A 144,179-nucleotide genomic window follows, 5' to 3' on the forward strand; every position below is an offset into this window, starting at 1 on the left:
TTAAACACAGAGTCAGAATCATCCATACAATAGTATTTCCAATTTTGGTGTATGAGTGTGCAAGCAGGACTGAACAAAGCTGGTAGGAGGGATATCCCATCTCTTGAAATGTACTGGAGTGGAGTTCTACAGATACAATGGATAACTAAAAAACAAAAGCACTGAGTAAAGAAAATGAAGCAGCTCTAAGTTATAGTTTCAATTGAAAATCATTGTAGGATGGTACCAAAGTCCTTTCTGTCATACTGTTGCAAACTAAGATGTCTACGGGAAACAAAACATGAGGAAAACAGCATCCTCCTTATATTACCCAGCAACTGGTATTCAGATAAGGATATCAGTAGTAGCCATTGATGATCTTATTCTCTGTGTGTCTGTGTTGTTCCTAGTATGTGGCAGAGAGGATGGCTAAACCAGTCTTACTTTACCTTTACTATTTTATCCTCATCATGTTGCCCAGTAGGATTATTCCATGTGATAGAGATCTTCTAGCTCAGAGAGACTTTAAGTAGAACACTTGGTTAAGGACTGTGATACATTTCCTAGGCATTTCAAGGAGAAAGTCATTTGTATTCTCTCAGAATTTGATGCCTCAAGTTCTGAGAAAATACAAGCAACTTTCTCCTTGAAGTGCCTAGGAAATTTATCATAGTTGGTAACGAAGTGTTCGGCTATTACAGTGTCTGTGAATACAAGTGACTTTCTCCTTGAAATGTCTAGGAAATTTATCACAGTTGGTAACCAGGTGTTCTACCATTACAGTGTCAGCTATTACAGTGTCTGAGGAAGTGCCCAGTGTTCCATCTAGCCATGCTTCTTGAGACAGTTTCAGTTGCTGTGGCCTAAGGATGTGGAGAAGATGCTGGAGTCGGCCTGTCCCAGCATATGTAAGCTTGATCCTGGCCCATCTTTCCTGATAAAACCCAGCAGCTGTAGATTGGGTGGGAACAGGGCAACATTGAAGGCAGTACCTGTTCCCTTGAAGGAGGTTGCAGTGTAGCCCATCCTGAAGAGAACTCCCCTGGACCCAGATTTATGTGAAGATTATTGGGGGCCCCATCACTAATGCTTCCTTTGGGGTCCAAGGTGGTCGAGGGTGTGATGACTGAAAAAGTTCAGACATTGTTGGAAGAAACAAAGGATCTGGACCCATTTTAGTCAGACCAGAGTATGGTATTGACATAGCCTTGGTTGCCCTGGAAACCTACTCCAGGTGTAACACAAGGAGTGTTTACCTGTTGAGCCTCCTGGATTTTTTAGTGGCTTATAATACCATTGTTTTTGGTATTATTCTATTGAGCAGCTGTGTGGAATGGCAGTAGGAAGTTAACAGTGTTTCTGCTCCTATCTATTATAATGATTCTGCTCCTATCTGTAGGACCAGAGAACATCATTGGGGTCTCTTGTTCAGCCTCATGGGAAACAACAAGGTTCCATCTTCCATGCTGTTTAATATCTGTATAAAGTCAGTGGACGAGGTCCTCAGGAGTTAAAGTTGGATGCCTTAAATATATTGATGACATTCAGCTCTCCTTGTGATCAGAAATGGTAGAGTCTGGATGCTGTAAAGGACTGGATGAAATCTAACAAACTGAATCCTAATGAGATGGAGGCTCCTTGGATCAGTGTTTCCTTGGTCCAGGAATTAGGTAAGCATCCTGCCCTGGATGGCGTTGCAATCACCCAGATACACTCAGGTGGAATTTGCAGCATTGAATGGTTGGGGACAACATTAGTTAGGTCAACTACATCCTTTCCTGGGCCTGGATAACCTGGCCTCCATAGTTCATATTCTCCTTGGTTGGGCTCCTATAATGTGCTTTAGTTGGGGCTGCCCTGGAAGACAGTGTAGAAGCTGCCAGCTTCTGAACTGCTGGCTGGAACATTGTAAAACACTTGACACCTGCTTTCACTCGCCACCAGTGCATTTCTGTAATCTAACTGCTGGTGGTAACATTTAAAGCCCTAAACAGCCCTAAATCTACCACAAATTTGGGATCTGCAACTAGGGGAGGTACCTTCCTCTGTTTTTCACCAGAGGGACCAGTGCACTTTTTGAATACAGTATGTGAAAGAAGGCCATCTCAGTTGTAGAATGCTCTCCTCAAGAGGTCTGGCAGACATGGATGTTGGCATAATTCTGGCGCCAAATTAAAATAGGACTTTTTATCAAGGGCTCTGTGATCTCATGATCATACCTATGTCTGGAATCCATGCCCTATGATGAGTATTTAGGGAGCTGGATATGGAGAAGAGAAGGTTAAGAGATGACATGCTAGCCCTGTTTAAATATTTGAAGGGATGTCATATTGAGGATGGAGCAAGCTTGTTTTCTGCTGCTGCAGAGAATAGGACCTGGCACAATGAATGCAAGCTCCAAGAAAAGAGAGTCCACCTCAACATTAGGAGGAACTTCCTGACAGTAAGGACTATTCAACAGTGGAATGCACTCCCTCGGAGTGTGGTGGACTCTCCTTCCTTGGAGGTCTTTAAACAGAGGCTGGATGGCTATCTGTCAGGAGTGCTTTGATTCTGTGTTTCTGCATGGCAACTTGCATGGTTGGGCTGGATGTCCCTTGGGGTCTCTTCCAACGCTATGATTCCATGATTCTGGAACAGTTTTTAGCTGTTAATTGCTAGAATCATAGATAATCAGTATATAGAGAAATCTTGTAGCACCTTTGAGACTAACGGAAAGAAAGAGGTTGACGGCATGAGCTTTTGTAGGTATCATTGATAGTTTATTTTTAGAGAGCTTAAATTATTTGCTATTGTTTTACACAGGTCCCCAAACTGCCCTTTAAGAGATTTTGGACTTCAGCTCCCAGAAGCCTCAGCCATGTTGGCCAATAGTTGGAGATTCTGAGAGCTGGATCCAAAATTCCCTTAAAGAGCACAATTAGGGGCCCCACCCACACATTAGATTAGCCTATCAGAGCCCCCAGAATGCTGAGGAGAATTGGAGGTTGGGTAGAAAGGTTTGGCAGTTTAACTGACAGTCCTTCCATCAACTCCAAACTTCTACTGCTATTGACTCCAATAGCAAGTTTTGAGTTGATGGAAGGAAGGAGGGAGTAAATAGTTCGTGACAATTCAGGGACAATGAAGAATAGATACGAACGGATAAAAAGATAACCAACGTCATTCTTTCATTTCGCAAGAAAGCCTTTTAATAAAGTTTCCCCCCCTTCTTGTTTAACCTCTGCTAGAGCTGGTTCTTTTTGGAGACTTTCTCCATCTCAGTCATGCACCAACAGTGACCCTGAAAACATATTTTCAGGAACCATATTAGGATTACTATATTAAACCAATAATAATAATAATTTATTTTTATCCCACCTCTCCCATAGGATTGAGGTGGCTTACAACAATAATAAAATTCATACAGTATAAAATAAATCCCATTATTCCCTCCCTCCTTAAATAAACAACATAATAATTCCCACATAACCATAGTAAAATACCATTTACATCATTAAAAGATCTTAAAGGAGGCTAAATTGGGTGACAGTAAATAAATAAATAAATAAATAAATAAATAGCATAGCAGGGGGCTTAATTACAACAGAGTATAAATATTTTATTAATATGTTAATTTAGTTGTATACGTTGAAGCTTAAACCAAAGTATAAGCACTAAAGTAGGCTTAGGTCCAAAACACCTTGCAGAAACAATCCAGTTTGAAATCACTTTAATTGCCCTGGCTCAATGCTAGGGAATTCTGGGAATTTGAAGTTTCTTGGGGCATTTATCCTTCTCTGTCAGAGACCTCTGGTGCCACAATAAACTACAAGTCCCAGGATCCCCTAGCACTGTGCCAGGGCAGTTAAGGCAATCTCAAACTGGATTATTTCTACAGTGTGTTTTGGACCTTAGACCAAATAATGCTTTGGCATCACATCTGAAGTGAGTTATTGACCAGTTTTGAAACGATACTACAATGGACCCTCCACATTTGCTGGGGTTAGGGGCACAGAACCCCAGTGAAAGAAAAACTGCAAATAAGAAAGCACTGTTGTTGTTTGTTTTACCTGAGAAAACACCTCTCTAGAAATCTCTAGGTCCTCCAATGCAACTCTGTGGTCAACACCTGCTGGAAGTTGACCATGAAATTGCACTGGAGGACCTACAAGTTCCTAGAGAAGTGTTCTCTCTAGGAATCCCTTGATCCTCCAGCATGACTTTTGGCAGATGCTGGCAATAAAGTCACAATGGAGGACCTAGAGATTCCTAAAGAGAACACATTAATCAAATCCGTGAATAATCAAATCCGCAAACGTCAAAGCCCCAAATGTGAAGGGATGACACAGTAGTTATTTTCTTAATTATTTATTGCTATTTCTGCTACAGCAATTTAGTACAAAGTATGCCTTTGCAAAGATTTTGTTTTAGGAGTTGCATGTTCACTGGCAGCCCTTAGTGCCTGTTTTGGCTGTTTGCGCTGGACTTTTTCTCTTGCTTCTCCAGGTCACCGCAGTTTGCCAGATACATGCAGATGAGAACAGGGAAATTGACCTTTGAGAATGTTTTCTTCTCAAGATTGGAACAAAGCAAAGATGGCTCTAGTGTGTACACTCGTCCCCTGGAATGAGAAGAGAGCCAGCCTCCCCTCCACAATACTGGAGGTGTGAGAGCCATTAAAACCAATCACAGCAATCCTTTATAATGAAGTGTTAGGGCATCTAAATATAGGGGTCACTACCAGCTCCCTTTGTAATCCCATTAGTCCTGTGAGATTCATGAGGAGGTGAAGTCAAAACTCAGTTCTAAGGATGGCTTTTTATCTCAGGAGACAGAATTGTGATAGTGAAGATATTTTTGGCAATCAGAATAAAGAACAGCTTGTAGTATGAATATACTTATTTTATTTCAACCTCTCCCATGTTATGAAGGAAAAGGAGCATCCTGTTTTGGTTGCACTGTTAGGATCAATATTATTTATAGAGCTTGGTCTTTGTCTAAGCCGATTTGAGTCCCTACCAAGGGAGCTGTGTATGACAGAAAGCAAGTCATTTGTGCAGTACAAAGGTACAGAAAACGAAGCTGCCATTTCTCTGGATAAGATCTGCATGAAGAGGTAGTCTTTTAACTTTAGGATTGAAGGATGATGATTTTTAAGACAACTGTTCTCAACCTATTGCTTGATATCCCTCAACTGCTCAACATTTTGTTTTGCAACACAGCAAGACTCAGAAAATTTCAAAATCCCCCTTTAAAAACTCCATTTCAAAGTATGTGGTTATGGTGGGCATACATCTGTGAACTAAAGTTGCTTAGAGCAGTGGGGAAGAAATAATACAAATTCTTTAAGGGCTGGCAATAGTGCCATATCTTCTCTATGAAAAGGTTATAGATAAAGAAACTAGACTGGCCAAGTAGATTTAAATGTATAGAAGAACTGAGCATACATTAAGTATTGGTAGTGGAGTTTCTGCAGAAAAATGCAGTTTGGGTGATTGTGGTGACAGTGAGGTTTTCCTGAGATGTCATCCATTTAGCTATAGATAGCAAACTCAAAGCTCCTTAGAGAGAAACCTCTTACCAGCCACTTTCCACAAATGGTACATACACCTAAAGGTACTTAGTGAAAATCCTTGAGAGGTATTTAATGCTAAAGTAGGCAGACTCTCTACTATTTCTCTGAAGTCCACGCCTACAGCCAAGCAGTGGCGCAGAGAAAGGTGTATCTGGGCAGCTGCCCCAAAGCTAGTCAGTGTTTTTGCCCCAGCTAGACCCTGCTACCCTAACAGATCGCCAAGATGTGTGATATGGGGGGACTGGATAACCTGATCGCCAACACAGCATATTTACAGGCCAGGAAAAGTGGAGAAGTCGATGCCAAGGAGATGCAAAAAAGGCGGAGGGCCCTTGAACTGCCAAAGATTGAGGAATGCACTGCAATCAAGCAATCCATTACTATGGACTATGACAGCATTTGTGACCAACAGCCTATCGGCAAAAGTTTTTTCAGGGAATTTCTGGAGACTGTGCCTGAATATTTGTTGGTTAGAGAGTTTCTGGATGAAGTGACTAATTGGGAGTTAGCAGAAGATAATATCAAAAGCAGCCTCCTTGAGGGCATGGTCAACATGTACCTGAAGAATGTCAGCAACAGCTACTTGAAATTTCTCAGTGCAGACCTGTCCAGCAAGTGTCAGTCTGTGGCTAAGGATGACTTTGAAAAAGTTATGGAGTCAGCCAGAGACGAGGCCATTACCTACCTTAAAGGGAAACCATTTCAGGACTACCAAACTACTCCATTCTTTGACAAGTTCTTGCAATGGAAAGCCTATGAGAAGCAACCTGTAACCGAAAAGCTCTTTGATGAGTTCCGAGTCTTAGGAAAGGGGGGCTTTGGAGAGGTAAGAAGCAATTATTCATTCATATTTCTTGAGCAAACAGTAGGGCCTAGGCATTATAATGTATGGTCTTCACCAGACAACAAGCATGGAGCAGCCTAGTAGCTCTGTCTTGGGAAATATGGCCATCTTTAGCTCCTTTTGTTAATGATCTACCCTGCAGTAAAATGTATTCAGGAGCAACAGGAAAGGGTTTGTTTTCAGTACTTGTACCCCTGCCTTCAAGTTCCTTATGTTCATCTTATGTTTGTGTTGTTCTTTATTTTTGATGTGCTATAGTGTTGTTTTTTTTATTCCCAGTGGGTGTGCTTATAACAATAGTATAGATTACTGTTTCATTATGTCCCAACACTGTATAAGGAGTGGTAGACAACCCAGGCATTATATGGTCCCAGCCACAAATTGTTTTAATCTAAGTGAAGCTTTTAATTAGCCTGAAGCTCAAGTCCATGCAGGTTGCCATAGTAGCCTGAAATACATAGTAGAAAACATGCCTTTGATCTACAACTCTCAGAATCCCTAGGAGATTATGGGACTCATATTCAAATAGTGACACTATTAAGCTCTCATAATATGAGTCATGTGTTGTCTCACTTTAAAATCCACTTTGCTTATTTAGACTTTCCTCCTTTTTCATGAAACTTGCTTTAGGTTTGTGCCATCCAGGCGAGAAATACTGGGAAGATGTATGCCTGTAAGAAGCTGGACAAAAAAAGATTGAAGAAAAAAGGTGGTGAAAAGATGGCTTTGCTAGAGAAGGAGATCCTTGAGAAAGTCAACAGTCGTTTCATTGTCACTCTGGCCTATGCTTATCAAAGTAAAACTGCTCTGTGTCTTGTCATGAGTCTCATGAATGGTGGGGATCTTAAATATCACATTTACAATGTAGGTGACAGAGGCTTGGAAATGAATAGGATCATCTTCTACTCTGCTCAGATCACTTGTGGGATGCTGCACCTTCATTCCATCAAAATTGTCTACAGGGACATGAAGCCAGAAAATGTCCTCCTGGATGATAATGGTCACTGCCGATTGTCTGATCTTGGCTTGGCTGTGGAAGTCAAGGAGGGTAAACAAATCAACCAGAGGGTAAGTAAGAGTTCACCATGCAGAGCTGCAAGCGGGTGGGGGTGCCTGTTCTATTTCCAAGGCACTGAGCTTAGGCTTTAATTCTTTAGGATTTGCTCCTCACTAAAGATCTTATGTGGTCATTTCATTCTAAGTGACAGATGGTAAGAGGATTTGTTTAATTAACTATTTGATTGCACCATGTGGCATCTCCATCAGCAGGCCTGCTACTTATTCATACCTTACAAGAATTTTATTTTATTGCATTATGTAAAACAAGTATTTGCTGTCAAAAGAGACATAGCAGCCTAGGAAGAACTGGAGCAGAGGAGAAAGGGAGAGCTAGCCTAGTATAGTGGTTTGAGCACTGAACTACGACTCTAGAGACCAGGATTTGAGTCCCTGATCAACCATGGAAACCCACTGGGTTACCTTAACCAAGCCACACTCTCATCCTCAGAGGCAGGCAAAGGCAAGCTCCCCACTGAACAAATTTTGCCAAGAAAACCCTGTGATAGGGTTGTCATAAGTAGGAAATGAAGGCGCACAACATCAAGAGGAAAAAGAGTTGGAGGAAGAGTTGTTAATAATTTCCCCCCTTTCACGTGAAAATAGAAGACACAATTCATTGTGGAATTATCTTGTGGATGTTTCGGTGGAATTAATAGGAACTAGACAAAGCACTGTTGTTTTTGTCAGTGGGGTTTGTACAGGAAAACCTCCATCTCTTCAAGGGATTGTCTTCTTCAATATGCATCCTCATCCCTTTCATCAAATTTGGGCAGAAGAACCCACCTGAAGTGTCACAGATCTATGCGCACATTCTAGCTCAAAATGTAGAAAAAGCTTCAGGTGGGAGCATGCTTGATAAAAATAGATTTCCAGATCAGATAACCTCAGATAAACCAATTAGAACCCAACCCACGTTACAATTAAATGTGTGCACACACATACACACCAGATCCTCTGAGATCACTAACCTGAGGTGAAATAATAATAATAATTATTATTATTATTATTATTATTATTATTATTATTATTTATTTACACCCTGCTCTTCAGCCAAAGCTATCAGAGCGGCTTACAGTTTGTAATTCAGACATTTCCCTGCCCTCAGGCTTACAATCTAAATAACAACAGACACAAAAGGAGAAGGGAATGGCAACTCATCCATTCCCATCCTCAGTTATGGAAACATTGAGCATAAGAAATCAATTCCAAGCTTTTCCTGAGGAAGGTTGTTAAAGGGTCTTCTAATATCATATTTGTCATTGTGGTGGTTTATTCTGGATATCCTAGATGAGAGCAGGAACTGCTTCTTAATGTCAATAAGCAAACATCTTATTAAAAAGGCATGTTCTTCCCAAACTTGTGATTCAGAGATATGTCTGTGTACTATCTTTAAATAAAGAGAAGAAAAGCAGTTTGTTTTCTGCTGTTCTAGTTATTCTAGTTTATTCTGTCCACCATATTGGTCAGTGTGGGCTAGTAATTAGAGTATTGGACTATGACTGGAGACAAAGTTTAGAATCCCTGCTCTGCCAGAGAAATCAACTGGGCGACCATGGGCAAATCACACTCTCTCAGCCTCAGAAGAAGGCAATGGCAAACTTCCTCTGAACAAATTATGCCCCCCAAAACCCTTGATAAGTTCATCTTAGGGTTGCCAGAAATAGGAAATGACACAACAGCATATTGGCAATACTTCTAGTAATTGCAGGTTGATCCTAATATAAAGGGCCTGAGCTTCAACAGGTCACATACAAGATAAAGTAGAAAGAAGTAGGAAAAAAAGAAGGCCACATTTAAGATGGATTGATTCAATAAAGCAAACCACAGTGCTAAGTTTGCAAGAACTGAACAGAGCTCTTGATGAGGACAGCTCTTGGAGGTCTTGCTATAAGTAAAAAATGACAGCGATAGCAAATAACAACAAATATAAAGTGACTATTATTTGTTTATTTATCAAAATATTTTTAAACCACATTTCATTCTTGTGGATACCAGGGCATCATATAATTAAAAAAAAAACAGTACAGTGAAAACACTAAAACTACATTATAATGCTAAAAACAGAAAGGAAGCAAACACAATAGAACAGACAAATCAACCAATTAAAATGTCTGGGTAAACATAAAAGATTTTGAGGCAATACTAAAACAATTGAAGCATCAACCACAGTTTCTCCCCCTCACTCCAAAAGCATTCTAATTGAAATACTACAACTGAAAGGGCTGTCTCCTTTGTTGCCACAAAAATGACATAAGGTACAATAGGCCCTTGGTATCCTCTGGGATTTGGTTCCAGGACCACCATCACTCCATGGTTACCAAAATGTATGGATGCTCAAGTCCCATTAAATACAATGTCATAGTAAAATGGTGCCCCTTATATAAAATGGCAAAATCAAGGTTTCCTTTTTGGAATTTTATATATATTTAACATTTTCAAACGTAGATGGTTGAATCCATGGATAAGATATCTGTGGATACCAAGGGCTGACTGTAATTGATGAATAGCCTTTCTTTATATTAAGTAATTTAAATACAGTACATGACTGGTATGTTTGCATGCCATGATAAACTATGGTTTATGATAAGGATAATTTCTTGCTTAGGTTACAAATTGCATGACAGATGACCAAACAAACTGAGGTTTGTCTTCACATTTCCAATTTGTTTCTGATTTTTTTTTCTGAACTTTTAATCTGCTCCTTTTTTATGGGTCAGCAGCTAGGGGAAACAAACCATGGATTTATTTGATTTGTGGCTGGTTAGTTACCAGAGGCTGGTTCACACATCATGATTTTTAAATGCAGTCAATGTGTCAGTTACATTATCCAATGTCCCTTTCTTGTACAAGTGCTATTCAGACAGGTTAAATAAGGATGAGTTCATAATCACTGCAAGTAATCCTAATACGCCACACATTTTTGAAGTACAAGAGCAAATCATAACTTGCCAGGAATCTTCTAGCAGATCAATTAGAATTAGCTGAAAACTGTCTTAAATCAAATTGTTAGTCTCAAGTAAAGTCCATTGAATCAAAATCCGTTCAATCGATACAAATAAATACTTATGTAAGTTCTTTTGATTCAGTGGATCTACTGTAACTAGGATTAACAATTTGATTTAAGCCAATTACTTTTAACAAAGAACTTGCTCTAAAATGAGCTACAGGTACATATCCACAGAAATTGTAATCTGGTTTATATGAATGCTGGATTTTTTCTACAGTATTTTGAGAACATTTTGTTACTTCTTGAAATTTCTAAATAAAAGATCCATTAACAACAATGCCAGTGTTAATTAAGTGCAGATCATATATCATCCACCTCACATTTGTTTCAGCAGGTCAACTGTTCTCTTGCCTTCTCCAAATTTTTTTCCAGATCTTTCTGGATTTTTTCCCGCCTAGCAGGTTTTGAAAGGTAAACGATACACAAAATACAGTAATAACTATTTTTCTTCAAGGCAGGCTAATACAAAGCCACTTGTATGCATTTGTTGTTGTTGTTGTTGTTGTTGTTAGCTGCCCTCAAGTTGGATCCAACTCGTGGCAACCCTGTGGATGAGACATCTCCAAGAATCCCTATCCTCCACTGCCTTGCCCAGATCCTGCAAGCCCTTACCCATAAGCCCCCTGATTGAATCTATCCATGTGGTTTGTGGTCCTCCTCTTTTTCTTCTACTCTCTACCTTTCCTAGCGTTATTGTTTTTTCTAGTGATCTGTGCCTTTACATTATGTGGCGAAAAGTAAAATAGTCTCAACTTGATCATCTTTGCTTCCAAGGAGAGCCCTGGTCTGATCTGTTCAAGAACCATTTGTTTGTCTTTTTGGCTGTCCATGGTATCCTAAGTACTCTTCTCCAGCAGCACGTGTCAAATGAGTTGATCTTCTTTCTGTCTGTTTCCTTCACTGTCCAACTCTCATATCCGTACATGGTAACTGGGAATACAGTGTGTCCTCGCCTTACGCGGGGGATCCGTTCCGGATCCCTCTGCGTAAGGCGAATTCCGCCTATGCTCGAGCCCCATTGGAAACAATGGGGCTTGTGTGCGGTGGCGTGGCGGCGCGGGCACGCGCAGGGCGCAACAGGCATGTGCGCCCATTCAATTGAATGGGATGCGCCGCCCCTTCTGTTCCGCGCGCGCGCCGTGGCTTGAGCACAATGCTCAAGGCCGCGTATGGCGCGGGCACACTGTACAATGGCCTGAACAATTCTGACTTTAGTGCTCAGTTGTATGTCTTTGCGCTTCAGTATCTTTTCATAGCTGCCCTTCCCATTCCTATTCTTCTTACTATTTCTTGACTGCAGTCTCCATTCTGGTCAATGTTTGATCCTGGATATGGGAATTCTTTAATTATTTCAATTTCCTTGTTGTCTAGATTGAATTTATGTATTTCTTTTTTTATTAATTTTTTAATTATGACAAATAATAAAAACAACATACAATGTATAACAAACACAGGCATACAATGTGTGACATACACAAATACTGTATACATAAATCTGCATCCTGATAGTTGTACAACTACATCAACATATATTACATCATAAACCAAATATTATATCAAGCTTATTATACTTCCAAGATGGTATTTACTCCTCTTGTTTCTTCGTTTCTCTTCTTTCCTATCTCCTTATACAGTATTAACATCCATTAGGCAAAGAAAAAAAAGAAAGCTAATGTAATCAAGAAGAAGAGGGGAAAAATAGATACTAAGTATCATACATCTATTTCCTCTCCTCGTTCTGTTCTTGGAGAAGACAGATTATCTTGGTTTTTCCCCACCACCACCTTTATATTTTTCTATGTGTATTATTCAGGGCATGATTTAGTAAATAATGAAACTTCTTGGCTCACATTAATACTCATATTAAATAAATAAGCAGATAATGCAATTACATATGTTTCTAACACTTTATCTGTTTAATGTGTGTTTTTTCTTCCTTCTCTTTCTATATATTTCTTCCTATATATTTTTCAACACACAGCCACTCTTTTTCTCTTTCTTTTATCGCCTCTGCTTTGTTATTTTTCAGTTGAGCAGTTAGTACAGGGGTAGGCAACCTTTTTGAGCCGGGGGCCAGGTTGCTGTCCCTCAGACAACTGGGGGGGGCCGAAGCCAAAAAATAAATAATTAAATAATTTTTTAAAAAAATTAAATAAATAAATAAACCGCCACAAATGTAGGACAAATTTTTCAAATGGAGGACACTTTTTAAAAAAAAATTGCTGATTTTTTAAAAAATGTTAATATAAATGCATGTTTCTGAGGCTTCTATAGACAATTGCCCCCCTTGCCCTCCACTTGCCCCCCCTTGCCCACCTCCTCCTGATAGGCGAAAGGCCCCACACCCTCATGCAAGAGGCCAAAGGCTCCGGTGGCAATCGGCAGCAGGACCGGGCTGGGGCCGGTCCCAAGGCCTTGCCGGGCCGCATCCGGTCTGCGGGCCGTAGGTTGCCTACCCCTGAGTTAGTATGTCCAACTCTATCGCTTTAAATAGCTCATTGAGCCATTCCTCTTGTGTTGGAATTATAGATTTTTTTCCAAGATTTGGCATATATAATTCTCGCTGACGTGACCATGTAGATGATTATTCTTTTATTTTTCCGCTCTACGACTTTATCTGTTATCATGGATGTCATATTTAGGAGGAAAAGGAGAGGGTCAAAGGGGATTGAAATCTGGAGGATCTCTGATATTGTGGAGTGGATACTCTTCCAGTATGTAGAAGCTAGTCTACAATTCCACCACATGTGAAAAAAATTAGCATTAGGTTTCTGGCACTTCCAGCACATTGCATTTCCATACTTATAAATCATGAATTTATGTATTTCTTCTGTGGTCATTATTATTTTTGTAATGTTCAGTATCAGACCTGCCTTTGCACTTTCATCTTTGACCTTCCTTATTAACTGTTCCAATTCCTGAATGTCTTCTGCTAATATTATGGAGTTGTCTGCCTATCTTAGGTTATTGATGTTGCTTTCTTCTATCTTCACTGCTCCTTTTCCTGATTCTAATTCTGCTTTTCTTGTGATGTTTTCAGAATATGAGTTAAATAAGTAAGGTGATAGGATGCGGCCTTGCCTGACCCCTTTGCCTATTGAGAATCACTCTGTTTCCCCTAATTCTGTTCGGACGGTACCCTCTCATTCTAGGTACAGATTCTGCATCAGGACTATCAGATGTAGTGGCACCCCCATGTCTTTGAGTGCATTTCAAAGCTTTTCATGATCTATTCAATCAAATGCTTTGCTGTAGTCTATAAAACACATGCTGATTCTTTTTTGGAATTCTTTGGTACACTCCATTAGCCATCACATGTTTGTAATGTGCTCTCTACTGCCCTTTCCTATTCTGAATCCTGCTTGCACCACTGGAATTTCTCTATGTATGGTTGCAGTCTATGCTGCAGAATTTTGAGCATTATTTTGCTTGCATATGAGATTAGTGCTATTATCCTATAGTCGCTGCAGTCGTTTGTATCTCCTTTCTTGTGGAATGGCATGTATTTTGAGTGTTTCCAGTCAGTTGGCCACTGCTCTGTTTTCAATATTTGTTGGCATATTTCATTTAGCACTAAAATTGCATCTGTCTGTAAGCACTGTAGCAGTTCAACTGGGATTTCATCTGTTCCTGGTGATTTATTTTTTCCCATTTTCTTTATTACAGATTTGACTTCACTTTTTAGAATTTGGGGTTCATCATCATATGGCTCCTCATTCCAAATATCATTCATTTCCACCTCTCTTTTGTATAGCTCTTCTGTGTATTGCCTCCAGTGTCTTTTTATTTCTTCTTGTTCCTGTATAATGTTCTTTTTTTCTCCCGAGAGCATCCCTGCCCTCAGTTTGAACTTGGCTTTAATTTCTCGGATTTTTTTTTATAGAGTTGCACAAAAATGTGCTTCTTCTCCTTTCTCTTTTATTTGCATCTCTTTTGTCATCATCTGTTACTTTAAAAAATATGTAATATTTTCCATAGGCATATACACTGTACATACATTTCCATTTCCATTCATTTTGAGAGCAGAGAATCTTTCCCACCCAACCAAAGATTCCACTGAGGAACTCTGGCATCATGACAATGCTGCCCCTTTGGAACAGCAGAAATCCACTACTATTCTGTCTGTCCACTACCATACTATTCTGTTGCAAATTATGCTGGCATCATCACTAGTCAGTATGCCTTGTTGGTTAGGAATTCCCTACTCATCACTCATACTTTGCAATGAACATATATTTCATGGGTTGGTTTCACCATCATGAATACTCTTCTTTTTCCTTAACTTCAAATTTGGTGGTGCTGAATCTCTTATCCATTGATCATGGGACTTGTACTGCTGTAACAGGAAATTAGATGTAATGTGACCATAATTTCACTATCAAATATCTTTCTTTTTTTAATTAAATTTTTTAATACATTCTAAAACAAAATATGACAACAAACAGTACACCAAAACAACAATAAATACAGGCAATAACCCAGATAAGGCCCTGAAAATTTTAGATAAAATGTGTATTCAGGGATCCTGAAATACATCTTTAGATTAAAATTTAGCTAAAATTGGAGGGTGACTATAGACTAAATCTTGCTGGATGTATTCAATAAATGGGTACCAAATCTTATGAAAGGTCAATCCAGAGTGTAAGCTTCTCGCTCTGTTATTATCTGCCATTTTATCCATTAACCACAAGTCCCAGAGTCTAGTCCACCATCCTGCAATATTCAACTTTCCAGTTTTCCAGTACTTGGCTATCTCAAGCCTGGCAACAGCCAGAAGCAAACTAACAAGTTCTTTATGCTGCAAGGCTTTATTTTCATTCATATAAATGGAGAACAGGAGCAGGAGTGGTGATAATTGTATACTTTGTTCAGTGATCTTGGAGATTAGTTGTAAAATTTCTGTCCAATACTCATACATTAAGGGACAATCTAGCCACATATGTACAAAGGTTCCCATTCCTTCACAACCCCTCCAGCATTTTGGATGATTGCTTCTCAGCCTTTTGGCTAAGATCAAGTGTAGTATCAAATATCTTTCATTAGACTTTTTGTGCAATGATGAAAACATTGAGCACATCCTAGTTATATTTCTGTGTATGTGTTCAGAAAATCCTTTTAAATGTATAGTAGTTTGGTTTGTGAATATACAAAAAGAAAAGCCAACTTCATGCATAGAAGTGGTTTATTTTAAGTGACTGGTCAACATTTGTGATACCTAAGTATGGCACTTTACAGACCGCCCAAAAAGGGTGGTCTGCCAGCGCTGTCATTTGCTGCATGAAGAAGCCCCAGCGACCAAACTGCGTGACTCCTCCGCGCAACAAAAAGAAGCCAAAAAAGCGGCTTCTTTTTGCGCCATGGAAATGGCGCCCCGAAGCACCAATGGCACACTAGCAGCATCGTTTATGCTGTGCAATGTGCGGACACTAGGCGTCCGTGACATCAAGATGGCGGCACCCGTGTAGAACGGGCGCCGCCATTTTGTATGTGCTCGGCGCATACTAGGGTTAGGGGCATCCGGAAAGGACGCCCCTTTCTAACCCTAGTATGTGCGCGGCACGTACTTTTTGCCCGTTTGTAACGGGCCTATATTACATCCATGATTTAATTAGAATGGGCATTAGAGATTTTTTTTAAAGTGTACTATTAAAGAAAAACTATCTTCCCAGGATCATAACTAATGCTGGATCAGGCATACTTCAGTTAACAAAAATTCTGGCAAAGAAGCTCTTTTTCAAAGTATTTTTATACCCACTTTTTTTCCTCATCATCTTTCTAGCTGGATATTTTTTTTTTTTAAGCATCATTGGCTTTGGGAGAATGGAGAACAGAGACATTTAGTTTCAAGTTGCATCAATGTGTCTCCAGCAAACAATAAAATAAGGTGGACAACAGCTGGATTCCACTCTAGCCAATCCTACTGTGTGCCTGCAAACAACAGGCAACCTAAACAGCAGCTGCCTCTAGGTAGCCATACTGAATGTGCATGAACAGCAAAGTAGAGAGAAAAGCAAAGAGCAGATAAGTCTGTCTCATCAGGTCCCCTCAGAATTATAAAAAGTGTTGATCTACCTGAATAGAAATTTTAAGGAAAATACATAGATAGTGGAGAAAGAAAGAAAAAATGAGTCCTAGATGCATTTTGGAAGAAACTTGCTAGTAGTCCCTAGAAGATTCAAAATGTTTTTGTTTAAGCAAGGCTTAGCTGACCTGGTTGTTCCATTTTACATGTGCAGATTGTTACTTTTGGACAAAAGGCTTGTTGAAACATGTTGAAATGCTCTTCTACTTTTTTGTGTTGTAGGAACCTAACCCTGTTCTTTCCATTGTATTCCTGCCTCTGGTACCAAATTTTCTGTTAAAGAAATAATCTCCCAAAACAAATCTACTTCATTATGTAAGGTATACCTACAGGTATCTGAGGCTCAGTAAGAAGGGCTTGCACACTAGCTCTGTGGTATATGAAGGTCTGAAGGAGTTCCTAGTTTAAAACAGAGTAGGAAGAAAATCAACCAATACAGAATATTTGTTGCTTGCAGAAGATGGAAAGGAGCAATATACTTCAGTTTGTAATTGCTAAGGGCTAACAGTTTGGTGTTCTGCAATTGCTGTTACAGGATTTTGTCATTCTCAATAGCAGAAATGTAGCAACTGTGAGAGCAGTGTTGCATAATGGTTTAAACTTTCGACTATAACTCTAAAGACCAGGGTTCAATAGCCTGCTTGACTACAGAAACCCACTGAGTGATCTTGGACAAACCACACACTCTCAGCCCCAGAAAACCCCATGATAGATTCCCCTTAGGGTATCATAAAGTGGAAATGACTTGAAGGCACACAACAGCAACAGCAGCAACAACAAGCTCAGTGCTTTCAAATGTGGTTCATTTCATTTCATAGTATCCTAGGGCCTTTATATTAGGATCAATCTGCAATTGCTAGAAGGTCTTTGTAACAGTAAGCACGTCAGTGGAAGAGAGTACATGTGCATATATCTGCACATTGCCCTGCAAACATCCAGCAGCCATCCTACCTGAGCGGAGGAGGGAATGAAATCCTGAAGCCTCTTGCACTGGCTCAGGTGAAACCAGTTTGTGAATTGGTTCCTCCTCTTCTAGCACCGTCTTTAAGCAGTAACTATTCCCTCTCGTACAACTAGTGGAAGCATTGATACAGGAAGGCCCACACCATTTACCTGGCTGGAACTAGCTAGTATTTGGCACTTCCTCTCTCAGAAATGCCTCCAGCAATTACTGTTCAACTGGGTCATTGTATAATTTCATTATGGGCCGAAGCAGACAGCCCGGAAGATTAAATCTGCTCCTAAAAGGGTTGGCTCTTGCCAGCTTGGCGCAGCCTCAGCACAGCTTCCGGACACTTTGGGGGCATGCATCATCTAAACAACACACCCACAAAGTGGCTGGAAGCCGCTTTATTTGTCCCATCTGTTTCGAGTCATCACAACTGTGATAGAGGTGGTATTTGAATTTGCTTATTTTCCTCTTCTCCCTCCCCCTCCTCTCAACATTTCCAGTCCTCTGTTATGCCCCTTGGATTGTAACCACAATGGACTCCTGGGCAGAAAAGCAGTATATAAAGCAGCAGAAAACTAAGTATCTTGAAAGGCAAGGTAGAGATTCCTGCAAGGCTTGATTGCAAAGGAGGAAGTACAAAAAAAAGGAGAAAAGAGGATTGTGACCTCAACTTTGACAATATAACCAGGAGCAGCTTCTGAAAGAGAACAATTAGAGGAAACAGATGAAAGGGTCTCTGATCAAAATTTGTGTATTTTTGATACTGGGGACAAGACAAGATTGCCTACTGTCCCCCTTATTGGTTTTAACTGGTCTAGAAATTTTAAATAGCAGAATTAGAGGTGAGTCACAGATAGAGAGCCAGCATGGTGTAGTGGTTTGAGCATTGGACTAGGACTCTGGGGAACAGAGTTTGAATCTCAGCTCGGCCATGGAAACCCACTGGGTGACCTTGGGCAAGTCACACACACAACCCGGACCTGGAACAACTGATGCAAGCTACAGGAAAAGAAATTCCACTACTTTATGAGCCATTTTTGTCTGAAAAGCAGGGTCCAAATGTATTGAGTGAGGGGTATACAACTGTGGCAGTGGTTTGAGTGTTGGACTTTGACTCTGGAGACAAGGTTTCAATTGCCACTTGATTCTTGCCCAGTCATGAAACCTGCTGGGTGATCTTGGGCAAGCCGCATGCTCTCAGATTCAGGGACAGGCAATGGCAAACCCTCTAAACAAATCTTGCCAAGAAGACCCCATGATAGGTTCACCTTATGGTCACCATGAGTCAGAAATATCTTGAAGGCACACAACACACACAGCAGAGAATTGCAGCCCTCCAGATTTTCTTGGCATAGCCAATGGTGAGAGAATATGAGAGTTGCAGTCCAAACATATCTGGAGGGCAATACTTTGACTACTCCACCTTAAGTAATATTAATGTAAAATTGCTTGAACAATGTGCACCTTTTGTTTATTTATCATCATCATCATCTTCATTGATATAGTTGGAGTACTTGGGCAGTTGATATTTTATATTTGCCTGCATCAAATAAGAATAGCCAATACTTCACTGTCTCATGATAAGGGCGCAAGATTGCAACCTTAACATTCACACCTCCACATTATTCAGTTTTGAATATCATTAGTTAGAACCACTGGGCTATGTCAGGCGTGCGCTATGTACCCAGCTCTTGAAAGGGAAATTGTAGAGGAGGAGCGGGATGCAAGCTATTACAGGTTTTTCAAAAGGCTTGGGAGAGGAAGGAACTTACTGAAGTCTTCCTAATTTCCTCCTTGTATTTCTTCTGTTCTTTTCCAAATAGAGAAACAGGCAGAGGAAATTATGAAGTATTGCTCGCTTTGTGATACCTCTCCCTTGTGTTACTTTTAAAGTGTTGTTGTTGTTAACTGCCCTTAAGTTGACACCAATTCATGTCAACCCTGTGGATGAGACACACACCCCCCCCCCCCATCCTCCACTGCTCTGCTTAGGTCCTGTAATTTCAGACATGTAACTTCCCTGATTGAGTCTGTCTATCTGGCATGTTGTCTTCCTTTATTTCTACTATCCTACATCTTTCCTAGCATTATTGCCTTTTCTAATGAGTATTGCCTTCTTGTGATGTGGCCAAAATATGGCAGCCTCAGTCAAATTATCTTGGCTTCCAGGGAGAGTTCAGGTTTGATCTGTTGTAAGACCCCTTTATTTCTTTTTGAACATCCATGGTATCCTCAGCACTCTTCTCCAGCACCATATCAAGTGAGTTGATTTTCTTCTTATCTACTTACTTAACTGTCCAGCTCCGTACATGATGTTGGGGATACAATAGACTGAACAATTCTAACATTAGTGTTCAGTAGTATATCTTTACACTTAGGATCTTATCTAGTTCTTTCATTGCTGCCCTTCTCATTCCTAGTCTTCTTATGTCCTGACTGCAGCCTCCACTCTGATCAAAATTTGATCCAAGATATGGGAACTCTTTAACTATTTCAATTTCCATATTGTCTAGGCTGAATTTATGTAGTTTTTGTTTTCTTTATGTTCAGCATTAAGCCTGCCTTTGCATTTCTTCTTTTACTTTCCTAGTTATTGTTCCAAGTCTGTGATTTCCTCCTATCTTCACTCCTCTTTCTTCTGAGTCTAAACCTGCTCTTATGAAGTTTTCTGCACACAAGTTGAAAAAAAAGAGTGATAAAATGCAGCCTTGCCCGACCCCTTTGCCAACTGGGAACTGTTCTGTTTCTCTATATTCTGTTCTAATAGTAGCATCTTGTCCTAAGTACAGATTTCTCATCTGGACTATTAGATGTAGTGGCACTCCCATGTCTTTAACAGCAAACCATATTTTTTTTTGTGATCTGTGGAGTCAAATGCTATGCTATAAAGCACATGCTGATGTTTACAAATACATCTTAAAAATCTGTAGCAGAGCAAGGCTTGCAATCTCTGTCATGGGGGGGGGGTGTTGCAATGGTGCAATCTGCACCAGGTGACAACCTAGAAGGGGGGTGACACCCAGATGGGCCCTCCCCCATGCCATCCCCATGCCCCCCCATGCACCGTACTCTCACACACTCTGTCCCTGCGCTCCCCCATGCCATCCCCACATGCCATCCCATCCATTTTCTCATCAGGAAAAGGATGGGGATGCATACGTGAAAGGACAGTGCCCTGCCCCAGAGGCCCTGCCCCCTGCACCAGGTGACACCTGGTGTGGGGATGCCACTGACCTCTCTGTCATTGTGCCGCTTCTAATGTTGATGGACTGCAACTTCCATGGCTATTCACTGTTGCCTGTGCTGACTAGGGCTGATGGGAGTTCCACTTAATATCTGGAAGGTCACACTTGCCTATTCCAACTCTATGTGAATTATAGATATCTTTAATATCTATGTTATGCATACAGTGGTGCCTCGGGTTACGAAATTAATTCGTTCCGCGGCCGCTTTCGTAACCCGAAAAGCCTTCGTAAGCCGAATTGCCATAGGCGCTAATGGGGAAAAGCCGCGTTTCGTGCGAAAAAGCCGAAAAAAGCACCAAAAATTTTCTTCGTATCCCGAAAAAACATTCGTAACCCGGAACAATGATTTCCTATGGGATTTTTTCGTATCCCGAAAATTTCGTAACCTGGGTATTTCGTATCCCGAGGTACCACTGTATATCATTTTTAGGCAAGCACAAACATTTCATTCCACAACTCTTTTCAAAGGATCTGGTTATAAATTTATTACAAAGGAAGTTAACAGAGAAACAAATATTATAATAGAGTAATTATATTATATTAGGAGATTTTTGATATTGGGCTTAAATATAGCAATACACCTTGGCATCTAGGCACATGTGCTAAATAACTCTTGCAGAGCTTTATTTTATATATTTTGAAGGATATCATAACATTTGAATAAAGGGGGAAGTTGTTTGGTTAAACTCATGTTTCAGAATAACCTCCATCCCAAGATTTGTTTGCTTGTGGGATTCTATTTATTAGGAAAACACCAGAAAAGCTATTTTGACATATCTTTAATTTGAAGAGGACACAGAAGAGCTGGATAGATGTTATGATTGTGAAATTTCAAGTATATTGGTTCTAACATAGCAGGTTGTTGCTGATTAGCACTTAATATAACCATTAGTTAGGATTCTGCATGGATTCTTGTGAGTGATTTTTAATCACATTGATTACATAGTTAGCAGTAAAAACATTTGTTTTGATTGCCTTTACTTCAAGAGTAAAAAACGTATGGCCCTCTAGATGGGGTTGATCCTCAGCTCTCCTTAGCCCAAGCTATCATAACAGGGTGACCAGATGTCCTCCTTTCCCAGGACATGTCCTACATTTCAACCTTCTGCCCTGGAGAAATTTCAAAATGTCCTCTATTTTGAGCATGACTAGGAAGCATGAATTTATATTTATATTAATGTTTTAGCTGTGTATTTTGTAATGCCCTACATTTTACTAAATATCCTACATTTTGCAATGCCTTGTCCTCCTTTGCAGTTAGGATATCTGGTCATCCTGATTGTGATGGATCTTGGGAGTTGCAGTGCAGCATCTAGGGGCCTGCTTTACTAGAATGTGTACCATTTTCAGAGACTACTCAACCTCAGTAGGTACCTATCTTACTCTTATTTTTGATTGTTTTAAATCACTGGCATAGATTTCTTTGCTCAATTTAATGTATATTGTATAGGTGACATGGGTTTTTAGGACATTTACTGTATACAAAGTTAATACAGTACCAGCTTCCTTGGAGCAAGATCTAGTGGTGGGCTTTTGCAGTCGAAACAGAGGGAATAAGCCCAGAACTACCTCTGGAAAGCCAGAAATCCCCAAAGAGCTACTTGAGAGGGGGTACAAGAGCACAGTGGACCGACTGCAATGGAAAAGGAAAGAAACATTCCACCAGTGGAATGTCGATTTTAGTCACTTAGCACTAAAGGAAAAATAAGCAATCTGAAGCACAGTAGTATGGTCTCTGCTGGTACCATACAATTCTATAATCTCTGGTTCTAACACAATTAAAATACTTCTCATTCTGGTCAAATAGAATGTGGCCCAGCTGCACACAATTTGCAGGAGTTTGGGATTTTTGTGCCCTCCCCCCAGAAAAACACCTTAATCTTCCCCTGTTTTTTTGTTTTGTTTTGTTTTGTTTTGTTTTACCAAAATCGTGTTTTTTACCAGATTTACCAAAATCTGCAGAAATCTACATTATCACACATGTGGCTGTGCATATTTTGCAAGACTGCACAAGAAAGTGAAGACAATTAAACATCTATGTGAATGTGAGAAAATCCACATATACTTACGTGTAGACTAGCTGCGATTCTCAGGTGAGAAAATTGCTTCTAGTCTGTATGCATCCAGTTCAATGGGCTTTAGAAGAATCTTACAGTAAGGAAACGTATGCATATGTGCACCTTCATAGCCATCTGGATGAAGAGCTCCTGATCTGCATTAGCATCTTGTGTAGCATTCTTTAAAAGACTCTTTCTCTCGAGGGAAGATAGCTTCATAATAAGTCTTTTAAAAAGTTAATCTGTCTGCTTCAAGAGCAGCTTTTCAGAACATAACATATTGGGAAATGTTTGAAAATATTTTTAAGAGTGTGGTGATACATTGAAAGAGATAGGACAACCATTCACCTGTGCCAGATTATTATTATTATTATTATTATTATTATTATTATTATTATTATTAACCTTTATTTATAAAGAGACTTTTTGAAAGTAATAAGACAGAACCATTGTAAATCATAATAAACCCACAGATATTGCATTTACTGTCTCTGTCAAAATAGTCTTTGCATAATGATAATGGAAAAGAGGAGAAGTGAGTCACAAAGGAGAAAAATGGTACAAGGCAAAAGGATTAAATAAGCTCTCCTTTGAATCTTTCAACTATTGATGGAAAGATAAAGAGTAACTTAATGAAATTCATGCATTTCTAACTGCTCCCCATTTTACTCAAAACATAGGATCCTCCTGTAGTCTTCTAATAAAATGGGTTGTTAGCTAAGCAAAGTACTAAGACATGTTCAAAATACTACTTTTAGCTTACAAGGCTTTCTAGATGAGCCAGTGTGTCATAATGGTTTGAGCATTGAACGATGACTCTGGAGAGCAGAGTTTGAATCCCCATTCAGCTGTGAAAAACCACTGGGTAACCTTAGTTACACTCTCTCAGCCTCAGAGGATAGAGATGGCAAATCCCCTCTAAAGAAACTTGCCAAGAAAACCCTGAGATTGGGTTGCCTCAGAGTCGCCATAAATCAGAAATGAAGGCAAACAACACACATACACCCACAATACAGTTCAGGACCACCTGAGAAGCCACTTTCTTTCATATGCAATTCTTCCATTCAGAAGCAGATTTTGGTTTACTACAGCTGAGTGAAGCTTGTTTATTTGCAGTGCAGTGGAGGGCCTTCTTTGTTGTGGCACCCTCTATATGAAATAGTCTCCTGAACGAAATTAGACTTCCAGTGTTGGTAGTCTCTGCAGTTAAGTTAACAACTGCTTACTCCGGTATTTTCCTAATTCTTAGTTACCTCTGATTTTTAATTAATTGTTTTTGACAGATGTTGTTTGTATTGATTCATTCTTTTAGCAACTATTTTATTGTATTTGCTTTTGCCGTGTACTACTTTAGGATTTAAAAAAATGCAAAGAGTTGTAGAAATTTTCTTAAATAAGTAGTAATATAAAAGTAGCTGAGGGCCACTATAGAATCAAATTGGGCCACACCCTCTCTTGCCTTCTTTCTTCTCCTCTGTGGTATTTCATTGAAAAGCACCATTTCAGAGATTTGATTGCACTGTATAAATAAAAAGAAACATATGTGTAATATTTAATTCACCCCAAGACACAATTTGTATGATTCCTTAAGTGTCAGGAAACTGAAATGAATGTCGGTCTGAAAAAAAGACTTTTTAAAAAAAATGTTTTAAGAGAAATGTCATATATCTATATATAATGCCAGTCATAACCAGCATAATGTAGTGATCTGAAAGTTGGACCACGGTTCCAATTTCTACTCAGCCGTGGAAACCCACTGGGTGACCTTGGCCAAAATACACTGCCCCAGCCTCAGAGGAAGGTAGTGGCAAACCCTCCGTGAAGAAATCTTGACAAGAAAACCCTGTGATACTTTCTCCTTGAGATCACCAGAAGCTGGAAATGACTTGAAGGCACACAACAACAAATCCCAGCCTATTGTAATGTTCTTAATGCAAGTAATCTTTAAAATTAGCCTGGTGAGATAGAAGTTGTGTTGTGATTCAGATGTTGCTCTGTCCCAATCACCATTTTAAAGAACACAGTTTTGATCCTCCTTTGCTGATCCTTCAGGTAAAAAAGCATAATTGTTATTCATTTTTAATCACTTTCAGTTATTCGCTTTTAATCAACTGGTGCTATTGACTTGGGCCATCTACCTGCAAAGGAACACGTAATCTTTAATAGCTAGGTTTCCATTCATCTTTTGTTTGATCTGTTCTGCAGAAATTATAGTAGACAGGGTGAACAATAAGAAATTCCAGTAGGAGAATAAACAATTCCGGATAGAAACAAAACAAAACAAAACACCACTGGAAGACTTAACATTGTTTTTATATGGCTGGGAAATAGGGTTCACAGGGGGTAGGGTTGATCACCTTCTATAAGTTCTGAGTAGATGTTCAATCTGACTGACATCAGAACCAGCAACTGAGGGTGAGCACAAGGGGCTTCAGGGGTATTTAGCCTTCTTGTGGTAAAATAGCCAATTTTAACATAGAATTTCATGTTCCATGCCAGAATCTTGTTGGTGCATTATGCTTTTTCCATGGTCATTCAGTGGTGGTGTAGGAAGGCAGACAAACTGCTGGCTCCAAGCAGTCTTATTTGTCTAATGCCTTACTTCCAGGGTGACCAGAGGTCCTCCTTTTACCAGACATGTCCAACACTTCAACCTTATGCCTGGGCGTCCAAGAGGAATGTCAGAATGTCCTCTATTTTGAGCCATAAAACCTGTCTTTGTATCATTCAGTGCCTCAAAAGGCAAGCAACAGGTGGTTCAACATTTATTACTGCCACCACTACTGCAACCAGTTTGTTGGTTTTCACCAAGCAATAAACATAACCAAGTTGTTTAGCCTGTAACAATACACCCTACTAAAAAAACTGTTGAAAGTCCCAGAGAGGAAGGAGTGAGAAGACTGTCACTGACCATGTAGTGATTTTGTGATGGAGGAACAGAAAAGAAAGGAGGATCTGGGTTGTTGAAGCTGATCAAGGAGAAGGAGCAGCAAAAGTGTGAGATTTGGGTTGAGGAAGAAGCAGGAGAGATGAAAGAACAAATGGGAAAACTACAGATGAAAGGAATAATGTAAATGTAGATCCAGTCAAGGGTTTGTTGTTAGTAAAGTACAATTTTAAACATTTGTTCTGCTCAGAGTTCTATAAGTATCTTACAAGCCAACAATTTTAACGAAGATAAATTCATCAAAAAATATGGTTGAATACATAATAAAATTCAGTATATTTATATAAATAAAATAAATAAAAAATTTATTTCTATCCCGCTTTTTGCCAGGCAATCAAAGCAGCGTACAACAGGTTAAAATACATCCATATACACACGATGCCCCCCCTTAAAACAAGATTAAACAATGTAAGATTAAAAACTACATATTAAAACCGACTAAGCTAAATAAAAGTCATCATGGGCAGAGTTCACTGGATGGGAAATCTTATTTGTGGCCGAGCATTTTATTCCAGGAAGGCTTGCTGGAAGAGATCCGTCTTAATGGCCTTTTTAAAGCTCTCTAGATTGGTAATTTGATGGATCTGGTCCAGCAGGCCATTCCATAAGTTGGGTGCGGCTGCAGAGAATGTCCTCTGGGAGGTCGCCGTCAACCTGGTCTTTAAGGGCTGTAATAAATTCCTCCCAGAGGACCTGAGTGTACGGGGTGGATTATATGGATGCAGGCGATCCCTTAGATAGGTTGGGCCCAAGCCATGTAGGGCTTTAAAGGTGATAACCAACACCTTGCACTGTGCCCGGAAACTGATAGGCCGCCAGTGGAGTGACTTCAATATTGGTGTTATATGGTCACTCCTTGCTGTTCCTGTGACCAACCTGGCTGCCATATTCTGTACCAACTGGAGTTTCCGGACTAGGCACAAGGGTAGCCCCATGTAGAGCGCATTGCGAAAATCAAGTCTTGAGGTTACCAGTGTATGTACTACAGTTTCGAGGTCACCCTGTTCCAGGAAAGGGTGCAGCTGGTGTATCAGCCGAAGCTGATAGCAGGCGCTCTTGACCGTCGCATTCACCTGATTCCTCATCTGAAGCAATGGGTCAAGAAGCACCCCCAGACTGCGAACACAGTCCTTTGAGGGGAGCGTGAGCCCCTCTAGGACTGGAGGTTGCAGCCCAATCCCTGGTTTGGGGGCCCCTACCATAAGTACCTCCGTTTTGTCTGGATTCAACCTGAGCTTGTTTTCCCTCATCCAATCCATTACTGCCTGAAGACACTGGTTGAGGGGAGAGATGCCATCTGTCATTGTCGCTGATGACCGGGACATGGAGAAGTATATTTGGGTGTCATCAGCATATTGATAACACCCGGCCCCATATCCACGGGTGATTTCTCCCAGTGGCTTCATATAGGTGTGTGATGACTGAGGGCCCCCCAGTCATCTGGGAACTTCTCCTGAACCATAAGGGGTTAATCAAGGGGAGGTACATGCTAATGAGAGCTGACATCACATGCTAATAGCTGTGACATCATAGCTGATGCAAGGTCTAACTGACCAATCAGAGAGTAGGACCGCGAGATTCAAGAATTTTCTATGGAAAATCTTTAAAAAGGCTTGTGCAGCCATGCAGTCCTTTGTCTCTCTCCCTCTCTCCTCTGGGGGGGGGGGAACCAAGTCTCTCCCTTGATCCTCTCCTGAGGGGGGAACCAGATGCTGTCTCTTTGAGTCTGGGAGCCATAGACTCAGGGGAACACAGGTCAAGAGGCAAGGGGCCCTCCCTGCATCCAGGAACTCAAAAGGACTACAAATCCCATCTTCTGTGAGTAGTTAGCTAGTGCGTTTAGGCCTTTTGTTATTTTCAACAATGGCTTGTCTGGAATGAACTCTGTAACTATGTTCTTTGACCTGCAAGGCAAAGGGGCTTTGCAAGAGTGATATAAATTCTTTCTATCCTATTCCATCCCTTTTTAAAATAAACTTCTTTCTTAAAAAGCATCTGCTATCTCTCTGCTCCTATGCACGCGCCTTAACTCGGCTACTGGTTGTTCTGGGTTGGCAAGAAAGGAAACTAGATCTCTCTCTCTATTCCTCACAAGTCCCAGTGTGTGTGGGGAAGGGGTAGCTGTGGAGCTACTATAAATATAATTTATAGTTCATTCACTGGGTGGTGGCAGCGAAAAGTTCTTTGGTGCCTTGAGGGACACCACAATTAAGCTCTGTTTTTGAAGAGCAACTGTCCACGAGCACCACCCTCTGGATAGCTGTAAATAGACCATATGAAACAAATTCTTATTTATATTAGTGATTCTAACTTTTATTTGGTAATACCCTTCATTTTCTTGAATGTCCTACATTTTGTGGTGCCCTATCCTCCTTTGTGATTATGACATTTGGTCACTCTACTTACTTACTTCATGACTGCCGTGCCTAGAGTAGAAATGCCTAGAGATGTGTTCTCTGTGGGCATTTCTAGGTCCTCCAGTGTGATTCTATGATATGCTTGGGCCAGAAGTTGTTCATCTGCAGGTTTCAGGTTGCTACAGGAGGTCTTGGAATGTAACCCCAACAGATACAGGAGTCATACTGTACTTGTATTTATTGCCCCGCTTGTATTAATGGAAACTTTGGAAAGTGCAATTTAGACTTAGAAATTACACTTCTAGTATTTCTACTTCAGTAGTAACTTTCTGCAGCTGCATATGAAAAAAAAACAGAGATAAACTGTTGAGTTGATCCTGGATAATTTATCTATTTCCAACAACAATTTGAGAATCCAATAAATTCTGCCAGAGCCGGTACAATGCTTTCTAACAAATTTTCATTTTGTGACTTAGGCAGTCCTCTGAATTTTAAACATTTTTGTCTTTTGTCTCTTTTGTCAAGAGTCTTCCTCAATCTTCTAGGGGCCCATTCACATTCAGAAATAACCCAGTGTGGAAACTGGGTTATTTCATTCATTTGCCCCAATCCAATCTGTCCATGGCATTAATTTGCCATGATCGAATCTCTCCATGGCATTTTATCCCAGATTCACGTTCACACTTGGAACGTGGTAAAATGCCATGGAGGATTTGATCCTGGTAGTCGGCAGATAAGGAGGAGGAAGAGGAGATCGAGGGGGAGGAAGGCTCCAAGGCAGGTACAGAGGGAACAGATGAGAGGGAGGAAGAGGAGGATGCTGTCAAGGAAGGCTGATCCAGGGCAGATGCGGGAGACAGAGGAAGAGGAGGGACAATAGATGCCACAGTGAGGGCAGGAGGAAGAGGAAAAGTAGTAAGAGCAGGTGGGGGAGAGGAGGAGGAAAAAAGAGGAGGGAAGAAGAGCAGAGTGAATGTGATCGATATGTAAGTTCCCATTGGCGGTGCTCGCAAAAACCTCGGCTCTTTTAAAAAGAACCTCTTTTTTCCCTGTCTCAAAAACCCCCAGGTTTAGGGGGATTTGCACCGGGCCTCCCCGAATTCGGGTCAGGCAAACCCGGTGCAAATGTGAACTATCCCCAGGAAAAACCGACAGAAGTGTGAACTTCCCCAATTTAAACTGGTTTGGAAACCAGTTTATTTTTCAGTGTGAATGGGCCCACAGTCTGTCTGTTTTCATTTAGATTTTTCTAAAGTTTATGTTTTGTCTTGAAGGTTGGACTTATGTAATTATTTGAATCATATCATCTGACATTTTTCCCAACTTCCTTCCAAGGTTATCCAACTAAGCTGGCATACTCTTGAGAAGAAGAAAAAATGTTTTGCAGAGTGGACAATTTGTTATGTACTATGAAAAGGGGATGGAATTTTGTTGGAAATGTATGTCTTTGTAAGTGGACTTATGTCTGTAGAAATTAGAAATGTGAAGTTCTGTAACATCCATCTCTAGTAAAGAGCTGCTGTTACCTTGTTACATAGGAGAGCTAGCAAAGTGATTGGCGCACATTGATCCTGTTGTGCCTAAGTCTTGTTGTGCATTGGTCTCACTGTGCATCCAAACACCAACCAGGCAGTACCAATGAACACTGGACCACTCTTGCTGCTGGTTTGTTATATGTCTTCACAATTCGCTAACAGGATTTGTAGCATCTCTGCTATGTAGCTAAGTATATGCAAAGTTATGTAATGTAGACTGTGATAGAAAATTCTTGCTAAGATTTTTTTTATATAATCTTATTCTCTACTGCAATTTATATTGATTCAGATGTCACAGCTTTGGTGATGTATGAGGAAGTTTATTTGCAAGTACAGATCATGTCAATTGTCATATGTGTTTAGCTTATTAATATTTTCCTTGAGCTAATAAGCTTAAATGATGAGGCTGTTTCTGTCATGGTGCCAAGGTTTTAGAACATTGTCTACACATTTTTAGGAACATCGAGTATATTTTTAAAGGGAAAAAGGGGGATAGAAATAAATGCACATTATAATGCACAAAATTGCCCTTAACATTTTACAGAGTTTTATCTAACTTTTAAAATATTTTAAAAAATTCTGCTCTACCTTTCCACCTTCTAGTCAAATGTTTTCAAAGTGGTTTACAGTAATATTTAAATAAAAATACAAATGTTAAACAAACATGGATACACAAGCTATAGAACCACAATTTTTAAAAACAATAACTTGTTCATTAAGGATGGTCACTTTCATCTGGCCCCTGAAACTGATAGGATTAAGTATCCGACACATCGCCTTAGAGTGGGCATTCCAGAGCTTGGTTGTGACTGCAAATAAGGCCAAATCTCCCATTATCAACCTTCTATCCTCCAAAGATAGAGCCATGGAGAAATGCCTCACTAGATCACCTCAACAAATGAGAAGCCTCATATGGAATTAGGTGATCCTAGCAATTCCTTATTCCTGAGCTACAGTGACATCACTACAGGATACAGGAATGTGGACTGCACCAGTTGACACTATCAGAGACGGTGACACCAGACAGTAGAGAGGCATCCCAATCCCCCCCCCCCCAAAAAAGAAAAGGGAAATTCTTTTTGATATGTTGCTCCCCTTAGGGGAGGTGAGGATGGGGGTGACCTTTCTTTCTGCCCCCCCCCTTCTGCATCCTTCCCTTCCCAATTTGTTTTGCTCCTTTCTGCCATTGTCCTCTGATGGGAGGGGGTGGACTTTACATTGTGACTTCTCTGTCCTTGAGGGTGGAGATCTTTGTAATTAAAAACACTTCTTGTTCAGGGGGGAATCCTGTCTTTGCTGCCTTGGCAGGATGCTAGGTTCTCCAGAGTGAGAATCTTTTGCTCATCTGAACCCCAAGGAGGTCAATGGTGGCATCATGAGTCATCATACTGGATGACACTAACCCTAATGATGCCACTGCTTTATCACTTAAAACAAGCACTTTGCCTTATACCACAGGAAGATAGTAAGGCTGTCTTAGAACTAGCAAGATATGTTTTAATTGATTTGTACTACTAAGCAATATAGCTGCCATATTTTGAACCCAATGAAATTTCCTAGTAAATGTATAACACACTTCATTTGTGTCAGTCATGATAGGAAGGTTATCTCTGTCCAGGATCTCACTCCAGCACACAAGCTGAACTGCTAAAAGGCACTTTAGATAACCAAACAGTCCTAGAGACTGGAATTATTCTTAGCAGAGATGGGATGTTATTTCTAAAAGGATGACCAAAACATACAAGCACCTCCTCCTGGTTTTAAAAAATATATATTGTAAGGAAAGGGAAGGGAGTAGTGCAAACCCCTTACTTGGCTTGTGATGGGAGAAGATGTTCAGAAACGTTACTCTGTAGTTGTTTTCACTTTTGCAGACAGCATAATAGTTTACCTACTACTGGTTTCCTATTGCCACAGGGTATTTCTTGTTTTTGCTTTTTGGGAACAGTTTGGTGACTTACATAATCTAAAGCTTATGTCTGTGAGAAAGAAGAAAGTCTAGTTGTTCATGGCTTCGAGACATTTTATAAAAAGATATCTCTTACCATGAGCAATCTCTACAAAAACAGTGACCACGCAAACACTTAACCAGAACTATGTCTACTTCAGGTTCACAAGACATAGAATGAAAAAGATTAAAAGATTTTCAACCTTGCTTTTAAAAAATTACTTTCCTGAATATTTAATTGGAAGATACAAATTGCAATGGGAAAATTTCCTGGTGACAGGCGATCTCTCTCCTACAGTTGTCAAATAAAAGCCAAACAAATTATTATCAAATATTTGTCACTGAAATGAAGGCAGACTAGGTTTTTGCTAGTCTCTTGTGCAGTACAGGGCAAAGTAAGTCATAAGGTGAAGAAAATTAATCTTTGAAACCAAGCACATTGGACAGCTTCCCGTGGTCCAATGTTACATTCCTCCAAGGTCTGTTAAGGCCACTACTGAAGGAAAAATGGAACAGCTGGAATGGAGAACAAAGCAGTCAGCGGCACCCCATGAAGGAAGGAAGGAGTGAGCTTTAGAAAACAGCTGATAGGGCTAAATTCAGCTTGTTTTTTCCCCCCCCTGTTCAACAGTTCTTGTGCCATGGCAAATAAAGGATGGACACACAGATTTGTATCTCTGTTTGGTTTACAGGACTCATTGAGTTTGTTTTGAAAAGAGCTGTGGGAAAAGGTAGACATATCTAAATCACATTTTCCCTGTGCTGATGGAACCCCTAGAGAGATCTGCATTGTGACCAACCCACTCTACCCCGGTTCTCTGAGCATAAATACCACAGTGCTTTAGCCAGGGACATTTTAGCAGTACAACACACTCAGCAGGATGTTTTTTTCACAGTGCATGAAACAAATTTTAGTTGTGGGCCCCTTTTACGTCTGCAAATTCTCTTCAGTGTGCTGGGATCCTTTTAGCATTAGTAGATACAACTAGCATTAGGACAGGGCATATAAAAATAAAACCATTTTCCAGTGGATGAGATTCTCCTGGTGTTTCACTCATGTAATTGTCTTTTGAAAATGGAAATACAGGGAAGGAATGGGAAAGTATGACATCAAGCCTTATGAAAGTGTAAAACAAATCGTTATAAAGTCCCTCAGGTTAGCTATATAGGATTATTTCTATATATGTTTCACTTTCAGATTTCATCTTTTTTGATATGTTCTTTTAAAAATGGAACACTGGGTAGGATTATGAGCTCAATTTCCAGTGACATAACTAATGACATAACTGCGATGCAATCTGGGGCACAGTAAAACCTTGCCCCAAGACACTGGGTCACCAACGGAAAAGGAGAGCAAGCTGTTAGAAATACACCATCTAGCTCTAAGCCAAAAAAACAAAACAAAACATGGTGTTCTAGGCATATATTTCTCATGGTTCACAAAATGGAAGAAGGAAAACAAAGTCTTCTTTTATTCTCATGTTTTCTCTTGTCTTTTCCACAAAGCCTGGGTGGTAACAAACATCCATTCTGAAATGCCCTTCTATGGGCAGCTAGGCAGGCCCTCACCCTGCTTGCCTTTTGTCAGTAAGCTAAGAAGTTTTTATTTAAGCAGATATTTAATATATAATCATCCCAGGGTGGTTTTTGTTGTTGTTGTTAAGGGGGTGTTTTGGTTGTGTCTTTTAGCTTTTTTCCCCTTTCTGACAGTACCAGAACTTCTAATTAATTAGATTTACTGCAGCTAAGTACTACTTATGGAAAAACAAAGTCTGGTAAAATTACTTTTTAGAGAATTCTTGGAATTGTAGTCTCATAACTTTTCCAAGGTAAAGATATACAGTGCACCCACGTCATACGCTGGCGCAATATACATGGAAGGATAATGGCGCACCCCGTGGAAGGGGTAATGGCGCATGCGCCGTGAGTACAAGCCCCATTATTTTTAATGGGTTTTGAGCATACACAGAATTCCTCTTACACCGGGGGGGGGGTGTGTTCCAGAATGGATCCCCCGTGTAAGGGAAGGGCCCACTGTACAACTAAGCACAAAAGTTAGAATTGTATAAGCAATTGTATTCCCCATTACCATGTATGGATGTGAGAGCTGACAGTTAAGAAAATGTACAAAAAGAGAATAAATTCATTTGTGATGTGGTGCTGGAGAAGATTGCTAAGGATACCATGGACAACAAAAAGAACAAATAAATGAGTCCTAGAACAGAACAAACCAAGCCTGAATTTTCCCTGGAGGCAAAGATGTCTAAACTGAGGCTGTCATACTTTGACCATATCATGAGAAGGCACGAACCATTAGAAAAGACAATAATGCTAGGAAAGGTTGAGGGAAGAAAGAAAGGAAGACCACATGCTAGATGGATGGACTCAAGGAGATCATGAGTATGAATCTGCAAGATCTTAGAAGAATAGTGGAGGATAGGGAGTCTTGGAGGTGTCTCATCCACGGGGTCACCTTGAGTCGAGATAGACACCAGGGTGATTAACAACAAAAACAACAACAAACTTTTCCAAGTTTGGAATAGACACTTTCAGAGGCTGAGTCTATCAATGGCTATTAAGCGGCTCAGGATTAAAGGAACAGAGACATGGTTCCAAATGTAAAATGTCAACTTTATACATGAACCCACTCTGTTTAATGCAGACAAAATTGTCTCTAAAACAATTAGAATGCCCCACTAGGACCTTTAGCTAAACACTTTAGATGAACTTATTTGTTTGACTGCTCCGAACATTACTTTGCATTAATTCTGCTAATTTATCACATCCACCATGTGATAAACTGATTCCACACATAGAATCATAGAGTTGGAAGAGACTGCAAGGGCCATCCCCCTGCCATGCAGGAAATTTCAATCAAAGCATCCCCGACAGATAGCCATCCAGCCTTTCTTTAAAGAGACTCCACCACACTCTGAGGGAGTGTGTTCCACTGTCAAACAGCCCTTATTGTCAGGAAGTTCCTCCTAATGTTGAAGTGGAATCTCTTTTTCTGTAGCTGGCATCTGTTGCTCCGGGTCCTAGTCTCTGGAGCAGCAGAAAACAAGCTAGCTCCCTCCTCAATATGACATCCCTTCAAGTATTTAAACAGGGCTATCATATCACCTCTTAACCTCCAAGCTAAACATCCCCAGATCCCTAAGGCATTCCTCGTAGGACATGGTTTCCAGACCCTTCACCATTTTAGTTGCCCTCCTTTGGACACACTCCAGTTTCTCCATATCCTTTTTGAATTGTGGTGCCCAGAACTGGACACAGTATTTCAGGTGAGGCCTGAACAAACAGAATAGAGTGGCACTATTACTTCCCTTGATCTAGAGACACTATACTTCTATTGATGCAGCCTAAAATCACATTGGCCTCATTAGCTGCTGCATCGAACTGTTGACTCATGTTCAACTTGTGGTCTACTTGGACTCCTAAATACCTTTCACACATAGTTTCCTTCAGCCAGGTGTCTCCCATCCTATATCTGTGCATTTCATTTTTCCTCCCTAAGTACAGTACCTTACATAGAGAGATGAAAAGGAATACACTTAGAAAATGGTAAAATACTTCACTGTATATCTAAACAGATAATGTATGTCTTTCAGACCTATTGGCCTACATCATCCACAAATAGCATGGCTAATGTTAAGAGAGTTTGTGAGAGTTGTCAAATGAAACATCTGCAGTAGCCAAGGTTTGTCTGTCAGTGCTCTATATAGAGTTCATTGTTGTTGTCAATTGCCTTTTAGTCGACCCCGACTCATGGCAACCCTGTGGATGAGACATCTCCAAGACTGTTTGTCCTCCACTGCTCTGCTTAGGTCCTGCAAGATCATATCTGTGACCTCCCTAATAGAGTCTATCCATCTAGTATGTGGCCAACCTCTCTTTTTGCTTCCCTCCACCTTTTCTAGCATTGTCTTGTCTAATAAGTCTTGCCTTCTCATGATGTGTCCAAAGTACAAAAGCCTCAGTTTGATCATCTTGGCTTCCAGGGAAACTTCAGGCTTGATCTGTTAAAGGACCCATTTGTTCAACTCTTTGGCCATCCACAGTATCCTCAGCACTTTTCTCCAGCACCGCATCTCAAATGAGTTGATTTTCTTCTTATCTACTTTCTTCATTGTCCAGCTCTTGCAGCCATTGATGGGGAATACTATGGCTTGGACGATTCTAACCTTAGTGTTCAGTTGTATATCCTTATTCTTTAGAATCTTATCTAGTTCTTTCATAATTGTCCTTCCCATTTGTAGTCTTCTTCTTATTTCTTGACTACAATCTCCTTTTTGTTCAATGTTTAATCCAAGGTATGGGAACTCTTTTACTATTTCTATTTCCTCATTGTCTAGGATGAATGTATATAATTCTTCTGTAGTCATTATTTTTGTTTTCTTTATGTCCAGCATTAAGCCTGCCTTTGCACTTTCTTCTTTCAGCTTCCTTAATAAACATTCCAAGTCTGTGATGTTTTCTGCTAGTAATATGGTGTCATTCATGTATCTTAGATTGTAGATATTCCTTTCTCCTTCTTTACTCCTCATTTTTCCAAGCCTAAGCCTGCTCTTCATAAGATATTTCCTGCATACAGGTTGAACAAATAGGGTGATAGAATGTAGGCTTGCCTGACTGCTTTGCCAGATGGGAACCATTCTGTTTCGCTCTAGTCTTTTCTAACAGCAGCCTCTTGTCCTAGGTACAGATTTCTCATCAGGATTATCAGATGTGATGGGACTCCAAATCTTTTAAGAACCACCCATAATTTTTCATGATCTATGCAGTCAAATGCTTTGCAGTAGTTTATAAAACATAATGCTGATCCCCTTCCCCCCCTGGAATTTCTTGATGCTCTCCATTAGCTATCTTATGTTTGTAGTGTTGTCCCTGGTGCCTCTTCCTTTCCTGAATCCCACTTGCACCTCTGGGATTTCACTCTCAGTGTATGGTTGGAGTCTTTGTTGCAGAATTTTGAGCATAATTTTGATTGCATGGGAAATTAGTGCTGTGGTCCTATAGTTGCTGCAGTCTTTTGTGTCTCCTTTTTTGTGGATGATCATTTCCAATCTGTTGGCCACTGTTTTGTTTTCCAAATTTGTTGACATATATTGGTTAACACTAGTGTTGATTCTATCTGTGTGGATTGTAGCAGTTCCATTGGAGTGTCATCTCTTCCTGATGATTATTTTTCTCAGATACTCTTATTGCAGCTTCCATCTCATATCTGAGTAGGAAAAACAAGCACATGTGAGATGACCCTTATGACATCAAACTGTATCGTGTGTTTTATTTATCCCCACCGAAATGAATCAAACTAATTCTTCAGAGTAGGGCCTGTAACTCTGTCTGCTAACTTGAAGCCCTGTTCACTTCTAGGGCACATAATATTTTGTACTAGTGGATTTTGTGGATATGTTGTACAAACATGGTGCATGCAGCTGTTCATGTATTATGATGCTACGAGGGAATATAGATAAAATAAGAGGAAAATATTAGGAAAGTGTAAAATAATCCTCCATTCTTTCATGTACAGTATATTTTGATACAGAAGGGAATATTAATGGGTCTATTTTATGCAAATCACTTATTGCACTGGAGTTGTGGATAAAAAAAATTGGCTGTTTCTATCAGAAATTGATTTTATTTTCTAGGGAAAATTTCCCATATTATATAAAACGGGTCTTGATTTATTTCAGGGTTACATTTACTTGATGTAAATGGAGACGGCTGTAAACAAGGAGAGCCTTGTCTTCTTACCGTTCATAACTCCATACAGCCTCACTCCCTGATCTCACTCTATTACTGTTTGACTGGAGATACCAAGGATTGCTCCTGGGACCTTTTATGTACAACAGTCTACAAGACTGTCTGTCTACAAGAGTCTACCACAAAGCTACAAAGTATCTTTGTCAGTAGCAATTTAATCCAATCTCCCCAGTCTAATAGCTGAGCCACACTGATTTCCTCCCTTTTAACTATTTCCTCTCCCCAAATGCTTTTTTCTCCTATCTACCATGCTGTGTCATTCCTTTCTCTCGTTCTATCCTCCCATGCTTTTTCAAAAGCACGAGTTCCCAGCTTATCAGAAGCTCTTCTTTGCTGTCTGCAGGAGAGAAGATATTAAGGAGGCTACAATGTTCTGCACCTGGCCAGGAATGTTCACAGAGAAGCACAGCTTCCTCCTAAACAGCATGAAAAGGCAGCCAGTCTGCAGGGTGGGTTGCTGGCTGGGGATGGGGCTCCCCAGTGCAGATGTTGGAAGAATTTTTCATTCCATTTCTCAAGGAAATAAATGCTCCCTTGTTGGGAATCCAGCTTGTTGTTCTTTGGTAGACTTCCCCATCTTACTTCCTTTGACTTGAGTTGCACGTGTGGATTCTGGTATAGTCATGTCCTGCAATGGATTGCTAATTTTGTTTTGTGGATGCTTTACACTTACCACAACTTGGGGAAGGCAATTTGGGCTGGATTTGTGCAAGATGGAATTAGCATCTGTGTGGCTGTTTCCTGCTTTGGGGATCACCATAGAGGATCTGGAGGGCTGAGGCATTTGGAATACAACCAGCTTGGGGACCTTTCATCAGTGCCTCACTCCTACATGGTTGTGAGAATCACACAGTGGCTTCTGCCCCTGTGGATTCCACAGGCTGCCACTTTACAAGTCCCCCTCAGTAAACAGACTGGGATGGATTTCTTTAGATGGTGGGTAGGCCATCCCATACATGGATCCCTGTCCTATGGTGTGCTAAGACTCTAACAACTGTAATCAGTATGTTTGTTGCCATTTCAGCTCCAGCACTGTCTCCTGTGTGTGTTGATGGGGTTCCTTTCATCAAGCAATTTTTCATCATTGTTAGATTGTCTTCTTCTTTCTTTTTTCTTTTTTACTATCCCCATTTTTTTTTGGGGGGGGGGAACAGTAACACTACAACCTTTCTTTTCTCTTTTGACCTAGAGAGGAAAAACGTAACTGGCTTTCTTTAACTTACTCTTGCTTTGAAAACCAGTGACTACATTCTTAATACACTGTCTTTTAGCCTTCCAAATCTCATTAACACTAATGAGTATTATACAGTTTAAAATGTACTGCCTCAACCTGTGAATGTGACCCCATGGTGCTATCTCTGTTTTCATAAGCTTCTGCTATTTTGAGAGAAAAGGTGTAGTCAGTTTGGGCTCTGCTATAACCAATGAAATTCAGTTCTGGTATAACTGAATTATGCTTTTATAGCCAAGTGAGCAGACTATATTTTATACAGATGCAACTCTGTGCATATTTATTCACAAGTGAATCCCATGGCGTTTAATGGAACTTACTCTATAATAACTGTGTTTAGGATTGCAGTCACAGCTGAAATAAAAATGTAGTCCTGTAGTTTATTCAAAACTAAGCTTTACTAAATTAAATTATATTTATTGTCAGGTATTTATTGGTAATATTACAGCCTAAGTAAGTAAAAGCATGTTTCTGCTTCTTCATCTGATGTTGCCATCTAAAAATGTGACATAGAAGGCATGTCGGCCTTTGTAAATGGTGTGAGCTATGGTGTGTATGGCAGGGGGTGAAGGATCTCTAAAATTACACAAAAACACATTCTATGAAGGTAAACAAAGACAGATCCGGATCTTTGTTAGTACTAAGCATGCCCCATGCTACCTTGTCTTTCTCCCTCTCTTATTTTTTTACATGTTAGAATTGAGATTGGCATCATGAGTCACAGGGTCTAGACTCAACAACACTGTATACACAGCCCTAAATTCTATTGGTAATCCAGTCTAGAATAGAGCTGTTGAATAATTTGCTGGATGACAGCCAACATTTACATAAATCTCATTGATTTAATGGGCCTGTTCAAGTTAGGACTACCAATAGTATTCAAGCCAGAAGGCACACAACCAGCCTATCAGACTGGAAGATTTCAGCTGGCACAAAGCCATCCAGTATCTTTGTCAGTAGCAATTTAATCCAATCTTCCCAGTCTAATAGCTGAGCCACACTGATTTCCTCCCTTTTAACTATTCCCCACTTTTAAAATATGAAAGGATATAAAATTAATGTAGAAACAAAAGGTCTTGAAAATGTTGTACATAGTTCTAGTGTATAAACATAGAAAGAGTTCTGCTGGATCAGCCCAAATGCCCCTCTAATCCTGCATCTTGTTTCATACAATGGCCTGTTTTCAGGAAGTCCAAAAGTAGGATGTGATGGTAATAGACATTTCCCATTATCATTCAAAAGCATGCTCTCTCTGATCCTGAAGGTAATAGATAACCAATAGCCACTAATAACCTCATCCACCATGATTTTTTCTAATCTTGTTTTAAAGACAGCCAAATTAGTAGATATCACCATACATGCATTGTTGGATTGCAGCCTATTTCTGTAATTGAGGTATAGTATCCCGGCCCTGGCTTGTAACTCTGCTATACAAACCATTTCATACAAGACCATCAAATCTTTCTTAATTTTCTTGCGTTAAGCACCACATAACCAGTAAATTTGAAGCTGAAATTGGGAAAATCCTCCCTGATACTTAGAAGCTCTTTCCTTACTATGGCGGGGTACAGACCGCCGCTTTGCGGCGGTCTGCCGCCGCCGCCAGTAGGTCCGCGGGGGAGCCGGAGCCTTCAGACGGCCCGACTCCCGCGCGGACCGAAAAAAGAAGCTCCAAAATGGAGCTTCTTTTACCGTCGCGTTTGCGACGTAGCGAGGCGCCAGGGGCGCGTTCGCTACGTCACAAGCGGCGCGACACATCTAGACGCTGTGCGTCCAGTACGTAAAGATGGCGGCGCCCATGTAGAAGGGGCGCCGCCATCTTGTACGGACGGAGTCCGTACTAGGCCCAGGGGCGTCTATAAGAGACGCCCCTTTTTTAAAATGGGACGTCCGGAGGACATCCCAAATGCCGCTGCAGAAAGCACAAATGCAGTGGGCCCACCACATCAGCTGGCTAGCAATCCACAGACTGAAGTGTCCACATATTGCCATGCTGTACTGACTCAGACATGATTACATCACCACACATTGGATAAAATGAGACACAAGTATCCATGTTTTTTCCCTGTCCATGGGGGCCCCAGAACCAAACCCCCATGTAATGTAATTACCACTAACTTTATACCTCCATTAATGAAGTAGATGTGTCCCAGGGCATTATTTCTTTACCAGAAATGTTGGTATCTGAGACAGAAATAACATGATTACACCACAAAAAAGAAGCACACTTCAACATTTCAGCAAACATTTTATTCAAAACTAACAACATGCATAGGTGAAATGAAACAACCAGGTCAGATAAGCCTTGCACAAGTAAACAAAAACATATGAACCTTCTAGGGACCATTTGAAGGCTTCTTTCAACATTCACCCAAGAATGACTTTTTGATTTCACCATCCTCCACACACTTTATGGTTTCCATTTTTATGGCAGATTTATATATCTATGCTTTTAAAATATACTAGTAAGGCAGGTTTAGCTAGTAAGGCAGGTTTATAAATAAAGAAGTATTAAGTATTTATCTTTTCTCCTGTCTTCTCTCTCTCCCTCTCTCTCTTGTTCTTCACACATGGTCAGTGAGGGATTCTGGAGGCAGCTGCTGTTTATCTTCCCTGTTCTAAGCAGGTACACACAGTAAGACTGGCTTGAGTGGAATCCCATCCTTTCCCAGATCAAGCTTTATTTCATTGTTTACTGCAGATATTCTGCACTCTGACACCAAAAGTATGTGTTCTCCAGACTTCCTCCAGCATCCTCCCAACTCCAATTCAGCCGGGGAGGGGGAGATAAAGAGAGGAAATATGAGCTGGAAAGGCATAAATGACTTTCACTGCCAGAGGCTTTATAATCATAGAGTTGGAAAGGAGTGCAAGGGACATCTAATCCAATCCAATGCCATGCAGGAATACACAGCTAAAGTTCTCCCAAAGGGAGTGATCCAGCCTTTGTTTCAAGACCTCCAAGGAAGGAGAGATCACTCCCTTCTAAGGCTATCTATTCCACTTTTGAATGGCTTTTACAGTCAAGATGTTCTTCCTAATGTTTAGGTAGAATCCCTTTTTTGTAATCTTAATCCAGTGGTTCATGTTCTAATTGTTGGAATGGCAGATACCAGAACACTGTCGATATGACATCCCTTCAAGTATTTAAATATGGCTATCAATCACTTCTCATTCGTTTCTTCTCCAGGCTAAACATACCCAGATCCATAAACTAGTCATCATAGGGGTTAAGTTCCAGACTTTTTACCATCTTGGTTGCTTTCTTCTGAATATGCTTCTTGATCTGTGGGCACAGTATTCTGAGTGAGTTCTGACCAGAGCTACATTGAGTGATACTATTAGTTCCCTCAATCTTAACAGAATACTCCTATTGATATAGACTAGAATTGCATTGGCTTTTTGATTGCTGCATCACATTGTTGACTTATGTCTCACTTGTTCTCTATTAGGACTGTTAGATTCTTTTTACCTGTCAAGGTGTCACCCATCCTATATTTGTCCATTTCATTTTTCTTGCCTAAATGTAGTAGCTTACATTTATCCCTGCTGAAATTCACTTTTTTTAGTTTTGAGTCAGCTCTCTAGTTTTTAAATGTCATTTTGAATTCCAATCCTGCCCTCTGGGATACTAGTTGCTCGTCCTAATTTGGTGTCACCTGCACATTTGCTATGCATGTCTTCTGTTCCATCATGAAAGAAATGTATAAAAATGTTGAACAACACCAAGCCCAGAACAGAACCCTGTGGCATCCCACTAGTCACTTTTTTCCTTCCATGGATTTGCATTGCATGGATAATCCAGTTTTGCCTATAGTAAACATTTTGAAAGTAGACATGAAAGCATAGACTTCAAATCTGGCTTAATAAGAATATGTATTTGAGTATGAATAATTTTCCACTACCTTTGAAAAGATACGAGTTTTCTGTATTTCCCTTCCCAGGTTCACATACAATATGGAATTTATATAAAATGGATTTGCACTGTGCCAAACTGAATATGAATACAAGAGTTTGGTAAATTTTCATTGATATATACAACTGAGTTTAACCTGCAGCAGCCATTTTAGCTTTGCTGCTGATTGACCAGAGTTGCCTGATTACTAAAACCTCCTTGACTGATCACACTTACCTACCAACCATTTTTAAACATTTCCTATCCCTGGTTCTTTATGAGATCTTTCCTGCAGCCACCTTTTCCCTTCTCCTGCTCATCTTCTTAGATCCCTGCATCCACCACTTTTCATTTTCACAAGCCTTTATTTTCCCCATATATCATCTTTTGAAATCCTTAATTTTAAGACCATGGGCCCGAACAGACAGGCCAAAATAAAGCTGCTTCGGGTCACTTTGGAGGTATGCTGTTTAAATGACACACACATCTTGTGTGCCAAAGCTGCGATCAGGTCCTTAGGCCTGGAGCATGGCTTTGATGCGGCTTCTGGCCTCTTAGGATGCATGCATCATTTAAATAGCATGTCTCCAAAGTGACCCGAAGCAGCTTTATTTTGGCCTGTCTGTTCAGGCCCCATTATTTGCTATCAGAGCTATAGCCAGATTGGAGCCACTAATTCACCAGAAACATGATCATCCCTTCTAAGTATAACAAAAATAAAGCACTTTTCAAAGTTCTCATGTGAACTTATATGAACCTGGCCATAGTTGAAATTGAGCTTCAGAGGCCTTTCTGTATGTCTCACCACTCAAGAAAGCCGGGTTGGTACAAAGACAAGTCAGAGCATGTTTTTTTGTGGGGTTTTTGGGCTATGTGGCCATGATCTAGAAAATTTTCTTCCTGACGTTTCGCCAGCATCTGTGACTGGCATCTTCAGAGAATGCTTTGACTGGAAAAAGTTGGGTATATATATACTGTGTGAGCCTGGGAAGTCAGAGCCTTCTTTGTGGAAATGCCTCAACTGAGGAACTCAAGACAACTAGACTGGTCTATTTTTTATTTTGCTTTAATTGAGCCTAAAATAGCTTTCTGAACTGTATGCCTTTTAAGTAATTTTAAATACATTAAATTCACCCTTTTAATAGGTTTCTCTCCTATTTTTAATTTCCTGTGCTATGGTGTTGTTTGGAAAATATTTCAAATTGCAAGTCATGGGGAGAATGTCTTTGGGGGCCGAAGGTGACACAGACATGATTCTATAAATAAATGATAAATATAATAGGATAACATTCCTATGAAATGTGTCAATAGAACAGGGGGGGAAATGTGGATTATAATAATAATGCATTCGGCTTAATTAAACCACACTGAAAATTTCATTTTAACGCCATCAACTGAACCAAAATAGAACAAGGGAGGAACATATCTATAAATAACAGAATTTCAGAAGGCCAATCCCAATGGAACAGTAATTGGTAAAATTATTAGGTGCTGGTTTAAGTTACGAAATTGTTTGTGTAAAGAAGGACTTTATCACACCAGCCTGCTGTACCACCACAATTGTGCTAGTTTAAAAGGGAAGCATACCAATTTGGCATAATTACTTTTCACTCTTTTCCCCATGCTAGTGCTTTAGGGATCCATGGTAGCATGAGCTGTTTTACACACTGCCAAATGCCATCTTCTAGGTGGAAGTGGGGGGGCAGTGATTGCGGCTGCCAACTGCCTCACAAAGCTGGCTGCTGTGTGAATTGTACACAGCATCTGGCTTCAAGATGTTGGTCACCCCTATCATTACAGGGGGGAGGAGCAGAATCATGCCCGCTCACAACACATGACTGCCTGAGTAGAACAGCAGCAAAAGGGACCTATTGCATGAAGGCAGCATTGGAATAGCAGTGAGATTGGAAACCTATTGACGGGTTTTCCCCATCAATGAAAAGGTGCAATACGGTAATGAGTGGAATGCAAGGCAGCAGCAGCAACAGGATGGACACAGCACTGTGTGATGAGTAGCAGCCCAAGATGTTTTCATCCTGTTAAAATTCCATTTTTATTGCCTTGTATGATATACTTTGAAATCTTCCCCCTGCCCTTTGCATGGAGTTGGACAAAGTTAGGAACATTTCATTGGAGGAAGGGTGTCTGTTGGGAAATTTTTGATGATGAGAACACCCAAAGGAAGGCCTCTCTTAATGATTTTTTAAATGCGTTTTGTGGGAGGTGTACCCCCTTTTCCTCGAGATCAAAGCAGTTCACATCAGGTAAAACTATGACAAACGTCATAATACAGTATAAAAACAGTTAAAACATTCAATTACAATCATAAATATTCAATAAAATTATCTAAAATAAGAAATTAAATGGTCACAATTATAGGCTATCAAGTATCTTAATCTAATTGGGGAATATTTCTCTAAAAAGAGTCGGGAGGGTATGCTTGCTGGAAGAGATAGGTTTTTAAAGCCTTTTTATTTAGGACTAGCATTTGGATTTAGGAGCAGATTAGGTTAACCATAGTTACCAAACTTCATAGGGGATTGGGGAACATATTGAAAACCCATATTCAATGGACAGGTTTCTGCAGAATCCTCTCTGAATATATGGATTACTTTTCATTAATGCTTTTCATTGATTGTCACAGGCTGGAACGAATGGATACATGGCTCCTGAAATCTTAAATGAAGAAAGTTACAGTTACCCTGTTGATTGGTTTGCTATGGGATGCAGTATTTATGAGATGGTTGCTGGTCGAACACCATTCAAGGATTTCAAAGAGAAGGTCAATAAAGATGAAGTTAAAAAAAGAACCTTAGAAGATGAGCCTAAGTTTGAGCATGCTAATTTTGATCAGCCAACAAAAGATATCTGTAAACTGTTCTTGGAGAAGAAACCAGCAAATCGTTTGGGAAGCAGGTATATTTTGACTTTCCTTGATAAAAACATAACTTAATAAATAATGACATTCTATTCTTTTATTTAAGAAAAAAGTTAAGTGTAAGGGTTTTTATAAAGTCTGCATGGTTTTCTAAGCCAATTTATAGAAGAGATCTTATTTATGTGTTGTACATGGAGTTGTCCAACTGGTGGGTATTTTCCTTCAAGATGCCTCTGATGGTTCAGTTAGTGCAGAATTCAGATGCCAGAATTTTGGCTAGCACATCTGGGTTCACTCACTCCAAGTTTAAAAGATTTCATATTTTCCTCTAGATCCAATTCAAGGTATTAGCACTGATCTTAAACTTATCTTAAAAATTCTGAATGGCTGAAGAGCCTCTTCCCATATCAATATGCTCAATATATCTTATGAACTTATGTTGAGGCACTACTGAAAGTGCTTATGAGAAATGTGTTGTGTGACCACAAAGCAGAGGGTTCTTTCTGTGGCAGTTTGGAAAAATGCACATAGCGTCTGCTCTATATTAACCATCGGTAAGCAAGTTAAGGAATATTCTTCATCCACTGATTTAAAAATGTATATAATAGCATGGCATTATTTTTTGTGGTTTTATATGCTGCCACTTACTATGATTGTGACCTAAATTCAATTGTTAATCCAACTAGAGCAGATCCATTAAATGAATTGCTGAAAGGTAAGTCAACAACATAAATTCCATTGCTTTTTGTGGGTTTTTAGGGCTATGTGGCCATGTTCTAGAAGAGTTTCTTCCTGACGTTTCGCCAGCATCTGTGGCTGGCATCTGATGCCAGCCACAGATGCTGGCGAAACGTCAGGCAGAAACTCTTCTAGAACATGGCCACATTGCCCCAAAAACCCACAAAAATATGGATGCCAGCCATAATTCACATAAATTCCATTGATTCAGTGGATTTATTCTGCTTGAGACAAACAATGGATTTAGACAATCTTCTGTCCAATGGACATTTTGTAGTCTAACTGCAAACACCAGGGAACTACTTTACAGAGCAGTCCTATGGAAATCAGATGGAAAGACTCCAGAATGGAGGATCACCTCATCCAAGCCCTACTTGGCATACAATGGACCGGGAGATTAATGGCGGACAGTTCCCCCCCCCCCTCTACTTTTCTTCTCTGCTACCAGTTTTTATTCTATTGGGCTTAGAAACTAAGGATTCTGAAGAAAGGGAAAACTACCTTTAAAACATTTTGAAGGTCTGCAGCATTAGGATTTTATATATTATAATATTATTTAGAAAAGAAAACATTGTTGTGAGAATTTTTTTATATGTGATCTACATGTTCCAGTCAGTATAGGTCTGCTAATACTTGTGGTGAAGCTAAAACTGAGTATTCATTTCAGGCTAAATATGCATAATAAATATGACTTGGTGACACACTTTTGCAGCATTGGAAAGTTTTACAGAGTAACTAGCTATCACACCCTGCAAAATTTCACATATACTGTATGCTGGGAATGGTTACATCAAACACTGAAATGTCAGAGATTTAATTTTTCCGAAGTTCTTGGAGCAATGGTATTTAACCTTTATCTCATGCGTTTTCGGTCTAGTGGGAGTATCGAGGACAAAAGGAAAGAATAAAACCTAGCTCACTGAAATAACAAAAGATAAACAAAAGGTTTCCCTGTGATGAGGAGGTAGAATATCTTACATGTGGACTGTCCTTTCCTCTTCTCTAAAGACAGGAAACATGTAATGATCTTTGAAGTCATCCTATAGACAGTGACAACCCTCCTGTATGCCTCAGTTCTGTTTCCTGACTTTGCTCTTCTGGCACTTCTTTGGCTCTGCCCCAGTCAGTGGCATCACTAGGGGAGTGCAGGGGATACAGACCACACCAGGTGACACCCTAAAGATGGGTGACACCGCTGCTCCTCAAACATTTGCCTTTTGGCTTTTATGGCATTTGCCTGTGCCCCTTTAAAACACTGAGGAGATAGGGTGAGTGTGATAGGCTCAATGGAAGGGGAAAGGATAGATTCCAGGTTGTTTACATTTAAAGTTTTAAATTAAAAAAAAATTTTTTTTAAACAAATTAAAACATTGAACAATTTTTCAAAAAACTGTTCTTTTAAAATTTCATTTAAAAACATAACATCTTACCCAATTTTCACCACATGTACATATAAATACATTTAGAATGTGTACACAATATTATAATGCAAAGGTATAATTTAATTTTGCTAGTTGTTTATATCACAACTATAGCCATTACATTCAGTGATATATAGAAATTCCAATTTATGAGTAACATTTTTACAAAAAAAATTCCTGAGGATTCTGTATGGTGTGGTATGGGAAGTGGTCAATGGGGGTGGTGGTGACACCATGAGTTACCGCACTATGTGATTCCAACCACAGTGATGCCACCGGCTCCAGTCACCATGTTTCCTCTTTTGTTTACTTGTTTCTCTTTCAGTTACTAAGAATAGGGCCTTATTTTATTGTTCTCACTTCTTGCCTGTCTCCTTCTGTTGAGTATCCAGGCCAGTCTTCCTTTTGTTCCACAAGATCCAGCTTCTCATCCCAGTTTTATGCTTCCTTCAAGTCAAGAGACTTATAAGAGTATTAGCCTCATTGGGGCAACAGAGGAAACAGCCCAGACAATGCCCATTCCACAACCGTCCCAGACCTCAGGCCACCAACAGGGGCCAGCATAAAAACCAGAGGTATGACGCCAACCCTTCAGTTAGGGAGTAGACTACCGGAGTTCACCAGGATTTGGGAGGGGAGGACTTCAGACCAGTGTGTGCTATCTACCATCAGTCAGGACTACAGGCTAGAATTTGCCCAGATCAACCCCAGACATGTTCATTCCCTCACAAGTGTCCAAGAATTCTAGCAAGCATGAACTTTTCCTGGAATCTATCGACAATCTTCTTCAGATTGGGGCCACAGAAGATGTGCCTCCTTCACAGAGAATAAGAAGAAAGTAAACAAATTCTAGTGCTAAAAAATGAACATTATCCATTTGTTTGATTTTCTTCCACAGTATCCTCAGCACTCTTCTCCAGCACCCTATCTCAAATGAGTCGATTTTCTTTCTATCTGCTTTCTTCACTGTCAAGCTCTCACATCCATACGTGGTGATGGGGAATACCATGATTTGGCTAATTCTAACTTTGGTCTTACATCTTTACACTTTAGGATCTTGTCTTAATGCATTTCATAGCTGCCCTTCCCAGTCCTAGTTTTCTGATTTCTTGACTGTATTCTTCGTTCTGATCAATGATTGATCCAAGGTATGGGAAATCTTTAACAATTTTGATTTCCTCATTATCCAGGTTGAATTTATGTAAATACTGCATGGTCATTATTTTTGTTTCCTTAACGTTCAACAGTAAGCCTGCCTTTGTGCTTTCTTCTTTAACTTTCCTTAGTAATTGTTCCAAGTCTACAGTATATTGTTTTCTGTTAGTTGTATGGTGTTGTCTGCATACCTTAGTTGGTGTTCCTTTCTCCAGTCTTCTTCCAGGTCTAAACCTGCTCTTCGTATAAAATTTTCTTCATGCGAGTTGGGGGAAAAAGGGTGATAGAATTCAACCTTGCCTGACCCCTTTGCCATTTGGGAACCAATCTGTTTCTCCATATTCTGTTCTAACAGTATCCTCATGTCCTGTGTACACATTTCTCATCAGGACAATCAAATGTATTAGCACTCCCATTTCTTTAAGCGTGTTCCATAGCTTTCTGTGGTCTATGCAGTTGAAGACTTTGCTGTAATCTGTAAAGCACATGCTGATTTTCTTCTGGAATTCCTTGGTGCGCTCCATCATATGTTTGCCATGTAGTCTATAGTGCCCCTTCTTTTCCTCTGGGATGTCTCGCTCCATACGTATATGGTAGGAGTCTCTGCTGCAGAATTTTGAGCATAACTTTGCTTGCAAGGGACGATAATGCAATGGTCCTGTAGTTACTACAATCTTTTGTGTCTCTTTTTTTGTGGATTGGATTATATATTGATCATTTCTTTTGCCTATTGTTGGCAGTTCAGTTTGGAATATTATCTGTTCCTGGTGATTTATTCTTCCAAATTTCTTTGAGTGCAGCTTTCCCTCCATTTCCCAAAATTTGGGGTTCATCTTCATATTATTATTTGTTCCATGTGTCACTCACTCACTCACTCATTTCATCTCTTTCATATAGCCTTTCTGTGTATTGTTTCCATCATATTTTTATAAGCATGTTAAGGCAAAATAAAGACTATGATCATTTCACACTGCTTTTTGGGCAAAGGGACTCTAAAGCAGTGGACCAAAAATTAAAATAGAAAATGCAAAACATAACATGAAATCATAAAAAGTAAACTCCAGGAAAATTTGTCAGCACCAGCCACAAGTAAATACCTAAATCTTGAAGAGAGAAATGCACAGACAGGGGGTTAGAATAAGAACACATAGAAGGCTAATGTAGGGGGATGGTCTTCAGCATTCATATGAATGAACTGAGTGAGGAGGCTAAAGTGGTCTACACAGGAAAGGAATGACAAAGCTAAAGGAACTAGTTACCCTTTAAAAATGGTTTTGTGTCCTTATACTTATAAACCTAAATTTAACTTGGGGGGAAATCTTCCAGTCAGTCAGTAGACCTGCAAAAGGGCAGCAAAACAGTTGCATACATCTTTTCCTGATCCTGCACCATCCTGCTCCAGCCTGCTGAATGTTATATTAACCTCTGAGGCATCAGAGAATTGCCTTGCAACAATTATTTGTGCAGATGTTTTTCCTGCTGCTGTTGATTTTCTCAAATATGCTGCTTTAGCATTTTTTGTAATGATGATATTTCTGTGTGACTGCAACGAGGATTGTCTTCTGTGCCCCCACACCTCCTCTGTCATGTAGTGGTAAAATTGTTATCTGAGTCTCTCAAAGGCAATAGGAGGAGCTGCAGAGACAATATGTGACAGTACAAGAAACATAAACACTACTAAAAGCTATATATTCAAAGCACAAAACCTTTTACTTCTTTATCCACTATAGATAAGTGGAGAGAAAATATTGGGATCTATTAATTACACATTTGTTGGTTTTCTTCTTTTACCACTGTCACAATGTGTACATTAGAAATATTAAGAGCAGGAAGAAAGCCAGCTATTGTGTACTGGAAGTAGCAGAAAGGCTGTCTACGCCTATTACGCTAGAGATATTGTACAAGAACAGCTCATCCTTATGTAAAGATTAGCGAAAAGATTCTGCTAAGGTCATTGAGACCTTGGGTTATCTGTTTAAGTACCTGTTGCATAAGTTAAAGCTTCTCATAGGCAGCTTTAATTTGCACACCTGATCCTTAAAAATGTTCTGTTTGTGATCACGAGCCAGCCGCATCAAAGAGCTAGGGTCACAAGAGATTAACTGTTTCGTCTCTTGGGTTCAGCCCACGTGGGATTTGTGTAATCATCTTTTGCACTCTTGCCATGCAAAGAGAAATAGCTCAGTCAACAAAAATAAACAGAAAACTACTTTAGCTAGTCAATTCCCCCATTTTTCCCACAGGAGAGAAATGGATATTGTCCATGTAAGAGCATTAAGAGTCTAGTTTTATTATTATATAATATTTATAAATTGCTCTTCAAAATTAATTTTCAAAGTGGTCTACAATAAAATGCATAAAGAACAATAAACAATAAAACCAACAGAATATGCAAAAATAAAATTTAAAACAATAAGCAATAGTTTATTAAATGATGGCCTCAAAGTCTAGATGAAATATGTTAAATATTTGTCACTTGCAGAGAACCAGCAAAAATGGTTAATTGTTTAGTGTGCTGTTATTACAATTTTACTGCCATGGACGGTAAATTGGGAGCAGGAGGCTTCTGGGAGTTTCTGCTCATGTTTCAAAATAACCTGTCCAACTTCAGGTCCTTTGTACTTAGACTTGTAGGAAGGGGAACCATTTTCTGATCAGGCAGCAAAATATCTGGGGCAAAAGGCAATAATTAACATAATAAGTGCCATACAACCTAAACTAAATAAATGACATACAACCTAAAGATAACAATACAAGATTGTTATAAGGATAACAAAGTAGCTGTTAACTTAGCAGACATTCTAGAAATAAAGAATAAATACATTAATAGGAATCATCTAACATTCAAGGCAAAAAAACCCAAAACAAAACAGAAGCACAATTGACATCTACCATTTCTTTTAAAAGGGGCCTCCACTAGTGAAACTGTAGAGTGTGTTGCAAGAGCAGACTCATTGGTGGGAAGTAGAATAATACCTACCTGTCAAGCAATATTTTAATTCACTTACCTACCACAAACATTCTGCATCTGCTGGAATGTGAAAATGATGGGTAGTGGTTAGAGTTATCTGTTCACAACTGTTGTACACTTACTTTAAAGTACTGTCTTTAACAAGCATCCCACAAATCATGTTAGGCCTGAGGAGTATCTATGATACAATCTCATTTTCACTAAACAAAACCTGCAGCCATTATTTCCCCCGCATATTTTTTTGCTGCTACTTGTGTGACATATTTGCTTTGGTTTTAAACAAGATCACTAGAACCCAGAAACAACTTGCCTGTCAGTTTGACTAAACAGCATGGTCCCAAGCATTCAGAACTGCCCACTACTTCTGACATCTTATTTTTATCAATTTTATATTTTAAACATAATATACATGTATATCTTACATAAATATAAATATTTTATTATATTACATTATAATTTTGTAGTATTATATAAAATATAATTGATATTTTAGAGATTTTATAGTATAGATCGTGCCTCAATTTGTAAGTTTGATGGAATTAGAGTAGGGAGAAACGTAGTCAAATGTGGATTCATCTAAGGAGCTAGCTTATGAAGTAGTTATTGGCAAGTTATTCTCTCTAAATTAACACAGAGCATTATTGTGAAGAACTGCATAGTACAGGCACATGTGCACCATTCTGAAGATTTAGTTTTAGAGGAAGTGCAAATGCGAGAATTATGCTTGGTTAGATATCTGTCCGCTGCTGGACAGGAGAATTGCATACTGAATGGGATATGGCTTATCAGACTACTGATATGTTAGAGGTCTTAATGTTACTTTGAAAAAATGAACTAGGTACTTTTTAAAATTACTATGATCCTCTGTATTGTTACTGTAGGACAGAAAGGTAAGGTAATGAGCAATTTATTACAAACAAGTTACTGTTGCCATGTATGGGAGTCACTGCGGAAAGACTACAGACACCAGATTTGGAAGAATAAAGGCCACAACTTTATTAAACAACAATAACAATACTGTAGGGTTGGCTCCAGTGCATGAAGTCTGGATCTGTCATCCATCAATCCTTGATTGATCACTGAAACCCATTTACTTGGTCACAGCCAAGCTTCGAGATGACAAGGGGCCACCGGTTGACAACACCTGTTGCCCTGTGCTAACCGATTATTTCATGTGCACATCTCTGCTTCTTGTCATTGGGGGATGCTGAATCGATTTAGCCCCTGCAATGATGACACCGCTGGAATCTCAGCACCCCTATGTCCCCGTTGGACTCCCAATCCAGGGCTACACAGCTCTGGAAATCACGCCCAACCCAAAGACAAACCACTTTTATTTTATTGGGAATAGGATTTCCGGAAATAAAATAAACTGTGCAGAAGTATGCATCCATTTTGGAAGCAAACTCACCCTTCTCAGCTTCCAGTAGCATGATTTTCCACTAAAACATGAGAGTTGTTTACCTTTGTTTTAGAGAGGAAATGTAAGATTTTTTTCACCATCCTGTTGTTGACATTTAGCAGCAGGGGCTCCAGTGACTGCTAAAATGTCAGCAGGGTGTATGTGGTCCACGAACCATGAATTACCCACTTTGCAGTCTGAAACAGTCATGACATTAATGGACTAAAGTGTGGCTAAACTTCCATTTAATTTAACCTAGTATTTTAAAAAGGATTACCATTTTAAACACAGTTGTAGTAGCAGGAGTGGTGAATGCATGGCTCTTCAGATAGAGTTCAACTATACCTCCATCACCCCTGACTATGTTTTGTGGAACTGATGGAGTTCAACAACATCTGGAGAGCCACAGGTTCTCCACCCCTGGAGTAGATGATATTCCTAGAGCCTCATTATCATGGGAAAAAAGTAATAAAATAAAACTTTTTGTCGTGAGCATTTAAAAAACAACAACTCCAGAGACACAGAAATTTATTGGAATTCCTTTTAAACATGTGTCCGTATACTAAAGGGAGATATTGTTACTGTTGCTAATCTGCGCAATTGTAAGATCTAAGTACAGTTGCCACTCTTTATTCACTGATTTTTTTTATCCATGGGTTCAAGCATCCACAGATTGAAAATATTCCAAAAAATTATAAATTCCAACTAGCAAACCTTGATTTTCCATTTTATATAAGGGATACCATTTTGCTGTTTAATGGGACTTGAGCATCCATGGATTCTGTTATCCACGACGGGTCCTGGAACCAAACTTTGGTGGGTAACAAGGACCCACTGTAACATGACTGCCATTTTGCCTAAATAGTAGCAGTGATGTTTTTGGTACAATAACAAAACAAATACTGGGCTGGTACTTGTGAAAGATTAGATATAATCCAGTTTGTGAGTTTGGTCCCTATTTCTGTAAATGTGTCTATCAATTGTCAAGTATTCTTACTCCATACTAAGTAGACTTCTGTCCATGATCCTACATAGAGCATTGCACAATGCAAATGGGGTATTAAACTAAGGCTAAACTCTTATTGTTTGGAACAGTTTCTCCCCATAGAGATTTCCAATGTGGAGTTGAAGGCTTTCATAGATGGCATCCATAGTTTTTTGTGGGGTTTTCAAGCTATGTGGCCAACCTCTTCTAAAACATGGCCACATAGCCCCAAAACCCCACAAAAAACTCTTATTGTTTGCTACCCAAAAAAGGAGGGGCTCAAAGGCCTATGGTGACAATTGTACAGGCATAAAAGGGCCTGGAGGTGGTGCTAAAATGTTACTTAATAGGGTGTAGGTGATGGCTATGCAATTTATTTAAAATGTTCTTCCCTTCCACAACCTGCTGGCACTGAACTCAGGGCGAAGACACAACTCCATGTCTAAAACAAAAGGGTTTGTGAGGACTATATTGTGCAAATAATTAATGATGTCAAGATTTCATAACCCTGCACTTTCATCTTATCTCATTTGGATAGTAGTCACCAGCCTTTGATAGAAATGTGCAAACGTTTTAACTTTACTATTACAGAATTGCATGCTTTTGATGTGTATAGTGTATATAATACTTATTCTCTCTGTAAATAATACTGGACTTTGGGGGCAGATGAACAAAAAACTTAGTGAAGTAAAGGATAACATTTTATTAAGAACTTCTTGTTCACATGGGAACAGAGCATCCCCAAAAGTAATAAAATAGGATTGTGGTTTTCCACATTTTTACTGATGAATTTACTGTGAGTCTTTCCTGTAAATCCAGCCCCCTAATCGTGAAAAACTTGATTGGTTTTATATGGTATAATGCTCTTTGACATTAGCTAAGTTAATTCTGATGCACAGGGAATGTTCAAAGTGTCTCATAAATCTATTATTGCTGGAGTGCTTTACTGCCTTTTTATGTTAAATATATTTCTATGCAGTTTAGAAGTAACTAGATACAAATAAGCTTGCACATTTCTAATTAAAATCCAATAATGATGGTATAGTTACATTGCAGTTGTAATTCATTCAATCTTTGGTAACATTTTAGTTATTTTTACGGTTATGGGAATATAGTCTTACTATAACAGTGGAGAACATCCCATTGTTCAAACACACCTGGTTCTCGTGTTGCTTCGTCTTCTATTTGTGGGTACTGAAGCAAGGATGAGGTAAATGGAAGGATGGTCTGCTTTGTACCACAGGTCACCTTTGTAGTATTCCAGGCTCTTTCCTTTAAAAGTTACTGGTTTTGATAGGTTTTTTAAATGGAGTTTCTTTAAAAGTTTTAAGTATAATGGTAACTAACTAAAAGGGAAGGCAGAATTGGAACTCAAAGAGGAACTAGTTGGTTTATAAAAGAAAGCTGCGAAGCTTTGTTTTCCTTGTATTCTGACTTGATTCACTGGGAATTACAATAATAGTTAAATTTTCATTTTGAGTTTGGGTACCAGAATTTTGGTTAACCTCCCAGAATTTAAACTTTAGATTTAAATTTTGTGGCATATCTGAAATTTGATTATTATGACAGTTGACACTAACATTTCCAGAATATGACTGAATGAAACCAATGGGAGTTAACTTTCAAATAAATATGCTTCAGATGGGGTTGTTTAGTCTGGGGTGAACAAATCTTGCCAAGAAAAACCGCATGATAGGTTTGCGTTAGGGTCACTATAAGTAGGAAACAACTTGAAGGCACACAGCAACAACAACAAACTTTTATACATGAAGTAGAAAATCATTTGATCATTAATGTTGCTCATACTTAAGAAAAGCAAAATACAAATAAAATGTGTTTGATCACTTCTCTCTGATCCCACAGTTAAATTTATCTAAAATCGTTCCATCTCTGAGCTTAAATTTGTAATTCAAAACTTGCATTCTCTTGTTTGACCATCTCTTCCCTTATTTCAGGAGCAATGATGATGATCCCAGGAAACATTCTTTCTTCAAGACAATAAACTTCCACAGGCTGGAGGCAGGCCTTATAGATCCTCCCTTTGTGCCCGATCCATCCGTTGTCTATGCCAAAGATGTTGCAGACATTGCCGACTTCTCTGAAGTACGAGGAATTGAATTTGATGACAAAGACAAGCAGTTCTTCAAGAAGTTTGCCACAGGTGCTATTCCGATACCTTGGCAGGAAGAAGTGATTGAAACAGGATTGTTTGATGACCTCAATGATCCCAACAGAGTAGTTGCAGTTGAGAGCAAATCTGGAGTTTGTTTGTTGTTATAAATATTACTTGTTCAGGAACATAAAAGGTGGGAATGCACTACTCAAACTTCCATGATTTCCAAGGCTCACAGATGTGTTAGAAAATCCATAAAGGCAAGCTGAATAAACTGTTCTCTCCTGTCTTGGTATTTCTCAGGAAACTATGCAATGAAGAATCAGAATTTGTTGAAGGCAGCAAGAAGATTTAACAGCCCATGGTGGTTTATGGCTAAAATATGAGGGGATGTGGGAAATCAGCCATTTTGATATGATATGTCCTTGGTCTTGTCACTGCTTTGTGCGAGTTGTATAGTAACAAATCCAATTTCCTTGTAAAAAGGACTCACCTGTGGGGAAAAAGTTACACAACCTATATTAATTTTATTTAGGAAAACTCAGAATATTTATACAGTATAAGCTTATCTCTGTTAATTATGCTATTCTACATGTTAAACAAAAACATAAATGTCACAAGATTTTTTTGCTACCAATTTCCATTTCCTATCAGATTTCCTGATAGTGTCTTTTCAATTTGATGAAAGCTGTAGTTTAAATTAAACTACAAATGCATCATTCCAGTTTGTAACTGATCTTTCGGAGAAATAATGCAAATGCAATAGGAATACAACCTGTTAACCATTTTTACAAGTGCTTTGAATGTTGAAAAATAATGTACATATACATGCATGGTTTAAATGTGTACTTCTACTGGTTCTTGTACAAAGTTTTGTTCATGTCTCACTTTGAGATTTTTTTTTAAATTCTAAAATTAGTTTGCTTAATCTAACAAACATGTGATAGGAATGGAGAGATACTGAGTACATCTAAATGATAAAAAACTAACATTATTGAAAAGCAAATGTTTGAAGTTTTGTTTCTAGTTCAAGTCTTTGGAGGTCATTTATACAAGGAATAGTTTGTTCAGTCCTCACTAACTTCTCGGAACTTGTGTTCTGAAGCCCTACAGAGCTGGATATACTTAAAAGCCAGATATATTTGAACACACAGGGAGGCTTTTGTCTGGAAAAAATGCTAGATCACCACACCTTTTTTGATATGACATTAAAAATGCAAACATATGCTAAGTATTGACCAGTATGTTTAAAGATCTGAAAGACCTTATATAATAGCTATTTTATTTTATTTTTTGTAATGTATTAATAAATGTTTATTCAATACAAGAACCTCTTCTGAGGTAAAATAAAATAATAACAAAATACAGTTTACAGTCTTGAACCACAGTTGCTCCAAGCATCTGTGTGGCTACCATTTAACAATGTGGTTCTGATTCAGGTCACATCCTGAATTCCATGCACTGAAATTATCAAATTAATTGCAGATACATAACATAGAGTTTAAGTTCAAATATTTAGATAAGTTACCAATTTAAGAATTAACTCCTTTTAACTCATTAACTTCATTGCTGTTCAAATTTATGTATTTATTTATTTTGAAATGTCTACATCTTGTTTTTAATTCTTCACAGGAAACCCCTGTTTCCGATGGAGTGAATAGAAAGGAAATCGACAAAAGCCTAACCAAAAAAAGGGAAAGATTTTTCCTTTCTGTATATTCATTAAGCTGAAATGAAATACATCAAAAATGTTAGCCCAGAATGATTGCAAACAAGTTCCCCTAAGTGTGACTGTTAGAATTACAAGGATTACAATTACATGGGTATGATTCAGGCCTATGTTAAAACCACAAGAAACCTGCTTATTAAGATAGGACAAGACTTACTGTACTATGCCAAATTCTATGTTTTACCTAGTATACTGGCAAGATGTTCTTTAGTATGCTGGCAAACTGTATCTAGGATAATCTTAAATTTATCTCAGAACCAAGTACTATATTACATTTTTTCTTCAGGCTTCCACACAAATGGCCCCTGCATATCTTTGCAGTACATATAATAGACAGACAAGAAAGACTTTATTCCAGATTAAAGGTAGCCAGCATCTTGTGGAACAGGAATGGGAGTAGAAAGAGGACAGACAAAAAGAGGTGGGGTCAAGGGGGACACTCAGTACCTCCTGTCTCCCAAGTTTCCAAAAGGTTTGGAGAGGCCATTGAGAGAAGGGGACCATGGAAGTAATTCAGAAAGAACTGGATCTTGCTGGTTCACACAACTCAAGGTATTAATGCACTGCTGAAAACAAGAAATCATAAGATTTATAGAACTGTTCTTTCCACAGGCCATCTAATCCCACCTCCTGTTGAAGAAGCAATAAGTCCACAGCTAAACATACCTGAGACATGGCCATACAATCTCTATTTGCAAACCATTGTTGTGGACTCCACCATTAATGCAGGGCAATATATATATATATATATATATATATATATATATATCAAAGACAGTAACAATATAACACCAATTAAAAAGGAAATAAAAAGGTATGCCATGGTCCAAAACACACTGCAGAGATAATCCAGTTTGAGACCACTTTAATTGCCTTGGCTCAGTGCCAGGGAGTCCAGGAAATTGTAGCTTATTGTGGCACCAGAGCTCTCTGACAGAGAAGGCTAAATGTCTCACAAAACTACAGTTCCCAGTTCCCTAGCATTGAGCCAGGGCAGTTAAAAGTGGTCTCAAACTGGATTATTTCTGCAGAGTGTTTTGGACCTAAGGCCCCATTCTCACTGGCACTTTTGTGCTGGAGGGAACTGGGAAGCTTTGATTTCCGTCTCCCTGGATCCCTCTGGAGGCAAGTGCTGACTACCAATCAGGGTACAGTGGGCCCTTGCCTTACGCGGGGGATCCGTTCTTGACCACCACCACCCCCCGTGTAAGGCGAATTCCGCCTATGCTGCGGGAGCCACGCGCCCCATTCATTTGAATGGGATGTGCCACCCCTTGCACCCCGCGCACTCCCTGTGGCTTGAGCATGTACACTCAAGTCCACGTAAAGCGTGCCTGCGTATAACACAGGTGCACTGTATTTTAACCCTGAACGCCCTCTTGGAGAAATCGGGTTTAAAATGAAGGTGCCTGGCTGTCAATCAAATTTAGTTCTGCGACCATCATAGGTGATGTTTCCAGCACTCATTGGCCCATCGGAAGTGTGCTTCCGCCCTCCTTTTTTTTAAAGAACCAGGCGCCAGTATAGTATGCGCATATTTTGTCAAATTTAAAAACCTCCTGTGTGTGTGTGTTGTGGGTATTAGGGTCAGTGCAGGTTATGATCTTCCCTTGACCCCGTTTTCAACCCCCAAATGCAAGCTAATGCCATCTCTGCATCCTGTATCCTCCCTCCTTGCCACCCCAGAATGCCTCATACACATGTAATAATAATAATAATAATAATAATAATAATAATAATAATAATAAATTCCTCACCTCGGGATGCCAGAAAAGGATGCGATGCCATGCATTCTTTGCTTTCTCTAGGCTACCCCTGAATTCCTTAGAGAGAGTAGCAAAGCATTCTGTGTATCAATTTGCCAATTTGCCAAATTGGAAAGAGAAACGTTGTAACATTTGCATTGTAGCATTCTTTCGCAAAGGAAAAAAGCAGTGCTCTTTGCAGCATTTCCCCTTTGCTGGAAGTGAGGAAATGAAAGGGAAAGTGAACAAGCAGCTAGCCACATTCTATCTAATATATATCTACCTGAAGCAAAAACCATGCGCATAGACTGCCCAAAATATTTTTTTTTAAAAAGGGAAAGCTCCCTGGTGTAAGAGGGAGGCTTGCTATGTCCCTCTGACCTGCCCTGAATTGACCCTTCCTCCTGCCGCTTCCTTCGCTGCCTCCTGCTCCCTCCATGGCCCCCTTCTTCCCCCCGGCTCCTTCATCCTCCTCCTCCTCCTCCTCCTCCTCCATCACTTTCTCCAGTTCCCCCCTCTGCCCTCCCTCTGACTGCCCTCTGCAGCCCCCAGTCAGTCACCCCGATTCGCCCTTTTTGCCTCCTGTCACCCTTTGCCTCCTGTCACCCATTCCCCTTTTTGCATCCTTCCTCCTCCTCCTCCTCCTTCACCCTGATGAGGAGAGAGAATGCCCTGCCCACTGCCCTCTCTCTGACCTAAATCCCTCCCCTGAACTGGCCCCAATCATGATTGGGGGCAAGTTCATATTCGCGGAACCCGTTTTTTTCAAAAGAAATTACTTTTGCCCCGATTGCAAATAACCCGCGCTAAGGGGCATTTGCCATGTAATGCTTGTGCATGCCTCACAATGGATTGTAAGAGATTCGAGGCCAATATGAACTTCATGTGCAAGAATCGATACCTGGTCCGGGTTAAAATGTAGTCTGAATGGCCCCTAAGTCTTATTGTGTGTTGCTTGCCTTCAAGTCCTTTTAAAGCAATCCCAAGGCAAACCTATCACAGGGTTTTCTTGGCAAGTTTCTTCGGAAGGGATTTGCATTGCCATCCTCAGGCTGAGAGACGTTGGCTTGCCCAAAGTCATCCAGTGGGTTTTCATATGAAGTAAAATGTGAAGAATTATTTTTAAAAATGGAATAAAAGTATTTTCCAACTCTGTTTTAAAAAGCTTTGATTATACCTTCCCTGTATTCACTTGTAACTAGCAGTTACACTTCTATGCATGTTTCCCTCTAACATAAAACAAAAAATCACAGATCTGTATACTTGGAAATGTTTCCAAGGGCTCTCCAGTCCAAAACCTTGGTGTAGATGCAGGTAATATACTGGATGATAGGTAGATAGATGTTCAACCTTTGTTTTTTTTTTAAAAAATACAAAGGACTGAAGGCCTAAATACGGTACCCTAAAGGCACCAGATCCTGTCTGAACTTGCAAAATAAGCAGGATAACCAAGCTCTAGTTAGAACTTGGATAAAAGACTGCCAACAAATACCAGGTGCTGTAGGCTATATTTCAGAGGAAGTAACTGCCAAAAGCACCTCTGAGTATTCCTTGCCTAAGAAAATCATATGAAATCCATGGGGTCACCATAAGCTGACAGGCAACTTGAAGGTTCATTCACACACACACACACACACACACACACACGAGAATCCACCAGCAATGCAATGAAACACAGACTAACATTTTGAAAAATATATAGATATTTTTATAATAATAAAAGAAAAACATAGGGTAGGATTGCTAAATTTCATTGCAGAAGTTCTGCTTCCTTTCCTATCAACAGTGAGGAGGAAGGGTCTCTGTAGCTTAGAAGACCAAGCACAGACTACAGTGAATCAGAGGATAAATTCAATAGCAAAACCAAATAACTCAACTATGTACAACTAAGCCTATATGCCCATGCAAGCACCATCAATCAGAAGTATATTTCCACATGATAATTCATCCCCACAGACCAATCTTTTGGATCTGGTCTCATTAGTAAACTGCCCAGAATCCCAGTTTTGGGGGAAAGGTAAGGATATAAACTGTGGCTAGCATTCACTGTTTCAGTTATGATTGTGTAAGTCTAGGGTGCACACCGGAACTGCAACGGTAAATGCTAGTCACAGTTTATATCCTACCTGCTCCATATTCATGATCTCTACACATTCATGATCATGCCACTATTGGCATGATTGTAACTGCCTTCCCAAACCTCCTTTACCAGGTAGCAGCTGCTTCAAGAGCAGGAAGCCTGTTCTCCTGGCAATTGCGGCTTGGACGAATGATGCTTCCATCTCCTCCCATCAACAAGCAAGGTTGTGACAACTAGAAGCAGGCTCTCTGCGGCAAGTCCTTGTCATAGACTTACTTACTGGTAGGAGGGGATAGAAACACAAACCACATGTGCCCTAATTGCCAGCAGAATGGACTTCCTTCTGTTGGAGCAACTGTTGCCTAGTAAAGTAGGATGGCTGGACTGGGCCAGAAGACACTACAGTGGACCCTTGTTATACGCTGGGGTTTGGTTCCAAGATCCCCCGTGTATAACAAAATCCGTGTATGCTCAAGTCCCAATAGATATAATGACATAACAAAATGGTGTCCCTTATAAAAAATGGAAAATCAAGGTTTGATATTTGAAATTTATACTTTTTTGAACATTTTCAAACCGTATATGCTTGAATCCGTGTATAAGAAATCCGTGTATAAGAAGGGCCGACTGTACTTAGCCAAAGTAGGATAGCAACCAAAATTAATTACCTATTACAACATACCCTCAAATATGTGATATTTGTATTCTGAAAGAATCTGATATATCCTTTGGGAGGATAAAGATAATATTGACTTTTAGTCATGAAGGCTATGGCTTACCTCTAGTATCTCTTACTACTTACTGGGGAACATGAGTGGGAGGGTGCGGTTGTGCTCATGGCCTGCTAGTGGGTTTTCCATAGCCATTTGGTTGGCCACTGTATTAATCCGTGCTGGACTAGATAGGGCACTGCTTATGTTCATCATTAATGCAGACAGTCACCAACCACTAGTGTTTTCCTTGCATTTTTAAGTCAGGTAACTCCATCCTTTTTTATTTGCTCCCACCAAAAGCTTCCCATTGTACTCAGTGCTGTCATACAACATTGCTCTCGGATGCTGTAAAAAAAATGGAGGGCCACCTGGAAGTGAATATGTATAACCATCATTAGCAGGAGCAGCGAGCCATTATGGGCTAAGAATAAACATTTTGTTATATAAATCAATCATAATGTCCATAATGGATTGATTATGCCCTATATCCTGTTCTTAATCCTAACTAGAGTAGACCCATTCTATCAGTGGGATTACCTGTATGTTGATCATTCAACAATTACTCTAGTTTTCAGCAACCAACAGGATGCCAGCCATTCAGTGTTTCTGTTTATTTGCCCATTGTGTTATCACAACCAAGTTAAAATAAAATAAAATGACTCTTCATTATTGTATAAAAAATAGGAGAAATAATTCTAGTAATGTTTAAAAGTAACTTAAAATTAATGACATATTTCTAAAAACTGTAAACTTGATTTCCCTCACCTTCTTTGATAAAGATTGATCTTGATTTCAGCACACTTCATTTTGTAGGAGTGATATATTTCAGTGCTTAAGACTGCACTGTGTAGTTTTAATCACAAACACTACTCTGAGTATTCCTTGCCTAAAAAAACCCTACGAAATTCATGGGGTCACCATATGTCAAAAGGCAACTTGAAGGCATACACATACACATTCACTAGGGTTTTTGTTGATGTTGGTTTTCCTGTTTTATTGCAACATGTCATTGGGGAAAAACAGAAACATCAAACACTGAAAGAGATGTTTGCTTCCGATGACAACTAGCTGTTAAGATAATTCTCTGTAAACACCATTTTCTCCTAACCACCTGTTTCTTCAGAATCTCATTCACATGCTTTCCTGAATTTGTCATGGTCAAATAATAAAGTAGTGCAGTAGTATTTATGTTATTAAAAAAATCAAACTGCCTTTGGGCAATTATCTCCACTCAAGCATTTCACTGATCATTTCCCCTTTTCGTTCTTTATACTGTGTTGCTGGGGGAGGGGATAACCTTTTAAAAAGCAAAGTCATATTAGGACAAAACCGTGCCATGGATGAAGCTGTGTAAACTTTCCACACAGGCTCTACAGGGCTGGACCAAGCCATTTTGCTCCTTAAGAGAGACAGTCCCCTGCACACAGCAATATATTCCATGCATAGTGAGCCAGATAAGTCACTGATTCTTATTCATACATTGGTTTTAGAAGGAAAAGCTCCACAGCACCTAAGGGAAGTAGGATAGCTGACACAGGTTGGAAGACTAGGTAACTACAGCTCTGTCCTTCAGCTTCTTGCCAATGACTTCAGCATTTGCTATGCAAAGCAGCTGGCTTACTTTTCCTAATATTAGGGCTGGCCCTGGTGTGTGTACATATGTACCTTCAAGCCATCTGTCAACTTATGGCAACTCCATGAATTTCATAGGATTTTCTTAGGCAAAAAACAGAAGTGGTTTGTTGTTGCAGTCCTCTGAAATAAGGCCTACAGCATCCGGTATTTCCTGGCAGTCTACCATCCAGGTGTTAATCTGGGCTGATCCTATTTAGCTTCCAAGATCAAATGGGACCTGGTGCCTTCAGTGTGGCAATCTGTAACATAATAAGCATACTTGCCTTATAAAGTGGAATATTCATGTGTTGAATCAGTATGTCAGCAATGCACTGACCAGGCTATCGGTTGCTACTAAGCTGAGGCTACACATTAATAGGTATATGCAGAATGTGTCTGTGTCAAGAGCTTGATTAGTTATGCTTGTGTTGGCCCTTGGCTGCAATCCTATGCACACATACCATAGAAAAACACTTCTGAACACCAGTGGGATTTATGTATAGGATTGTTTTGTGGGTCCCTTTCTCTGACATATTTCTCCTATTATATACCTAAATGCACATGGGTGGTTTTGCTTGTCTTGCTGAACCACATGTGAGTCACGCTGCTCATGCTTACATGGAGCATTTTTTAAAATATTCCTTTCCCCAGATGTTTCTTAACTGTTATCAGTATACTGATACTATTTCAGAAATGGAGCTCTCAGCAGAACTTTAAGCATGCATCTGCCCCAATTAGGGTTGCCATAATTCTCTACTATAAACCGGGACAAAATGTAGGACAAAATTTAGCCCAAAATATAGGATAATTGTAGGATAAAATGTAGCCCAAAATATAGGACATTTAAGGTCCTCCATTTTTCTTAAATGTCCTACATTTTGGGCTAAATTTTATCCTACAGTTGTCCTATATTTTGGTCTAAATTTTGTCCTACATTTTGTCCCAGTTTATAGTAGAGAATTATGGCAACCGTTTGAAAGAGGCAGAAGTGCAAACATGTGAAGCAATTCCTGAATTTTCCCCACCTACCCTGCTCTGTTAGGTATCTATATTAGACTCAAATGTGACTAGAAAAAGAATCTCGCAGAGGTATGTGCTACCCATGTTAACACTTCCAACTCATGCCTCTCTGCTGTATTTTAAATTGTATTTCAGGCCTGGTTTTAGACACATTTAGACAGGACAGGCAGACATGAAAAACACAGATCTGCCTCCCATCTCATGAAATGTGTGCCTTATTCTTCATTGTCAGTGTCTTGATAGTATTCCATTTCTTTGTCTGTTCTGTTTATTATGAGCTTCCATTTCTCACCACTCAGATTCTCCTCTCTCATTATTACTTGGTGATTCCATAAGGGCAGAACAGTTATGATCAGCTGCATGATGAGGCGAAAATTCAAAGCAAAAAGCTTTAGTGGTTTCTAAGAGAAATAAAAACTTACCAGAACAACTTAGTGCCATTTAGCTGAGCACTAAGCAACAAAACCAAAAATGAAAATATAGAATTAAAAGTAACAGTGTTGTTTGAAACAAAAAAATTCCTATGTTGCTTAACATTATTGCTTAAGTTGGTTTAACTAGGCTTCCCACACACATGGTACAAGAGTTGGCAAGCAGAAACAGAAACTCTGCAGTTGATTTCTCTCATCATAGGGAATCAGAGACACATCTAGCATATCCATCCAGCATGTTTGTACAGAGCCCTACAGAGAAAACACAATAGAACCATCCATTTCAGTCACAGCTGTTTTAAACAGCTAGCCTACTATTGTTAACTGGGTTACAAGTTATGACAAGTGTCCAGAGTCACCCCTCTGGTATTCCTTGCAAAAACATTAATCCATTCCAATACCTTTAATCCAACCTTCAGGGTGTGAACAAAATATAAGTACATCATGAACTTTTTGATTTGGTTTAGTAGCATTAAGAAATCAAGTCACGTAGGTTCTGATACAATTTTGATGAGAACTGGATGTCATACAACTTCCACCATTCCTGAATCACACTGTTTCCCAGGTCTTATTAGTAACACCAGTGTGGGATAGACTGCCCAAAAAGGGCAGCCTGCTGGTGGCCTATTTCCCTCAGGAGGGACACCGCAGCCACCAAACTGTAAGGAGTCCATCTGGAGTAAAAAGAACCAAGGAAAATGGGTTCGTTTTGTGCCGTGAGGCGGACATCATGTGTGCACCAATGGCGCACTCCTGATGTAAGCAATGTGCGGTGACATGCAGATGCTGTGCGTTGCTTACGTAAGGATGGCAACCCCTGTGTGGACAGGAGGCCGCCATCAGGTTGCCGCCTGCACGTACTAGGATTAGTGACTGTGCGGTTGTGCGCGGTCCCTAATCCTAGTATCACCAATGACATGCCTCATTTGGACCATCTGTTTCGGCCCACCATGCCATACCACAAGGTTTCCAAAATGGCAGCCCCATTGGAACCTCTGGAAAGGAGAACTGGAATGACAGGTAAGTTTTCAAATTGCAGATGAAATATTTAAAGGGGAAACAAACTGTACAGAGGTAGTGTGAAGGCAGGAGAAAGGTATAAGAACTAGGCAGGGGACAAAACAGCACTCCTCACAGTACATGCCCACATGTAAATAGTACTATCTCCTTAAAAGTACATTACAGCCTCTAGCATCCATATTTAATTGTGTATTCCTTTTTCTTTTCTAGGAGGACTCGAGAAAAGAAGTTTTCATTACAGGGAGCTGCTGATAGCTTTGTTAATAACCTGTTTAAATATAAGATGCTGGAAAGTTCAAGAGTTAATATTGTGTGTGTATATAGAAGCTGTATGAATGGGGAACAGTGTAGAAGTTGAGTAGGTATATAGCCAATGAAGCCTATAGATTGGGAATTTTAGAAGGTTTGGGATGTCACTTCAAAAACTAATCTTAAGTACCAGCCCAAAACATTATGCTGCTGGAGTAAAAATCAAAGAGCACCCACTTCCCAAGGCCAGAGTGCATAGAACCATAGAGTTCTGGCATCTAAGGAAGACAATCATGCAAATCCCCCCCCCGCCCCCGACTGTAAAAATACAGTCATAACAAAATACATAACAATTTGATACTCTTTCATTTGCTGCCTGAGGTTAGCCTTACCAGACTTGCCCCTTCACATCATGTTGTTGTTGATGTTGTTGTGTGCCTTCAAGTTACCTCTGACTTATGGCAACACTATCATTGGGTTTTCTTGGTGAGTTTTATTCAAGAGAGGATTACCATTGCTTTCCTCTCAGACTGAAAAAGTATGGTTTGTCTGAGATCATCCGGTGGGTTTCTATGGCTGAGCTAGATTCAAACCCTGCTTTCCAACACTCAAACCACTCACTGTACAAGGAAATCAGTTGGACAAGAGTCTGCCTCACTTACGTTTTCCTGTTTCCTGTTTCCTTTCTCAAGCTGCTCTTCCTGATTCCTGTCCACACAAGTCAATGAAGTGATAAATTAACTAGCAGCAACTAGCAATTTTACTCCCAAGGGAAATAATCAAAATGACTTCAAAGCATAGCCGTGTTAGTCTGGAAAATCAATATGCAAAGCACCTTTGAAACTAAATGAAAGATAGAAATTGGTAGCATTAGCTTTCATAGGAGATGGGAGAAAATCAGATGGGAAAAAATCAGGGAAGAAAAAGGCATACTCCTGGAAAAGTTGTGCAATCACACTGAAGATTTTCCGGTGACGTTGCACTTATTCAGGACTTAACCCATGAAGATCCAGGAATACTCCAGCAGCAAACCATTCCCAGGACTTCCCTGTGAATGGTTTGTAGCTGGAGCATTCCTGGATCTTCATGGGTTAAGCCCTGGATAAACACAGTATGTTTGAAAATCTTCAGCACAATTTCATGACTTTGCCAGGAGTATACATACCTTTTACTCCCGGCTCTCCCCGCCCCTCAGGGACGTAGCCGGGGGGGGGGGTCCGTGGGATCCGGAACCCCTCCCTTTAGTTAGATACAATGAAAGGTGCATGCCACTGCACCACCATACCCAAGCCCCTTTATAATGGTGGCACGTAGTCTGGACCCCCCTTCCCAAAATCCTAGCTACGTCCCTGCGACCTCTCTGATAATCTCCTTAGACTTGAGCCTCATTCCTCAGATGCATTTGGTGGAGACATCTATCCTTCTGATAGAAAGCTCATGCTACCAACTTCTAGTCTCAAAGATGTTGCAAGATCCCTTTGCAATCAAAATGGGGTTTCCCAAGACAAAAAATCAATTTTAAAATAAAACATTGTTTAGGTGATATTTTAAAAAATTGTTTTTGCCTAGAATTTTTTTTTTAAATACACAAATAGTCATGCATATACGTGTGTGTGTATGTGTATGTGTATTTCACTCTGTTAAAACAAATCAAAACAAACTGCTCTGGATATGAAGAAAGCAAGTCACCAGTTTGGCACATGCATACCATATGCCAATGATTGGATGAAGGCATCCTTTTCAATACTAGACTGTCAACTGTCTGATTCACGAAACTCATCAGAGTACAGTATTTCCTTGGAACTTATTGGTCTGTTTCCACCCCACAAAACTCTTATAGACTTTTTGACACCAACAACAAAAGAAATTGAGCAAATGTCAAAAAAGTTCTGATTTTTTTACACGACTTCTGGCTCACTGTAACTAAACGTAACTCTGCTGGAACATTGAAGTTACAGATTTTTAAACTAACCCCTGCTGTGTTGCCTGCTATTCTTAACTATCTATTGTTACCTCTGGTGTAAACATGTGGCACTAATTTAAAACTGTTCCAGGGAATAATGTCCATTTTCTTAGGTCTTTGATTTCCAATTTAAAGCTGTTTTTTGTTAATTGGTTTTTTGTGGAGGGGAGGAATTACACAATCCACTTTCATTTCATGACAAGGATAATGATGAGCGAATGTGAATTAATTATGTTTCATAATGAACCACAGCATCACTATGGATCTGTTAATCCCTTCTGTTTTGTTGCTCAGCAAACTAGAAGCTGAAATGCTTTGACCATATTAAAGAGAATATTGTTCCACTACATTTCCTCCTTTTCAAATAGCATTCAGATGAGAGAAAGAGTAGTTTAAATACAGAGAATCCAGATGAATTTAATTAATGTCTAATTTAATTTAGCCAGAATCTGCTACAATGAAGGTCACATTACAAGAAAGTAATGTAGTTTCCTTCTAACTCAGATTTTTTTTTCCTTCTGCCTTCTCTTGCGGAAATTGACTTATTCTAGAAAGAAAACTTGATTTACTAGAGACCTGCTGGGTAGGCATAAACAAGCTGATGTCCCAGCACAAATATCAAACTGTTAGCCAGTAATAAAATGTTGTGGCTCACAGAAGCTGATTGCTCTAAAGACACAAGACTATTGGCTAGTTTATCTTTTCTTTTGTAAAATGTGAATACTCATAAACATGGTCAGCTGGGATTTCATCATCACAAATAATCCCAGTGAAGAGTGATTTCATTTACTCATTACAGTTGATGCAGTGTGAGAGACACACTTCCTTCTCTATATTTCTGTATGTTAATAATTCTGGGACTTAGATTTTCTCTTTGCAAAAAAAAAAAAAAAATCTTTACTTCTTTTTGACCCAAATGTGTCTGCAACCTGATCAAAATATTGCTTTCCTGTAAGAAAACTAAAAGTTAAATGCTCTGGTATCTCCAGTTAAAAAGAAAATCAGGAAGGAGGTGCTGGGAAAGGGCCCTTGTCGGTCACAGCACACAGTAGATAAATGCAAACTGTTCTTAAAATTAATGCTAAAATCCTTTTCTAGTCCAATTTTTAAATATTAAAGAAATACCATTTCACTGAGAGTGTTATAAATAAAAGAAGAAAAAGTCACGTTTCTAGTTAATTTGTATTACTGATGTACTTCCCCCCCCAAGCTAAGCAATTCTAAAATATATTAGATAAAATGAAATAATATTATAGTTCTATAGTATTAACATTAAATTTGCCACTCCAGTCTTCACTCCTCCTTCAGAGTACTTCTGTGGGTTTGCAAAAATAAGGATTCCTAGCAAAATTAAAAGAAAAAGAGCTACTTGAGATTATGATTTTTCATAACAAATGCTAGAGTAGTTTCAGCTTCTAGTCTAGTTCACTTCTTAGCCTGGTGTGTGTGGTTGAACCATCTTGTCCTTCATCTCAGACAGCAATAATATTTTGGTCCAGCCCTACAGATCTTCTGTAGAATGCATACATAGCTAACTACTTACCCCCATTTGCTGCTCTCATGTGCCTTCAAGACATTTCTGATTTATGGTGACCCTAAGCCAAAACCTATAATGAGGTTTCCTTGGCAAGATTTGTTCAGAGGGGGTTTGCCCTTACTTTCTCCTGAGGCTGAGAGATTACGACTTGCCCAAGGTGACCCACTGAATTCCCGTGGTAAAGCAGGGATTTGAACCCTGGTTCCAGAGTCATAGTCTAATGCTCAAGCCCCCACACCATAACCAGTGTCTTACTGTTTTGTTGTGGTTTGCCTGTAAACAAAAGGTTATCTGACCACCAACACCCACCCACACACACAACATATAAAGAACAAAAAGCTTTATCTGCTTTTTCCTTTTCTCTCTCCCTTTTGCCATTAAGTAAGAGGCTGTGCAGACCACCCCTAAGGGGCAGCCTCCAGCCACCTCCAGCTGCACCGGATCATGGCTGTGGCAACCATATGGTGCAGGCCCAATCTGGCCTTTCCAGAGCTGCTGTACTACTGCTTTACGGTGCTTCTTTGGCACTGCATTGTGTGGATGCAGTGGCAGAGGAGGGTCATGATGCCATGCACGGTGTGGAGCATCACGCAGCATCACGCCACCCTGGGGGCAGAGTTGGGGTGTGTGTCATGTAGACGCCATGCCCAAACTCCACCCCCTAGCCAGCCTTTATGGCCAGTGTGCACAGCTCCTTAATGACTCCATCCTTTCTGCCTTCCCACTTAATCAAGAAGTGCAGTCTGCAAACATCAATAGTAGAGCACATGTTTTGCATGCTGGAATCAGAGATTCCAAAAGTATTCTGTGGCAGCTTCATTTTTAAATTAACAGGTTTCTAACAAGCCCACTCTTCTCTGTACAGGAAGTTCTTGCTTATCTGATGGGTTAGGGACTTCAGGATTTCAGAGGGGGCGTTCCCACTTGGCAGATAAAACGGATTATATTGGCGCGATTCTGATTCGGATTATGTTCCAGGAATAATTCGAATTTTTTCCATCGTTTCCATTACCAAAAGGGGCAAATTACCTCGATTCATTTAGACCCTGTTTTCATTCCCCTTTATTTTAAATCGCTTTATTTTAAAGCGGATTAACTTGCTCCTTGTTCCCATTTGTGTCCACAAGCTATCAATCAAGAGCCTAGGCTTCAGACGTCACAAGTCTAGGGTTTTTTAATTTTTAGGGCAGCCAATGAAAATTGACTGCATCCAAGGCTCTTCTGCTGTGTCTCCCCAGACTAGAAGGAGGCTTGGCAAATCGGATCAAGGAGGAGAAGGCAGCGGGCTTCATTATTGGGGAGAGAATCTTTGGGGAAGAGAGAAGATAAGGCTCGATCCTCCCCCCTCAGATCCCTGGGCGTCCAGGCTCTCCATTCCCCAAAATCGCTTTGCCTCCCCCATTGCTGTCTGGGGGGGCGATCAAGCAGGGATGTCCTGCAAAGCTCATCCCATAGTTCCTCTGGAAGGAGCCTCCTTTCCCCAAAATCCCTTTGCCTCCCCAATTGCTCCTTGGGCTGTCTGGGGGCCGATCAAGCAGGGATGTCCTGCAAAGCTCATCTGCTGCTCAGGCGCTCAGGCAGAGGCGAAAAAAGAAAAAATAATAGTTAAAATTTGTGTTCAATGGCTCTCCTTACACATCGGTCTATGCGAATGGAAGAAAGAAAATGGCGCTGGTGATGCAGAAAGAGAACAAAGAGGGTGACACCCCCAGGCCAGCCCCTTGAGCGCTGCTCCTCCCATCTCCAGGTTCCCGCATCAGACACCCTTTTGTTCCCATTAGGATACCGAGAATCGTACCCCGCTTTCAAAAATAACCCGCGTTATAACCTACTATTTTTTTAAACCGGTTTATAGCTGTCTAATTCGAATTGTACGATATAATTCGATTTTGAATCGAATTGCAGTGGAAACTATTCCGGGGCATTGAGGAACTAATTCGGGCATCAGTGGGAATGACACCTCTTAATTCGCTTCATGATCCGCTTTATAGGCAAGTGGGAAAGCCCCCAGAGTCTTTTCCTACAGAAGTGGAGAAATGAGAGAAGCCCTGCTCTTGCTACGGGATAAACAGAGCTCACCTCTTCCCCATGTGGCTCATAGGGCCTACATAAAGACCCTTGCAGGAGGCCAGTGGAAGTGGGAGGCAGAGGCAACATTTGGGGGTGAGCAGTAGCAAGGGAAATATTTCAAACAAGAAACTGTCACTGTCACTGATCCAGATCAGCGCACATTTATATGATGGAACTACTGCAGTTTCTTCTTCAAAAAAGGGTGATCAGATTCAGCATTTAAATAAATAAATAAATTGGAATTACCTAATACACAGATTATCCCTTGGCTTGTTTCTAGACTAATTGCTGTTTGTGCTAGACAGGTGCAAGTATATGCCTAACAGATTTACAGACAGACTAGAAAAGAAATTAATGGTCAACCTGGCTCTTTGGTACATACAGTATAGCCCGAAAAACCCACAAAAAACTATAGTATATGTTCCCTTTGAATATAGGGAACCAAAACAGAAACACATCTTTGAAATAATGAATGATCTGGTTAAACCCCCTGACTGATGAGTCATCATCTTACTCTGAAGGTTGTTTAAGGTTTCCAAAATGCGAACAAGAATGCTGATAAATCAGGGATCCTATCCACTGTGAAAGAAGTTATGTGCATAGAAGCTTGTTTTAATTTGTTCATGATTTAATTGATGTTTTAGGGGACGGTGGGATATTGGGATGGGATTGTATGAGTTTTAACTTGTAAGCTGCCTCAATTGTCATTGACAGAGAGGTGGTATATTAATAAAAGTTTTATTATTTTATTATTTATTATTAGAAGTGCAAGCGCACACATCCTCAATGGTGCTGCTCATTCATCACTAAAAGATGGCAAGTGATGTGGTGGCACCGAGAGCGCAGAGTGGCAAACTCATGTACTCTCATTGAGACCTTCACATATTTGACATCCATTAAATAAACATTCATGAGACTGTAATCTGCAGATCATCTTCTCTCTGTGGAATATTTTCACTTCTTCTTCTGGCCAGTTAATTAAGAAGTTTGTCTTTTGCACATTGCACTGCATACTATAAATGCAGTTTTCCAAATACAGATATAGCACAATTTGTATCCAGAATGATTAAAATTACTCTTTGTTTTTGTTGTCATGCTTGTGTGCCTTCAAATTGTTTCCAATTTATGGCAACCCTAAGAAAGCCTGTCACAGCCTTTTCTTGGTGACATGTGTTCAGAGGAGTTTTGACAGTGCCTCCCTTTGAGGTTGAGAGAGTCTGACTTGTCTAAAGTCACCCAATGGGTTTCCATGGCTGAGAAGGGATTTGAACTGTGGTCTCCAGTGTCATAATCTAATGTTCAAAACCCTACATCTGGCTCTGTAGTTAGCCTTGCTTTCCATTAAAAAGTGCACTGACACTGAGTTATTTTAAATAAACATTAAGAATTTATTACAGACACCTCAGATGTTCATTTGTGGTATGGACACAACAGGCCCAAGACATTTTGCTGCCTGATGCAAAGCAGTGAATGGTACTCCATTTCACTAGTCAAGGTGCACAGTATCCAAGGCCAACTTAGCAATCTTGATGTCTAAGACAGAACACCCCATAAACACCTCTCCCTGGCAATAAAAATACATTGGGTTTGATCCAGGCAATGTCGAGCAGGCCCATTAAAATCAATGGAACTGGATCCAACTCAGTTAACTTCCTAAAGATCTGTTTACTGTCTTTTAATGACAATACCATACAAATCTTCTGTCCGTAGGCCCAGCCCTGAGAATGAGAATCATACTTATGGCACTTATGTATAGGGGTGCCTGTAACACTTTTCCAAGATAATGTTTGTGAACTTCTTTGAACACTTTAAACGTGCTACAGAAATGCTGAAGAAAAGGAAGAAGATATTGCCGTGCACAAAAAATTCTATCACGGATTAATAAACCTATAAATCAAGTAACACTCTGGAAGCCTTCAAGTTTCATTGTGTCTTGTGATGTCAAGAAATCCAGGCATTGTTTGATGGATATAGTTTTTAATGACTTGTTATTCTTAAAATCTTCCCATTAGGTTAAAAAAAGCCAGTATACCATTATTTCTAAAGAACAATGAACAATCTTCCAACAGTACGGAGGAAATATTGTTATAACTAGAAACTTTATTGTAAAAAATTATATTATGCATAACTGCAATAGCGATTCCAGCCCTTATTGTTGATTCTGAATAGGGGAAACTCACTGACTCAACTGGATTTACCTGTGTATTGATTCAGCCTTCACCCATTTATTGAATGGGTCAGCTCCAGTTCTTTAGCTGATCAAAAATGTTCAGATTCCACTTTCTTTCACTGTTGTAGACGGCTGAATATAATAAAAAATAATGTTAGTTTTCAGTTCAATAAGACAGAAGAATGCACATCTAATGCCCCACTATAATGCACAATGATTTGATGGGAATACTGCTTTATCATTGGCAGGACACTGTAAGTCTCTAATAACTGGTTTTAGTGAGGTTACTGCAGGATCATAGCCAAAATGTGCATTATCATAAAACACTGTAATTACCTGGATGAGTCATCTCCAAGAGAAGAGTCCATTAAACACATTTTTTTCAAGTGGTGTTTGGGGTGCAAACAAAGTTTATATTACAGGAAAAATTTTGTCCCACTGAAAATAATTTACATATCAGAATAATTTTGGCTGGTTTCATAAAAATACTGGAATCACCCCTTTATATATAATTTCTGCATATATAAAGTGAACAAAAAACTTAGACTTAGGGTGTATCCACACTGCAGAATAAAAGTAGTTTTACTCTGCTTTAACTGAAATGGCTCCATACTACCGCAAGATTTGTAGTCTGACAAGATATTCAGCCTAGCCTGTCAGAGAGCTCTGGTGCCTCACCAAACTACAAATCCCAGGGTTTTGTAGGAAAGAGTCATGGCAGTTAGAGTGGAGTTGAACTGCTTTAATTTTACAATATAGATACACCCTTGGATATAGATTGAGTTAAGAATGGTTCCATATAGCCAATAACCTACTGGTTGAGACCACAGATAAAGATAAATCAGGTTCTGGTTTGCTGAATGCTGACTTGTTGCTGTTTCTAAGTCCATCTCTACCATCAAAAGCATGTTAGCCATTTGCAAACCACAGTTAAAAGTCTTGGCTTGTTGTAAGTTTATAAACTCTGGTGTGTTACAGACCGCCAAAAAGCTGCGGCCTGTACCTGCCCCTTTCCCCGGGGTATTGGGGCCTCAGTGGCCAGAACGGCAGCCGCTGAGGCCCCGATCCGCCGCTTTCCAGGCTGCGGGGAAGCGGCAAAAGGCCACTTCCCCGCAGCCTGGAAAGGGGTGTCCTTGGGGCTTCAAGCCCCAAGGTTAACCCACGGCGGCGGGGAGGAGGAGAAAGGGGCCGCTTGGCCCCTTTCTCCTTTGCGTCGCTGGGCACAGCCGTGTGAAGGCTGCGCCCAGCAGCGCAAACCAGGAAGGAGCTCCGAAACAGAGCTCCTTTCTGCTCCGCGCAAAGGGTGCACTAAGAGTATAGAAGCGGCGCAGTCGTGACATCGTCATGGTGGCTCCCATGTAGATGAAGCACCGCACCTTCCTAACCCTAGTACGTACTGACTCCGTACTAAAAGGCCCGTTTGTAACGGGCCTCTGTTTTCTTTAATCCAGAATTGTGGTTCCCTGCTTGGTTTCCCAAATGGTTTCCCCATGAAAACTGGGGCTGACAAAAGGACTGGGAGAGAAACAAATTAGAACTTCAGGAAATGAGGGTTTGTTTAGTAATGTGTGGCACAACTCATAGTTAAAATCAGTTTTTATCCAACCAATAAAATCTAACCTGGTTTACAACTATAAGCTTGCTTATTAAAAACACATTATGCCAATAAAATAATCTCTGCAGAGTTGTTTTTCTAATCATTTTACATTTATATGCAAATGACATCACCCTGATTAAGTACTGATCTAAACTCTTAAACTGGGCATTATGTTCAAGCCTCTCCAAAATGGCTTACTTACTGCAAATGTTCTTCTTTCTTGTTCTTTCTAAACAAAACATCCAGCAAATTAATAAAAGATGAAGAGTAAGTCTGCAGCAGTGAAGCAGCCATTAAAGTTACCACAAGGGAAAGTGCTACCAGGAACCAATTTGCAAAACATCAATATGGTTTATAAAGATTTTCAAACTGAAATATGCATTTGCTTAGAGTTTGGAGGTGTTTCTTCAGTAATGATTTCCTGCCCGCTGCATCTCCTGAATTCCTGGATGACTGCCCTGACCCCACCCAGTACAACATATTAGAAGATCCAAATCAAAACTCTTTGATTAAAAATCAATTTGCTTCCACTTCCACAGAGGGTAGAATTTGAAACTCCCACATCTAAGCTTGCCCATTTGTCTTTTGAGATATCTGCATGGAAGGTGTGGTTCTTTCATGTTGCCCTGGGATTAGAGAGCAAGAAGGAAGCACACTCCAGTTTCCATTCTTGACTGGGGAGCCACAGCTACTGCAAGGCTAAATCTCCAGACTCCAAGAAATAACATCAAGACATGGGGGAGAACAACCTGGCCTCATCCTTTAGTCAGAGAAGGGGCTGTAAGAAGCTCTTTTCTCCCAACCATAGGCCAAAGAGCCACCAATTGCTATGCCATGTGAGAAGATCAGACTGGTCCAAACTGATTTAAAGTCTACAGTGGACCCTTGGTATTTGCCGAGGCTAGGTTCCAGGACCTTCCACGGATACCAAGTCCCATTAAATACTATGCCATAGTAAAATGGTGTCCCTTGTATAAAATGGCAAAATCAAGATTTCCTGTTTACAGTTTTGTCGTTGATGAATATTTCCAAGCCATGGGTGGTTGAATCCGAAGACAGAATGGGCTTGCTGTACTTACAGTTCATCCAGAGCTAATGAGTTACAAGTAACACAGCTACATTATACCTTTTGGGTTGGGTAAGGAATCCCAATACATTTCCAAAATAATGGAACAAGTTGAAATTGTATTTGACTAGTAACTGAGTAATGTTTTCTAGTTGGTTTTAAAAAGTTATTTCCAAAGAGCATAATTAGAGGTAATTTGACAGGAATTTTTTTAAGTTATATTTCCCTATAAATTCTAAGGGTTCCTTTTTCCAGTAGAAGCAACAAAAAGTAACAAAAAGCAAACAAGCAATGCAAAAACTAACACAAATTACTCCATTATCACTGTTATGAGTAATGGCAGGAAGTTATTTTTTAAACACTAAAATTACCAAGTGTCAATAGCAAGTACAGTCCGCCCTTGCTTTACGCGGGGGATCCATTCTGGACTCCCCCACATAAAGCAAATACCGCACATGCTCAAGCCCCATTTAACTGAATGGGGCTCATGTATGCGGTTGTGTGGTGGCAAGGTGGTGCGCACATGTCATGGGTGTGGGCCCCATTAGTCACAATAGGAGGCACCGCTCCCTTGCACCCCGTGCGCTCCCGTGTGGCTTTCAGCATATGCTGAAAGCTGCATATGACACGGGCGCACTGTACATTTCCATACTGGTTATCTGCGCACATAAGCACACCCTAAGCAGTTTACAATGTGTAAGCTAATTGCCATCAACAAGCAGAGTACTCATTTTAGCAACCCATGGAAGGATGCAAACTGAGTGGACCGTGGAGCCCTGCCTGGGACCAAACTCACAACTTTGTGGCTGTGAATGGCTGCAATACCAGCATTTAACCACTGTGCCAGCCAGGCTCTTTCTACTAATGAAAATTAATTGTTTTTAATTTTTTGAGTACACTACTCTGCTCTTGCCTTAAAAAACTGATCTCCCTTTTCTCTTCATTTCTTTTCCTTTGTGTGTCTTGTCATCCTTTTTCTGAAAGCCTGATTGCCAGGTCTCTCCTTCAAGTTGAAGCTATTCTTTTAAACATTTCAACACCCACAGCCCCTTTCCTCCATGTCTTTTATGCTATTGCTTTTGGATTTCAGAAAATTCAAAAGGTATGTTTTATATTTCTCTTGCATTGCAAAAGATACAGATGTATGACTGTTAGGACTCCTGCCTGTCCTCCTGTCCTCTTTTTCACCTTCCCCCATTTGTATGTTCCCTATTTGTGAAAAGGCATCATCTGGTAGACACACTGATGCCCCTACAGCATGCACAGATCAGCTAAAACACTCAGCATACACACATCTTTCAATGAGGAGCATCTGGACAGCTGAGCTGCAATAAGCTGACTTGCAGATATTCAAGCATTTTGACATCCACATGGCAGTGGTTAATCTATCATTATACATTATTATTAGTTACAGCACACTGTAAAAAATATTTCATGGATGCACATTGACAATGCTTAGTTAACAATCCGAAATGCCAGTTTTTCGTACCAGCAAACCATGATGCATATCCTAAACAGTTAAATGACTAAATCGAACAAATAACAACTTATGCCACTGGCTTATTCAGTACAGTGATCTTCCTTTGGAACCAACATAAAAGCTACCTTGCACCAATTAAACCCTTGTTGGGGACTCTTGCAAGCATGCAAGGTCTATTAATAGGCCCTCATGACTCACAAGCATTCATTTCGGGTGCCACTAGATCATGTTGTGAAAATACAGCACATTTAAGACAACATATTATACAAGTCCATAACGTATGTCTCAAACAGAATTCTGTGGGAATCTTGTAAAATACCATGTAATCTTTTTTACAACGTATATTCAAATATATCAAAGCATTTATGGAACTAAGTACATCATTTGAAAAACCGTAACTTCCTCCTCCTTTCTTTTAGACTGTCACTTATACAGTATAACAAGTTAAATATTCGGAGCATTTGATTTAACTGTCTTAAAAAGAATCCCATGAGATACAGGGCTTCCACTGACTTGGCTGCAAAGTTTCCACACTATAAATAAAGGCAGGGCAAATACTTTAGAAAAGAATAGTGGTCACATTTGACTGAGTATCTGCCAAATTCTTCTCTCAGTTGTACAGCTTTCTCACCATTGTCCTGATGCCAGAACAGAACCTTGCCTTAGTGTGTAGGGAGTATTTATGGGAATTTATACAATGAGTCCATTTTGTTGTGCACTGCTCATCTGATTCAGTGGCAGCTTGCCAGACCTTTGCAGTCATTTTACTTTCCAAAGTGACACAAATATTTTCAGACTAGCCTTTCCTTTAGAGTGGAAGGTCTTTCATTGTTATAGATAGCCTGTGGACACATGTCTCTTATAGTTTTTATATCTTCTGTACATTTTCATATCTTCTCTGTCATTAATGTGATTACAGAGCAGAGGTGGATCTAGGAGCAAATTTTCTAACCCTGGGGCTCTCTAGGAACCACATAGATTGCCAAATGCCAATAAAACAAAATTTAAAAAATTGTATGGTGCATCTGGAACTGAATGGAAGTGAAAAATTGATATTTTGATGTTAGTGTAAGGGCTCTCCAGCTTATTTAAAAGATGAATTGTAGCAAAGGAGGGGGGAGGGCTGATGTGTCTTTTAATAGAAGAATCACACTACTGCTGCAGGCTTCCAAACCAGGCACTATCATTTTACCAGAAGACTACTCTGGGATAGCTAGGGCTGAAAAGAAGCCTTGAAGGGCTTTAGGTACCCCAGTAACATTTTGCCCACCTATTATAGGCCAATCCTTTTTACCTCAACCATGCATGAACCCTTCTGAGCTCCTTTTTACAAGAGAATAAGGAAAGATGCTGGCATCAGCTCAAGTAGGAAAACCACCCTGCATATTACAAAATTTCTAAACAGAGAAAACTTCCTGTGAGACTATTTGCCAGTTTCAATTTGAGCAACAAAATCCAATAGTTCAACAAAATCTGAAGAGCCAATGATTTCTTTTCCCCTCTTGTAAAGATTAGCACAGAATAATTTCAGATGCCATATTACATTAGGTAAATAATTCATCACCAATTTCATTCTCAAAGGAAGCAACAAGTAATTTTAACCATTTTATTCCCACAGCAATAAAGTTTTCAAAAAGATTTTTTGAAGACTATTCTCAATTTGGAACTTTTTCAGTGCAAAATTTGGTCATTTTCGGGGGGGGGGGGGACAGAAAACAGTATTTTCTAAAATAGAAATATTACTCCCTGTGCAGAAATATTTTTAGCCAGGAAATGCTATTTTCTACATTTTAAAAAACACCCCACATGTCAATTTTGTGTAGAATAAGTCCCAAACTGGAAGGTTCTCATCTATCCAAGTTCTTCTCATCATGGTTTCGTGGCACTCCAGAAATACATTTTTCAACCATTTTTTTAAAAATTCAAGTATTCTTTCCATCCCTAATATACACATGAAACATACAGAAGTTCCCTTTGCCTTATGAATTGTATGCTTTGGCTACATAGGAAGTTGACAATAGCAGTTGGGAAGTGATATTTGGAGTGGATTAATTAGAAGTCTCCCTTGCTGGCATGATTACAGTTATTGACCTGTATGCTTAATTCTTCTTTCCATAGATGCCACAACAGAGCACTTCTAAAGCTTTTTCTACTATAATTTCACCCACAATGGGAAATCTTTTACCATTCTTCTCATCACTGTTTAATCTCTGGTGGATATACTCAATATTTAAGAAATCTCTGGAATGTGAGAATGAATCCCTGCTGCAACACCTTTGTTTTGCTGAGCCTCTAATTAAGCATCTCTTTCCTCCGCTCAGTAGGCATTTGGAGAGCATGAGAGAGAACAAAAAGAGTAAGACAGCAGATCAGGGTGTTCCAAGGTTCTGTAAAGGACCTTCCGTGGGTACATGAAAGACAGAATTGAACTGGATAAGGCATTTGCCCTAATTTCACAGGGAATGCTCAAATTAGGTTTGGCTTACCTCGCATCTGAAATACAAACAGGAACCTACCTGAACTAAAATTGTAACACATGCTACAGCCAACCTCTCTCTTTTAGTAACAACATCTTTAAGTGATGCTTTTCAGAGTAAGAGGTGTGTTTGTCCAATTCTGCCTATGCTTTTTGTCAAACATGAAGGGGGATTTTACAGGAAGAGATGTTTGCCAACTGCTGGGTGAGGTAGAGCTCTCATTTTATTTTTATCTCATGTTTTAACCCCTGGCAGTTTGTGTCCTCTTCAGCAGCATAGGTCAGAATTTGGGACTTCTAGTTGACTGGTTTTGTAGCTCTCTGACCTTCTCCTCTCAAATGACCTGTATGTTAACAGGAATATAGGCTGTCCGTTTGCAGTTATAGTTGTTAAAAACACAATATCCAAAATTATTGTTCTTTCAGATATTTTTCACATTGGGGGAAAGAGTAAATGCTTGGCAAAGTTTGATTTTATTACATTTAGGCCATGATTTTTAACATTTGCATTCAGTGACTGGAGGCAAAGTTCTTAATCTTCACAGCGAAGTAGTCAAAATATTATGAATAACTGCGTTTTTACATTCCTGCTCAAGGTGGTATACACAGCTGTGGTGCTTATCACTTTATTCACAGTATATTATTGCAAAGGAAGAAAATGGGAAGAATGTGTTAATATTGTTATTGATCTGAGAAACACCAATTCCAAGAAAAGTTCTTACCGTTCTTTTAAAATGAGTTGGCATGCTATATAGGGACATAAATACAGGTTCAAGGATATGATTTCAGACATTTTATTTTAAAATGTTTGTATCCTCTCTAGCATTGCCTCCCCCCAAATGCTCTAATTTCTCACTACATTTTAGCACCATCATTTTAAAAAACTAATTCATGCTCAAAGAAATTAACTTCTTTTGTTTATGCTGTATTAGAACCAATTTATTTACAATGCTATTTTCCATGCTCTGTATCTTTCACACACAGCATTCTTATAAAGAGCATGGCACACTGATATATACATGATGGCTTGCACCATACAGAAACAGTTTCATGCATCCTCGTCATTGTGGCAGAATTGTGAAAAGCTGCTCATAGACTGCATAGATTTCTGGAACTCATATTCTGCTAATACAAAGAGACATAGCTGTCTATTTAGGGAGCTGGGAATGTTTAGCCTGGAGAAGAGAAGGTTAAGAGGTGATATGATAGCCCTGTTTAAGTATTTGAAGGGATGTCATATTGAGGAGGGAGCAAGTTTGTTTTCTGCTGCTCCAGAGACTAGAACGCGGAACAATGGATGCAAACTGCAGGAAAAGAGATTCCACCTCAACATTAGGAGGAACTTCCTGACAGTAAGGGCTGTTCGACAGTGGAATACACTCCCTCAGAAAATTGTGGTCTCCTTCCTTGGAGGTCTTCAAACAGAGGCTGGGTGGCCATCTGTCGGGGATGCTTTTAGATTTCCTGCATGGCAGGGGGTTGGACTGGATGGCCATTGCGGTCTCTTCCAGCTCTATGATTCTAAACACAAAGAAAAACTTCTGACATATATTTTAATATGAACTATACAGAGAAGTGGTTCTCTGCTTGGGTATGAATAAGTTTGAGATTGTGACTTTACATCTCAATTACTTGGGAATGCCATTATAATTTATACTCCTCAATTCATCCTTCTGAAGGAGTCAGCTCTTGAACAGACCATGCACTTAAACTTGCAGACTTCTTTGTCTAGGTTTTTTGCTTGCAGGTTTCCAGGACTTGATTTGGGTGCCTCAGATTCTGTAAACTTACATTTGCATGCTTTTGAACTGCTAAGTTGGCAGAAGCTGGGACTAGAGAGAGGAGCTAACCCCATCATGCAGCACTTGGGCCTTGAACTAGCAACCTTCCAATCTTCCGATCGTCAGAATTGGTCTCTTAACTACTCAGCCACCACATCCCTTTCACATACAGTGCACCTTCTCAATTGGGATGGTGAGTAGCACATAAAGTGGAAATAATAGTGGCAATTTCATTGGAGGGACTGAGCAGGTGCTTGGAGAAGCCACTAGTGACTCCAAACACAGGATGAGGGGTTCTGCAACCTGGGAGAGGATGTGGAGATCAGGGAGGTCTGTGGAGCAGACGGGGAGATGTCATGGGCTGGATGGAGAGTCTCAACAGACCAGAGGTTTCTAATCTCTAACCTATGTATATCCCTGTGTGGTGTGCTTAGTTAAAAGCAAACATCTCTAAAAGAAACATAGGTCACCTTTGTGAATTTCATCAGCTAGTTAAATACATGTTGTCATGTAGATTCTCTCTGTATGTTTTTATTAGATACTTAAAATAGAGAAAGATATGGGAGCTAAGTATGCACCTAGGGAATTAAGATCCAGAAAGTTCAGCTAAAAGGATGCTTTCTGGAATCTGATGAAATACTACTTCCCTTTTAAAGGAAAGGAAAGGAAAGGAAAGGAAAGGAAAGGAAAGGAAAGGGGTCTCTAACTGGAGATCTTTCCAGAAGGCAAGAGAATCCATTGGAGTCTGACTCTGGGAGGAGTGAAGAGAATGAGTTAGAGTCAGTTATGAACCATAGACGGAAGTTAGTGAGAATAATGTTAGAGACAATAGCAAAAATGTAGAATGAGAGCCTTTCATGTTTAGTAGCATGATCTATTATGTTTAATATGATACCATTCATTGACAATGAGTTTATTGTTCAGTTCCTCAGCAGTTATTGGGAACTTCTTTGACAATAATTGTCTTAACTAAAGACAGAAGACAAGAGGACTGAACTATATTTGTTACCTGCACCTTTCCTCTGAGATTGATAGACAACTAATATAGTAGGAAATATATGTGTGGTGAATCTTTTGTTGGACATTATTTTTTGCAGAGAGAAGACAAAATAGCTTGGATATTTAGCTGGATTATAAAAGTGATAAAAGGATTCATTGTGAATTCCGCTGGACATGGATGAATCAGAATGTAACAGAAGATTTGTGCTTGCCTATTTATTGCCTTAGGTTTATATCAGAAAAAAAATTGTAGGAACAGAGTCTTCATTTATCTTTTATTTTCTCTTACTCAGATGCTGTAATAAAAAAAGCCACTTCTGAACATTTTATTTCGTTGGTACTCTTATGTACTGAGTAAATATTGGCTCTCAAATTGTTATGTGGCTTCAAGTCAACTCCAATTTAGGGATTATTCAGACAGCCCCGAAGGGGTGGCATGGAGCCGCCCCTATTTCAGCCAGATCGGGGCTACAGCAACCACACACCATAGCCCTGATTTGGCCTTTCCAGGGTGCCATAGCTGCATTGTTGCGGCTCGGTGGTGCTCCTTCGGCACTGCGTTGTATGGACGCAGAGCTGGAAGAGCACCATCATGCTGCCCTGGGGGTGAAGTCGGGGTGTGCGTCATGTGGGGTTGACACCCCAACTCTGCCCCCAGGTCGGCCTTTCAGGCCAGTCTGTACAGGGCCCTAGTGCACTAACACTATTATAGCAACCCTATTATAGTTTTCTGTGCAAGAGCTATTCAAAGAAGGATTGCCCTTGCTTTCCTCTAAGAAAGAGAGAGTGTGACTTGCCTAAAATCACCCAGCAGGTTTCCATGGCTGTGTGGGGATTCAAACTTGACTTTAGGCTTGGACTAACGGACTTGAATATATTACTGCTGCCTTCTGGAAGGTCATAGTGCTCAAGTTACTAAACCACAGTGAGGAGAGACCTGTCAATGTGAAATAAAAAGACACGGACTGTTACTAAGCTATTTCTGTCTCCCACCACCACTAAAAGACAAATGGAACCCACTGACTAAATCATTGTAGAAGTCATACTTTCTAGGGTAGCTGTAGGCAAAAAGCTCTGGTGGGTCAAAAGCTTCCTGTTCTACCTTAAATGTCCCTTCTTTCTTCCAATGCAAATCCAAACCATTTTGTTGTCTCAAGCTGAGTCTCCCATACTAGAGCCACCAGTTTAAAAAAGTAAAACTGTTATCATTTGGGCACCAATTCTCTTGCACTCATCTCAGAAGTGAGAATTGTGTGACTGTCCAAATGTTTCCCAGCATTCCATATCATTGATTATACTGGTTATTTAGGCTGCTAAGAGCTGCATTTCAACATCTGGCAAGCTCCACAATTTCCACCCCTGATCTAAACAGAGCTCAGGATTCACCCAGCTGGTGGCGTTGGCAACAAAATGAGTGTGATAATATCCGGATGCATCCCGAATTAGAATTCAAATCAGCAGTGGTAAGTCGCATTTTTAACTGTGTGTTAAAGTCCCTAGTCCCCCTACTTTTATCTTCCAGCTGAAGGGCAAGAAAAGAGGTAGGAGGCATTTTGGGGTCATTGCCCAGGATGACCAGATGTCTTCCTTTTCCAGGACATGTCTTGAATTTCAATGTTCTGTCCAGGAGGAATTTTAAAATATCCTCCATTTTGAGCATGACTAAAAAGCAGGAATTTATATTAGTGTTTCTAGCTTTTATGTTGCAACATCCTACATTTTTTATTGATTCTCCTACATTTTGCAGTGCCTTATCCTCCTTTTTGGTTAGGATATCTGGTCACCCTGTCATTGCCTTTGTTGCATCTATGCTGTAGAGATAATGCAGTTTGTTACCATTTTAGCTGCCATGGCTCCTGGAATACAGAATACTGGGATCTGTAGTTTTGTGAGGCACCAGCAATCTGGCACAGAAAAGTAAAGAACTTGTAAAACTGCAAATCCCAGGATTCCATAGGATGCAGCTACAGCACTCAAAGTGGTGTCAAACTGCATTATTTCTACAGTGTAGATGTACGCTGAGACTATGGGAATGGTCACACCAATTGCAAAGGGGATGCCCGGAGCCACTTTAAACTTGAAATGGGATTGTGCTCCAATTGAGCACAAAGAGGATCCTGCTTCTGGAATTGCTCCAGGGTCCCAACCATCTTAATCCAGATTTGATCTCACTACTGGCTATGCTGGCTAAGTCTCCTGGGATTTGCAGTCCAGGAGCACTTTGTGTTCCCTGCAGCTGAACTCCTGTTTTGTGTCACATCTGAACAACACCTGCCCAACAAGCAGAATTCTAGATTGTTGCGCCAGAAAAGGGTTATCTGCTGACTGTATCTGCATGCGCTATGGCAGTTTGAAGCCCAGGGCTTCTGCCTTTTTATTAAGAAGTTGGCAACCCGACAAAGTACAATCTGAATTTCTACAAGGAAACTCCTGAATGAAGTGATTTGAGGACAGCCAGTGCATTTCTTTACAAATTACTATTTAAGCTGTGTTGCAATACATCCTGAATTTGACTATAGAGATGAGTGGATATATGTGTTTATCTTCTTTCTTTCAGCATGGCTATTGCAACATTTCATTCCTTATATGTACAATGACATCAAAAATCCACAAAACAGCGATACCTTTATTGCGCCACCCAGAATACACAAAGCGTAGTATACTGTAGTTAGTGGATTTTTACCCTTAGATACGCTGCTGTTTCCCATCAAGTCAGCTTTAGCTTGTGAGCAAAATGCACAAAATTTCAAAGCTCCATTAGCTTCTTCATCAGACAAAGGTGTTAAAAATAATATAGGAGGGGAAAAAATTGACAATGTTAGTCACAGGCCTGCATTTTATCAAGCTGCTGGTGATGGTATTCTGAGTATGGAGGGATAGCGATGATGATGATGATGATGATGATGATGATGATTTAATTTCTCTCACTGCAGGGACTCAAAGTGGTGAATAGCAAATTTAAAACAATACGATTTAAAAACAATACAAAAGCATTTTGTTGTTAAAACAATAAAAAACATAAAACAAACAATTTTGAAAGTTAAAACAGCCATGCTTTAAAATGCAAAATGTGTTAAAAACTCTATAAAGCCTTCTCTTTGGCCATATAGCCCTATTTATGAAGGCAGACCTGGCTTCTTCATCAGGCAAAGTTGTTAAGAATAATACTCTGTTTGCTAATGGAATTTAAATTTCCTGGACTTCAAAATGCTTTGGAGTTTATCAGACAAGGGAAATGGGAAGCATAATCCAATGGCAATCCGAACGCAATCATGGGATTTAGCATTATTGCGTGATAGACTACCACATGTAATTTTGTGCAATGGCAAGCTATTTTTGGGCAATGGGAAGTCAGTTCAAACGCAATTCGCATTCATGTAAACTCGCTGAACTAGTGAATCCAGGTGAATGCGTTCTGGCCCCACTTTCTTTTCATTCGAAATTAAGAGAAATGCCTCCCGTGTGATAAACTTTGTCCCTCAGTATCTCTTGGCCAAACGGAGGACTGAGCTGCCTGCATGGATAGCCCTCCGTACTCAGAATACAACCACCGCCATGTTGGCCAAATGCAGGCCCATGGCAGACGTCATCAGATTTCTTCCCTCTTGTATTATTTGGCACGTTGGCTTCAGTGTGGGACTACAACTCTGGAGTCTAGGGTTCAATTCCCCACTTGGTGGGCCTGGGCAAGTCACACTCTCTCAGCCTTGGAGGGTGGCAATGGCAACCTTGCCAAGAAAACCCTGTGCCAGTTTCGCCTTAGGGCCGCCATGAGTCAGGAAAGACTTGAAGGCACGCAGCATTATTTTAATGGGGCCACGTGCTGTAATCGTTTGAGCGTTGGGACTCTGACCCTGGAGACCAGAGTTCGAATCCTGCTGGAGTCTCAAACCCCACTGGCACGCTCTCTCAGCCCCAGAGGATGGCCAATGGGCCAATCCCACTCTGAAACCCATGGCAGTGGTCGCCATGACGTCTTGGAAGGCACACAACACACAAGAACAACCACCACAACAACAAACGTGGCCAGAAATGGCTCCTTATATGGCTGGGAGGGCTGAGAGGTGCCTCCAAGGGCGGGAAGGCCCCCTTTGCCCTGCCCTTGACCCCAAGGGACCTCGGCGTCCTCCAAAGCGGGGAGGCCGCCCTTTCCCTCCTCCCTTCCTTCCTGACAAGAAGAGAGGCTTCTTTGAGGCTATACAAGGAAGAAGGAGGCGCCGCTCTCCAGCAGCGGCCGCAGTGTGGCGCCTCGGCCAGCAGGTGGCAGTGCAGGGACAGGGTCGGGCCGGCGGAGGGAATGGCGAGCGCGGATAGGCCGGGGAGGGCGCTGACGTCATCGAAGGGGGCGTGGCGAGGCGGGCCCGAGCGGCGGAGAGGGGCCTGTCTTTCCCTTCCTCTCTTCTGCTCCGCCGCCGCCGCCGCCGAGAGAGAGAGAGAGAGGGTCCCCTTGCGCTCCTCAGGAACCGACGCCTCCGCCGCCTTCGCCCTGCGAGGGATCCCTCCGCCTGTCTCCCTTCCTCGCTCTCCGGCTCCCGCCCGCCCGCCCGCGCGCCATGGCCAAGGAGGAGAAGAAGCCCTTCAGCCAAGCCATGGCCGAGTGGCGGCACTTCATCTACAACCCCAACAGCGGAGAGTTCCTGGGCAGAACGGCCAAGAGCTGGGGTGAGCCAGGCCACGGGGACCCCTCCCTCTCTCCCGGGTCTAAAAATAGACCCATCGGGGCAGAGACGGAGGAGGGCCAGGGGCGGGGAAGGGCGCTGCCTGGCCAGATGCCTTGGCTCTGGCCCCCTCCGATGCCTCCACCGGCGACCCCTTCCTCGGCCTGTGCCTTTCCCCTTCCTTGACGCGTGTCCGCTCCCCTTGACTCGCCTCCCCCATTCCCTTGCTCTGCCGCCGCCGGTTTCCCTTTCTCTCGGCTGCTCCCCCGGTGACCCACGGCCCCTTCTTTTCTTGACCAGCGTCCCTCTTCCTTCCTTCCTTCCTTCCCCGACGGAGGCCCTCCCTGTTCCCCGGAGCGCTGTCCCCATCTGACTCCCCAGGCCCCCTTTCCCGAGGCTTCGGAGGCACCTCCTCCCTCTCCCCGAAGGCAGCTGCCTCAGTGGGGAGCCCCCTCCTTCCCTCCCTCCCTCCCTGGGGCTCTCAGAGGGCAGGGCCTCCTCTCCTGGCTTTGCCCGGGGGTCAGTGGCTGCCTCTCCCAGGCTGGGGGCTTCCAGGAAGGCAGGCTGCGCCCGTGGAGGAAGGCAGTGGGGTGGCCGCCTTCTCTCTTGGCTGGCTGCCTGTCCTGGGGTTCTCATGGCAGGGGTTTGCCCCTGCCTTCCCCTGAGGCCCAGAGAGTGCCGCTTGGCCATGCTGCTCTCAGCCTAAGTCGGCAAGGGAGCCTAACAGAGCCTCCGACAAAGGCACCACCGGACCTTCCTGGTCTTGGAAGCTAAGCAGGGTCGGCCTTGGTTAGTACTTGGGAGGCAGACCGCCCAGAAGCACCCCATTGGCTACCTTTCGGAGGAAGGGGCTGGCAAAGCCATCTCTGGCATTCCTTGCCTAAGAAAACTCAAGAGGTCTCCATAAGGCAAGAGGCACAGAGACAGAAAAGTGGGGAGCTTTGATTGGCAATTGAGCTTCCCCTAAATGTGGTTCTCTGGTGATCATTTGCATCTTCCAATCGTGTCTCTCTGTGAAAGGATGCAATGCTTCCTTGGGTTTTCCCTCTCTTACCCAATTTGACTTTAAACCTTATTAAGACTGAAATTTCCTTAGGGTTTCCGTTACATTTTTGGCAGGCGACTCTGCACTTGAGATGCAGCGCATACCAGAGCAAGCGGGTGTTTCACCATTGGCTTAAGCACAAGACAAGTTGTACTCCTGACTTGGTTAGCAGATGCGCTTTGGGCACATGCTCTAAGCGAAAGCAGCATAGCCATGCATGCTTGGTTGCCACAGCCATGTGTCAGAAAGAAGGCTTTCTGTGATGTGAGTTTTTCTTTATTCACAGGGAAATAAAGTCCTCTTGATTGTCACTTACTCTGGAAGTTGAAAATGAGAGAGGAAATTTCCACTCCATCAGTCACTAGCTTTCCTTCCAGGATGGGGATGGAGCAAAGGAGGAGCGACTGAAAGGGGCACAGAGGAGTCTGTCCATATGGACAGCAGTTCCTACCCGTTTTGAAAAGTTCTTTTAAAAGTAGTCATGTGGAGTCATTTATCGCGTCTCAGCCTTTAGGCTAAGATCAAGTGTAGCTAATGGATTTTGTTCCCCCTGGCTATGCTGCTTCTTTGCCATCAAGCCAGCTTTTGCTTCTGGTGATCCTGTGATGAGAATGTGCCCTGATCATGAGCTTAGGTCAGCCTAGGTCTGGCTGAAACTGTAACATCACCAAAACCTCCATGTTTGAGTAATGCATTACTTAATTTTACAGTGTATAAATATTGTGTTGCATGATTTGGTAAACAAAAATGGTTTTCTGATTGTAAGAATGATTCCACAAGAAATGAGGAGGAGTGTTACGTTTAATGTAAATTTTGTATCTAAACATGAATGAGTTCATTCTGCACAGCCTGGAGTTTATATTTCTCACATCTGTTAAAAAATCAACTACATTTTTGTCACATATATTTTGACTCTGAATGGATGGAATCCATCTGTGAAAACATGTTCTTCTTTGGCTGTTAAACACAATTACATAAAGAGAACACTTTTAAAGGGCAGAGAGACACAGAGGAATATGCCTACAGGTTGAGTCTCCCTTATCCAAAATATCTGGGACCAAAAAGTATTTTGGATTTCAGAGTTTTCCAGATTTTGGAATATTTGCATACATATAATAAGATCATGGAGATGGAGGGGACCTAAGTTTAAACATGAAATTCAGTTATGTTTCATATATACTTTATGCACATAGCCTGAAGGTAACTTTATACACAATACTTTTAATAATTTTGTGCATGAAACAAAGTTTGTGCACATTGAACCATCAGAAAGCAAAGGTGTCACTATCTTAGCTCCGTATATAGATAATTTTGGGTTTGGGGATCAGAATTCTAGCTAAGGAAGAGTGTACAAAATAACAAAACACAGCTTTCAGATCTCTCTGTGTTGTTTCTGATAGAGAAGTAAGCTTTCCAGTAGTTCAGCAGTTAGCAACATACATAAAATCAAACCCACAAACATGATTACATTTTTACTAACATATTTATCCTCCTTAATGTGTAAAGAGGTTATGAGGTAACTTGCAGGGCAATCATAAGCAGTAATGCCTAGTAAGAGGTTAGTCCTATTGAATCTTGCATCCTTGCTTGCTAACTTGTAGTGCTACATATATGTGAAAATACAGTCCAGGGATTCTGATCATGAAAGTTGTACATGCTATCTTAAATATAAAGGTACGACAACCCTCCCTTCGGCCAACACCCCCTTCCCCAATATTGATGGTATTAGAAGGTAACACAGAGATTTGTTTTCTCCAGAGTCCAGACCTCACAATTACTACCATTTCCCTAGCAAATTCTTTTGCCTACCCAATCTGATTGGTGATTTAATCTTGTGAGAGGTCAGGAAACTGAGGGGAAACAGGTTTTGTATATCTTGTGAGATAAGTGAAGAATTCAAACTCATTAGCTTAATCCTAATCCACTTTCTATTTACTCCTGCTATTTTGGGTTCTGGTCAGAAGGAAAAGTGCAATAGAGTCAATAAAAAAGAGGAGCACTCAGAGTAGTGCCTTTAAAAATTGAAAATAATCTTTACTGTGATGAAGACTAGGAATAGGAATTGTGTGGCCCTTGTGATGATGCTGAACTCCCAACATCCATAGCCAGTGGTGATGAATGCCTGAGTTGTAAACATCTGGAGGGTAGGAAAATTCCCATCCTTCCTGTAAATTGAAAACTGGAATCTAGTTTGGAGTACCAGTTTGAACCATTTCTTTTTGGCAGTGAACCGTGTCCTTTTACATGAAACCTGAGTCAAATGCCAACGTTTTTCCTGCATGTGTTGTTTCACTTATAACTTCCATTGCCCTGACCATTCTTTAACGTATCTTGTGTGTTATCCATTAACAAAAGTAATGATGAAGAGAAGTGATCACAGTTGGTATTTTCTCTTAAATTTTTTCCCCCAAAGGCTATGTGCCAGCTTGGATATGGTGCTAAACCATAGTTTAGTGTGAGCAATGCAACCTAGACTGAGCCTTGAGCTGGCATGCTCTCCTTTCCTGTCTGGTGGAGCCCTGGAGAAGAACCTGGACACATTTACATCAGTTGTGTTTTTCCTTTCATCTGAATCTGACAAATCTGGTTAACAGAACCAAGTCAACTTCCAACCATGGTTTCTATAGGTAGCTGGTTTCCACTACCCATAGTTAAACTGAATTAAAAAGGAAGAGGAAAGCTTCTGATATCTTAATGGTCACATATGATCCCAGGGCTTGCTACATCTAATTCATATACTGTAGTATTGTGATATTGTGGCTGAACTAGGCCAGAAAAACTTAACCCTTAACTAGAGTTCAGTCTCCTCAGCAATTTAGAAACTGTTGTGAGCATAGCGAGCAGAGAGAGTATACCTTTTGTTGGATGTTGCCTGTTGTGACACCAACAAATTGTGTTCACATTTATTTATTTATATCTTGCTTTTCTGTCAGGATTCAGGGGGGCTAAAAATATTCAGTCACATTCCAGATGTTCTCAAAGAGCAGCCTACAGCAAATGTCAGGATATATCCTTTTACAGAATTAATTTAACAAGTTAAATAATTGTAATTAATTCAGTTACAGTAACTTACAGTGACATAAAATAGTGCATTTTGGAATGATACCTGAATTTAATGTACATTAAAGAAAAGTACAAACAGGTATACCTTCGTTAATAAAATAGATGTGTTCTGAGGCATTATTTCTTTAACAGAAAATTTGGCACCAGAGATAGAAATCATATGCAAAGAATAGAGACAGGTCCTTAAGCAACAAGAAATAAGAGCAGTTCAACATGTTTCAGCAGAATTGTTCTTCAAAGCTAACAGTATAGTATGCACATGTGAAATGAAACAATTGGATCAGATAAGCTCTGCATAAGTAAACAACTTTTTGAATTCTCTAGAGAGCACTTGAAGCATTCTTCCAAAATTCATTCAGGGAGAACTTTTCTTTCACTATTCTCCACTTTTCTTATGATTTCCATTTTGGTGGTCAAACATACAGATCTACCGTATGTTTCGTTAACATGTTTGAGTAGCAGGTGAAGAAGGCTTACTACTTTCCTCTTTTTTCACTTTTGTTCATGCATGCTCAGTAAGGGATTCTGGAGGCAGTTGCTGTAGAATCGGCTAGAGTAGAATGCCATTTCTCCTGCTCAAGCTTTATTGTGTTATTTACTGCAGACATGCTGCTGTAACCTCAGACCTGTGTTTCTCTAGCCACCCTTCATCATCCTCCCAGTGCCAACAATCCTAAAATAACTTCCAGCTTGACAGAGTATGAGGAAGAAAGTCATAAAAAGGAGCTTCTTTCTCAGAGGCTTTGTTATGTATGTCTATACTTTAAATGCATGCTTTTATTTTCTCCACATGCTGTTATGTTACAGTTAATGATAATAGAGTCAGTTGTTGGGCTATGCTATGACAAATTAGTGAACATGTATATCCTTAATAATGGCTGTCAGATTTGCAAATCATCACTAGCACTGGGATATTCTATATTCTAGTTTTCGCCAACTCCAGGAATGTATTAAGCCCCAGGACTTGGTTACATTCTTTCATTTTATGCTTGCAAAGAGCAGTTCTGCAGTATGGTGAATTTCCGAATTTTGAATAATTCCAGCAACTAACAGCACCATCTTCTATATAGTTAATCCATAGCATTCATTCATGGCCATCTCTGGTATGTGAATTGGATGGGGTGCCAGTGATATTGAAAGTACCATCCCACTACAGGAAAGAATGCAATGCACCCCCATCTCATTCACTTACCCCAGATTCAGGGGGAAAGAAATGATTATTGTCTGGGACATAATCATGGACCTTAATTGCTCAAGATGGGGTTCTTGAGGCTGAAGGGAATTGAGAAGCCTGTTAAAGTGGGTGAGTGAAGAGAGATGATGTTGGTGGATGTATTCCTTTTAAATTTTAGAGTTTGAGAAATAAAGGCTGGGCAATTCACAGCCGAAACAGACAGCCTGGTAAAGCTGCCTTCTGGGCGGCTTGAGAACAAGGCATTTACATGCCACATGCCTCCAAGATGTCCTGAAGCTGCCCTGGCCTATTAAACAGGAGTGACTTCAAGATGTTCCGGGGGCATGGCTTTTACATGCCACATGCTGCTGGAGCGCCCAGAAACTGCCCTTTACTGGCCTGAATAGGAGTGGATCTCTGGGGGTGGCCCCAATCCTCCCTTTTCAGGCTATCTGTTTCAGCCCTCAGTTACCTGCAGGTAATGCAAGGGGCCTTGGAGTATTATGTTTGAACATTTATTTCCCATCTTGTAGGAAATTGTTCTGCTTACTAAATGTTCCTTGCTATTGCTTCTGGAAATTCTGTGTATGTGTTATTGCGGTGTGTCTTTATTCTCATGTTTAGCAGATAACATTCTGCATGGGAGAAAACGTGGGCTACCTCATGTGGGCTACCTGAAAAACAGTGTTAGGGAAAGGGGTAGAGATATCATATCTCAGAGGAAATCTTACACATGTAAAATAAAGTCCCACAGGACACAGCATGTATGAAATTGTGGCCTTAAATTGTTGGTTCTTTAAATCAGTGCTTCTTGAGGTATCTGATGTGGATGACTGGCACCGTTTCCCCATTGTGCCAGGGACTGGCACCATATTCTTGCCTGTTGGCTACAGTTCCTGTTTTCCTGAAAGGTCACCAGGGACTGGGAGTAGATTGTTCATGGACTGGCACCAATCTAAGGACCCCCACTTTGAATAGTACTCCTGTAAGTGATTGAAGTCTCTGTTTTAAACACTGTGATGTAAATCTATCCATCCCTGGGCTAGATTGTAGAAAAACATGACTTTCCTACAGCCGGCATAGATAGGACCCGCATTTTTATCTTCCATAATTTTGTAAAAACTGCACATTCCCTGTTGAAGTAAAAGGCTCTATGGGTAAATGATAACAACTTACATTAATCTTGGGGAAAGCATTCTAACTTGAAACTACAGTGGGCCATCCACATTCCCTGAGGTTAGGAGTGCAGGATCCCCGTGAAAGTGGAAAAAACACAAATAAAAACACTATGTTTTTACTTGAGAGAACACCTCTCTAGGAATCTCTAGGTTCTCCAGTGCAATTCTGTGGTCGACATCTGCCAGAAGTGGGACCATGGAATCATGCTGGAGGACCTACAAATGTTGAGAAGCATGTTCTCTAGTAATCTCGAGGTCTTCCAGTGCAACTCTGTGGTCATCTTCCAGCAAAGCTTCCTTAGAGATTCCTAGGGAGAATATATTAATCAAATCCACAAATAATCAAAGCCCCAAATGTCAAAACTGAAATTGTGGAGGGCCAACTGTAAAAATGTCATAGCAAGATGGCTTTTACAATCAGCTTCCCTGCCTATTTAGAGAGCAGGGGAAATGGATGCACCATATTTTGAATGGTGGTGTGGAGGGCCTTGGTTTATAGTGGATGTGCGGTGTGCAGTGTTGTCTCTGAATGTTAGAAGACACAGGGCACAAGTGTACTTTGGATTTATTCCAAAATCTGAGTAAACAGATTTTGAAATGGAGCAATCTGCATCTTGAAATGGCAATTAATGAACAAGCAGTTTTGACATGGAAGGATGTGTGGAAAGTTTTGGTCCTATGGTATCATCACACCAATTTCATAAGCAGTAACCATTCTGTAGCCCAAGTTATTTATTCTACACTTTGTAAGGGTAATAGGCTAAGAGATACAGGAAGGCAAGGTAGTGAAAATGGAGTATTCTTCATGCCCATTTCCTTCCTGTCCATTATTTACACCATTGCTTAGGGTAAAACAACATAGTTTATTCAAACATGGGTGTATTCTTCTGAACCAATCCAGGAATGTTCTGTTTCCATATGTGTACTTATACACAGGCTGCATTTGGAAGTTGTTATAATTTTTCCTATCGCTTACCTCTTGAGCCCAGTTTATGGGGTATATTAGAGGGAAGCTTTGAAAATGCACTATCCCTTCTAAAATGTGGTTGTGCCACTGTAGTGGCTGGAGATTATAAGTAGCAATGCTGTCCCCAACTACAGTTTTTAAAATGTCTTCCATTAGAAGTTAATCACAGCTGTTAAGATATGCAGGAAAAGGTAAAAGTATATGTGGAAAGCATGCACGGTATAGCAGTTTGAGTGGTGGATTAGAACTCCAGGAGACTACAGTACAGTTCAAATACTTGGTCAGCCATGGAAACTAGCTGGGCAACCTTGGGCAAGTCACATTCTCTCAGCATGAGAGGAAGGCAGTGATAAACCTCCTCTGAATAAATATTATATGACACCATTCTATTTATTAATCATGCTAGTATGGTATTGGTGGAATATTTGAAGAATATGTGAGAGAGGTATATTGAAAGACTGTCTGTTGGTAACTAATATGCTATAATATATATTAAAAATATGATTGTATGACACTTGTTTGTTAGAGTAAACCAAATACCTTAGTATTGTATATATGTAGGGGGTGGGATTATGAATTGATGCAGAGTGCTTGCTTTTAGATTTGATGGTAAGTAATTTTCTAATTAGCTAGTTGGTTGAGAATTGCATTACAGCTTTCAGGAGGTTAGTTGCTAAGAAATCTCATTTAATTTTTCCTTCAGATTGTACGATCCCAATGTTTATGACAGATCTGTAATTTAATGGTAAAAATTTGAGACATTGCTAAGAATTCCTTATCTGTGTTAACACATGTTGGTAACGATAACCATGTAGCTAAATCCAACGTGGTGTGGTTGTGAATGCCACTGCAAGCATGTCCTAGTTAGGGAGAGTTGCAGTGCGTCCTTATGAGAGAACTAGTTAAAGTACTGTGATCTTGAGGGCTTTACAATCCAAAGCCGTAAATTACTTCACTTTTAGAGGATTTTTTAAAAACTAAAATTTTCTTTGAGCTCAAAGACTTGCAAGACAGGAAGCAACAAATTAAAAATGTATTTATATGCTCGGCAGTGATGTGCAATGGAAAATCTTCAAAAATAGAAAATTTTCCACTGCTGCATTTTCTCTGTAGAATTTCCCAGTTTTAGAAATGCATTGTTACATACAGTCAGTAATATAAATCTGTCAGATTAAATTTTTCAGGTTGATAAACCCAGAAAGCAGGTATTTAAACACACACTTCATCAAGTGTGCTAAAATTAATATGTTAACATGCTTCAGTGCTGGGGGAAATTTATGCAGTAAGGTAATGAAATACTTGCAAGCATTGAGGGTATTTTAGTAACTTGAAAATAAATATTTGAATTTGTTTGAAAATTAGATATGCTTTATTAAATTGTTTTCCTAGTCAAGTATTTTCAGTGCAAAGCTTCTGACTTTTGCAGGTTTATGCAGCACATAATATTCTCATGGCATACTATTTTACGTCTTCATTTTAGCTAAAGAGGAATCCATCATACTGAAAAAGAAGTGTGCCTGCAGACTTATGGAAGGTCCAGCATTAGCTGGCGCAAAAGTGGAAGCTTACTTCTAAGATATATTTAACCAGGATGACTGTGTAACCTGGCATTAGAATTGATTGTACATTTCTGCCTTCCCCCTATGCTTCAGGCCTTCCCCCTATGCTTTCATAATTCATCCAAACCTGCTCTGCCTTAATTGTTTTAGCCAGGATCACATTTCTCCTCAAAGGAGAGAGATACCAATTTGAGCTAACTTTCCTTATAGATTTGGATGTACATCGTATCTTTCTCCAAGAGCATATGATCAATAGGTACTGTACACTTGATCTGTGTATTTTTCCCCCCTGGTGTCAAGGCTCTTGCCATCATTCATGCTGTGGTAAGTGCTTGGGTGTATTATTGGAATAGGCCATGAATGAAGCTTCTTTTGAAAATATAGCATCTTTGGTAGGGTTGCTGTGGAGAGGATATAGAAAAGCTATCCATCGCTCAGAAATTTTCCATATTGCACCCTGTCCACTAGAATAGGAGACAGAAAGAATGTGTTTTAAATCCATTCAAGCGGGGAAATATGAATGCTGCTGCTAGTCTGTGTGTGTGTGTGTGTGTGTACACAGGTCTCAAGCCATCATCCATGAGAAGGAAAAGTTTGTACACTTGCTTTACATCATACAAGCAGGATTGATAAACATTTGATTTCTGTATCTAATAAGTAAGTAGATTTAGTAATATAGCAGCCAAAAGGATATGCCACAGGAAAATGGATGTTCTGGCATACTGGGTGAGGGGATCAAGGTACTTAGAAAAACATTAGTTTGTATATGTGAAGGAAAAACAACAGTCAACAATAATAGCTTCATTGTCAAAAGTTCACAGTTACAGCTGCCATGGCAACCATGGATTTAACTCTGGTGATCAAAAGATCAAGAATATTTTTTATAAAGAAGTAATTTATATTTTTTAAAAGAAAATGTTGTTAGTGTTTCTGACATGACTTTGTTGCAGTGTACTCAGTTCAGTCATTAGACAAACAAGAGCAAAGCATAGAATTGTCAAAGTACTTCTATAGGTGCCCCTTTCTGCTATTCTTCCCCCCTCCCCGCATCATTCTCTTTTTCTCAACCTCTTCTCATTTCTCTGCATCTGCTACCTACAATATATTCCACTATTCTTCTCATTCTTCATATGTAAGACAAAATCTTTCTTTGAGGTTGAAGTATAGAAGTGAGCAATTGTTTTTGTAAATAGCTGCAGGACAAGAGTTGGGGGGAAAAGAAACTAAGGAGGTAGGGAAAGAAGAGGAGGATGGTCATTAGTTCTGTTCAGTTTAGTTTTAAGAGGAGGTGGTTCCTTTTTAAAAAAAAAGTACAGGGGCAGTTGTGCTTGTGGAGAAGCTATGCCTCTGTTCTGCAAACTTTGCTTTTGTGGAAACGTTTTGTATAGATTAGAGAGAGCTCTCGGATTCTGTTCTGATCTTTTCCTTTCTCTTGTTATTTGTCCTACCTTTCTTAAAAAAAGAAACCCTCTCATCATAGTCACATTTAAAGCGATTTCCCTGTTCTGCTCTGATGCCACCACATGTGTCCTTCATCCTAGCTTCTGCCATTATCCTTCTTTTCCAACCTATACTCAACATCCCTCTATGTATTGCATTTGGGTGTGATGATATCCCATATCTTTCTACAACAAAGCATATGTCACTTCTACCATTCACTTAACTGCAACTGGCTCCTTTTACTAGCTGTGATGGACATTGGTTGAGTATACATGTAATTGGTGTCAACTCTTGAAGAAACAACCTGTTGACTTTCCCAGCCTGCACAACATAAATTATACAGTATCTATTTTAACTGTACAAGAGAGTGCCCAAAAGCACTTTTGCTTGTTCATCTTCCAGTGTCATCTTCTGTAAGCAGTGCCCTCAGCATACTACAGTGGGCTCTTGTTATCCGCTGAGGTTTGCTTCCAAGACAACCCTCCCCCCCCCCATGGATATCAAAATCTGTGGATGCTCAGGTGTCATTCTATACAATGGGTTAGTAAAATGCTATTCCTTATATAAAATGGCAAAGTCAAGCTTTGCTTTTTGGAGTGTGTGTGTGTGTATTAAATATTTTCAAACTGTGGATGCAATGATAAATTAATAATAATAAATTTTATTTATATATCGCCTTTCCAAAGGATCAAGGCAGATTACAAAAATGCATAAATAATTACATAACATATCCACAACTAAAATTCATCCCTTTACCTTAACTAAAATACCAACATCAAAATGCAGTTAAATTAATTGCATTAAAATATATTAAAATATACTCTCCCCTCCAGCGGTCCCCCAAAGGGGGAACCCTGCTGGCAGCAAGCCCGCCACAGAAGGCACTCGGCTTTTATCCCCTTCCCAAGGGGAACCGGTGTTCCCAGCTGGGTACCTGGGTCCTGGTCCTGGCAGGAAGTAGTCTGAGGCCAGCAGTCCACCAGGTGAGATGAAACATGCAGGTAGCAAGCAGCAAATCCACACAGCAGCAGGAGGTAGTACACATCTCTTTCCTGGGGTCGTGGGGAATAGAGAGAATGGCCTACACACACTAATTGTACACAAATATCGGCCCCATATAGACAGGCCAAAATAAAGCTGCTTCAGGACAATTTGGAGGTATGCTATTTAAATTATGCATGCGTCCTAAGAGTCCGGAAGCCATACCAAAGCCATATCTACAAGACAACGATTTTTATGTGCTGTACATGTGTTTACTTAATAATTTAAGTTGGGATTTTAAACATGTCACCCACCTTTCTCCTTTTAACTATTCTTTCACAACCACCATTAAGACTGTTTCTTATTTTATCACTATGCCAGTATGTTGTTTTTTTCCCATTCCTTTCGAGATTCTTCCTGCCATTCAGATAAAGGTCTGTCTGCTGAGGCTGTTCACCCTCTATTTGAGGAAATGGGCTGTAGTCCATGAAAGCTCATATAGAAATAAATGAGTCTTTCAGGTGCCACAGAGCTCCTTTTTATCTAATATATAATGCCGTCAACTTAACCAGAACACTTATAACCTTCTTACTTTAACATTAGATTGCTGCCTTATTCAGACATATACAGCATGTTGGGAAATTACCTTTACAATTTCATTACTATATATTATTTAAATTATAAAGATATTTTTGACACTCTGTACTTCCCTCTGAAGGTGGGATGTTGTGAAAGAGAGAATAGTGTATGTGCATGTGACTGAAAGAGCCTGTTATCTTGGTCTGTTTGGATGCATGAGTGTACCATATGGATAAAGGCTTGTTGACCTTCATTTTTACTGTTGCTTTAACACACTACCTTTTTCCTCCAGATGATGGAGTAGAAAGTGCCCCCCCTTCAGGAATTTTGGCGTCTGAAAGCAGTAGTCAGGGCCAGAAATAGGTTGTGTCCTTTCCTTACTCTCAACACTTTATCTGTATTGTTGCCTGAAAATGATAATAACTCCTCAAGGCTTCACTAGAGTCAGCTATATAATCATCATGTTTTGTCTTTATTAGTCTTTTGTTTTTGCTCCCCCCGACTTCTTCCATGGTTTGAAAATATTTTTTTTAAATCCAAAAAGCAAATCTTGATTTTGCCATTTTATATAAAGGACAGCATTGTACCAACCCATTGTATATAATGGGACTTGAGCAGCCACAAATTTTGATATCCAGAAGGGGGGCCTGGAACCAAATCCCAGTGGATACCAAGGGCCCACTATATTTAATTAGACTATTTAAATACTTTTTGCAGTTCAAAGGGTTTATTAAAAAGATACATTGATACTTACCTATGACACATCCCTTTCTAGCAGAGAAGGGCCGAACATCCAGTAGCACAGGTTACCCCAGTCTGGGTTTTGCCTGTATTCCTAGCAAGATGTGTTTTTGTCTGTCACTACAGCTGCTCTAATTGGCATTTTGCCTTCCTCTTCACCGTACCCCCCTCTACTATTCTTTCTTTTATCAAAAGAGAGAGAGAGAGACTGAAAAGGGGGAAAAATAAGATTATCTCCTTCCTCCCCCCCACTACTTTCCCTCCACTACTTTTCCTTTACTGCATAGGAGAGCGGCCACCAATGCTAGCATGCTCATCCTGCATGTGGCAGGGGCACATCAGGAGCCTCTGAACAGCATTTTGCTGATGCAGGGGCATAGGGGGTGGCCGGGGAGGGGAATCCCCTCTGCAGCCATCCAGTGTTATCACCCAGACAGTTCTGGGCCAGGACTCTCTGAGACGCCTGCCAGGAGTTTCATAGACCACACGGAGGCCATGAATGATATCATAAGATTGCTAGATAAATATATAATGAAGTTTGCGTATTTTCAATTCAGTAAACAATAGGACCATGTGAGTTTGACATTTACTACACCTTATCTTTTAAATACAAAATTGTGGTTCAGCTTTACATGTCAGCTGGCTGACTTGATATTTGTGATGTAATTGTTTTACATGCATGAAGAAAATTTTATTCATGTTAAGTTATCCTCTGTTTCCCTGTCAAATAGCTTTTATGATTACAGAGACAAACTTACCAGAAAAAAATGCTTCATAATGATTGTTAAATGTTTTTAAGAAAGGTTGGAAAAGAATTTACTGGGGGCGGGTACACTGGTATCATTCTTTATTTTTTACAAAGTAATAGGGTTAGTAGGCCATACATAGAAGAAGTTTAATATTTATAAATTAGCACCCCATAGAATTCCCCATTGGAGTTGGGATGCCAGTCTAATATTAAGGTGTAATCAAATAGCTAGCATAGTGTAGTGGTTTGAACACAAGGCTACAACTTTGGAAACTTGGGTTTGAATCCCTGCTCAGCTATGAAAACCCATTGTGTGACCTTGGGTAAGTCACACCTTCTCAGCCTCTGAAAAGGGTAAAAGCAAACCACCTTTGAATAAATCTTGCTAAGAAAACCCTGTAATTGGTTCACCTTAGGGTTGCCATAAGTCAGAAATGACTTGAAGGCACACAACAACAGATCAGATATTCCAAGAAGCAAAGGATGCCCTTCTGTAAGTAGCAGCTTAACTTTCATTGCATCATGGAATTCTCCAATAAAAGTAGGCACTTCTTGATCTTCAACCATGATATATACATGCCTAATTTAGCAGCTTGTATTGGCCTATATCACTGTTCTTTCCAGAGAACTAATTTCTGCCCTTCTATTTGAGCTTACAACCTTGTTGTTGAGTGCCTTCAAGTTGTTTCCGACCTAGTGACACTAAAGCAACCTTATCATGAGATTTTCAGGGGCTGAGAGTGTGTGATTCACCCAAGGTCACCCAGTGAGTTTCCATGGCTGAGTGGAGAATCAAGCCCTGATTTCCAGAATTATGGTTTAACACTCAAACCACTACATCACACTGTCTGTCCTTGCTTCTGCTACCAGCTACTTAATTATATTTCAGCCAGAGTTGGAAATTACAAATTCACATTGGTAGCACAGTGGCATTACCAGCTAATCAGAACTTGACATAGAATTGTGATGATTGCCTTTGTAGTACGATAGAGTGCTTGTCAAGCTATTTTATGTGATAGACTAGCAATATTTTTTTAGTGTTCCAGGGACTAATAATACATTTGTGTTATATTATTACCAAATTCACACCAGCTCCTGGAAACCCTCCATGGTCTGCTATTTTGAGTATCATAAGGTATAATATATCTTAGTGGAAAGGTTAAGGACAAGGCACTAGATTCCACCATACTGGATGGACTAGGAAACTTTCCCTTCGAAGAAGACAGTCATTTTGCACAATGTTAAGGAGCAATTTGCCTTTAAATGTTTTGGGGACAAGATTCCCCACTTGGCCAATGTTCAGAAACACTCAGAAGTGCTGTAATTCCTGGGTTTTTTTAAAAGCATGATGGGGTCCATTGTATTGATTTGAGCAGCAACTAGAAAGGGGCTGGAATGTGGAAAAGGGGAAGTACTTTGTCATTCAGGATGAGAATTATTAGGCCCTCCAAATGTTAAATTGCAGCTTCCAACAATTCTGGTGATGGTGGTGGCAAAAAGAGGATTGAGTTGTCCAGGAGAGATTTGGAGTGTGCCTTGGGTAACAGTAAGATGGAGAGAAAGGTGATTGGCAGAGATTATTCTCTGTGATGTGTATGCTTTGTTGGAACAAAAACAAAGCAGAAAAAAAACTGTATTCAGATAAGGTGGCGGAGTCTTGTCTTGTAATCCAGTTTTGGCACAGTTTACTTCTCTGTAAGATTAGATGTTTGATTGCATTTTGTAGAGTCAAATATTTGTTTCTCTATGCAGAGCTCATCTCCTCTCAGTACAGTACTCAGTGTCTTGGATAGAGTTAGATGTCTCTGAGCTTTACCCCTTTGCCTACTATAAAATGGATGTTTTGTTGCACTATCAAACTTGGAATGATCATGCTTGCCCAGTGTAGCCACCTTGTCATGGTGCTTAATAAATGCACTTAATGAAGTTTGCAGATGTGCCCATGGGATCCCATTAAAATAGATTTTCTAGACAATGGGATAAAAGGGACTTATGTGCCTTAAGAATGATAATGCATCATATTACATTGATTGACACTTAGGCCAGAACCTTCATAGAGGTAACACTCTGAATCTATGTTTGAATAAGCATACCCAACCTGCTCCATCCCATCCATCCATGTCTCCCTAATGTTCATTTAGTTCATTACCAGTACTTCCTGTTTATGTACCCAGTACTTGATTTGTACTTTTGTATTCTCAGATCTCTAGATATGAAAGCAGAATGTTATAACATGATGCTGTATTTCCTTCAGAAATTTGCAGTGGATCTGCTCCAGTCCCCTTGGCGCAGATACAAAAATCTGTGCATGCTAAAGTCTCATTGAAAGTAATAGTGCAGTGTGCGTGTTAGCACAGTCACACACATGAGCCGCCATTAACTAAAACACGAGCTAGCCATCCACGAATGGTTAAATCCACAGGTGGCAAGTCTGCTGAGGGCAAACTGTATAGTCTTTTCATGTTCTGTTGTGATTAACTCAATTGCCTGTTGGAATCCTATCCACCTACATGGAATTTATGGATGTTTCCATCTTACGTTAGTCTTGAGCTATTGCTGTTAGGACTGAAACTAGTACAGCAATACTGTCAAAGCAACTGCATTGCCGCATTGACGTAATTATGTTTTTCTGACATAATGGGATTTAATTCTAATCCATTTCTATTAGGTAGTTATAATTTGGAGAAAAGAATCACTCTATCAGAAAGGTTTCAAAGATTTTAACGTGAAATATTTGCTATAATAGAACAAAATATTCCCCCTGCATACACTCTAAAATGAACACCATTTGGCTTCTTTTAAAATACTTTTAAAAACTGAAATATCAAGGATAAGATTTTGGGAGAAGTATTGAGAGTCAGCTGAAACAGTATTTTGTATTTCCTCTAGCTTCATTGTGATGGATGTCAAATTTCAATAAATTTTGGGGGTTCTAAATGATAACCAACTTCCAGCACTTTACTGAAAAACATTTTGCTAATGTATATTCATTTTTTTTCCCCCAGGATTAATTTTGCTGTTTTATCTCGTATTTTATGGATTCCTAGCTGCACTCTTTACATTTACAATGTGGGTTATGCTTCAGACATTGAGTAGTGATATACCCAAGTATCGTGACCGGATTTCTAGTCCAGGTATGTATGCACCCTTCTTTTCATAAATACACATAGAGATAGACAGTACAAACTCAGATATCAATACTAGGTTTCTGTTACACAGTTTTCTTGCCTTCAGGGCAGTTACTAACATGGTTAGCATTATACTAAGCTTTTAGATTTCTTTATACTGCTGACTGCTTCTTATTGTAAAACCACTTTTTGTCAAAATTGAGTGAGCTAAAGTAAACATTTGAGCTTCCCACATATCTTGAGATTATTAAAGAAACAGAGCAAATTAACAAACAGCCATTTTCTTATAGCAAAAATACTGGTGGAAGACAAAAGTGAAAGTATAGTCACCCCTCCGTTTTTGCAAGGGATCCGTTCGGGACCCCTCCCCCCGTGAAAATGGAAATTCGCCAGGCAAGGGACGCAAACTTCAAATCGGCGAAAGTGGAAGGATGACTGTACAGGAAAACCTAGTCAGCAAATACATAGCATAGGGAAGAATGAGTTGAATATTTTCTTATATTCTGTAATACAATATTCATCAGCATTCAGTAATAGGGAGAAACTTGCATTTCTGATTAATTGGATAACCTTCTCACAGTACTGGTTGGAAAGTTCAAGAATGAAAATTTCTGTGCTCAGTATATTTTCCTGGTTGAAGGAAAACACAGATTGTTAATTTTGATTTCAGTGTAAAGGAAAATTCATGGCTCACCTTGCCAGCTGAGCCAAAATCCCCCCACCACCTTACTTGATGGAGATGAGTAGATGCACACAACAAAGAGACCATCTCATTTTTTATGAAAAAGGCAGACAGGAAGCATGCGTGCTTCCACAAAAGCTTGGCAAAGCAATTTTACTCTTTTTACCAAGCAGTGGCTGAAGAAACCTCCCCATGCTGTGGGAGGTGTAGGAGCAAGAGGTGAATTGCATACTGGCTTCAATCACTGCTAGATGGCAGAACTCAGAGTACTGCCACCAAGAAGCACGGCCACCTATTGTTCACCAGGGTCAGAAAGAGACTGAGCTTGCTGATTTTGTCTGTGGTCAAGGCACCCCAGGCAGTTTTGCAATCTAGCTGCAAGACCCCCTGTGTACATAGCTGCAGAGATAATCCTTGCTCACCTTTGCAGTAGAAAAGGAGGAAGGTTGCTTGTCATGCTTACTAGAGGGCGAGCATAATTGCTCACTGTGGCAAGCATAATAGTTGCAGACAGGATGCAAAAGTTTGTGCTTGTCTCTTGAGTTAGGCTTGAAATCTAGATTCAAACTGATTCCCAAACCAGGTTTTGAGGGAAGATACAGACTATCGTTATAGTACTGTAGTGTTGATTTCTTTAAAGTGCCATTTATGCTGCTGCACACAAGGAAAAGTATGTCATAAATTTGGGCTCCTATCCCCAAACCACCAGCATACACCAGGCATTTAATTGGACTGAGACCTTCTGTATAGACTGGAAGTGGACAAATTGTGACCCAGGCTGTCTTACTCTATGAACATGCCTGAGCCCTGAAGTCTTCAGGGGCATCCTTTCTCTTGGTCTTGCTATGCTGGAAGCCACTGGGGAGGCCCACAGAGGAAGGCCTCCCTTGTAGCTGCCCTCAGGCCCCAGAACTACCTTGCTAGGAAGATTAGATTAGCTCCCTCTGTGATGTCAGATGAAAATTTTTCTGTTCCAGTAGGCTTTGGGGAACTGACTGCAGGGTTTTTTAATAGTACACTACTGATTTTTTCAGCCAGAATCCTGTTACGGATTTATGTCTTTATAAGTGGATTTATGTCTCCAGAAATTGCAATTGGACAGTTCTATAATGTATATATACAGTAAATGACTGTTTTTATATCAGCACATAGGGGAGCCAGCAAAGTGACCAATGCACATTGGGACACTCTTGTTGGTGTCTTATTACACATCTTCATAATTCAGTAACATAGTTTTTAGCGGCTCTGCTAAATATCTAAGAATATGTAAAGTTATGTAATTTACACTGTAATAAAGGATTCCAGCCATAATTTTTAATAGGATACTTAAAAATGTTTTCACTGCTATACATCAGTCATATTTTGCAATAGGTTATTGTATGTTTTACCTATAAATAGAATTTGAAATCAGTATAGTTCCTTTTGCAGTTCCATTTATTTAGGTGCCAGTGACTGTGTCCTAATGAATAATTGGTTAGAGAATTTAATGTTTAATACAAAATGTATGTTATTTTATTCTTGTTTCATTACAGATAATAAAATCTTGCTTTTTTAAAAAAACTGTTCTCTCTCTCTCTGTGTGTGTGTGAAAGAGAGAGAGGGGAGAGAGAGAAAGAGAGAGATGATATGGAGTAATTTGTTGGTTTTTCTAGGTCTTATGATTTCACCAAAGCCAGAAAATGCACTGGAATTTTCACTAAACAAAAATGACTCAGGAAGTTACCGTCGCTATGTGGAATCCCTTCACAGATTTCTAGGAGGTTTGTATGAACAGTATTTCATAAATAGCTTGTTTAAATTATTGAATAACTATAAAGACTAGTTGCTTCCTTCTTTCCTCTGAGCAAGCAGAAAATCGTACAGTCTGTTTTCCTCTAAATTATTAAAGTGTGCAAAGGTTAATTACTTCTGTCAGCGGTGGGTAGCTTTTTTAAGAATTTGGGTACTATTTTCAACCTGAACAGCAAGTCTACTGCAACTCTAAATATATCTTCTGCCTTGCCAGATCAGAACTTGGAAAATATATTGCTTCAACTACAATTTGGAGAATACCCCAGACAGGATGACCATTTGTCATGTTATTTGTGGGTTTTGGAGAAATGAACAAATCTTGCCAAGAAAAACCCCATGAAAAGGTCATTGCGGACTTAGGGTAGCTGTTAGTTGGAAACAACAACAGCAACAGACAAAATTCTAAAAAAATAATTTTGGTGCAAAAAATATTTTTGGTGCAAAAACAAAATTGAATTATGCATCAGTGCAACTGTTATACAGTTGGCCATCCATATCCATGGATTATTTATCCATGGAGTCAAACATCAGTAGCTTGATTCCAAAATTCCAAAAAGCAAACCTTGATTTTTCCATTTTATATAAGGGACCGCATGTTACTATGCCATTGTATTTAATGGGACATGAGCATCCATTGATTTTGGTATCCATGGGGGGTCCTGGATGCCAAAGGCCCACTGTAATACATAGATTATTTCTCCCTGAAGCTTCTAGCTCCTTTCCTAGGCTTCAGAAAAGTAGCTTCTGTTGGTGGTCAGGAATGCTTCATATCAGTTGCATAAATAAGCTGATTGTAACATATTACATTCCTTGTGAGTGGGAATCTTCCTGCTTTTCAGAAGCTCATGGTTTTCCACTGCAGTGCAGTTGTAGCCAAAAATGGCTCTTGAAAATGAACTGTTTTTGAAAATGATTCAGAACTTTGAGCTGGTAGAGAATGTGTTACCACTTACTTCATTGCTGTTTGATGATGAGAATATATTGAGCACAAGGAGTCCATGGCATTACCAGTGTTAGAATAAGTAATAGTACCTGTACTAGTAATAGTAATGGTAGTAGAAATAATAATAGTAGAATTAATAGAAGAAGTTTTCTAAAAGCAGAAAAAGTTGTTATGTAATCAATAGCCATTTTATTATTATTATTAACCTTTATTTATGAAGCGCTGTAAATTTACACAGCGCTGTACATGCAATCTTTTTAGTTAGACGGTTCCCTGCCCTCGGGCTTACAATCTAAAAAGACATGACACAGAAGGAGAAGGGAGTGGTGACGGGAAAGGGTAAGAGGTCCAGCAGTTCCTCTCAACCTCCGAGGCCTGGACCAAGGCAGATGGACTGAAGGGAGGGCTTGGCTTCAAAATGGAAGGTTAATCATTATCCAGGGAAAATACATACTCACAAGTAGGATAATACATATACAGTACATAGCAATACAGGAAATGGATCGATAAACAGTCAACAACAGAACATCAGATAGTAAGCAACAATTATGCGATGCCTGGGAAGGCTTCTCGGAACAGGATGGTTTTCAACTCCGTTTTGAAGCTGGTTAAAGAAGTGATGGCTCTTGCTTGTGGAGGAAGGAGGTTCCAGGAGTGAGGGGCAGCAAGTGAAAAGGGGCGAATCCAGGCTGGGGCAGAGGAAATCCTGGGCTGGGACAGGAACCCTTGACTACCAGAACGGAGGGCCCTGGTGGGAAGGTGAGGAGAAAGAAGGTCTGATAAGTAAGGAGGGGCCAGTCCATGGAGGGCTTTGAATGTCGACAGCAGGAGCTTATACTGAATGCGGAAAGGGAGAGGGAGCCAGTGAAGGGATGCCAACACAGGAGAGATGTGGTCAGAGCGGTGGGTGGAAGTGATAATGCGTGCAGCTGAATGCTGGACAGAGATTAAAGGACGGAGGTGAGAAAAAGGAAGCCCAGCCAGGAGGACATTACAGTAATCAAGTCGTGAGATCACTAGGGCATGGACCAGGATCTTGGCAGTAGAGGCAGAGAGATATGGTCGGATTTTGGCAATATTGTATAAAAAGAATCTACAAGCCTTGGCTGTGGTCTGGATCTGAGGGATACACAACAGAGAAGAGTCAAAGATAAAGCCAAGACTGCAGGCTTGCTGGACTGGTTGAATGGAAATGTTGTCCACAGAGACAGAAAAGGAGTGTTGAAGGTTGGGCTTAGGAGGAAAGACAAGAAGCTCTGTCTTGGACATGTTGAGCTTCAAACGCCGATGGCGCATCCACTGTGAGACAGCTGTAAGGCAAGACGAAACTTGCTGTTCAAGCCTTGGAGAAAGGTCAGGGGCAGAAAGATACAGCTGGGTGTCATCGGCATACAGATGGTAGGAAAAACCAAAAGAGCTGATGAGTTTACCAAAGGACAGTGTGTAGAGAGAAAACAGAAGGGGACCCAGAACAGAGCCCTGGGGAACTCCAACAGATAAGGGAACAGGAGAAGAAGTCAGACCCCCTGCAACTACTGCAAAAGATCTGCCAGACAAGTAAGATCTAAACCAGTCGAGAACAGAGTCTGAGAACCCAAGGTCAGAGAGTATGTCAATTAGGAGACAGTGATCAACAGTGTCAAAGGCTGCAGACAAATCGAGAAGAATGAGAACAGAGTAAAGGCCATTAGCCTTGGCCTGTAAAAAGGTCATTCGAGATCTTGGTGAGGGCTGTCTCTGTGGAATGCCTTGGGCAGAAACCAGACTGAAAGGGATCAAGGATGGAGTTGGTTTCAAGAAACTTAAGACAGCGTGAATAAACAACCCGTTCCAAAACCTTAGAAAGAAAGGGGAGAAGAGAAATCGGACGATAGCTAGACAAAGAGGAGGGGTCAAGAGAAGGTTTTTTCAGAATTGGGGAAATGAGAGCATGTTTGAAGTCCGACGGGAAGGAGCCTGTAGAGAGAGAGAGATTGAAGATATGGAGAAGCGAGGGCAGAAAGGAGGGAGCTATAGAGATTAGAAGACGAGTAGGAATAGGATCAAGAGGACAGGTAGCAGGTTTGGAAGAGTTCAGAAGTGTAGAGAGTTCATCCAAAGAGGCAGGAGGAAAGACAGAAAATTTGTTAGGCGAAGGCGATAGAAGATTAAGAGCAGAAGAAGAATCAGGAGGGACTATCTCAGAGCGAATAGTGGTAATCTTAGAGATGAAATAGTTAGCAAAGTCATTAGGAGAGAAAGATGAAGAGACAGGAGGAGAGGGAGGTTTAAGCAAAGTGTTGAAGGTGGAGAACAAATGCTGCGGGCACCTCTCATTGGAAGAGATCAATGATTTGTAATAATTCTGTTTTGCCATAGAGAGGGCGCGTGAGAAGGAAGAAAGAACAAATTTGAAATGGATAAAATCAGCCCACTCTTTGGACTTTCTCCAAAGACGTTCGGCCGCTCTAGAGCAGGACCGGAGAAACTTAATGTTGGGGGTAAGCCAGGGCTGAGGTCTAGTCTTGGAGGAGGAAGTGCGTACAGAGACAGGGGCAAGAAGGTCAAGAGTCGAGGAAAGAGTGGAGTTAAATAAAGATATTGCTGAATCAGCAGAATCCCCGAGATTTAGGGAAGAGAGAGATGAATCCAGGGTCAGACCAAGATGGTTAGAGTCGACAGATTGAAGATCACGAAAAAGGCGTTGAATAGTATGGCGAGGAGGAGGAGTATAAGTGAGAGCAAAGGAGATTAAATGATGGTCAGATAGTGGAAAGTCAAGTGCCAGGTAGTCAGAAATGATGCAGTTTGCAGCCATCTAATTTTCAGCATCATAGCATGGAAGAAATCTATGGGGTCTTAATGTACTTTTCAAGTTCTAAGTTATTTACTGCATATACTCAACTAAGTCAACCTCATGTATAAGTAAGGGCATGTTTTGGGGCCAAAATTACAGTGTGCTCACGCCATACAGTGGCGCGCCATACACAGCTTTCAGCTTACTCTGAAGCTGCACTATAATAAAAAGAGTGGTGCGCATGCTGTGTCAGCCCACAAGCACGAGTTCCATTATATTCAATGGGGCTCAAGCATATGTGTTTTTTGCCTTACGCAGGGGGTCTGGAATGAATCCCCTGTGTAAGGTAAGCCCACTGTATGCATTTTGCCATGACCCATGTATAAGTCGAGGGTAAAACTTGGAGGTTCCTTTAGTGTGTATGTGTGCGCAGAGCAAGAGATACTCTAATTCAGGCTTTTTGCTTCAGTGTTTCAACTTTGCTTTCACACTTCACTCCCCAGACAGCGGTGGACAGCATGGGCAGGAAAGGGACTCTGCTTTTAACAGCAATTAATCACCCAGGACTCTTTCAGCTTGACTCAAGAGAAAAAGAAACACTCTCTCCATAGGGAAATCTGAAAGAGCTGCTATCATGTTACCATAATGATCCATAAATAAATCAACCTGGGATTTTGGGATCAGTTTTGGGGGCATAAATCTTTAGACCTATAGTCTAGTATATGTGGTATATCGTAGATTATAAACTGTAATCAGGCCCTTCCATCTTGTATTTTTTTCCTATGCCTAAGTAATATACTCATGACATAAAATGTAAACAAGATTTCCTTCTGTCATCATTATCACAGTTTCTTTCTCCTGCAGCTCTAATGGAATGGAATGCACTCCCTCGGAGGGTGATAGAGTCTCCTTCCTTGGAGGTCTTTAAACAGAGGCTAGATGGCCATCTGTCAGGGATGCTTTGATTTGGATTTCCTGCATGGCAGGGGGTTGGACTGGATGGCCATAGTGGTCTCTTCCAACTCTATGATTCTATGTGTTTTTGTATGTCAGCAGTTGAAAGAACACTACAGACTTGTTCCAAATCCAATATAGGGTTAAACTTTAATACTTCTACTTAAAACACTGATAATATGTTTGAAAAGATTTCATAGGAAAGGATTTGGGAAATCACAGGGAACTTGTTGTTTCTTTGCTAGTTCCTTCATATTTGTCTCTTAACCAGCTATCAAACGGTTAAATGCTTGTACTGCAGCCACAAGGTTGTGAATTTGATCCAGGTCCACTCAGCCTTCCATCTTTTCATATGTCAATAAAATGAGTACCCAGCTTGTTGAGGGCAATTGTAAACGGTTTAGGGAGTGCTGTTTCACTGATAAGCTGTATAGAAATGTACTTGCTATTGCTATTATTATGTGTTTTATTGTAGGGAACTAACATGTCACACTTTCCACTGGCTAGTCTAGCCCTTCTTATGCCACTATCTTCTGCTGACACGTTACAGAAGTTTTTCTTGGTCTTTTTAAATGGTTACAGGCAACAGAAATAGCTCCATAATTCAGGTTTTTAGCCTAATAATACATTTTGCTGCCCTGTCGAATAATTATGTTTGTAATACATAAGTGTGTGGTAGAGACAGACACTCTCTGGGCAGCTTGATTGTGATGCCTGTGTTATATTTTACTGTATTGGTTGCATACATAGCAGTCTTTCTCTTCATGTCTTAAAATTAGAATGGTAACGTTCATGTATTTATGGGACACACAGTTCTCTATGTACTTATCTTTGGACCAGGACAGTCTAGTACCTTCTCATTTGATGAGGATCTATAATAAACTTGGCATCTCTTAGCAGTAGGGGCTTTCACATCTGTGGAAAGCATCCTCTCTGATATGAGGTCACTGATCACTGAGAACTAATAAACGGACACGATTTTTGAAAGCTCCCCTTGGCATTATTCTTGTTTCCTTTACAGAATGACCATGGAATGGTAATGTAATTACTCTTAAGAGCAAACATGTGTAGATTCATTGCCTGTTTTCCTTACAAGTGAAGCAGTGAGAATTTAATATATCATATTTAAAAACCAGGAAAGCCATCAGTGCTTCTGGGAACAAATCTGAGACTATTGGCCCTTTTAGATAGTAGGGAAGCAGAGAATTGCATATGTTGCTGTTGCAGCTTTCTACACCATAATTGGGTGAGAAATTGCAGGAGAAAGCAATTTGCATTCTCAGCTGCAGCTTTTAGAGAGGCACCTGGGAGTACAGTTGCATACTTGAGGTAAGGTGGGCCAAAGTGGATTTGTACTTGGTCTGCAAGCAGAGGCAAATTCTCCAGGCTTGTATGTCACACAGTGGAATATATTTTTCACAGTAATGATTTTATTTAACTGGTCTGCAGCTTAGGTCAGAACTGATACTGTGCCTTCAAGTATTGAGTCTATTGTATATAATAAAAGTTCTACCACTGTGGCATCCTTTGTGAACTCATTTGTCATTGACCATGTATTGAGGCTGTGAAGAATAAACTGAGATTGATTCTGGGCAAGATTGCGTAGGTATAGTTATGTATGGGAGTTGACTGCAGGCTAACCTAGATGGGTTGTATTTCCTACAAAGAAAAAGATGCATAGTACCTTTTTGATCAAGCACTGTTAGTTGAGGCTTAGGTGGCCTTGGTGGTGATGGATGTCTTTTAGGAGTTTCAGATGGTTGCCAGGTGTGGCCTTTCTTTTACAACAGCAATACAGCCACGGTGTTTCATATTTTGTAATTTCCCAGTTGACTTACTGTAAAACATTACACTAGTCAAAATTATAACTGGTATAGGCAGGTAAACTCATATCACACTGATTCTAAACAAGCTGCAGTAGCTGCTTAATTGCTTCTAAATTTAGTTCAAGATGCTAGGGCTTACCTTTAAATGTTTGCACCAGGAATGGTCAAATGCTACCTTTGTGCTTCCTGGCCCTTTCATATTCATTGAACTGCCATATTTCTCACTAAAAGGAAAAAGAGAAAGTGAATTTCCTTTCCCAGAAGCCTCCAGGAACAGCCGTTTGACCTTTGAGTAGCTTACGGGTCCCTTTTCACTGCTAAACATTAAAAACAAACAAAATAAAAGCATGTCTTCAAAAGCAGAAGAAAACATCTGGCAATTAACCTCCTGGAGGGGTATATTTGCAGACTATGGCCTAGTACAGACCGCCACAAAACGGCAGTTTGCAGGTGCCTGTTTTTACTCTGGAGGGATGTCGCAGCCCCTAAAGCACACTCCGTCACCCCGCAGTAAAAGGAACCCCGAAAAACCAGGTTCTTTTTGCGCTGCCATAGTTACGTCACGAGTGTGCCAATGGACCACTCGTGACATAACTGGCAGAGCACAACGTGCGGACACTGCATCCATTATGTCATAATGGTGGTACATGAGACACTGCTGTTATTGCGTCGCCAGCACGTATTAGAGTTAGGGACTGTGTGGTTGTCGTGTGGTCCCTAACCCTAAAATTGGCACCAGCACGGCTTATACCGTGCTTATATATGGACTCTAGAGATTCCCAAGACCAGAAAATTGACTCAAAGATCCACCAGGGTTGTCCTCCCCTCCTTAACTAGATCTAAATATCTGCAGGAGCATCTGCCCTCATATCCATATGTTCTGACTTAAGATCATCAGGAAGACTCTTGTCCAAGTATCTTCAGTATACTATCATGACATTTAAGAAGACCCAGTTTTCAAAGATCCTTGCTTTGGATATGTGACTGGCACAACACCTTCTCTTTTTCCCCCCAGCTGCCTTCTTAATTAATGTTTATACAAAGGGCTGTAGTAGAACTTTTGATACCACTTGTCCAAAAGAAGTTGTAGGATAAGCTTTTGTAGACACGGTCTTCTCAGATGCATCTGTAAACCAAGTCGACAAAAGCTTATGCTGCAATTTATTTTGCGCAATCTCAATGGTGCTACAAGATACTGATATTCCAGACTAACACAGCTATATCTCTGAATTCTAATTAATGCATGGTTATTCATTATATAATATACAGTGTGTACTTGCTTCCTTTGTTTGTCCAAGAACCCGCTTACACAAGATGCTTTTAAACAACATGCATTCTCAGCGGTGTTTGTGTGTGCATGTACATGTGTATGCACAAAAGTCCTAAGGCATGTAACTTAACCTTAAACTAGCATTTTTAAGTAACTATCCATAATGTTGCAACCTTAATTTTGCAGTTTTGGGGTGAAGGAAATGAACAAATGGAAAGTACTGAGGTGCAGACAAGGAAGAGGTTTGTAGGACTACAGAATCACCTCTAAGCATCAGTGTCAAAAACATATGCAAACAGTGAATGTTTAGCATGGCTGTAATCTGCTTTATGTTCTTTGACACCCTCATACTTTTTATTATTTTACACATTGCAGGCATGAAAATATGAGAGTAGATGAGAGGAAAGTCAGAGAGTCAAGGAAAAGTGGCAGAGAAGGTGAAAGAGGAGTTGACAAAGGATAAGAGTCAGAAAGATGAACAAAAGTGGAGAAGGTAATGACAGGTAATGAAAGGAGAGAGGATAGAAGGCAATGCAAGGTAAATGAAGGAAGTGAAAGGAAGAGATGGCTGAAGAAAGGGCAAACTAATTAAAATAGAGTGGAAGTAAGTATGATACAGATTTTAGTGAGCACAAGTGCTTTTTTGATAAGATGCAAACATCAATATGTTGCTGATGTGTAACAGTTGAATATATTTTCATTAACCTTTTACTCAAAAGTAACAGTATGCACATGTGAAATGAAACAAGCATTTTGCCGCTCCTTTTGGGGCTGGAAAAACACTGGATTGGGGCATTAGCATGCGGTTGCTGCAGCCCCGATCCGGTGTTCAAAGGGTGTTCTGCTCCACCAGGTGATACCCCCCTCTGTGGTGTCTGCTGGTGCGGTTCGCACCACTGTCCCCCCCCCCCCCCTTCAGTGATGCCACTGCTTGTAACAACCTGTTACAGTGGTCTTAACAAGCATTTATTTGTCTCTAATTCTTCACTTGATTTTGGTGAAGGACTATCACTCTTGAAAAATATACACCTGTCAATTGACAAGTAAGGTTCATACTTAATATTCTTCAGGGGCTAATAATTTAGGATGTGAACGTTTATTGAATGAGTATATAATAAGATTCATTGAATTGTTTTTTCTAGCCTATAATGAATCAAAGCAAATCAGAAACATTCCGTGTTCTCAAGGAAAGCTCTTTGAACAGACTTCCCCTAATAAATCGGCATGCCAATTTAGTCGCACTAATCTAGGACCATGTTCTGGACTACAGGATGAAAATTTTGGTTATGACAAAGGAACACCATGTGTTGTTATAAAAATGAACAGGGTAAGTGAAAATAAATTTATAATTTCCTGGATCCTAACTTGCAACTTTTTTCAAAGCCTGCTATGGGGCTTGGTGGCATTTGCAGTTGCTCATCACTCTGAAGCACTCCTATATCTGTGTTACTATTCAGAGAGAGAAAAGCATGTTCATGTGCAAATTCTTATCAGTTTCCCCCTAGGCACACTCCTATGTTAGTGGGAGAGGTTTTTTTGAACAGCCCCCACACTTGAAATTGGTGGGAAAAACACTCTGGAATGTTCATTGGAGCCTCTGAGTAGTAAATTTTTGTTGCATAGAAGAGTGGCTTTTTGTCCTGTTTCCTTCCACTCAAAAAAAACACACCCCTAACTATTTAGGAAATATGTAAGTTTTATATTTAAAGCTATAAGATGATAGCTTTAATTTCCAATATTACTACTATTAAGAACAGTGATTGCATATGGCACACAAGAGATCACCTGCCAATTGACCCAAAATATTGTTCCCAAATCTTTGCAGCACAGCATTACTGTGTCTTTCTAGAGAAAGGGGGCAAGGTCTATGATTTGACTTCTTGAAAACTCTGCTCTGGATTTATTTGTAGCTAAATATTTCATTTTTGGCAGTTGACTACATGTTATGTGACATGTTGCTTGAATATGCCATCTGGATTCAGCCATTACTGTTACATGTCTAATTTGAAGTAATGAACTGCTGCTGTTCTAATTGTCACATGGACGTGGAAAAAACTCAATTGCTTTTGTGATTGTAGTTTAGAACAGGATTGAAACACCTGAACATGCAGACTGCTTTTTAGGCATTTTTTCTTCCTTGTGGAGAACTCTTTTCTCTCCAGCAACCTGTGCAGAGGTATCATAACTAGTTGCTGAAGTGCACATTTCTTGGACATTTATAAAACTATGACTGCTTTATTTATTTGATTGATTGATTGATTGATTGATTGATTTCTGTGTTGCCTTTCTCTCAGAAGGGGACCGAAGATTGCTCACAAATAAAAATTCTAACAAACTTATTAAAATAATACAATTAAAAACATCGGCTAAAAACAATACAAAAGTACAAACATTAAAACCACATTAGTTATCTTAATGAGATTATAGCGTTCACCTTGCACTACTTGGCAAATCTTAGAGGTTAAGGTAGAAGGATAGTGGGAGAAGGATTGTTCATGTGTGTCAAAGTGCCAAAGCTAGGCTGCATCCACATTGCAGAAATAATCCACCACTTTAACTGGCCTGGCTGAGTGCTATGGAATTCTGTATTTTGTTGTGGTTTCAGTGAGGATGCAGCCCTGTTTATATCCAATTGGTACATTAGTAGACAATATTTGTGATATTGTACATTGTCATATCTACTACATATCTACTAACAGGTCTACTAAAAATAAGCAGTTTTAACGCACAGCTATCTGTTATCTTTCAATGAAAGAATATGAGGCAGGTGGCCTAAATATATAGATATGTGGGATAAAGGTCTAACTCCAAGTGCAGTGTGGGGAAAACTCACCCAGCTACAGCCAAAATAATATACACAGCAGAGTACAAAATCAAGAACATGCAGCGGTTGGTATTGACAGCGCACTGACCATTTTTCACACTTAAAAGAAACACTCACAGATAGTTGATACATCTAACGTTCTGGAGGCTTTTATCTCCAGGTTGTAAAGTGTACAATACAGAGTGTGTGTGTGTGTGTGCGCACACGCACACACACTGACTTCCAGTCAACTCCAGTGTCTGCTCCACAGCACCAAACTGATCCACACTAGCTCACAGCAGCACCCTGCTGCCTCAAAAATAACTCTACACGTAACAGACAACAGAATATGTGAACAGTCTCCTGGTCCACTTATGTAGAGTGTTGACTGTGAGTCATCATTAAGTGACACATAGCATGATGCAGTCCTGTAGCAACCTTGCATCATGCCCATGACTCAGTAGTCAGTGGCTGTCTCACAGAAAACATGCCATTTGTCAATCAAAATATTCAAAGGCCTATTACTCTAACATTATCTTGCTCTGGAAACTGTCCATATACACATCTAATTTGGGAATACTATCTTGTATCTAAAAATGAGTTAGTATCTAAAATGTAAAACTTAATATCTAAAAATGAATAATAGAAATAATCAGCCATTGGATAAAGAGGCTGAGACTGCTAGAATAGTATGTAAAACTTGTCCAGAAAAATAAATCTTACAGAAATTCTCTTTTACATTTCAGATAATTGGATTAAAGCCTCAAGGAAACCCATACATAGACTGTATCTCTAAGGTGAGCATGTTAAAATAAGGAAATGCATATACTTGTGTTCTGATGGGAGAACTGAGCAATTGTGTCCCTTTAGATGTTTCTGGCCTCTAACACCCTTCAGCCCAAACCACTGTAGCCAATAGCAAGGGATAATTATATGCCAGAAATGGAGGTCCACAATTTCCCACTCCTGGCCTAAAGGGAGAGGGAAAGCAAGCATAATATAAACACTATGATTAGTGTTTAGTTTGGACATTTTAAAAATATTTTAAAGAAATTATTATTAGACAGTTCATCAGTGTTAGAATTTTCTGTTCATAGTTCTCATTTAGCATAGATATTATGTTTTAATCATATTTACTTTATTTTTATTTTGTTTCATTTCATAACAAACATTTTTTTTCTCTTCATGCTGCAAATGCACCTTATATTTATCATGGGTAAGAAAATTAGAATTGAAACAGATCTTAGTGTTTGCATTGTGAAATTTTTCAGTTGTAAGCACATTCCATTATCTTTATTTATTTATTTATTTATTGCTGTTAAGCTGTATTTAGCTATACTTAAAATATTTCCCTTTGTGTATCTTATATCATTTATGTGTATATTTTAAGAAGTATCACATTATCTGGATGAACTTGTACTGCCCTTCTATTCCTTTACCCCTTTGTAGCACCACATAAACAAACTTGCTTTCACACACACACTCCACACATACATGCACATTTTATTTTATCACTGAGTGGTTGTTGTCAACCTGAGATAAAAGTATAATCAACATACGCTGTTTCCATCACATGTCCCATGTACATCCCTTTTCTTGTAGCATTGATAGTAATTCCATAGCACTCTATCCACTGAAAACTTCTATTCCATAGCAGTTTCCCAAATGCCTGTGTGCACCAAGAAGCCTCTCACCCATGTTGGCCTTGCAGCAAAGGTTGGTGCAGGCAAGAGGCTTCTCGGTTGCTGTTCAGTCAGCTGCTCAATTGCTGCTCTCTTTGCACCTGATTACCTTGGAAGCAGAAACTGTGCAGCTGGCTGAGCAGTGACTGAGAAGCCTTCACCCATGCTGGCCTTATGACAAAGGCTGGCACAGAGGAGAGGCTTCCCAAGTGCTGTTCTCCCCAGTGAGGAAGGACTTTTAATCCTTCCCACTTTTCTCCCCAGCAAAGGACTGTCAATCCAAGAGAGATAGTGAATTCTTTTAAAGAATCTACCGTATTTTCCGGCGTATAAGACGACTGGGCGTATAAGACAACCCCCAACTTTTCCAGTTAAAATATAGAGTTTGGGATATACTCGCCGTATAAGACTACCCCTCTTCCAATGCACACCAAATAAAAAATTGAAAAATATCAGATTTGATTTCAATATGGTAGTAATTTTAATTCAAATGCTTATGACATGCAGGTACTTAGCAGGAAACCTTGTTGTATACAAAGCCTGCTTGGACTGGTCAGCTCTCCCTGCCTGCCCAGCCCTCCCTGTCTCCAAGACTATCAGAGCAGTAGCTGTTTTCATACGATTACTGCAAATGGCAGGGATGTGCCCGCGGCCGTTATTGAGCTCCCCCCCACCATATGCGGCGACAGCAGATTCTCCAGTCTGCCCTATAAGACAACACCTGATGTATAAGACAACCCCCGACTTTTGAGAAGATTTTCCTGGGTGAAAAAGTAGTCTTATACGCCAGAAAATACAGTACTCCAGTTCCTCCTCATCCTCCTATGATTCTTCTGCTACCTTTTCTCTTAGCTAGATGACAGAAAGTAGGAGTAGCTCCACTCTGCTAGACAAGTCCCGGTAAAGTGCACAAAGCTTAAGCACGTTCCCAAATGTGAAAGGTTCTTTTTACTGCTGCATCTCCCCTACTGCCTGGTGCTCTAATTCCTCATCCTCACCATGATCCTAAAGTTGCTGGTACCCCTTGCCTCTCTTGCACATCAGTACTTTGATTGTTTCCTCTGTAGTCTTCATGTCCATATAAAGCTTTTTGCTCCCCCCCCCAACCATATGGAAAGTTGTATATTTCAGTATGGCATCTCTGCAGATAACAGTATCTTCTCCAAAGTTTTAAAGCCAGGGTGGGCAGGTGTGGCCCTCCAAATGCTATTGGATTACACCTGCCAGCATTGCTCACCATCAGCTGTACTGGCTATGGGAATTGCAATCTACTTCTGAAAGACCAAAATTGCTCATCCTGGTTCAAGTTATCTTCTTGAAGTTTCTTTCATAACATTTAGGGTTTCTTCCTGGTATTTTCTTCAAACTGCTGCCAAAAATGTTGTTTGATAGTATTTTCTAATATTTCGCAAAGCTGGACCATGCTTTAATGCACTTTGTTGTGGCATTATTATAGGTATTCTTATAATTTCCATACGCCATATAAAATATTGTGTTAGGTGAACAGGATCAATCCATTCAGTATTTGTTACCCCTCTATTTCCCAGAGGTAGGAAGGAGTCATGTGATTTTAAATTCAGAATGGACACACCTAGCCCCGTCCTGTTACTTTTTTTCTGGCCAAGCACAGTTAAAGAGCCTAAAGATCAACTCGTTGCAACTTAGAAGACATCATTGTTGGGAATGGAGTTGGATCTTTTAGAAATGTTTAAAAGTGTGAATGAGAAGATAACCAAGTCAAGAAATGAAGAAAATGCTGCAATTTGTCTTAAAGTACTCAGCCTTGATCCCTTATCTAAACCTAGCTGTAGAATGTGAAGTCAGAGGCTTTCACGGCCGGCATCCATAGTTTTTTGGGGGAGGGGCTATGAGGCCGTGTTCTAGAAGAGTTTTTTCCTGACACTTCACCAGCATCTGTGCTCTGAAGATGCCAGCCACAGATGTTGGCAAAACGTCAGGAAAAAATTCTTGTAGAACATGGCCTCATAGCCCGAAAACTACAAAAACTGGATGTAGAAATTTAAGACTGTCTGCATCTATAACTGCTGTGACAGCTACAAAATTAGAGATGAATAATTGAGAAAATGCTTTCTAGGTGACTTTAAAATCCTAGAAGTATATTAACTGCTAGAAGATAGCAGATACCCGAAGGTCTGCAGAGCCTTTTGTTTGGTTCTCACATGGCTCAGTCTTGATGCCAAAATCTGTCCATAACAGAAAAGATTATCTCAGGCCCAAAACACACAGGTTAAATAAAGCGGCTCCAAGATGCTTTGGGGGCATGGTGTTTAGATGATGCATGCCCGCAAAGTGGCTGGAACTTAAAGTTACATAACTCAAGCCTCATTTGGAGCAATGGAGGGGAGGAACAATAGTGAGTGGATATATACTCTGCACCAATGAGAGAATTAAATTTTGCTATATTTGTTGCTACAGCTAAAAAGAAAAGTGGAAGCTTTAAATCGTACACAAGTACCATCTGCATTTACAATTCCATGAGAATTCTTGCTTAATGTGAACATTCCATTATGCTAGTGTATGCTGCTTTACTTCACAGCAAGTGGAAACAGCTAAACAAACTATGGGCATTTTAGCTGTGATATGTTTATTGTGACATCTTCAACTGGCAACATGGGTCATCTTGTCCCTGACAAGCCAACAAAATAAACCAAGAACAATCAGTGCGCTGAAGGGGAATTTACTAATTGATTCAAGGACTGGAAACTAGCTGTAGAGTAAAAGAGCAGTTTATTTGGCAAGGCAGAGTAAGGCAGGCAAGTGAAGAATCTGACTAGAAAACAAACACAGTCTTCCTCATACCTATACAGTGAATCATATCAAATACTATTCAGAACTGCATTTCAAGCATACTCCTTTTAGTTTAAAGCTGGAATTCTATTGAGCATTAATCTATCGCATCTCAAAAATTGTGAGATGGTGTGTCCTCAAAGCATTTAACTTGTTCATGTTCTTCCCAGGAGTTTCCCAAGAGCTAATGTGGCTACAGTTGTCCGTCCCTATTCATGGACTTGGAGTTTGCTGTCTCGCACATTCACAGACGGCAAGCGGGGAGGGGCAAAATGTTGTGTGTGTCTGGGGAGCATGTGCAGTAGCATGCCACCATTCAAATCAGTGGGGCTTGGATATGTGCGATTTTCCGAATTCATGGCGGGGGGGTCCAGAACGGATCCCAGCAAATCAGGAGAGACAACTGTAGATCAGCTGTCAGCACATTTTTCTGTACAAACCAGAATTTAATTGTAATCCAGAATTCTCAAGAATTCTGGTTTATTATGATTTATGAATAATCTGCACTTTTTTTGACCCCATGTATCTTTTCCCTTTGTTGTTTTTTACTCAGATTATATAAGCAAATAGCCAAAGTGAAAATGCAAGATCTTGTCATAGCTATCTGCAGTATGAGGATTTAGATCAATCATGTGGCCAGATGTAACTGCTACATTAGATATATTTAGATTCACAATTTGTGCTCCTGAAATAATGAACTTTATTCTATAATGTATTTTTTTGGTTTAGACAAAAAGTAAGGTAGTATCTCAGTATTTTTAGATACTTCATTGTGTTTTACTATTTTACCTGTGTTGTCGGATCGCCAGTTGGTCTTTGTGTGTATAATGTAACTAGTTCATTTAATTTAGGATCTATGGTGCAGAACTAATGCACTTTTGACACCGCTTTAACTGCCATGCCTCAGTGATATTAAATTCTAGGATTTGTAGTATTGTGAGATATTTCGCCTTCTCTGTTAGAGAGCTCCGGTGCTATAACAAACTATAAATCCTAGGATTCCACAGCATTGACCCATGATGGTTAAAATGGTGTCCAACTGCATTAATTCTGTCATGTGGCAGCAGGCAACCTCAGCTTTCCTGTGCAAATGTGTGTTCTTTTTGTGTATTGTCTTAATCTGCCTCTCAGTGACCTTGATTATCCAAAGCTCCCCACCCTATTAATGTTTCTGCACTTTGGATAGTTGCAAAATGTACGATGGAAGCTTCGATATCCAGGAGTAAATATGAGAGGGATACAGGCCAGAGTTATCCTCATCATGCAGATGATTGAAGCTAAAAGTGCCCATTTTTTATCTGGCACATAAAGCAAAGGCTGCCTGGCTGCTTCTAATCCCTGGGCTTCTCTACTTCTAAATGGTGTGTCTGTACAGTAATTGCAGATTGAGCCCCTTCACTGGAACTAATAGCAACTCTGGAGTGTGCAAAATATTATGTGTTCAGATACACACATTGGACTTTGGAGCAGTATGTACAAAACCTCCTGTGTACATCAAGGGTTTCAAATGATATAAAATTGTTTCAGGGAAAGTAGCTTTAGGTTGCAGCCTTAAATTCTTCAAATTTGGCACATGCTGCAAGACTTATTACATGGTTATTAAAGGTTCCATTTTTAAGTCATTTTGAATGGATTGATTTCAAAATGAGTAGATCCATGAACTTCTGAGAGAATATTCTCATAGGGTTTAATTCCACCCACTCCATACATGAGAAAGCATTCATTAATGTCTAGTTGTTGACACTAAATTTCAGAATGAATATAAAAGACAGTGCATCATATATAGAAGTGCCTTTGGGCTGATTCTATTAGCTTCTCCATTTTCCTTTTGCCAGCCTGCATTAATTCTGAGGAAGAACTGAGTTTCACCTTACATAACCTAATAATATTAATCTCTGTCATTTTGGCAGGAAACTTGGCATTCAGATTAAGAACACATTACTGTAGTTAGCTTCTTATGTAAATAACTTGAAATTTATCCTCAAATATGTTTCCAAATTTTTTAGTACTATATGCTCATTGTTTACTGTTTGGTACCCTCATACCAATTGGCATACAGATTGCTCCATCTCCTCACGTCTCTGGGTTTATAGAAAACAGAAGTTTTTACAAAATGTGACCACTGTAATTGATTCTGTATTTTATTTGTTACTCTCCACCTTTCTTCCAAGGAGCTTGAGATGGCATACTTCTATCTTTAAAAAAGTTTTGTTATGGAAGAATGTAGCATACAGGCATACGTTGTTTGAAATGTAAAATAAGACGGAATTAAATATTGTTTTTAAAGGTTCCAGATTACGTATTTGGTTATGTTGAGTAGTATACTATTATTGCTTCCTCTCTCTCTCTCTCTCTCTTGGCTTAATCCATTTCCCACTTGATTGCATTCCTTACTTCCATCACCTGCAGGTCTCTCAACAACCCACCAATACTTTATGGAATTTATATCCCGCCCTTCAGCCCTATGATTTGCCTTGAAGTTTGAAATTCTTGTCAGTAAATAATTGTCACTCTTTGATTTTATTAATTATTAATGATTAATAGACCATGACTGAATTATTTTTTGTGGAAAAAAAATGAATTATATTTTTTATTTTGAAACTACAAGGTTTTATTGACTACCTGTCAATAATGTTGAATTATTTTATTTTGAAGGAATAATGCTAGCAAAGTTCTCAGTTCCTGGGATGCCATGGTAAATGCCAATCCATGCACTGTTTAATAAATAAACTAATTCATGCATATATTCTATCCACAGGAAGAAGGCAAGGCTGTGATAACTTATTTTCCTCCTGAGGGAAAAATTGATTTGATGTATTTCCCATACTATGGAAAACGCTTGCATGTAAGTATATGCTAATTATGGATACGGAAAATTAATTGTTTTTACCTAGATAATCACTGTCATAAAATAACAGAGTAGGCTTGCTGGTTACTATCATTCATCTGAAAGTTGCTGTGCTTTTGTTTACCATTCAGTGCAATTTACTGCTTATCAGTGAACTAGCACTCCCTAAGCGGTTTACAATGTGTAAACCAATTGCCCCCAACAAGCTGGGTATTCATTTTGCCGACCTATGAAAGGATGAAAGGCTGAGTGGACCCTGGAGCCCTGCCTGGGATTCAACTTACAACCTTGTGGCTGTAGTATTGGCACTTAACCACTGTACCAGGACTCCTTTAGAATCTGTATCTCACCAAATTTCTCTATACTTGCTCAGATGAATTAAGGGTGGATCAGTAGAAAGCTTTAGCTGGCATTCATTCTTGACAGTGGCCAGTAAAGGAGCTGTTTGTTAAATTCTAAAGAAGGATGTGATGGCACTCTCTATCCCTTGTTAGGCCTTTGCATCAGTCGTTCAGAATGACATACAAAATCATGGCTGTAGGGACTTCTAACACTAGATATCTCATAGCATCTGCCAGAACTAAGAGAACATGGGGTAGCACAGTGTTCCGTGATATAATGGGATTGTAACCTGGTCCAGTCTTTAAATTCATGGAGTATTCAGTTCAAGCTAAATTAATTATCCTGTACCATTTCACACTCAATGTACTTCTAAACTTGTGCTCCACTTATTCTGTGGTGGTTCATCCTCCCTTTTCACTGTTCCACTATTAGGGATCTGATTTGCTGCTGCTGCTGTTGTGTTCCTTCAGGTTGTTACCAGTTTATGGTGACCCTAAGATGTATCTAACATGAGGTTTTCTTAGCAAGGTTGATTCAAAGAGGGTTTGCCTTTGCCATCCTCTGAAGCTGAGAGAATGTGACATGGCCAAGGTCACCCAGTAGGTTTTTGTGGCTGAGCAGGAATTTGAGTCTTAGTTTCCAGGATCATAATCCAGTGCTCAAACCATTACATTACATGTCTGGCCGGGGGAGGGGGGATCTGATTTACTCGCATTAAAATAATAATGAAACTACCAGCACCTAAGCTGCTTGGGATCAATTCTGTCTCCAGCAATTTTTCATAAGGGAGTGGTAAAAATAGGACTTTGAGATCATTAGAATAGCTATTTTTATTGTATCTGTTGTACATCCTTGTGTGTGCCAAAAACACACAGAGATTTACTGGACTTTAAGCATAAATGTTACTTTAGCGGGTTTAATTTTTCTCCAGGATTGTTTCATCTTGACACTAGAATAATAATGCAAACTTTTAGCATTGATTCCTTATTTGTAAAGTGTTGGATCCAGGTTTAGTCATACTTAGAACACATTCATGGTTGTTTGTGTGCCCTTATCATAATTTAGACTGGATCCAATCCAGTAACCACATTATTCAGTCAAAGTGATAAGCCTAGGAGCTGTAGGAAGTGCTGCAGTAGTGCTTGTGCTCAGAGCATTTGCTTTGTGGGTTTGTTTCCATTTCAGCCTAAGAAGCAGGTAGACTCTGGTTTGTCTTTCCTCCCCTCCCTGAACAAGTCAAAGAATCCATATTTTTCTTATGTTAATAATAATAGGATTTATTTATATACCGCCCAATCACTGGGAATCCGAGCGGTTTACAACAGAGGGGATAATAGATGCTTCCCTGCCCTCAGGCTTACAATCTAAAAGACATGACACAAAAGGAGAAGGGAATGGGGCACAAGCACTGGTTCCTTTCCATGTTTGAATGATATAAGCAGACCATATAATTTAATTTTAACAAAGGTAATGTAGTGTATATTTTCTTTCAAAAGACCCCTACTGGAATGCATTGGATTACTTTAGTTATGTAGTATCGTCTGAATCCTACATACTGTGCCAGTATAAAAATAGTTTTGAAAACCATTGCGTTTTCTCAGAGATTAGTGTAGTCCCTAGTGCAGCTAAACACACAGACACATACAACCCTCTCTCACACTATTGACTCGGTCAGTGGGAGCTAATCAGCTGTTGTGCAGTGGATGAGCTCAAAGTCGTAATGCCTGTTGCAGTACTGTGGGTTCCTGCGTAACCATACTGTTTCTGGGAACACAGCCTAGGTGCCAAGTATTTCACTCAGTCTTTTTTGTTTCTTCTTTTGCTTTCTCCTGCTATCTTCCTCCGCAGGACTTCTTGATAGTCCAATGATGATTGCCTAATCTGTGACTTGGTGGGCTCTGTCATTTTTTCCAGCCCAATATCACAGGTGTGCTTGACATGAAAATAAAATAATTACTTTTTAATTATTATTGTTGTTGTTGTTTATTTTTGGTAACATTCTCTGATCCAATATAATCCACTGGGGTTTTTTTAGACTGTTTTTTGAAAGTGTCACCAGCAAATCTATATTTATATTAGACTGGAATAAGATTGAATGAAGTGATATCTTTATTTTTAGTTAGGAGTTTGAAAGGGTCCATTGGAACTTGACAGTATATTGAAACTGCAGTATAAATAATGAACCACAGTTAAGTCAATAGAAAAGGCAGGTGTTGTCTCAGTCCATTTTTTCAGGCAAATTTAGTGACTGAATGCTTCAGTTTTACTTCATGATAATTTAAATGAGTTTAGTAGGGCTTACTTCTAAATAAACAAATATAGATTTGTTCTAAGTTCCACCAGTCCGTTAATGGTGCTACCATCTCCAGAGGTTTCCTAGTCTGAGAAAGTGTTGAGCTTAAGACGCACGTGGGATGTTCAAGTCGTATTAACTGAGTGCCGGCAGTTTCAGAATGTTTTCAATAACCTGCTTCTCTCCGTTTCTCTCTAACCAGCCTGACTACTTACAGCCTCTTGTGGCTGTTCAACTAGCATTTAATACAACCAGTACCAAAGAAGATGTAACAATTGAGTGCAAGATCATGGGATCAGAAAATTTAAAAAATGAAGATGACCGTGACAAGTTTCTTGGACGTGTTTCCTTCAAATTTCAGATATCTGAATAGACACCACCAAAACTTACACAAAGTAAATCTTCGTGTTCTTTTTGTTTTGTTTTTTTTGGGTTTTTTAAAAAGAAAATATCAGCAGGACCTGCCATTCTGGAAGATGAGACCACTTTTATGAAGCTTGGGGTGGAACATGGCATCCAGGGTAGCATAATTATGTGCTTCCAAATCATGTTTTAAATCCCACATAAAAATAACTGCCCATCATGCTTTTGCCTGCCCTCTTGGACCAGTGTACAGACATAGTCATTTTAGGGACCTGTAAATAGTTTCCAGACATGTAATCATGGTGGTCTTTGTACTGTTCCAAAACGTGGGCTTTATCCCCAAGTGAGTGTCTCAGATGTGCTGTGCTGTGCTATGTAAATATTGTATTGGTTTAACACTGGTTTAACTATCATCAGTACAAACACAGTCTTAGAGAGAAGTAAGAAATTTTCAAACTGCCCAGCCCAACATAGTGAGTTGTCTTTATGCAGAGATGCCTTAACTCCTGTATTGGGTGAGAGGGTGAGTTTGAGTGGATTTTAAGTGTTAGTATTGATTTTGACATTATTTATGTACTGAATTAGTCTGTTGTGCTTGTCATTGCAAGTAATTGTGTGTGTATGTGTACAGTTTGGTTTAGATTTGATATTTTAGTTCAAAAATTGACTGTCAATAGTGTTACTTGCTTGCTGTTATGTGAAGCACAGATAAAACCAATACAATGTCACTTTTAAAACATTTTAGTTGAAAACTACCAGTATGAAACAATTTCTTTACAATGTCTCTGGTTTAGAAACTTGGTAACAATTGTACTACAAAGCTGCTTGGAAAAAAAAAGACCTCACTGTGGGTATAGACTTACACTTTCCAATAAAATACATCCCTGAATAGAGAAACGTCTGTTAAAATTTTAAAGCTCAGTAAGGACTGTCTTGATTAAACATTCCGTTGTTTAATTTACATAGTTTGAGATTAGTTTTGTTCTGTGCAAGTACCATATTAAATTGCTGCCAGCTATTCACAAACACATAGTTTAAACGCCCTTTATATGTCAAGGTGTGATTCATAAAACCTCTTTTTAAAATCTCAGGTATTTTTCAGACTCTGTTAAAGGAGAAGGTGGAGAAAGAGGAAATATACCTTGTCCTTTAAAACATAATGGTAAAACTCATTACACTGCTTTTTTTTTTAAAGCTCTAATCAATTAAATGCTCATAAGAACAAAGGTGCAAATCAGGAAAACAGCAAAAAGCCCATCTAAGAAGAAAAAAATATTCAGCTGCTCTAAAAAATATTCGTCATACTAGACAAAGGTGTTTAGGAAGGGAAATCAGTCAAACTAGTAGCTGACATCTAGCCCTTGAAGCTTTCCCACACAAACAGAAAATACACAAGGCTTGACAGATTATACACATTATGCGGCTCACAATCAAAGCGTTTCTTGGGGCAGATGTACTTAGATTAGCTAGCCTAGAACCAGCACCTGGAGGATAGTTTACAAGAGTTGCAGTTCTTGTGTTATGTGATCTTTTCTTGGGTGAAAAGTAATCTTATGTTCTGGTGGAAATTGTGGGCCTGAACAGACAGGCCAAAATAAAGCTGCGTTGGGTCACTTTGGAGGTATGCTGTTTAAATGACACATGCATCTTAAGAGGCCAGAAGCTGCACCAAAGCTATGCTCTAGTCCTTAGGAATGGAACGTGGCTTTAGTGTGGCTTCTGGTCTCTTAGGACACATGCAGCATTTAAACAGCATACCTCCAAAGTGACCCAAAGCAGCTTTATTTTAGCCTGTCTGTTTGTGCTGTGAACGTAGTTCAGCATACCTTAGAGTTCTGCCTACATTAATTCCTGTAGTTTTGAAGGCATATTGTCTGATCTTGGTAAACAAAATAAAACAAGACAAACCTTACTGCCTTTGCTTTTTTAGACTGACTTTAGACACTAGGGCTGAGACTCTTCATTGCACTGGCAGAACATATGCCGCTTTCTAGTACTAGATCGCAACCCATGATGGCTAAGTGGTTGGCAAAAAGTGTTCATTTCTCCCAGCCATGGAACTGCAGCTGGATACTGCCCAGCTCCCCTCCCTTGTTGTGGTGACATGTACCACATGTTGAATCTGCCTTGCACAGAGAAGGGGGGAGTCTTGTGCAAGGAAGTACTGAATACCTCTTTGGCAGTTAAACGGCACATATGTTCATGTAATTGTATTCCACCAACAGGGTGCTGTCCAAGCCCAACATGTGCACAAAGCTCTTTGTCCTTTTCAGTAATATGGCACAGAATCTCTTATATGCCACTTTCTTATATGCCATCTCTTTTACTGAGGGATTGAAGGTCCTTTCTACTTGTCAGCTAATTCTGGATTCTGTCAGGAGTCACCTTTATCAACTTCTGGACACCCAACTAATGATAGTGATTAAACCAGACAGGCCAGATTAACCTCAACACTCCGCTTAAACATTTTCATGTCTTGGGGTTCCAGGATATTTGCATGAGAATGAACAGACTCTTTTGTTAGTTTTAGGCTATTTATTATAAATATATATAGATGTACATATACGTCCCCCACAGAGAGAACACAGACATAGCAATGTCTGGGCAGTTTTGCTACATTCCATAACATATGTAAGGCACATTAAGTAATGAAGATATTCATCAGGGCATTTCATCTTAACACATAACCTCTTATCCATGACAAAGTACCATGTCATCTATTGCCTTTAAGGGCTAATCTCATTAAGCAGTTCTTGAACAAATATTAACTATGTTAATATCATGTAGACATATAATTATCCTAGCTTTACCAGCATGAGCCAACATTTTAGGGTGACATGTGAGGGTTTATCAGGAACAGTATTTCACTGTTTATTTAAACAATGTCTTTGGTATTGTTGGAGATGTGCCAAAAATAGGTTAATTTTTATTAATTTTTAACACTATCATTTACAATCAAAATAATACACAATCAAAAATAAAGAAACCGGGGGAGGGGGAAGAGATATGGGAAAAATGAAAATTAATAAAGAGAGAGAGAACTAATAGTATGGCATTGACCCCCTAGTCCTGACTTCCATGAAAAGAACAAAAGAGGAAAAATATTATTCTGCCATTACAGATCTAATGAAGCAATCCTACTAAAATTACTAAAAACCATAGCTACAGATTATCACATCATTAGGTTTCTTATTGCTCAAGAAGTCCATGAACAATCTTTCAAAGAGTTTTCAGTTGGCTTATCCTTTAGATCCAGACAATTAAGATATTTCCTTCCTTAAGAATTCTCACACTTGATTTAAGCTTCCAGCTATCTTGTTCAAAATACAAAAAGATGATAATAGCAGAACCATCTCCAGTTCTAACCTATTCTTTTCTTTAAAAAGGCTTCCTGTGGTAAGTTAGCTAATATTATCTTAGGAAAACACATAGGAGAGCCTTTCTAATACAATGGTTTTTAAATTCAAAGTGTGCCTTATATTTATTGTACCAAAGGTAACCATGCCAACCAAAACTTACATTATGACCTTCAGTTTCCCAAGAGTTTCACTTCTCTAAATGAATGAATGAATGAATGAATACATCTCTAACCGTTATCAGTTCCTTCAACCATACAAAACAACAGGCCTTGTAATACAATTTAGGGATTCCCAGGTGTCCCCTTTCCTTAGCATTGTGCAGAGTTTTTAATATTATTAAAGGTTTCCTTGCCTGCCAGCTAAATCTAGGAATCTCTTTCTGCCATTGCACAAAAGGTATTTCATTTCTTGTAATAGGAATCATTTGAAATAGAAATAAAAGTCAATGGCAAGTGGAACTGAGGAATTAAGAGTGTAGTAGGCCTAAACAACACTTATAGGTGACAGTGAATTGTGGCCAGTTGACTGAATGGAGGGTATTGGGGTTCTTGTTCAATGAGGCTGGACTTCGAAGGAAGGTCTAAGTCGGGGTGGGAAACTGTTGATGCTAAAGGCTGCAGTAAAGAACTGCACCACCACACACAAAACACAATTTTCCTCCACAGAAGGTGACCTGGAAAACATTTCTTGTTTTTTGTCTTTAAAAAGTCATCTTTTGGGCCTAAAATGGCCCTGGAGGGCAAAATGTGGCAAACTACCCCCAAAACCCATAGCAGGCATTTGAGGACAAAAGAAATTAATGCTTGTGAAGCATTGGGAGTCATAAAATGGCCTTGGGAACCATATGCAGTCCCTGGGACACATTTGCCCACCTGTGGTCTAAGAAGTGGAGATGGCTACCAAATGTAATCTGAGTGCTAGAAAAGAGAGGTAATCATTTGGGAGGGCAGGGGCAAAGTGGGGGCAGCTGGTGGCATAGGTAGTTTGACTGAGACGCATAAGATGCAGAGTGTGCATCCTAGAAACATGGATGAGATTTCACATACGTAAAAACGGTCAGGTCATGGGAATTTGGGATGAAGGGAAGGAAAGTAGAGTGTGTCCATAGAAAGCACAGCTGGGTGGATCTGGGCTAGTGTTTTGGATGGCTCTGATTATTTGGTTCAGTGGGTGAAATAAAGCAGGAACTACTTGAGCACCTACCTGAGACACTGTTTATTCATCCCTTTAGCATCCTGTTGGATCTATAGCAAAATGGTGAAAGGAGAAAGACTCAATTTGGTCCCTCTTCTTTTCATTTTCATTGCTTAAGTGGGAATGTTATTTCTTCTGAATATAGATGTTTTTAAGGATTCATACAGATTTCTCAGTAATGATATATGTTACCAATCCAGTAGTAAATTGGTCAGGTGGCTGCAAAATGTGGTGGGAGTGCACCCAAGGTAACATTTTGGGGGAAATTAAAGCAAAACCATTTTTTATCTTTTGGACCCACAAAAATGGCCCTGGGGTGGGGCCTTATGAGGCCTGCAGGCTGCATTTTGCCCACCCCTGATGGGCAAAATGAAGATACTTTCATTTTAAAATTTCAGACTTTTAAAAACCCTGATAATACCACATTCAGCATGGGAAGACTCAGTGTGGCTCATAATTTTACATCCAGTACTTTTAGTAATCCCTAACTATCACACTTATTTCTGAGGGACTATTCTAAAGTATTAAATTAAAACCAGTGGTATTTTTATTTATCGTTATTCTGTGCAGGTTGTTTTTGTCAATTAATGTTTTGATCAATTTCTGATCTACCCCCCCTCCCCTTTTAGACAGAGTGGTTCAGCCACCTCAGGCAACTGAATCTGGATGTCATGAAAATATGCTTATTTGGTTAATGGTTATTTATCATCACCACCCACAGTGCTGGGAGTGAATAAAATAACCTGACCTACCTTGTGTCATTTTGAACTGGGGAAAAACGTGCCATTTGCTGTTGTGCCTCAGGCAGCAAATTGTCTTGGGCCAGCCCTGGTATATGGAAATAAATGCTTTGGATCTTTACTCATTTCTGAATGCTTGCAGATCTATTTGTTTCAGGAACTCCAGCCAATCAAAGCATGTATCAATGCAGGTTAACAGCCTTGTAGCTTTCATTTCTCTGCTGAAACAGAACATTCTGCACAAACTGGAAGCTGGACTAGTGGTCTCAAGGTAGGAATCTCTAGTTTAACAACTGGTGTGATTTATATTCTGGAGACTAGACTCACTGATTTTTGGGAAAGTGCAACTGCATAAGGTCTATGGGTTATATCCGGATGTGTCCCTCTGTTCATGGTCCAGTAAATGCTTCTGTGCTAGTTCCCCTTTTGCTTTACAGTTCTGGATACAACCTCCCTCAAAATCTGCTCCCAAACAGTGTAGCAGGTAGTGTGGAAGGGTTCAGGAAGAAGGAATGAATTTGCAAGAAAAACTCTTCCTCTTTGATTCCCAGAAGCCTCCACTAACTAAAGAATTTGTGAGGATTCATCACAGATTTCTAGGCTGAGTTCAGTCTTCGAGGCAACCTGCTCCATAATTTGTTTCCTGTTTAGCATTAGGCTTAGAGTGATGGATCTTGGGCTTTTAGTAAAACAAACTAGAACCTACAGGTTGACATCTGCCCACACACACCTTAAATAAGGACATAGCTCCCCTCTGGATGTTGCTACATAATAAGATCAAAAGATGTTGAGATTCGCTCTTCCTTTTCCCACACTTTTAGCCCTTTATTAGACTCTCTTTGAATCCATAGAGTGATACAATCTCCAAGATTTTCCTATCTGTAGCCACCCTTCTCCTGTAGGGACTGATAGCACACTGAATACTGCATGCCTATGAAATAAGTGTACAAAAGAAGAAGTGTGCACAAAGACTTTAAATTGCTACTTTTTGCCTGCCCTTTCCTGGCTTTAGCCTGGATCAACTATGGCTCTGATGTGACTTTGCCCTATCAGGGCATCTTGGTAGTGAAGGTGTAAGATAGAAGGTGTAAGATGGTTGCTGCTGAGGCAAGCTCCTTAAGAGGGTAGTTTTATTAGTCATTCCCAAGGGATGGTTTGTAATTGTTTCCATTAATTAACGAGTTTAATAAAACTTGTAAAAAAATCAAGTTTCACATGTATATCTTTATTTTATTTATTTTAAACAATATGTCAAATGAAATGCCTTTTAGTACATCTGAATTTTTCGAAAACTGAGTAGCAGGGCAACCAAATCCAGGTTAAAAGTTATGTAATGTGTGCCATCGCTTGAAGCCGCCGTGGGCCTCTTTTATGCATGTGACAGATGTATTTTGACAAACACAAATGCAATCATAGCTAAAGCAGAACAAAATTCACTCTGAGGCTATAAGCCCTACTTGGTATAATTAAAGGCCCTTGCCTTGATTTACCCTAGCAAGACACAATTATGACAGGCTTTGCATCTATCCTTGTCTGAAGGGTTTTGCAACCTTGTTGACTGAACTGGTTTACACAGTATCAGTGGTTTGCACAACCAGAATTGTACCAAAACAGCCCCATTTCCCCACACTGTCTCACACAGTCATGGATCTGCTCCTCTTACATTTTTGTATGCCTGATCAAGAATGTTATTTGAGTTCCCCTTTCCTTCCAGTATGAATTCTTTGGAATTCAGGAAGGATTCTAGGTTACATGTATTCTGATAAAAGCAGGGAGAAGCTGGTGCCAAGAAGCCCTCTTCATAAGTTATGCATACTGTAATAGTTTGAGTGGTGGCCTAGGACTCTGGAAGAGCAGGGTTTGAATCTTGACTGTGCCCAGCCCTAGAAAGCCCACTAGATGTCCTTGGGGAGGTCATACTCTCTCAGTCTTAGAGACAGGCAATGGCAAACGTCTGAAGAAATCTTGCCAAAATAACTTTAGTATAGGGTTGTTGTAAGTCAAATAACAACAGGAAAGGCATAACTGCTTCTTGATTCACAGGTGCTGGCCTCTGTGATCCATATCCTAAGTGACAAGCACAACTACTATACAGCATTCTACATAAAGCTGCCTGTAAGGGTTGTTTGGACGCTACAGCCATACTAAAGCAAGAGCCTGTTTATGTGTAGTGGGTTGAGTGTATGATTAGGATTCTGGGAGACTATGGTTTGAATCCCCCTTTGTCAATGACATTAACTCACCTTGAGCAAGTCACACTTTCAGCTCCTCTGAATAAATCTTGCCAAGAAATCCTAATGAAAGGGTTGCCATATGTTAGAGTTGACCTGAATGCACACAATGACATGTTTAAATGTTTGAAAGGATGTCATACTGAAGAAGGAGCAAGCTTATTTTCTCCTGTTCCAGAGACTAGGACAAGGAGTAATGGATTCAAATGGAAGAGCTTCCACTTAAACATTAGGAAGAACTTCCTGGAGGTAAGAGGTGTTTGACAGTGTAATAATGCTGCGTTGGAGTGTGGTGGCGTCTTCTTTTTTAAACAGAGGGTGGATGGCCATCTGTTGTGAGTGCTTTGTGTGTTCCTGCATGGCAGGGGATTGGACCTGATGGTCCTTGTGGTCTCTCACCTTCTTGCATCTCCTTGACAATGCTCTGTAGTGGCTGAGAGCAGCTGAGAAGCATCTGCCATGTCCCTACTAGCTGGATACACAACAGCAAAGGCTGGATGTCTCAGGAGTGTTTTAAAAGCCTGTCTGAATAAAAAGGTTTTGGCCTGTTGAAGAAGGACAAGGAGGGGGCCAATGTGGCCTCCTTGGGAAGTGAGTTCCAGAGTCTAGGGGCAACCACTGAGAAGGCCCTCTCTTGTGTCTCCACCAACCGCGCTTGTGATGGTGGTGGGACTGAGAGAAGGGCCACTCTTGATGATTCTAATCTACATTTTAAATGTCATTTTTAGAACAAAAAATGTCATCACATGTAGGTATGTACATTTCTGACATCTGAAATGAAGATTCTAAATGTATATTCCCATATTTCAATGTCTTTACTTTCAGGGAGATGCTCCTCTCCAAAATGATGACTGTAATAGGTGTTCTCTGCCCATTTTTATCTTTATTTTTTTTAATGAATCCAGTTTTTTAGGAATCATTTTTTAAAAATTCCTTTTTTGTATCTTGCTGTATCAATTGCCCTGCCATGGGCATGTTGTACTTTGCCTGTGAGTATTTTTTTCTGTGTGTGCAGCCTAAGTTCATTTCAAATATAAAACCTTGAATGAGGGCTTTGTGGAAATGAGAGATAGAAAGAAACCTAATTTAGGAATCATGAATCTATGCAAGAAGCCTAGTCTGAAAAGAAGGTAATTGGAAAAATAATAAAGCTCTGTATCTTCTCTTAGGCTACTGCCATATTTTCAGTTTGGATCTTCAAGTGCAGTATTATAGTGATTTATCACTCTTGTAAATGTTAGTATTAAAGAAACTCTATGATTTTTTTTCCTTAAAAAAGGGAAATATAAGTATGTTTTTTCTCAACATCTAGCACTAATGGGACAATGTAGTTAATAATTCCAGCATAAAAAGAAAGAAAGAAAATTTCATTTGGAAAATGAGAGCATGGCATTTGAGAACTTTGATATGTTCTCAGTAATATGTAGCACTGCCCTCAGTAATGTTCTCAGTTGATCTAAAAGCCCTGCCATTATCACCCTGCTTTCCACTTCTTTCATTTTTATCTATCTTTCTGCCACAGTTTCCATTTAGCCATGTATCTTCAAGATTCTCTTTAGCATCCCTCCATCATGCTGGTTTCATATTTGCTGTCCAGTCAGGTGCTGGCAAACTTCATTGTCATTCTATAGTAACTTCTGGACATCTCGCCTTAAGACAGACCCAGGCCTAAATAAATGCTCCTCAAATTAGCCATGTATCCCATTAGACACCCCTCACCTAACAAGACTTGTTGTTCATTGCTGTCAGGTTGCCTTTGACCCTATTACAGTATTTAAATTACAAGATAAGATATTCCACCTAAATGTTAGGATTTATTTACTGCAAGATATTCAACTGTAGCACAGAATGCCCCAGAGGGTGGTGGATACTCCTTTGGGGGTTGTTACATAGACATTGGATGGGCATCTTTCAGGAGTGCTTTAGTTGTGTGTTCCTGCATGACAGGAGGTTGAACAATATGGCCCTTATGATCCCTTCCAACTTTTAAGATTCTACGATTGACTTCCAGTACACCCTGTTATTAACATCTCTGTTAAGACCTTGCAAAACCAAGGCTGTGGATACTACAGAGTCCATCTAACAACTATAAAGAACTTGGTTGGCCGGGGGGGCGGGGGTAGAATTTATTGCTGGTTGTTTTTATTTAAGCAAGTGGATTGAAAATGATATATATTCATAAAAAACAATACACTTTTAGCAACACATTTTCTTGCAACAAAAACTAAACATGCAGTATTTGTATGATCACCATAATAAATCCCTTTCTCTCAAAGCAGTAATTTTGATGTCTTAATTAGAGTACGCTTAAAGTAATTGTAGAGTACCAGAAGCCAAAACTGTACCTACAGGTTGGGGCATTACTCTCTGGCAGCGAGGTAAAAAGCAAGTCTTAAACTGGTACTGACTCCAGAACGTTCCAGGAAGTACACTCCCTTACTGTAACTACTTATCTATCTGTAATTATCTTGCCCCTGCCAGAGGCAATGGTAACTGTCCCAACCTGCCTTTGCCTCTGTCTTGTTGAGTGGTGCTATTCAAATGAGTGGCAAAAGCGTTCAAAACAGAAATGGTTAATTAGAGCTGGATTGACTCATATCCTGTGCCCTTTCATTTTTGAATTGTAGTCTCAATAGAAGAACTTATTTTCTCCTCCTTTTCACTTTAATAAAGCTATCTGTTACATGTGCTAGCTGTTTGATGATGTTCATATATATTTTAAAAATGAGCAAAATGTAGAAAGAAGAAACCTCTTTTAATTAAAACTGATACAGTTTTGCCGTTCCATAAAACAAAGAAATTTAATTTTTGTGTTCATAGAGGCCTGGAGCATGGCTTTGGCATGGCTTTTGGTCTCTTAGGACGCATGCATCATTTAAACAGCAAACCTTCAGTGAGCCGAAGCAACATTATTTTGGCCTGTCTGTATGGGCTCTTATATTACTGGACTCAGGCTTTAAAAGAGCTCTTTTGATCATAACCAGAACTTTCAATTGTGCCCTGAAACTTCAGCTACACACTCATTTCTATTATAGCCATGATGGGGAACACATCACCATTCCAGATGCTGTTAGACTACAGTTGGAGTGGCAATACCAATTCCCTGAGAGAGCAGGTGTGTTGCTTGGGAGTACTTCTGGACCCATCTTTGCCTTTTGAGACCCAGGTCTGCCACCTCACCTTGCCCATAGTAGTAGCCTTTCCTGTACAGGGCCAACTAGCCATGCTAATACTTGCACCAGTAATCTCCTTATTAGATTATTGTAAGCACATTATAAGGGCTGCCACTGAAGATAGTTCAGCATATAACACCAGCCTTAAAGGAACTGCACTGGTTGCCAATATGCTTTTCTTCTAAATTCTGGATTTGCCCTGAGATCATACAATATGGGGTGGGCATAAATGTTAAATGAAGAAATAATGGGGCAAATCTGTTATGGCAGTGCTCTTAACAGCTTCAGCTGATGTGATAGCAGCCTTTCCTTCCTCCACATAAATGTGCTAGGGACCGTATTTGTACCCATTAATGATAACTGCTCCTTTCCTAGAAACTTGCCATGTACCAGCAGCCAATGGCTCATAGACCAGCAGTGATCCATGGGCCAACATTTTGAGTAGCACTGTGTTAAGATATATTGCTTTTAATTTGGAAACATTTCCTATTTGATGTATGACAACCTGCTTAAAATGGGCAAGCACCAGGGCTAGATGAAACTGTCATATTTGTTTGTTGGCAATAGAGGAGCACCCCATGCACAACTTTGGCACATGGGATGGGACAGTGCCTAGGGGGATCAGAAATTACTTCTGAATAAAAATGCAGAGGATTGTAATGTTAATTTTCTTTGGGTGAGGCAGTAAGATATGCCATAGTTTAGTCTGCTCAAAGTCCCCTAAAATCCCAGAACAGCTTCTTAATAGACTCAGAGCCATCTCATTGCTAATTATGAGTTAATGCCAGAAAATATACCTAACATGAACCTTGATTACTATAATTAGTTTCTGATAATTTTGAGTTTCTCATAGATTTTCAGTCACTTGACTTGTGTTTATATGCAGTGGCACTACAAAAACAGTGCAGTAAATGAGAACAAAATAAAGGATGATAAAAGAAGAGCAACTTATTAGAAATTATCAGAAAATCTCACAGAGGAGGAAGAGAGTGGCTCATAAAACACGTAAGTCTAACCTATGTAGAGAGGTAGGCTAATAATTAATGTTTCATAGAAGTCTTAGTGGTAATAGGTAAACAGCTTTCTTTGCAACATAGGAATTAAAGGAATGTTTCACAAGTTAGAGCATGGGAGTACAGTAAGTGCATGTCCTAAGGAGCAACCTACACATATCACACTCACTATATGGGTGGTTGAACAAACACTCTGGCATTTTTAATTAACACAGCCTTTTCCAGTGCAGGACTTCAACAATACCAACAAAGATGACATTGTTCAAATTTGGCCCTTTATCCAACATGGAGGGTTGAAGCAGAGTTTAATGAACAAATGCTATTTATTTTTGCTGTTTTGACTTTTTCTGATCTCCACTTTTCTTTGAATGAGAAAACCAATCTGTACTCCTGTTGCAAAATGATGTAACTACTAATAATACAATCCACGATTATGATGTTATATAACTAGTAATAATATGATCCATGATTATGACATTATATTGTCCCTATTATTACAGAATTCATAAAGAGCACACAGTGCATCTGGGCAAGTACTTTACATATACAGAGTTTCTCATTTGTCAGGCTTCATCTCATAAACAGAAACCTTTCATCTAAGGCTCTGGTGCATCCTTCTAGCCATCCACGAATGATCAGATGAAGACCAGAATCTATTCATCCCATAGATTTTAAATCAGATATTTAGCTACACAAAGTAAACTTTCTCTAAGAGATAGTCAATAAAGCAGGCCTGAATCTTCCTACCATGGTCAGCCTACCCCCCCTCCCAAATGTATCTGCAGTTTTTGGAGCTAGTACAGTCAAAACAAATGTATAAGAAAAGTGAGGGAGAAAATAAACTAATAATCAACTAAACATTACCTGCATTTGTACATTTGCAGTGACTGTGTGCCTTTTAAGTCGTTCTGATGTACGGCAAACCCTATCACAGGTTTTCTTGAAAAGATTTGTTCAAAGGAGTTTGTCTTTGCCTTTCTCTGAAGCTGAAAATGTGACTTGCCCAAGGTCACCCAGTGGGTTTCCATGACAGATTGGGGATTTGAACTGTGGTCTCCAGAGTTGTAATCCAATGTGCAAACCACTGCACCACGCTGGCTCTCAGGATACTGGTACTGATAAAAAATTACCCATCAAAGATGCCATTTGGGTCAGTGAGTGTAGACAGCAGATAGATAACCTGGCAGGTTGCTCACAAAGACACCAACTCTGGGCTCCTGTCGTCAATCTGGGTTTCTTATTTGGGGCCCTAAGGTGGCTACCATAAGGGACCAGCAAATGTTTTCCCTTGGGCATTTGGTCTGTATAAATGTAACCAACCAATTTCCTCCCAAAACTGTCAAATGAGTGACACTCTGGCAGAGATGTAACACCTGAACATCTAATTGTACTGAATAACAGGCTTTTTGAAACATCAAGCATGTTAACTGGCTCTACTTATTTCAAGCAAATACCCAATTTCATTGTAAAGTTTCCCTGAACTTTCCCCTCAGACACTTCACTAAAACCTCCTTCCTCATATGCAAAGCTCACACACTTCCCAACTAACCAAGATCCCTACAAGACTGTTAAACTGACAAGCATGTCTCCTATGAAGAGATGTGAAGACCTAGGGAAAAGATAGAAAAAGCCAGAGACAAGTTTTCCTCCCATTTTTCTGAAGACATTTTTCATTGTTTAAGTCAAGGTATTCCTATATTCACTCCCCCAATATTATTTCTAAAACCCATATAACTGGATGGCTCATGCAAGACAATGTACAGTATCTGATCATTCCAGTTCCTGGTTTTGTATTCTCAGTTCTTTTATGGGAATGGTTTGCTTGACACCAAAGAAAACAAAATAATTTCCTCTGTTTTACCAAAGTTAATGCATTCTACTGTTTTTACTAGACTTTTCCCCCCTCTGCTCTTAATAAACTGGAAGAATCAAAGAAGGTCCCTGTAGTTCAGAACTTTGTAGTTCCATTTGTAACAAAATTTAAAATGTTTAAAAAGGAAATACAATCTGTAATTAACATCTGAATAAACTGTATTTTTAATGTAGGAAATATGAACTTTTGTATAAGGTCATCTACAAAGGACTGTCATCAGCCTTAATAGGTCAGTAGCATCTCTCATAGGAGGGAGTCTGGCAAACATGTTAATGACTGAATGGCAGAGTATTAGACCCAGACTCCCTCAGCGCATCTACATAATAATGCTAGTTACTGGCACCCAAAGAAGCTAGTATAATCCTACAGCACAAGAGGCTTAGGAGAAAATTTGCCTTATTTCCAAGGTTATATTCCTTTTTCTTGCTTGCTGGGGATCAAGATACTGGACAGGATTCAACTGCCTGCCTGCCTTCCAAATATAAAGTTTGTTATGTCTCTCTATCCATCTGTTTGCATTCTATTTTACTGATAAGGCATTAGCAAATTGAAAGCAAAGTCCATAAGGTTAGGGAGAATAAGGAGACAACACCATGCTTCCAAATTTCTTTGTGATTCCAAATCATTACTTTTAAAATAAAAATAACATCATCCCATCTAATCAGAACGTATGGAGAGGGAAGACATGTGGAGAGAAGGTTCTGATCTGCAGCCATTTCAATGCATTTTACCAAAAGATGAAAAAATTTCCTTGGGAGGCATGTTACACTTTCATGCGGTTCTCAAAACAATAGCAGAGCTTGTGGGGGAATCAACACCTTACTTTACAACAATAAAGTACTCCTGCTTATGTTAATTTTGAAAGGTAATGTTACACCCTCCCCAAAGGCAACTAACTACATTTTATCAGTATCTTGTAGCACCTTGGAGACTAACTGAAATAAAGAAGCTGGCAGCATGAGCTTTTGTAGACTTGTCTACTTCCTCAGATGCATAGTAACTCTGAATATTCATTGCTTAAGAAAACCCTATGAAATTCATAGGGTGACCATAAGTCAGCAGGCAACTTGAAGGCGTGCACGCGCACACTCACATACACACACTCTCCCAAGCTTTGCTTAAAATATAATTGAATAGTTCTTACTCAAGTGAATAGTTTTATAATATTTGATTAGATTACGTTGGCTGCAATTCCATGTACACTCATTTGGGAGAAAGTCCCATTGATCTCTGTGGGACTCAGCTTCCAAGTAAACAACACTAAGACTGTGCTGTTAGAAAATACAATTTTCAATATTTGAATTGCCAGCAATATGTAAAATGGGCAGCAGGAGGACAGGGAAGAAACGCACAATGTAGTTAAGAAATAAGAAAATCAACTGGGTATGGTGCTAGAACCTACTAAGCACTGGAATTAGTCATGTTTTATATTTATTGTGAAAACATCAGTTTGACTTGACCCTGTTTCCCCTGCAGTTTACTCTGTAAGATGTATTTTCTGAAATGGAGAACACATGCAACAAACACTAACCTTTGACAGCTTTTCTCTGCCACAGTGTTTTGCTTGAAAACAAGAACAACCCCAGTTGCCTTTAAATTATTTTATTCTGTTCTACAGTTTAGTTTTACTTTTCAGGTCACAAGCAGCTGGATATTATTTTTCTTGAGAATATGCATGCTTTTTGATTCAATTAGATGCAAATACTTGTCTTGTTCTGCACAATCCTTACTTGTAGGATTTTAATAAAATACAGGATCACTTGAAATATACAGAAATAGGTTCTTATATAAAATTTCCATAAAAAAATAACAAGTATTTATTTATAAAGTGTATGATACTACAAAGTAACATTTCTATTTGATCAATCAGATTTTATTTCTAATAGCAACAGTCTCAACATAAAAGTATATGCATGTTTTGTCGCTGACGTCTGTTTTAAAATACAGAATCCTACCACATTGTTCACGCTTTAACTAACCATACAAACAAAATATAATATGGGGCAGTAAAAATTAAAATTACTGTATCCCCAAATCATACAATAAAAATAAATTCAGCATTTTCTCCCAAAAACAGAATAAAAGACCTA

The 144,179-nt window shown here is 39.9% G+C and overlaps 2 protein-coding genes, 2 long non-coding RNA genes and 1 pseudogene across 4 annotated transcripts; 3 read left to right on the forward strand and 2 right to left on the reverse strand.

Moving 5' to 3' along the window:
• The first annotated feature begins 5,759 nt into the window (after positions 1–5,759).
• Positions 5,760–56,291, forward strand: GRK7 (G protein-coupled receptor kinase 7). Its single transcript, XM_042460335.1, has 4 exons — positions 5,760–6,362; positions 7,011–7,448; positions 45,106–45,377; positions 55,967–56,291. Exons 1-4 carry the CDS (start codon positions 5,760–5,762, stop codon positions 56,289–56,291), a joined length of 1,638 nt encoding a protein of 545 aa, XP_042316269.1.
• On the forward strand, positions 15,434–15,558 carry LOC121927408 (annotated as a pseudogene).
• Positions 56,292–56,481: 190 nt separating the features above from the next.
• On the reverse strand, positions 56,482–59,669 carry LOC121926934. The gene is made up of 3 exons (XR_006103107.1): positions 59,611–59,669; positions 58,301–58,419; positions 56,482–56,617 (listed from the first exon to the last, which is right to left on the reverse strand). It is a non-coding gene; the product is annotated as an uncharacterized LOC121926934 (long non-coding RNA).
• Positions 59,670–60,668: 999 nt separating this feature from the next.
• LOC121926935 lies at positions 60,669–67,367 on the reverse strand. Its single transcript, XR_006103108.1, has 3 exons — positions 67,118–67,367; positions 65,448–65,708; positions 60,669–62,759 (listed from the first exon to the last, which is right to left on the reverse strand). It is a non-coding gene; the product is annotated as an uncharacterized LOC121926935 (long non-coding RNA).
• A 20,975-nt stretch (positions 67,368–88,342) lies between these two features.
• On the forward strand, positions 88,343–129,467 carry ATP1B3 (ATPase Na+/K+ transporting subunit beta 3). Its single transcript, XM_042458742.1, has 7 exons — positions 88,343–88,526; positions 105,003–105,131; positions 107,460–107,567; positions 116,510–116,694; positions 118,917–118,967; positions 125,419–125,505; positions 128,346–129,467. Exons 1-7 carry the CDS (start codon positions 88,418–88,420, stop codon positions 128,514–128,516), a joined length of 840 nt encoding a protein of 279 aa, XP_042314676.1. The 5' UTR covers positions 88,343–88,417; the 3' UTR covers positions 128,517–129,467.
• Positions 129,468–144,179: the final 14,712 nt, after the last annotated feature.

The sequence above is a fragment of the Sceloporus undulatus genome, chromosome 3 (genome assembly GCF_019175285.1).
Source record: "Sceloporus undulatus isolate JIND9_A2432 ecotype Alabama chromosome 3, SceUnd_v1.1, whole genome shotgun sequence".
Taxonomy (NCBI): domain Eukaryota; kingdom Metazoa; phylum Chordata; class Lepidosauria; order Squamata; family Phrynosomatidae; genus Sceloporus; species Sceloporus undulatus.

Excerpts from the sequence above, each read along its gene's own strand:
- GRK7 (XM_042460335.1), top strand. The coding sequence starts at position 5,760 with ATGTGTGATATGGGGGGACTGGATAACCTGATCGCCAACACAGCATAT. Across the intron at positions 6,363-7,010 it reads GAAAGGGGGGCTTTGGAGAG|GTTTGTGCCATCCAGGCGAG; the intron begins GTAAGAAGCAAT and ends AACTTGCTTTAG. Across the intron at positions 7,449-45,105 it reads GTAAACAAATCAACCAGAGG|GCTGGAACGAATGGATACAT; the intron begins GTAAGTAAGAGT and ends TGATTGTCACAG.
- ATP1B3 (XM_042458742.1), top strand. The coding sequence starts at position 88,418 with ATGGCCAAGGAGGAGAAGAAGCCCTTCAGCCAAGCCATGGCCGAGTGG. Across the intron at positions 105,132-107,459 it reads TGACCGGATTTCTAGTCCAG|GTCTTATGATTTCACCAAAG; the intron begins GTATGTATGCAC and ends TGGTTTTTCTAG. Across the intron at positions 118,968-125,418 it reads ACATAGACTGTATCTCTAAG|GAAGAAGGCAAGGCTGTGAT; the intron begins GTGAGCATGTTA and ends TTCTATCCACAG.